General features: G+C 36.2%; 1 protein-coding gene across 2 annotated transcripts; it reads right to left on the reverse strand.

Annotated features, from left to right (window-relative positions):
- Positions 1-454: 454 nt before the first annotated feature.
- Positions 455-107,739, reverse strand: FAR1 (fatty acyl-CoA reductase 1). Of its 2 annotated transcripts, none has more exons than XM_007497136.3 (12): positions 104,986-107,739; positions 47,026-47,221; positions 39,387-39,562; positions 30,406-30,585; positions 26,795-26,972; positions 25,417-25,461; positions 25,206-25,324; positions 23,949-24,016; positions 21,693-21,864; positions 11,556-11,685; positions 4,858-4,985; positions 455-2,928 (listed from the first exon to the last, which is right to left on the reverse strand). In XM_007497136.3, the coding sequence occupies exons 2-12, from the start codon at positions 47,212-47,214 to the stop codon at positions 2,766-2,768; spliced, it is 1,548 nt and encodes a 515-aa protein (XP_007497198.2). In that variant the 5' UTR covers positions 47,215-47,221; positions 104,986-107,739; the 3' UTR covers positions 455-2,765. The 2 variants fall into 2 exon arrangements, with proteins under 2 accessions (XP_007497198.2, XP_001367786.1); XM_001367749.5 differs by lacking the exon at positions 21,693-21,864 and adding an exon at positions 22,168-22,339.
- Positions 107,740-144,179: the final 36,440 nt, after the last annotated feature.

Here is a 144,179-nt window from a genome sequence, read left to right on the forward strand (position 1 = left end):
TCCAAGCTCTAACATTACAAATCCAATGACTCTTCATTTCATCATACCATTCCTACTCCAGGGAAGGCTTTGCTGTGCTTTTTGCCTTTGTTAATGATGGGGAATATAAATATTTGCCATATCAAAACAATGATGATCACAATGACATTTAATGTTTAACTCCAAAAAAATGTGATAGGATGATCCCAGAATGAAAAAATGTTTTTGACCAACAATTTTAGCAACTGATTCATATGGAATGAAAATATGTGTTCATGTTATCGATGGAAGAAGCTCCAAAGAGGTCAAGCCAAAGGAGAAAGTAACCTATGTAACAGGGCAGAAATCCATATCCCACCAATGGGCAAAGCACAGGAATGGGGCTTTTAAAACTCTCTGGGCATTTGTCTTCCCCTGAGGATGAAAGGTCACCATCTAGGGCAAAGAGGAAGGATCTTTATGTTCCACAATGATGTACTGATTCACAGTTAATTTATTTAACAGCCTTTCTTTAAAAGCAGAATTGTCAACAGAGAAAATTAGTGCAAGGGCTTCAGGACCTCCCAGACTTACAATCAGAGGAATTCGGAGGAGACATACTTTTATGTTATGGTACAACAGTATGAATGAAACAAACTGAACATACGTACGCACATACATATGTACATACACATAAAACGTGCATACTCCTGTTGCACTCAATAGTGATGGAGCAGCTGCATTTTCCTCCAAGTTCACATACAAGATACAAAGATAGGTCCCAGGATTCTAGGAATATTTTTGAAGAAACTGTAAATCATACCCATATTAGCATATTTTCAATAATGAGAATACATTCAGGGAGATGGTTTAATGCATACAGTAGGAATATTAAGTGGAACAGTTAAAACCACAGGAACCATCATTTATTCCATTTTAGACACTATTCAGGTCTCTCACACCTTAAAAAAGGTATGGTCCTGGACCAGAAACCAAATAGCATTTCAAAGAATACATATATATGTATGTATACACACACATATAACCTATGCATACATATATGTACACACATGTGCGTACACACATTTATATTTCTATATATACAGTATCGTTTAAAAGGATGTTTAAAGTTTTTACTACAGAAAGTTTGGCTTCAACATGGAAGCATTTTTCATCTCAAGATTATACACCTACACAAAAGAAGGTGTTTTCCTTTACAATTAGCTTTTCACAACAGTAACAAAATAAGCCTTTCAGACACTGCTTTGAAACTGACAAAGAAAATGTCAAGGTGTTGAGTTTTATATATAATTATTTTGTGTTGTGAATTGACCTCTTTAAATATATATATATATACATATATATACATATATATTCAAAGATTCATTGCTGATGATTTAAATACAGTACAACGTGATCCTTTTAATTTGAACACAGTGTTATGCTGAACAATTTGTTAAATGAAAGTTATGTTAAAAGAGTATAATATAGCATTCTACTGAGATTTAAAGAGAAACCATAATGTCATTAAAATATACTTCAACTCTTTCTTGTCCCTAGAAGTCTCTATAAATGTATTTCTTACTAAAGCTAAAACCACATGCACAGAAAATAGACAGTATCTCCAAATTCAGTCAAGTTTGCTATTAAACATGGTATATTAATAAATTCCTTTATTTGGATTTAATACACATTATTCTTTGAAGTCTTATTTTTTTTCTTGAAGGAATTCAGCTTGCAAGTTAGTAGTATGTGCTTACACACATCTGTATGTCTGAAAGATGGCATCACTGCTCACAAATACATTCTTTCATAATGCACATTCAGTTTTTGTTGGAAAGAAAGTACATATCTTAAAAATTCTAAGAGGACAATTTTATAAAAGGGGTGAACGAAAGGCATGGAGAAGAGTCTAAAGAAATCTTCAGGCTTCAAAAGTTCAAGAGATACCTACTGGACTAATTTCATAATCATCCATAAATAGAAAAACTTAGCAGCTGGTATTTCTATTCCTTTTAATATTTTGACTATTCTGCTGTGTGGCTGTTATTAATTTCCCTTCAAAAATACATTAGAAAATATATGAATTCTGAAACCCATCAAATTCTGTAGGTCAAGTCAAACCTATGGCTAAATTGCTTTTCAACAATAAAATAAAATGATTGGAGAAAATGAAACTAAGTGAATCAAATCCTTAACAATTAAAAAAAAGATAATGTAAAAAAAAAGATACTACCACATTCATATCTGAGAATTTTCAATAACTTAAAGGATAAAATGTGCCATAGTTTAGACAAGATTTTATATAGGACTAAAACATTCCCATGGAAAAGAAAGATAAAAGATTTAGTTCTAAAAAATAAGCCAATATTTATATCCAAATGAACATTTCCATTCAGGTTAAAATTACAATGAGAAATTCACTATGTTAAGGCATAGATTTCAATCGATGTATTTCCCAGGTTGCACAGTTATATTGGTCAGTGGTCCTAGTTTTTTCCCACCTTCCTCCCTCATTGTTCCCATCCCCCAAACACTCTCCAGGACAAAAATGTGAAGCCTTGATTGTGTGGTTATCATAGAATTGGCTAATATTGGTTTAGCTGACATCCAATCGTTTATTGTCTAGGTTTCTGTGAGTAAACACATTTAAATGTTACAGTAAATGTACTGTCATTTATTCCACACTCCAGATCTAAGATGGTTTAATGTCTTGACAAAAAGTGAGATAACTTAAGTACATTTTACAGGTTTTGTGCAGTTAAGACCACCATATGCATAGATGTCCTAATGCTAAATTCTTTTCTTCAGTATCTCATAGTGCTGGATGCTCTAAAGTAGGACAAGAACTTATAACACAGACTAACCACAAAGTACCAGATGTTTCTTGCCATTTGTGATCTTGCAATAAAAATACGCCAAATCAGAATCACAAGGACAGTATTGAAACCATAGCGTATGTTCCGCAACCTAGAAGACAGAACAAAAGAAATAAAAACTGGGCACTCACATCACAAATATGGTAAATAACTAGGATCAGTATTTGGTTTATAAATCAATAGTCAAAAGTACATTTTAGTCTTGCTTGACAAAAAAAAAAAAGCAGATGAGCAGTACCACAGCCATTCATGTCCCTTTTTAAAAAGAGAGATCTTATGAAAGATATTTATCAACAGTATCCCACCTGCCTGTCTCACTTCCCTTTTTTTCTGTCCTTGGTCTTATACTTAGTATTTTTCACAAACTTTATCTCATTTTAACTGCTGGATACTGTTCTGTCTGGTATCTTTTTGTAGTTTGATTTATAGAGTCCTGTTTCCATATTCTGTTCATATTCTTTTTGAAGGAAATGTCCTATGAAACTACACTAGTCTCTTTAAGTACTTTCCCCCATTTTCCTTCTCATTCCTTAGAATCATTCATGATTGTTAAAATTTCATTACTAAAAATGTCCTATCATTCCTTGGATGATTTCCTTTAAAGGAAATCAAGAGATCATATCTGCTTTGTTTCTAAACTTTTAAAAACATATTCTCTGGGGCAGTGAGATGGCTCAGTAGAAAGAGTGCCAGCCCTGGAGTGGGGAGGCCAGTCCCGGGTTCAAATCTAGCATTACACTTCTTAGCTGTGTGACCCTGGGCAAGTCACTTAACCCCAACTGCCTAGCCCTTACTGCTCTTTAGCCCTGGAACCAATACTTGGTATCACTTCTAAGGCAGAAAGTAAGGGATTATTTTTAAAAAAATTATTCTCACGTATAAGCTATATAGCTGATGCATTTCTCCAAGAATATTAAGAAGTCAAAGTTAACCACAACCTTCTCCTATGTCTACTGTTTCTTCTCCTTAACCTCTCATGTCATTCTTTTAGATTAGAGTTAGGTATAGCCCAACAATCCTCTAATTATTTTCACTGCCTTCTAATGGATGAAATTAGCTACAACTTAAGTCAAGAATCCTTATTCAAGCTCTTTTATTCAGCATATGCCCGAGTCATAAAAATTCCTCATTATTTCTCTTATCTTGTCTTTGGATTTGTTTTGCAAATTCACTGTCCATTTCTTTTATCTAGTTAACTGTTACATAATGCTTACAAAGACAAGAGTATGTTTGGTTATTTCTATTTTTTTTGTCAGCTCACAAAGTACTTCTAAAAAACATACAATTTGCTAACACATCACTAGGAAACATACACAATAAGTTCGCTTCAGCATTGAAAATAAAATTATCTTCTGTATATTGTATTGTTCCCTCAATCCCCAAGAAGGATATGCAAAAATTAAATTCACTTTTTTATATTTGTTTCTTTTGCCTAAAAAGGTTTCCTATGATTGGATGGTCTGCATATTTATTTCTTAGTATCCTCAAAATTATAAGAGACCTAGAAAAAAAGTCCCAAGATGTTTGAGTAGACCTTATGGAATATTTATAGTATTTATAGGATGACATAGATAAGTCATATAGGATAAGAATGTGTGGTTGAGTTATGATTTATACCAATGGAGGACACACCTACATCAATGACAATAGATCCATTCAAATACTGATTGTTGTAATAATCTCATTTCTTTGGTAGTATTGGGGATGGGATAAATTGTAATTTTTAAAATAATTCATCAAAATGCATCTTATCGTAAGGAACAAATTTGAAAAATCAATGAAGAGAATTAGCTCCCCCTTTCCCCCCTTAAATCAGAGTTAATCTCATAGAACTATAACGTTCCAGCAGAACTATAAGGATTATTTCCTTCTGGGCCATTAAATTCTTATTTTGGATATAAAAAATGCGTTCAATTCAGGACAAAGGTTGGTACAGATTTGAAGGTCTAAATAGCTTCATAATAGATTATATGGAGTAACATAAGCAGGATAACACAACAACAACTCCATGCAAACTTACTTGTTCAGGTGTTTCCGTGCTGCAGGAAGACCTGACATTTCTTCATTCAATACATACTTTTTAGTTCCCATGCAGTAGTTTTCAATATATTCTGCCCAATGCAACTGTCGCACATCTATATTGAATGTCTGCATAAAGCAATGTTTTCACCATTAGAGTGTCTTGTGAGAATCATTTTAATCAAAAGATATCTAAAAGAAAAAATTTCACTTTCCAAATAATTACAACAGAAATAAAAGTAACACCAATAATCATACTCTTATAACCACAAATAGACATCCTCACATCATCAACTTAATAAGAATCTATGAAATGGGGTGAATCTCCATATTGGAAATAGAGGTAGAATCCAATTTGAACAAATATAGTTTTTGTGGTTGTTGTTAGTTTTTAAACCCTTACTTTCTGTCTTGGAATCACTACTGTGTATTGGTTCCAAGGCAGAAGAGCAGTTAGGGCTAGGCAATGGGGGTCAAGTGACTTGACCAGGGTCACACAGCTAGGAAGTATCTGAGGTCATATTTGAACCCAGGACCTCCTGTCTCTAGGCTTGGCTCTCAATCCACAGAGCTTCCCAGCTGTCCTCTGAACAAATATAGTTTTCTCTTTTTAATCTCCTAATTCTAGGAACTAAAAGAGTTCTTCTGTATCCTCTCTCCCTCTTAAATATCCTCTTTCTGATTGGCTCCAATCATAGCTCCAGATTGTTTGAATTACATTGGTTTTTATCTTTGGATTTAAGGTGTCTTGTACGTAACAGATACTCAGTAAATGTTTCTTAAATTAGAGAATGACCAGGATGGAAGAAAAGGAGGAGGAAGTAGTAAAGCCAAGGTCTGTTCCACCACTATCTCACAAAAATCTAGAAAATGACCTTAGTCTTGCTTGGGAAATATAAGGAAAAAATTCATAAAAAGTCATTTTTTCCAGACCAAGTTGACATATGGAGACAAAAGAGATGTCAATAATTAATTTCAATACCATATAAACCTTACTGTTGCTTAAATGTTTGGTAGAATTCACTTGTGAATCTATCTGGTCCTGAGGATTTTTTCTTAGAGAATGTTTTAAGAATACAAGTCAACCTCCAACTGACAAATGATCAAAGGGTAAGAACAGGTTTTTTTTTTTTCCCAGAAAAGGAAATCAAAGATATCCATAGTCATATGGAAAAGAATGTTCTAAATTACTATTGATTAGAGAAATGCATTTGAAAGTAACTCAGTGGTACCACCTCAAACCTATCAGATTAGCTAATGTGATAGAAAAGGAAAATGACAAATGGGTATAGAAAAAACTGGGACACTAGGGCACTACTGGTGGAGTTGTTAATTGGTCCAACTGTTAAAGGATTATAAAAATGCATACTCTTTGACCCAGTAACAGGAAAAATATATAGAAAACGGATTCAAATTTATAAGAATAAGAGCTATTTCCTAATAGAGAGATGGTCAAAGGATAAGAATAGGCAGTTTTCAGAGGAAGAAATCTCAGGTAAATGAACCAAATTACCAAAGATTAAAGAAATGGAAATTAAAGCAACTATGACGTTCTACCTCACATCCATCAGAGCTTGGAAGAGCTGACAAAAGGGGGAAATGACAAGTCTTCAGGAGGTTGTGGAAAAGTGTATTATATGGAGAACAAGTATTTTATTACACCTGCCGGTGGAACTATGAAATGGCAAGCAATTTGGAACTATGCTCAAAAAGTTACCAATCTGTAAGTCCCTACCCTTTGACCCAGAGATACTGATACTGTCTGTACTTTAAAAAGAGCAAAGAAAAAGATGTATATAGGTACAACAATATTTACAGCAATTCTTTTTGTGGTGGTGAAGAACTGGAAAATAAATGAGTGCCAGCCAAAGGGGAAATGGCCAAAGAATTCATGGTATATGAATGAGACACAATACTATGGTGTTATCAGGAATGATGAAGGGGAAAGTTTATAAGAAACCTGGGAAGATTTGTATAAACTGATGCAAAGTGAAGTGTATAGAACCAGGAAAATAATTTATACAAAAACAACATTGTTAAGACAAATAACTTTGAAAAACCTATGAATTCTGATCAAATAATGGCCAACCAAGATTCCAGAGAACTCATGACAAAAAATGCTACCCAATTCCTGACAAAAAGGTGAAGGACTCAGCATATATATATACATATATACATACTTTTTGGGCACGACCAGTGTAGTAATTCAATTTGCTTGACTATGCATATGTTGTTATGAGAGTATTGTTTTACTTTTTTTCAATGAGTGAAGAAGTGGAAAGTAATGCACACTAATGTAAATTTTTAAAAGGTAACAAAAAACTTGAATCCCTTGCATCTCATTTATGCAGGTAGCCACTGGAGTTTACTGAATAGAGTAAATGGAGAATGAGTATGATATGCTTTTGGAAAATAATTGGTGGCTACATGGAGTGAGGAGAAACTTGAAGCAGACAAAAACCCTTTTAAAGAGGGCTATTCCAATAGTCTCATCCAGTAGTGAGGTCTTAAGGTGTTGAGGGCTTGTACCAGTTGATGGCAGTGCCAGAGGATCGAAGGGGACAATTATTCAAGAGATATTGCCAAAGTGAAAGCAACAAGCCTTGGCAACCCTACCCCCCAACATCCTATTGAAATAAGTAGCAGATCTCAATTCTGTCAAGTTAACTGTGGAAGAGGGAGAAGTATAGGAGAGTAGAGATACTGTGGAAGAGACAGAAGGGAAGGGGTATCCTAGCTTGGAAACCCAAAGACAAAAGAAACCACCTGGATCACTAAATCTATTCTTCCTCCAAGCCTATCAAAAGTGCCCAATACTGTCTGTCTCAGCCCATCCAGAGTTCTAAAGAATGGAGGGAACTGAAACACAGAGCCAGAGTGAGAGGTCATACAAAACTGATGGAAAGGGCCCTATAATACAGTTAGAGTCAGACCTGTCTCCACAGAAGCTACTTGGGGCAGGGAACAAGGTCTGGTGTAAAAAGAATTCCTTAACATGGGAGGGTAAGACAACTTTGAGGTCTATCACAAGGGGAAATCTACCACCAAAAGAAAAGTCAGAAAGTGAAATGAAAAGGGAATAAAAGCAGGGGGAACCTAAAACCACTAAAAAAACTCAGAAGAAAATTCAGTTAAAAATCTAGAGCACAAGCAGATCAACCAATAGGAAAGACTTTTAAATTAGAAGACTTCCAAGGCATATAAACTATTACAAATGTCTCTTAAATAATGTAAGATAAAACTGAACCAACACACTGTGAATTCTTAAAACAACATGGAACCAGAGAATGTTCCACAATGGGTCAAGAGAGAAATTAAAATCTTGAGATATTCTATAGGAACAAATGGTAGAACTTATGTATGGCCTGCACAACAGAAATAATTAGCAGAATTAGCAAATCTCTCCAAAGATGAGAAAGGGGGGGGGGGGAATTGGGAATACTGAAGTGAAGGGAAATCTATATGAAGAAAACAAGCAAAAAAAAAATCAATGTTTTCTTTCTACATATTCTTTACTTATTTGGTTTTTCCTGGGTGGATAGATAGGAAAATGTTTGTTGAGGGGTGACAGATTTATTCTAAGAGGCATGGCAATATCTTATGGTTTATTTCAATCTACAGGCCATCTACAAAACTGCAATTCATGATTCACAAAGAGCCTCTTCCCAATCTGGATTCTGTGTTTGATTTCCACCATTAAGTAGTAAATACCCTTAGTAAGTATACTTATTATTTAAGTCAACAATCCATTTTGGATATTTTTTGTTAAAAAAATCCCAAGAATTTTGAATGAACCTGACTATGTGGATGGGAGATATTTTGTTGAAAAGGTGGTATTTTATTCTGCTGATCTGAATGTACAATTCAGATTTCCAAACACACACACACATAAACTGTATATTGAATTTTTTTCCCATTATAATTTTTTCTCATTTTAAATTCTTATCTTAGCTTTGATGATCCAACTATATTTAGAAGTTGACTCAAGGATAACGCTCATATATATAAAAAACCTTTTCCTGCCTTAAAATGTAGTCACTTTAATTCCTTGTTATGTTGTTTAGTAATCACTATGCTGACTATCAATTCTTTTTTTCAAAAAAGTGTTCAAGATACAGGGGCAAGAAGGATCTATATAGTCTACAAGTCTTTGTACTCTGTAGTTCTCCTGAATTATTTTCTCAAATATTTCCTCTTATCCTTACCTTTTCCCACTTTTGCACTGACGCCACTAAGAATCAGAAGACATGGAGGGTATATGTTCTTCATAGAATTCTCTGCCATTCTATTTTCTGTTGCTGAGACTGATGTATAAGCTATAAATATGTTGTATTTTTGAAATTTCCCATGTAGTAATTATTTCTTGTGGCTTAGGAGTATATGAGAAAACTCACTGCACTGTCTGCTCTTTTTGCATACCTGGGAGCCATATATTCCATTTTGCTTCTTTTGTTTGCAAGAAGGATACCAAGATTAATATGATTAAGCTTCTCCAGCAATACAGCTTCTCATTAAATAAAAACTTCACATTTGGAATACCAAGCAACAAATTATTTAAAATTTTGAGTCTAAAAACTATACTGACTGTAGCACCTTCTCCTTTTTCTACCACAGCAGGAACAGAATGGGGCCCACAAAGGACTGAAGCTGTTTTGTCTTTTCCCCATGTTTCATAAATTGCTATTGCCAAAAAAAATTTTTTATCACTGCAGGAATGGATCAGCTGATGAGTGATGTGATTCTTTGTGATTAACTAGACTTGTTCTCAGAAAACAGAGCAGGCCTGTCCAGCATGACAACACCTGACAGAATGTGTGCTCTACTGGAATCCAAAATCACCTCCACACCAAGATGACAGCACAGACCTTCAACATTTTCCTACTGGCCAACCTTACTTCAGTAATTTAATATGTAGACTAGAATGTGAAATGTTATTACAGAATCACTTTCATGCTTTTGATCCTATTATAACATTAAAGAATGGAGTTTTAACTTTGCTTTTGCTCAGAATGCTAGCAAAAGCCCAATATTAGAAAAGTCTTGTATGGTCTTGAAAAGGCACCATAAATGGAGCACCAAAAATGAGAAAAGTATGGTCTTATGCAGATTTTTCAAAACTGCCTTCTAAAAAGGAAGTATACTTTAGAATGAATTAGTATCCAACTCTATTAGAACAAATTCTCCCTATTCCATTAACAAATAATACAAGTAGGGATAAAAGTGCTGAAAAGTTAAGGAACTTTAAATGATTTAATATGATAACAATACCAAAAAGAATAGATAATTTCAACTGCTAATTGATAAGAAAAATGACTAGTGAAACTAATGAAGAAGTCTTCTACTAGAAAAGATTATGGAAAAGGGCTCCATAATATATACTGTCCAGAATCTTATGCAACTATACATCTTTCATTCTACTTTTATGAAGTGACAAAAATTCAAAAGAGCCAAGTTGACATTTAATACTTTTTAAAAAACAGGAGCTTCTTGGGGATACCTCCAAGGAACTCATCAATCAACAAGCATTTTATGATTTGCCAGAATCTATGCAAAGCAATGGGGAGACAAAAAACAAACAAACAAACAAACAGAAAAATCTCTGCTTTGGGAAGCTTATATTCCAAAGGAAGACAAAACTGTCCATATATAGGTATACATGATACCTATAAAAAGGACCAAAGGTACCCTTAGAGGGAAAGGCACTAGGATCTGGGAAGAATAGGAAATACCTCTATAAGAAAATTAATTTGACTTGTATTTTTACAAGACTTCTAAGCACAGAGAGAGAAGAGTATTCTAAGCCTGGGGACAGGGAATGAAAAAGCATGGGGACAGGTGATGGAATACTGTGTATAAAGAACAGAAAGGAAGTCAATATGGCTGGACTGCAGTTCCCAACTATGACCAGGTATCATTGATAAAAGTTCAGATTTGTTCAAGATGTTCTTTTGTTAAATCAGAGATATACAGAACAGGTTTTAGAAAGATTTTTGACAAAAATGGTTAGTTTCATCTTTCTGAAACACCAAATTCTAGATCATACTAGATAAAAGATATTTCTATAATGGTGTTTGAGAAAGCCCTTTGCTAAGATGCTACTGGTTTCACTGGAATTGTATGTTACCAGCTATTTCTCCTAATTCTCTGTGCACATTGTTAAATTTTAAAAATAGTAGAAAACCTAAAAGGAAAAGTAGAAATATATGAAGAGCAATTTGTTATTATAAAATGTGGGATATAAAGCAATTTTTTAATCCCTAAGTTTGGAGCAACTAGGTTCAGTGGATAGGTAACCAGGTTGGGAGATGGAGATTCTGGATTCAAATCTGGCCTCAGATATCCCCTCAGTTGTGTGACCCTTGGCAAGTCATTTAACCCCAACTGTCTATACCTTAATGTTCTTCTGTCTTGGGACTGATACTTAGTATCAACTCTAAGGAAGAAGACAAAGGTTTTTAAAAAGTCATTAAGTCTTCATAGAAAATAAATAACATCCATCAAGGAGAAAAGTCCAAGGAAATTGTAAATTTTTAATTTCCATTCCTACCCAGGATTATAAATATTTTATTTTCTGGCAAACAAATTTAATACAATATTCCTCCATATTGTATAATACAGTAAATAGAGTAGTATTTATGTAATCCATGATTCTGAATGCATGATTCTTGTTCCTAAAAAAAAGGAAAAAAAACAACTTGCCTTTTTGTCTTCAGGGTTTAGCTGGTTCATCAACATATTGACATTGTCTGTGTTCCAAACCCAAGAATTACTTGTGAAGTATTCTAGAAATACCATAGCTTTGTGCAGACGACTTATTGTTTTCATCATCCTATGTTTGAAGAAAGATTTACAAATTTATACCAGGTATAGATCATAAAAGTTCTATCACTGCCCAGATACATGTGACATCTCCCCCCAAATACATATACACTAATATCGAGATTTGGTGCATAATTCACCTAGTGGAAGAAATAAGAACATTTCTGCATCTTGGGTTCACTCCAAAAAGGAAAGAGGAAATCTGAAGCAGCTGGCAAGAAATATGGTACAGCATCAAAGTTGGGGTTATATAAAATAAATGTGCTTCAAAAACAATCTGAAGTCAAACTTACTGTAAAAATGGAAACAATAAATTAGTAAAACCAACAATGCCTCACTTTTAAACTGCAATCTAGCTCAGCTGCATCCACTTAGGATTTTAGGTGAAATCCAAATACTAATAATGGCTCCTGACAGCCATAAATAACATTTTCAACAACTCAAACTTATTTAGATTGGGAAAAAATATGCAGAAATATTCATTTGCCACTAGAAATATTCATTTGACTTAAATCAACTCATGATGAGCACAATGATGTTTTAATCACCCCAAAAAACCAGCTTTAGGTCATTTCTGATCTATTTAATGTGTTATGATAAATGACCCCTTATATATGACTTTCAAAACAACAACAAAAAAAAAACAGCAAAATTATCACTTATCCCTCATCCCAGCCTTCTGTAAATGAGTTCTATATAACCACTCAAGCCCCAAAGATTTGGAGATCATCCAGTCCAGTTCCCGTTTGGGACAAATATTAATTTTCTCACTAATCTCAATTATATATACAAGCCACGAACACACAGTCTTAATATATTGTATTTAAAATAAATTGAAGTAATCACAAATTACATTTTAATACTTCAAATGAGAAGAAAAGGAAAAAGTTCTCTCTTGGCAGATCTTGGCATGAGGATTTTTGGAAAAATTAAAAAAAAAAAGAATTCCATCTGAAAAAAAGTTTATATTATTTCCATTGCTTTAAATTAAAACGGAAATCACTTTAAAACAGAAATGCTTACATGAAAAAGGCTTCCAAGATACAATCATCATCTTAAAAAAAAAAGTCCTAGAAACAGAATTTGAAACACTGATGAAGCTCATATAGTATGAGCTCTAAAAATCAAAATCATGCTTCATCAAAAAAATTAAGTCCTCCATTTCAGCACTGCTTTATTTATTTGACAATTCCTCTATTTTTCTATATAGGACCAGTAAAAAATAAAGAAAAACTTGTTCCATTTGGGCAAGGAATGTGATATACTTAGAATGTTTTCTTCCAAAGTAACCAAATGATAATAGAAAGAAAAAAAGCTGAAGGAAAAAAAAACCTATTAAAATTGAAATAGATTGTCACAAATGCCCAACACCATTATAATAAAAGTACTAAAAATTATGAAAAATTTAAATAGTAGCAAATTAAAATTTTTGTCAATACTCCTCCATATATACTTGATAAATGATATTAACGTCATCCCTTCATGATAATTCAGATTTTAAGTTTACACAGAAACCATTCCTTTCTTCATTCAACAATTATTTACTGAGAACCTACTATGTACAAGGTACTGTGGGGAAGATACCAAGATGCTCAAGATGGAATCCAATGCTCCTTTCACTAGTACGACTACTGCACACACCCCTGAAAAGGAGATGGTAGGTATCTTGTATATTGATCCATTTCTAACACTTGGTCTTTCCTTCTTATATTCTTTTTTATGCTCCATGATTATGGTACCAAGACCCTTCAACAGCCCAACAACAACCCAAACTCAATCCTGAGTTTCTTATGGTTGAGTGAAGATGACTGAATGCTAACGTATATCTATCTACTCCATTTGCCTTAGGTTAAACATCTGAGCTGAAGAGGTTTTTTTAATTTTCTGATAATACACAGATTATTTGGAGCAGTCAATAATGATCTTGGGATAGAGTTTGCCCTCATGTTATACAGCATCAATGGAAGGATCATGTTAGGTTTGGATAAGAAAAGAATACTCAAAAGTTAACTCAAGTTAGGATCATTTAGAAACATTTTCAAAATGTGACTAAGTAGGTTTGTGAAAAGGTGTTCCTATAATAGTTGCATACTATAGAACTCCTGGCCTGTGTAACCCTGATTAACAAAATCTGAGCCTAGAGAACTATGAAAGAAAAAAATGTCAAAAATGATGTGCCTTGAGTTAAGTTTTATACAGTTTTAAGTATTCAACTGATACAAAGATAGCAAGATGGCCTCCATGGATAGTTCTAGTTGTGCCATGAGTAGGGCAGCTGTGACTTGACATGAAGTTAGTATCCATCACAACCAACCTACACATTACAACAAAAAACTCCCCTAACTCCACTGTGCAACCTCCCAACCTTTAAACTTCTGAGGCAGACATTATCTTCTCAGAATGGTTACAGCCTAATCTGGACCTCAGCATCTGCACTAATAGCTGTATAGGTACTGTTGGGAAGATTCTTCAACCCCAGCATAAGCACAAGAAAAAATCCGAGGGCTTGCCTTGGAGATAACAAGAAGTGGGGTCAAGTTCCATCTTTTACATATACTAGTTACCTGACTCTGGACAAGTCTTCTAACCTCTCTAAGACTTTTAAATTGCAGAAGCGTTGCTGCTCTGTATTGGTGGGGAAAGTCCCCTTAGTGGGAGACACCCACGTCAAAGAACTCACAAAACCAGGGTAAACTATGGCATAATAATGCTATGTAGCTGCTATTCAAAATAGTTTCATGATCAGAAATTCAAACTTTTTCTTTGTTCACTTTATACTTCAAATAAGTATCCTCAAGATAAGTCTTCCTGAGGTAGACACTCCCTACTATTCATCAATATGGGTGATCCTTCCAAAGGTGCCTCTAATTCCATCCCCTTCTTTCTTCTCTAAAAGTTTGCTTTAGTTATCAGTATGACAATTTAATCACTGACCACTTCCCCATGACCATTTCTTAACCTCTTACAATATGGTTCCTGTCTATACCTCTCTGTGGAAACTAACCTTTAAAAGGCTACCTCACCTATAATTTTACTGACAAATCCAATGGCTTCCACCACCCCTTCCCCCCACTTCTTACCTGGTTTTAGCTATGCCATTTTCCCCTTTCTGTTCATCTATTCAAGACATCATTCAGATGTCTTCCCCTAGTAGTTCTTTCTCCCACTCCTAATGAAAAAGTGGTCACACTTCTGCATACACATGATCACCTTCTATTTCATCTTATTCAATAGACCCCTCCCCTCCCCATTCATTCCCACTCTCATGAATTTTCAATCTGCTTCCTTGTTTCAAGGCTACTTCTTTGCTGTCTAACAATAAGCCTAATGTTTCCCCCATCCTCAAAGAACCTTCACTGGATCTAATCATTCCCACTAGTGTCAGGGAACTCTCTTCACCTCTTTTAAGAGGTATACCTACCAGAGATCTGTGACTGTGGGTTAACAATATGAAGAAAGCAAATAAATTTATTAGCATATTAAGGAAGACTGGTATCTTTCTGATAGTTTCAGCTTTCTAGGGTACACACTTAATTGTTATATAATCTTTCAGGATTATCTAAAATACATAATCAACAATATTTTGTAGTAGCTTATGGTAAGTAAAGTATTTTCCATGAGAGGATGAGCAGAGAAAGAAGGAATAATCAAGGAAGAAAAGTAGAATATTTGGCATGCAACTAAGAAAACATTTTCTGTTTAAGAAAAGGAGACAAAGGCAAATGACTAAATACTTTAGTCCTTCTCAACAAAACTAGAAGGTCTTTTATCCAAGGATAGCAAGCAGTTGTTACAACAGTGGATGAGACCCTCCATTTTACCGTGTCCCTGCAGGATTTGTTTTTTCTTTTTCAGAAGGGATTAGGTACTTTCTGCTATTAAGTCACCAAGATATAAAATGATTGTGATTTCCATTTTCCCCCATACTACTTATCAGCCAATCTCTTCTCTCTTTAGTGGATAAAGCCCTTCAGAAGGATATCTTATAATCAGTGTCTCTACTTCCTTCTAGGCTGTTTTAGGGCCACTTGTCTTCTCCCTTTATACCATTTTATTTGGTAATCTCATCAGCTCCCATGGATTAAATTATTACCTTCATGCAGTTGCTTCTCAGAGCTTTTGATCCAGCACTACTCTCCTAATTTCTAGTTTTGCATCACTAGATGCATACAGACACATACACACCCATTATATATGTATACATGTAAACACACACACACACACACACACACATATATCTTCAACTCAACATATGTTCAAAACTGAAACAATTTTTCCCCTCTTAACTCTCCTCTCTCTTGCTGAGTTGCTTATTACTGTCAAAGGGATTAACATTCTCTCAGTAATCCAGGATTACAATCTAGGTGTCATCCTCAACCTCTCACTCTTGCTACCCTTTCACATCTTAATTAGTTGCCAAATCCCATCAATCCTGCCTTCACAACATCTCTAATATTAACCCCTCAACCTACCCCTCTTTCCTCTGACACTGCAATGACCCTAACTTGGGCCTTTATAACCTCACTCCTAGACTATTATAATGGTCTTCTGGTGGCTCTCCCTACTTCAAATTTCTCTTCACTCCATTCCATCTTATGATCACCTATCAGTGTAACCTTCCTAAAGTACAGGTTTGACCAAGTCACCCTCATCCCTCTCCAACCCCATCTATATTCAATAAACTCCAGTAGCTTTGCCTCCACAATCAAATATAAAACCCTGTTTGGTTTTTAAAGCACTTGGGAACCTGGTTCCTTCCTACCTTTTCAGTCCACTTTTAACCTTTCCCCCCACTCCCTTCTAGATGTTCTTTGTGATCTAGTGAAGCTGGTCTTTCCTGTCCTTCTAATTGGAGTGCATCTCCTAAATACATTTTTATTAGCAATCCTCCATGCCTAGAATTTTCTTCCTCTTTACCTCAATCTCCAGGCTTCCTTCAAATGTTGTGAGTTTTTTGAATCCCCAACATTTAGCACAATGCCTAGAAAACAGGAGGTGTTTAATGTTTGTGGATTTAATTTCCAAAAGATTCCATTTTCTTGATTCTCCTCCTACCTCTCCAATCACTTGTTTTCTGGCTCTTCACTATCCTTGAGCATTTTTCAAAATTCTCTATTCAGCACTCCCTTTCCACCCTTCTCCCTTGGCAATCTAATTTGTTTCCATTATATCAACAACTACCTTTAAATATGTAACTCTCAAATGGTTACTTTTTTATCTTGACTTCTTTTAAGGCTTAGCCCTTATCTTTAACTATAGAGTACTAATATCTCCAATCATTAATGACTTTTTCTTCCTTAGTCTACACATAGACCTTTGTACTTCCCTAGTGCATTTTTCATTTATTGTTGGCTATTACAATGATTTATGTATATAGCATAGTATCCTAGACCATAAATTACATGGGTAAGGAACTGGGACCTTTTTTCCTTTTTTTTGTTTATTGAGCGTCTATATTTTGGATCTTGCAATATACTCAGTCTTTAATATTTTTAATGTAAGCACACCAAAGATAGGTAAGTTTACTCTGGTCAGTTTATTTTGGTTGTGTGTGTGTGTGTGTGTGTGTGTGTGTGTGTGTGTGTGTGTGTGTGTGTGTGTGTTTTAGACCACTGATTTTATTTCTGATCCAAAGCAGATCCAAAGCAGACTTGAGTAAGCTCATAGTTAGTCTGGGTCTGACACAGGCCAGGACCTTGGGTTTTCCTCACTCCACTGCTGGTTCTCCATCCTCTATGCCATGCTGATAAAATTTCAGATTTAGAACATACCGTGGAAAAAAAAAAGGCACATTCATCCAGTTTTCTGATAGTCATTATACACTTAATTTTTTTCTTTTCCCTCCTTATAACTATGAAAAGAAAAGTATATGTAACATAACATACATGTCTTTTCCCTCTTGTGCAAAAGAACAAGTTTGTTTTACCCCATGTACTACACAGGATTGAAATTCTATTGCCTGCTACTCTGGAAGCCTAGAATGCAGATTTTATTCCAGAAATTCTCTGAAGATGGTAGATTACTTTCATTGGACCATAACTTCTTTAATGAGAGAATGTGCACAATGGCAGCTTAACGAATGACAATTCTTTAGCTGTGTAGATAACAATGTAAGATCCATCCAATATATGTTTTTATCCTAAATTACACATCTCTGATCTGAATTGGTCAAAGGTAAAGAAAACTAAATTACCGTGTTTTGTGGTTTAGTAAAGTTGGGGAATGTGATGTTTCATCTTCCAGAAAACATGCATTTGCCAAGTCCTCAAATTTAGTTTAACCATTTCCAGTGAATAATCTTTCTAATTATATAGCATGTTAGTACTGGGAAACATCTTCAAGATCATGGAGAATCCAACTCACTTACCATAAAGATAAGCAAATTGAGGTTCATAAATTTTAAATGACATTCTTAAGGTCAGGAAGCTTGTAATTAAACCCACATATTATGACATGAAGTCCAGTATTCGTTCCATTACACCAACCTTAATTTCCTCTTAAATTTAACCTTCAGATAAAATAAAAAAAAATGAGACTTAACAGTGATTTTAAGATAAATAAGAGGATGGTAAGGAAGTACCTAGCTTCCTTCAATGAGTTCAATTCATAAGGCTAATCTAACTACATGAATGAAAAAAGGAAAAAGCCTTTATTGAGAGATTACTATGTGCTAAGCACTGGGGCTACAAATAGAAAAATTAGTCAATCCCTGTTTCCACGGAATCAACAATGTAATTGGGCCAAAAACTTTAGTCCTAAGTACTAAAAGGAATAGTGAGCTATTATTAGTAATCTTTCTCTGTTTTTTTAAAACCCTTACCTTCCCATGCTGAGTATTGGTTCCAAGGTAAGTAAGAGTGGTATAGGCAATTGGGGTTGAGTCACTTGCCCAGGGTTACACAGTTCTAAAGGTATGTGAGACCAGATATGAAACCAGGACCATTCATTTCTAGGCCTGGTACTCTATTATCCACTGAGCCACTTAGCTTGCCCCTAGTTGTCAGTAATATCTGATGATCAAAGTGAAGGGAGAGTGGTGTAAAATTAGAAATGGGAAAATTAGTTGACTTTCAAAATAGGAAAGAGGACAAGGTTTTTGAAAATATAAACTACTGAGCTTGATTTCAATTTCTGACAAAATTCTAAAATATATTAGTAAAAGGGACTGACTATTGGTGAGCAATTACAAAGTAAAATGGTTATCACTAGAAGCTAACATGCATTCAGCAAGAACAATTATGTATCTGCATAAATCATGTTATAATATTAGCATTGCCTTTTTTTTTTGGCCTGTGTAACTAGACTGGCAGAAGGATTATAGATTTATAGCTTGAAGGCACTTCAGAAGTCACCTTGTCAAAGTCCCTCCTACACAGGTACCCCATAGGGCAGAACTAGGAGCTAAGAGTGAAGTCACAGAGATCTATTTAATATAGAAGAAAAAATAGACTTCATCAGAGAGCTGTCCAAAAGTAGAAAAGATGCCTTTGAATGGAAATAGGTTCCTCTTCATTGGAGGTTTGTCAGTAGAGACTGAACAACTACTTGGGGCACTATAGAAAGGATTCTGATTCAGGACTGAGTTGGGCTTCATGGCCTCTGAGACTCCTTGCAATTTTAAGGGATTCTGCCATCACTGAATTTCTCAACTGACTGCACTCATTCTGAACTTCTTCACCTTCTCCACAATGGATAACAACCAGTCTTCCACATTCAGTTTCCTTTTATGTACTATCTTCCCATTAGACTGTAAGGCTATCCCCAGTACATCTCATAGTGTCTAGCATATCACTAGGGATTCTAGTGCATCAACTAAAAATAACTGGCATTTACATAGTACTTTCAAGTTTGTAAAGTGTTTTATAAAAATTCTCTCACTTAAATCACACAACAACCTTGTGAGATAGGTGCCGTTAGTTTCCTATCTTTACACACAAAGAATAGACTCAGAAAGAGTGACTTGCCCATGATCACACAACTAATAAAGTGACAAAGGAGGACCTGATTCCTAGGCCAACTCTCAGTCCACTCTGTTACAAGTCATAGTTACTGTTTTCATTATGTCATTCCTCTGGCTCAAAAGCTTTAAATGGTTCCCCAGTGCCTAAAGAAAAGAATATACATACCTCAGCCTAACATTCAAGTGCTCAGTGACACACATGGACTGACTCCACCTTTCAAATCTTACTGCCCACCACTAACCAAAACATGCCCCCTGCCCACTCTAGCTAGCAACTCTCTGTGCCCAGAGTACTCAGTGCATATGTTCACTTCTCTTCTCTTGCTCCTGGTAGAAGATCACCTTATGAGCAAAGGGGGCAAACCAGAACTCTCCTTTGTCTCTTCTTCCTTCATGGGCCAGGTAAATTCTCATTTCCTTTACAAAGCTATTCCCAGTAGGCCTAAGCCCCTGCTGAATTTCTATAGTCCTCACTATCCAAGCAAGTCATTTTAGCTTCTCCTACTTTTATGTATCATCCTATAAATCAGTGATATGTCAGGAATCATCTTCCCAACAAGACCCCAAGTTTCTTCAGGATAAGGATTGTCCTATTTTTGAATCAGTTGTCACATCTAATGAAATGCACATATGGTAAGCACTCAATAAAGATTTGTTGAATGATGAAAAGGACAACTCTAAATTTCAACTTTATTGGGGAAGTTTTTCCAAAGTGTAATACTGTTGACTGAATTTCTTTGCTTTCAAGATAATTCACAGTATTAAAATATGCCTTTAGAAGGGGATAAATGCACGTTTGTAGTGAAATGCACTGAAGTTTTTACTTAACATGCATAATTAACTTTCAACAATTATTTGTTTCAATTAATATTTTATGGGTGCCTACTATATGCAAGGTATGCAGAAAGATATACATATTATATGGCATAACCTGCTCTACTGTGTTATTTCCACTTACTTGCTTCCAAACTGTGATCAATGTAACATTTCCTTTTTAATTTTAATATAAAGAAAAGGCACATAAGTGTTCTTTCTTAAGATCTGAACAATCTATCCATAAGAAGTACTCTTGATGGCAAAACAACATATATAAATCTTTCTGGGGAAAACAGAAAACTAGTCTAAAATCTGAAACCAGTTCTCCTTCAAGCATTTCAATTTGGGCCACTTTAATGTATTTTGTTTTTTGCCATAGTAGACTATGGAAAAGAAACATCAGAGATAAATGAAATCAAAAGAAAATTTTAAAAATGGTTTCATCTGATAATAATGAAAATGACAAACAGCTTTCAGTTCCTGGCTTTCTAATTGGCACTGATCTGTGAGTACCAGAACTACTTTTACAATCGACATCTTCCTTAAAAACACTCAACCTCTATATTTTCAATCAATAACTTCCAGCAAAACATCAATGTAGCTAAAAAAAAAAACCACAACAAATTTTCCAAACAAGACTCACTCCATTTATGTAAGAAGGCTCTATTTAAAAAACCTGAAGGGTTTTAACTTGTGGAGGGAAAGAATGTCTAAAACAATTAAAATAAAATGGAAATTTTTAAACTTATTTTGCTTTTTTAAAATTGTTATTTCCCAATCCAGAAAATTAGTCAGATAAAATAATTACCATATTATAAGCTGAATGGGAAGCAAAAATACTTGAAATAATTTATTTTCTAGGAAAAGTACTAAATACAGTGGGGGAGAGATCTTTTTACCCTTAACCCTCTACAAAAACCTGCACTCAAGATTTTGGGGGAGGAGGAAGAGGAGATTCATTTTCAGCTTATAATAACAATGACAACCCTGGTGCTGGGCATTTCTTTCTTTTTTTTTTTAATAGAATATTGAAGGGTCAGTAGCTCAAAGACATGAGAACCAGGAATGGTGTCCCAACAGGCTAATAAAAACCCTAAGAAATGTCCTGGCATCCTGATTGTGATTGTGACCAATTAGGTTAGTAGTACTACTGGTAAAGCCCATGCCAGCGACTTGTCGTCTCTCCAGCAAGCTTCCACCACCTCACCGATACGCAGTGTACTTAGCACTATTCTTCTTACCGCGGCTTCTGACCTGTCAACCTGAGTGCAAGATCGAGCAATAAGGCAGGTACTGTGTGTCTGACACCCTTCCAATAATGAAGCATTAGGTTGTTGGAATACAACTTAATATTGGGGCGCCTGAACACTTGGTTTAAAGGATTCATCTTGAAGGAATGATTTAGATAATATCCTGTAGGAAAAATAAGCGTCAAAGCATTTTTGAATGTTGTTGTTCCAAGAAAAACCTCAAGTGAGATCTTGAATTCAAGACGTCAAGTGAATTAGTCACCAGAAGGGTTGAGTGAAATGGATGACTTACAAGATCATTTCTTCATTTAAGGCAAAAGTCTTGAATTCAAGAGTCTTCTCATTCACAAAGGCCATTAAGCCTCAATCATAAGCATGAACAAAAATACAAAGTTAATATGCGCTTTAGTGTGAACATGGGTTTCACAGTCAGAGGAACAGATAAGACAGAGCTAGTCACCATTACCTTGGGCTTCTTCCAGTAATCCTGAGGTAGATATCATACAGGAATGCTGGGGCCTTATGGCTCACAGCAATCCAGTAATGATATAAAAGGTGATTGGAGGTTAGATTTACATTGGGCCGTCTGAAGGCCTGTTCGAGAGGATTCCTCTTGAAAGTAGAAATTACATGGTATTCTGAGGAAGAAAAGTTGTGTAACAGCTTTGGTAATAACCATGTAATGAACTTTTGAAAACCATTACATTTTTACAAGGTACAATACTTTTTTACTATAGATGTCAGAATTAAATTACTGCATCCATTTTTAAAACAAAACCTTATAGAATAGCTAAAAGAAAAAAGGGCATATATGCCCACTGAACTCTTATGATTTGAGAACTACCTCATCTTAATAATTTTCATTATATCAAGAACTAAAAGCTCATTCTGGCATTTCTCTGAACGCTTTACCAAGGCCACATTATAAGGTCACTTTCTATGTTGTACCTCTCACCATAGCTTCTTTCTTTCTGTTCCTCTTTCCAGTTTCTTATTACTGTACTTACTTCAAAAAGAAAAGGAAAATCATGATCTTTTTCTTGCAAATACTTTTAAATAAATTGCCTAAGTGATATACATAAAAAATTTATGTTACCCAACAGTATTGTACTTTTTACTCTCAAATATCTTATTGAAATCTCAACATATAAGTCAAATTTCCCAAATATCATCTGGATATTAATAATTCATTTGGAATACATATCACTCATTAAACAGCAACCTAGTATCTATTCTAAAAAATTTAACTTGATAAAACAGTAACTGAGCTTGAGTTTCTAAATGCCTATCTTATTAGAAATTTAAATTGTTTCAATTAAAACTGTTAAGAAAACCAATGAGGGAAATTGGGAGAATACGGTACTGTGTGATTTAAAATTAAAATATTTGTTTGAAAATAATGATTCAATTCGAGGCAGAATTTGTTCTTGACCTTTAGTAACATGAATAGCATTTTGCATTAAAACTGACCAAGTGAAACGAGAACTTGGTTTAATTTAAGTTTTCTTTAAGTACACTAATTTTAAATAAATTCAGTGCCACATATGTCCAGAGATCACCTTTATCCAACTCTTTCATCATTTTGCAGTTGAGGAAATTAATACCCAGAAAAGCTGAGTAACTTGCCCATGGTCACAAAGATATGGTGTGGCAGAGATATGACAAGGATCTATAGGAATCTCTAAGGTACTAAAATTTCTACTGTAATAACTCAAATTTGACTGTAGATTTTCTATAGTATGGTAAAAGTGTCAAGAGGCTAGTAGAAATTAAGTCATCATCATATTTCCCAAGCATCTTTCATCTGTTGCCACTCTAGATCTACTTCATGGGGTATGTTTCATTATACTGTTACCAGCACTCAAAGCTGAGAGCAATGCCCATCGAGTCAGCTCCATTGTGCCACTGACAAAATACAGTTTGTGGTCCCAGGCAAAAAGAAAGGAACATTACTTCCCACAAGGCAAGTGGGGCAGTTGTGGGAGGGAAAAGAGACAAAAATCACAGATGGGGCATAGGCAGCAAGGTCTCTTCTCACTTCAGGAATGTTTTGGTGTTGGTAGGTATGCCAGCTAAGTTTGCAATGATAATGAAAATAAATTACTAAGGGAGTAGCCTTAAGTTCTTAGCAACTACAATAGTACTAACATATGATCTTTAAAACAATCACTAGAACCTATTCCTCCTCAATAGCATTAAGATTTGTTCTAAGATTTCTAGAAAGCAGAAGGAAAAAAAAAATCATACCAACTTCACCCCAGTGGAAAGGATTAGTGCTGCCTGTCGTGCAGTTATATACCATGATGTTCCTTGGTCTGAAAAATCAAAAATCAGAATAAGTACCAAACAAAACTCTCAAGCCTATCCTGCAAAGAACACACACCTTTAACTAAGTGTGAAAAAGTCTATGCACCTTTTAGATAATTACAGAGCCACTGTATTCTTAATGGGCTAAGTTACATTTATTAGCTGAAGTACTTTTATTTATCCATATATTTCAACACTCTGCAAATTTCTCAATAGAAACTATAACCATAACTTATTTATTGTTATTAAACTGGATTTCATGAAAATAGAATACTGGGCAAAACAGAGGGCATAATTCCATAGTAATGATGGCATAAATATTATAAATGGATAAATCAGTTAAATGACATTAGAATAGTATTTTATAAGCATCAGGCTTGATTATCGTGTATTAATGACAAAATTATGAAATGACGTTGTACAGAATAACTGTCTACAATGTATACATTTTTTTCATTTGCACTATTTCTCCTTTTGTATTAGGATGGTAAGCCAAAAAAATTAAGGAAAAAAAAGAAGCATTTTAATATCTATTCTCTGTTCTTGACAAATTTTCAGAGACCAAATTTGAGGCAAATTATAAATTGGGTTCTCCTTCACTCAGGACAATAAATCGAAATAATCAACCTCCTACTTTGCCCCTTTAGTAGTAAACTAAGGCTGGGAGCAGATATCAGACCTATACTTTACTTGGTATAAGGAATTCCTACATTAGGGAGCACCCAAAGCAGGTCAGTACCTATAACCTCAGACAGTTGCCAAAGAACACTGAGTAGTTTAGTGATCTGCCTAACATCACACAGGCAGCATGTATCAGAGGCAGGTTTGAACCGAAGAATTCTTAACTTCTAGGACTGCTCTCTATCCACTAGGATATGCTTCCTATTAAAAAATCGTTGGGAAAAGTACAGCATAAAGTAAGTGGGTATCAAAAAGGCTCACTGAAGGCAAAAAGTCTTAAAACCACAGAAGCAAATATCAACATGCAGTTATTTAGGGGTAAATTTCAACCAATCCTAAACATTGGATGATCACTGAAATTTTTAAAAATGTACCAGTCTTCCAGAAAAAAAAATCCATTTTTCGATTTTATACTTAAATTTTTCGAGAGAATTTTTCAAATTAGTAAACCATTTGCCCCAACTTACTACAATTTCAAATAATAATTTAATAAGCCCACATTGTCACCTCATATACCTATTAACTCCAGAATACCAGGCTGCTGCAAGACTTGTGTTGACTACTACATCTACAGGAACAAGATCGGCAAGGGCATTGTTGGAGGCACGCATCGTTCTAAGAATTCCTTTCCCTGCCTTTGAAGAAGTAAAAATAAACAAAATATTTAATCAGATTACTTAAGGAATAAGAAACATATAGCACTAATTGAATTTAGAACTTCACTCACAGCAATAAAGAGACCACTTGGTCCATTGAAGTTATCGATCCATCCCTGTTAATAAATGAAAAAGAATCATTTTAAGAAAGTGAAACTACAGATTCTTTCCTCGAAATCTGCAACCCAACAAAAACTTTATTTAAAAATTTTTTTTTAATTTAAAAACTCTTAATTTCTGTCCTAGTAACAACTCTAAGACAAAAGGGCAAAAAGGGCTCTGCAATTGGGGTTAAACGACTTGCTCAGGGTTACACAGCTAGCAAGTATCTGAGGCCACATTTGAATTCAAGTCTTTTCAACTCCAGGCCTGGTGCTCTATCTGCTGTGCTACCTAGCTACCCCAACAAATCTTTTTATGCAAATTGATTTTACCACTTACAAGGGAGCTGAAAGGGAGGAAAACTTTGCGCTTATATAGCCATACATGTTAACTCTACCCAATAAGCTAGCTTTAGACTAAAATCTTATTAAAAACATTGAAAGGTTCTCCCATGAATTTTTGAACAAACCCAATCTAACTCAACAATTCTATCGGTCTGGCACAAATTCACATGGTTTTGGTCCACTGAACAAAAGAGTGAAATCTACTTCCTATTTAAAATTAATTGATAGGGGGAATTAAATATAAAAAAATAAAGTAATCATTGTCCCAACAAAAGAGCAATTTTCTTTGTGCACTCAACTAACTTCCAGGGTTACTTTGCTTCAGGTTTTTTCTGCTGAACAGCAATTTATTAAATATAAATTGTATTCAAGCCTAAAATTTGTTTGCATTTTAATCTTCACAACTGTTCCTATCTTCAACTGTGGTGACCAAGGGAGAAAGAAAGGATTACGGTCTTAAAGGGCTTGGCAAGGCTACAGTAGGAAGGGTAAGACCTCTAAATGCTCTGACCTTCAATTCTTTTTCTTTTATAATTTGGATTCTAATCAGTAATGAAGAATGAAGGCTAAGATGATGAGACTTTCTAAAATTCATAGAATTAATTCATATGAAATTAAAATTTATTCTTTTAGAATTTCATATCAAACACTGGAAAAATTGGCTTGACTGAGTCTTATTTGAAAAGAATGCAATGACTTCATATACTCAGTCATAGTTTTCAGTAAAAGATTTTAATGTTGCTAACTTACATTTCTAATATTTTAACTCAAGTTATCCAGAATCATAACAGAAGTATAGGCATTTCCTAAAAATTAACTTAAAACAACAGTAATTTTTATAAGGAACCATGTTGGATCAGTTATTACTTTAATAACCTCAATTATTAAGTAATTACATTATAGTTCATAGTTTTATAAAATTTTAGTCTATACCTCATATTCTTGGATGCAACAATTCACATGTGTAAATATAGCAGCAAACTATATATTAAGTATAACTTACTGGGAAAGGCTCCTTCCAACTGGCACCAACAATTGATGGTCTTACAATTGCCACATTTAGCTTTGCTCCTTCTTGTTGTACAACATATTCAGCCAAGGCTTTTGTATATATGTAAGTATTAGGTCTGTCCCCTATAAGTTTGGGAGTGATATCATTTACTAGGCCATCATCCATCCACCTAATAATCAAAGAAGTCACAAAAGAAAGAGGAATTAGTTTCCAAATATTTTATTCCAAAGAGTATTTTTTAAATAGTTCCTCAGACATAGTAAACATGAACAAAATAGTCAATAATTTGATTCAACTGGTTTTCCTTTGTTCAATGAAAAATAACTTAAGTCATTTATCTACTTTTTCTCTTATTCCCTCTCTACAAAAAAATACAACAAAAACTTTAGAAAGATTTAGCAAAGATAAAACAAATTTTGCAGCATACATGTAATAGGTGATATATATAGGCATGTGCAAATATATATATATATATTTACTATATATTTATATATAGCATACTATATATATTTACTATGCTATACTATAAATATACTATATATTACTATTATATAGATATATATATAGAGAGAAACACTCTGTTTGAATGAAAGAATCAACCTTAAGGGAAACAGGTATCAAGTCAGTTGATCTACAAATGTTAGATATATAATAAACTTTTAAAAAAAGTGATTATGTAACCAAGCATAAATTAACTATAAATAATTATGCACTTTTGATTCTAAGTTCAGCATGAAAAAATTAATTAGTAACTTCTGCAAGAGAAAATACGGCTGCTCTGTTGTAATATATATGAACAGATATGACACTGTGAGCCTTAGACATAGTAGGAAGTCAATGAATATTTTTTGACCAGTGTAAATCTTGAAATCTCTCAGACTTGTGAATGTTAAAAATTTCCCCATTGGGGAATTCTTAATTGGAACAAATTCCCTACTGAGAAACATTCCCCATTTTAATGTGAGAACTCGCCAGGATCAGAAATGGGAGGACCTCTACTCCAACTGTACTTAAGACTGCTTTAGGGGAGAAAACTCCTTGCTAAACAATGAAAGTACTTGGACCCATGCTTATAATAAGGCAAGGAATTCTTTGAGCCAGGCCTGTTTTTAGAATTGATACAATGGGATGCTAGGTACCTAAAAGGGTCGGGCAAGTTTTCTCTTGATGAGATTAGTTGACTCAGCTGTGTTTTCTCTCGTTCAGACTTACTGAGGAGATTGGTGGACACAGCAGCATTTTTTCTGATTCAGACTTACTGAGGAGATTGGTCGACTTAGCAGGAATTCAGATGGGCAGTCCTTTGGAAAGCGTCTACAGTGATTGGTAGATGTAGGGACTTAGGGGAGGTGACATGGGAGAAAAATCCATATATAAGAAAAAGCAGAATCTCTTGAGGAGATATCCTTTTGGAGGAATTCCTTTTGGAGGATCTCTGATGAGGATTGCTTGGGAAGAATCTCTTGAGAGAGGCTCTGGAGAAGGGACGCTCTTGGAGGACAATCTCTAAGGAGGTCTCGCTGGAAGGCTCTCTGGTGAAGTCAGCTGAGATGGAGCTGGCCTGGTGTCACTAGAATCCTTGTTTAGGCAGACCTTGTGGTGAGTGTTAAAAGACTGACTGACTGATTCTCTCTCTTAAGACTCAGGTCTAGGCCATATTGCCTTGAGGCCCTTCATACTTATTCCTTTCTTACTCTCTCTCTTTCTTTCTCTAATTCCTCATTATATTATTAATTAAAAATCTCTATAAAACCCAGTTGACTTGGATATTTGAATAATTGGGAATATTTCCCTGGCGACCACCTTATATTTGATTTAAAAACCAAGACACTGTAGTGAAACATATTTTCTGCGGTCAAATTTACTCACCCTCTCTTATATCTATCACAATTTATATCTTCCACCATTTTAACTCACTACAGTTTATGGGCTTCACTATTTTAAATCTCATACCAGAAAACATCTCAGTTTTCCCACAGATTACCTAAGAGGACAGGGCTTTTTTCTGGTAAGAACCATAAGTTCCATTTCATGGAACCATGAAATACCAAAAGAGCTGCGATAACAAAGATGTAAGTGTACCTCAAAAAGTTATGTGCAAAATGGAATATTTTAAATATAATACTAAAAGAATCCTATTATATAATGAATAATTCCCATTTATTTTCTGTGTAGAATTATAAATTTTTAACCTGAAAGGAGGTATCTTGGAGGTCACTTAGTCCAAGGATATATAAAAGGAGGGAACTGGTAAAAATGTAATTGGGAATACAAAGATCATGTAAATTCGTGGTTTCCTAAATCAATATGTGACTCAGGGATCTGTTGCTTTTGAGTTTGACACAGTAAGTGCTCTATTTCATCATTGTACAGTTGAGAAAACTGAAACCCAATCAAGATATGAGGCGACTTTTGCACAAGGTCACACAATGAATGAGTTCACTTGGATTTTTTTTTAAAGCTATAACCTACATCTCACATAGGAGTATGTCATGAGCTAGGGTTAAAATTAACTCAGATAGTCTTAATATTCTCCATACAGCAGAAGGTGGGGTTATAATTACGATTTGATGGAGCTGGTGGAATAAGGTTGGAAAATATGCTTGGGGAATGTGATAGTAAGTCCAATTTTAAAAAGAAATTAATACTTCAAACTGAAGTTTTAAAGACAGGGTCCACATTTTTGAAAGCATATAGCAACTGATAAACACTACAATTTAAAGAAAAGAGCAGGAATGTTCTGACCAACCAACAGGAAATATTCTTTTGCCAACTACTAGAAAGGCTCAAGTCATTGCAGATTGCTGACATTAAAAGAACAGACCTAACCCATTTGTTACTACCTCCATCCTCAACTTCGGAGAAATACTTAAGTGTATGTTATCAAGAGTAAAGTAGGTAGGGCTTTCTTTCCATGTTCTTTCCCACCCTCACTTGCCTATGATCAGGCATAAAATATAGGGTCAAAGGCTGAAAGGGATTCTGGAGGGCTAGTTCAAACCACACCTTTTATAGATGAAACCACTGGGCCTGGAGGGCCTCAAGTAAACCTCCCAAAGTCATGCAGGTATTAAATAGAAACTAGAGCCTCACACACAGATCTTCGGGATTCAAATTCAGTATTATTTCTTTTTATACCATACTGCCACTACCATACAATGAATCATTTACTGGAAAGTACAGGAACATTAGCATGTATGGTACTGAGAGAGACACTCAAGCTTGGTTTTTTAAAATATGGCCAAAACACTTGGTGGGGGGGAAGGAAAAAAAAAGAAGAAATTTAAAACTATTTGAATGAAAAGCACAGCCATGTAGTTTTTATCTTTGCATAATGATAAAATTAAATTTCATTTATATTTTTAATTAATTATTTATTTTTGAGGCCCTTCCCTTCCATCTTAGAATCAATACTATGTATTGGTTCTAAGGCAGAAGAGTGTAAAGGCTAGGCAATGGGGGTTAAGTGACTTGCCCAGGGTCACAAAGCTGGGAAGTGTCTGAGGCCAAATTTGAACCCAGGACCTCCCATCTCTAGGCCTGGCTCTAAATCCACTGAGCCACTCAGATGCCCCCAAAGTTTAATTTTTAAAAAGACATACTCTAGAGAATCAATCAATTTCTTGGGGTCAACAGGAGGGGGATAGACTATTTCATCGATATGCTTCCGATTGCAGTATGCATAAGCTGTTGATACATGCATGAATACTTCAAGATTCTTCATTTGCTGTGCAAGGAGAATAAGCTGTCGAGTAGCAATCACATTTAGCTGAACTGCATCTCTGTAAAGAAAAACGTACAATAAATATCTAGCCATAACTGAAAGATTACCTATTTCAACACCAAAATAATTTTATTCTATGTTTAGAAACTGAAATTTGTGGAAATTATTTCCACATTTTTGTAAGTTAAAATATATAGACAAAAAAATGAACAATCAATTACATTTTTTGTAACTATTTGCCATTAAATAAATTTAATTTATCCCACAAAATCTCATATTTTCTTTATGTCTCCATTGGGCCATTTCTTCTCATCATTTTGTGTCCAACTCTTTGTGACCCCATTTGGAGTTTCTTTGACAAAAATACTGGGAGTGGTTTGCCATTTCCTTCTCTAGCTTGTTTTTAACAGATGGGGAAACTGAAGCAAAAAGTGTTAAGTGACTTCAGAGTCATATAGCTATTAAGTGTCTGAGGCCAGATATGAATTTGAGTTTACCTGATTCCAGACACAGCATTCTATCTACTGTATTGCCTCATTGCTAATCATTCCCTTACTAATAAACATTTCACTTGCTTCTAGGGCTTCCCTCCTCCCCCTCCCCCCCCCCCCCCGCTCCCCTAAATACAACTATAAATATCTTGGAAGAGAAAGCTCTTTTTAAAAAATTCAGGATATATTCCTAACAAGAGAATTCCTAATGCAAATTATTACTAAAACTTCTACTGTACTGTAAATCTTGAAATCTCTCAGACCTGTGAATGTTAAAAATTTCCCCATTGGGGAATTCTTAATTGGAACAAATTCCCTACTGAGAAACATTCCCCATTTTGATGTGAGAACTTGCCAGGATCAGAAATGGGAGGACCTCTACTCCAACCGTACTTAAGACTGCTTTAGGGGAGAAAACTCCTTGCTATGGGAGGATCCCTACTCTACCTGTACTTAAGACTGCTTTAGGAGAGAAAACTCCTTGCTAAACAATGAAAGTACTTGGACCCATGCTTATAATAAGGCAAGGAATTCTTTGAGCCAGGCCTGTTTTTAGAATTGATACAATGGGATGCTAGGTACCTAAAAGGGTCGGGCAAGTTTTCTCTTGATGAGATTAGTTGACTCAGCTGTGTTTTCTCTCGTTCAGACTTACTGAGGAGATTGGTGGACACAGCAGCATTTTTTCTGATTCAGACTTACTGAGGAGATTGGTCGACTTAGCAGGAATTCAGATGGGCAGTCCTTTGGAAAGCGTCTACAGTGATTGGTAGATGTAGGGACTTAGGGGAGGTGACATGGGAGAAAAACCCCTATATAAGAAAAAGCAGAATCTCTTGAGGAGATATCCTTTTGGAGGAATTCCTTTTGGAGGATCTCTGATGAGGATTGCTTGGGAAGAATCTCTTGAGAGAGGCTCTGGAGAAGGGAAGCTCTTGGAGGACAATCTCTAAGGAGGTCTCGCTGGAAGGCTCTCTGGTGAAGTCAGCTGAGATGGAGCTGGCCTGGTGTCACTAGAATCCTTGTTTAGGCAGACCTTGTGGTGAGTGTTAAAAGACTGACTGACTGATTCTTTCTCTTAAGACTCAGGTCTAGGCCATATTGGCTTGAGGCCCTTCATACTTATTCCTTTCTTACTCTCTCTCTTTCTTTCTCTAATTCCTCATTATATTATTAATTAAAAATCTCTATAAAACCCAGTTGACTTGGATATTTGAATAATTGGGAATATTTCCCTGGCAACCACCTTATATTTGATTTAAAAACCAAGACACAGTAGTGAAACATATTTTCTGCGGTCAAATTTACTCACCCTCTCTTATATCTATCACAATTTATATCTTCCACCATTTTAACTCACTACAGTTTAAGACCTCAACCATTTTAAATCTCACAGTACCCTGTACTTATAGATCACCCTCCAAAAATACATTTGCCCACTAACACTAAAAAGGCAGAGGGGTCAGTGGAAAAACTCAAAGGACTTGAGTTCAAGTTACAATTCTGCCTCAATATCTATTTGACCTTAGGCAAATTGCTTAACTTATCTAGACTTCAGAGTGGTAACACATCTGTAAAATGAAAGAGATGGTATGTTTCAGCTAGAAGCTGATGACCCAATGACTTGAAACTAATCAATGCAGAATGTACCTGATATATTTGCATAAAAATATTCATATTAAGTATATCCATAAATCAATCAACTAAGAAGCACTTATTAAGAATTTTTTATATGCAAGGTACTGTACCAAGTTCTAGGATTCAAAGGAAAAGCAAAACAAAAATTAAAAAAATTAAAAAATTAATGGGAGAATCAACATATACAAATGAGAATTTACAAGATAGAGTGGTGGGAAGAGCACTAGCAGTTATGGGAACCTGGAAAAGACCTCCTAGAAGAGGCAGTGCTTAAGTTAAATCTTAAAAGTAAATTATAGGTTAGAAGAGAGAGAAGCAAATATAGTATGAAGATTAGATTTGGCTATCTCCTGATTGTAACAGTGAAGGTACTTAGCTCTTCTTTGATGGTGAAGTTAAAATTGTATTCCCCAGTCTATTTTTAGATTTTAATCCCCAAAGTGTTAACTCAGTATTTAAAGTAGATCTACCCATTTTAACTTAAAAGGTGTTAACTAACCACATAACTAACTACAAAAGGTGTGAACACCCATTTTATACATTGAGTGGGCAGTCTTGGAGAGGAGCTTCTGCTGTAATTGGTAGATGTAAAAAATTAGGGGAGGTGACACAAGAGAAAAAGATCTTTAAATAGAGGAAACAGAGGCACACAAGGATCAGAATCAAGAATGAAGAAGAACCACTTGGAGGAGAGACTGGAAGACAGACACTCAGACTTGGAGTGAAGATACTTAGCTGTGGAACTGGACCCCTGGAGGAGCTTGTGCAGGAGACCTCAGGCTGCTTTCCTTTTAGATGGTCATCGTGGTGAGTGTAAAGGCTGACTTAGTTTCCTTACCCTTTCTGGAGGTGTGAACCTCTGAGAAAGGCATGCCATTGTCTTGAGACTCCTTTCCCCTGGATGGGGCTTAGAATTTCTACTTGGCTCAGAGGAAACTGGAGCTCTGCGTCTCTTTCTTCTCTTTTATCTCTTTCTTAATTCTTTCCCTCTATTGTAAATAAACTACCACAAATTCCACTTACTTTAGTAATTCATTTTGGGATTTAGAAATTAAATCCTTGGCAACCACCAATTAATATAATCAGTCCAACCACAATTAAATTTAACAATAGGATGCAGAGAGATGGGAAACAAAGGGGTCATGTGTAAAGAACAGTCATTAGGCCGAGGTGGTTAGACTATTGGGCAGAACATGGAAGAAAATAGAGTATCAGAATACTGGAAAAATCATAAAGAGGCAAGCATATGAAGAGCTTTCAATACTAAACAAAGGATTATATATATATATATATATATGACTGTGGCAAATCTATGCTTTAGGAAAATATGAGACTAAATATTTAGAAGTGGTAGACACCTTAGAAGCCACTGAGTCCACCAACTCAGTTATTTTATAGATAAGGAAAATGAGGTATAGGGAGGTTAAATGACCTGCTCGGGGATACACAGTAAGTGGTATATTATTATCCTATACTGCAAAGTTTAAATTAAATTCTTTTGAGGATAATTTTAGGACAATGTGAGTTTCAAAATGTTGAGGCCAGGGGGAACTGCAATCCAGTGTGCCTCAGGGATCCCTCCTACCTCCTGGCATGGGATTGGTCTTGAATGGACCAATCTTGTGATAGGGAGGGGCCATGTCCCCTACTTCCAGGCACAGGATTGGTCTATATAAGGACCTAGGCGGAGGCTGGCTTTTTTTTTTTTTTAATGAATGAAGATGCTCTGGCTCAAGCTTTTATGAATGAGGGTGGTGAATGGGGTTGGGAGTAGAAGTGAAAGTGGGAGTAAATTTCAACTATGGGAAACTAAGGTTGCCTTTTCTTTAATAAAGCTTTAAAAAAGGATCAAAGGATAGGGTTTTTCTCTTAGTGCTTTCCAAAACAAGAAACTTACTACCTCCCTGAATCCAGAAAGTTAACTGTTTGAAGAAGGTGCCATGCAGATGCCTGTAAAGACCACACACTGCACAAAAAATCCAGAATGAACATTGGGATGTGGTGAATTGACTGTGGTGGGGTTGAATGTATTTGTTTTGAATGTACACTCTTATGCCAAAGGGACTGCCCGTAATTGGTTTTATGTCAATGAAACAATAATTGGTTTTGTTTTTATTTCTCTTTTATTTCCCTCTTATCTATAACTACTGTAGTTTCCTCTTAGAAAGGGCAATATTGTATGCACCTTTAGTTAGAAGATCTTTAATGGTATAAGATAGTTATGTTTAAATGATCCATTGGGGAGACTAGTCTCCCAAAGGATCACAGGGTGATTGTGTAATTAGAATCTGTTGCCCTAAATCCTACAATTCCCAGCACTCCACTCTCCTCACCTTACGTGCTGCCGCAGGGAGGATATAAATTTGGTGTAGCTGCGCCTCTCACCCTCTTGTCTTTCTGTCAGGGCTTTGGTGGAGTGGGCTTTTTAAATAGCTAAGGAGAACTTAGTCACATGGTCTTAATTTTGTTAAATAATTAGGTTATTTTACTTTTATTTATTTTTTTATTTGTTCTACTTCAGGTAATTATTAATAAACTTCATAAAATTAATACTTGGAGTTGCTGGATATTAATTTCAGTCCTACAGTGGCTAGGACAGGGTTTGAATTCTCAGCTTTCTGACTCTGTGTCCAGTACTGTATCTGCTACCCTCTGCTGCCTTTCACTTTGACAGCTAAGTAAAAGATGGATTAGAGAAGTGTAGAGAATGCAAAGAGTTAAGGCCTCTTTGCTCTGTTCCCCACACCAGTAGGCATTCTTGGACAAGGTCAGACAAGGAATGCAGACTCGGGAAAGAGACAAGGTTTTGAGACAAGGAGGATGAGCTCCCCATGGCCATTGCTCCAGGTGAATAATCTGTCCCCTGTTGGTAGAAAACAAGGAGTTCCCAGAACTCTAAGAAAATAACATTTCCAAGAATCTGTTTTGGTGACTAGCTAGTTTCTGATGCTGGGGGGGGCTTGACTTTCCCATAGGTAAAAACTATAACTATACTTCTGTACCTATTGTTAGTGGGTATTTGGGTATTGGGTATGTGTGGATTAAAGCTTGTACTGCTAACCACCAAGGAGACTGAGTGTTGTTCATTTCCCATTTACCCGTATCATCACCTGTTCTTCAAGAGGGAAGAAGAACCCCTGGCGGACCTCCTGGCTCATTCCAATTCCCCTTTATCCACAACAGAGAAGGAGAAAAGACTTCAGGCAGAGAGAGATCAATGAGAAATATACTATAATGGTCTTGGCCAGTTGCGATGAGGGTGCAATTTAAAGTTGTGACAATGTGACTCTGGAGAAGAGGATGCCTATGCAAAAGTTGGTGCGATGAAAAAAACGACGAGGTCTTGCAAATGATTAGGTATGCGGAAATAATCGTCACGTCCACACAATAAGGAAGAGGTGAACAAGTTTTAATGTGTTTAAGGACTAGCATTGTGTGTGGGCTACCATTGCGTAAGAAATGATATTCATGAAAAATCTAGGTGAAAATGAAGACATTATGAATTAGTGCAGGAGAATCAATACAACATACAGATGATGATAACAAAAGATAAGGAGAGAAAATACACAAAAGGATGATAAGAACAGAAAAATGAGGATTTTATTTTGTATGTCTCACACACATTTTTAATAAAATTAAAATTATTTGGAGCCTGTAACTTTATGTAAATCACTTTCACCTTATGTGAATATTTTTGTTAATGGTTACTATCAAAATAAAAATTCTTTAATGTAGTCAGATCAAAAAGCAAAAATTCTGAAATAAAACTAAGCTAACATTAAATAAGCTTACTGTTCGAAGATCAGTTTATATAATATAGCAAAGATGTGGGTGTACAAGTAATATGTAAAATGTGTAATATATAAAATATGTGAAATTAATCTCTAATCTATAAAATGATGTATATTTTCTGAAGCAGGATTGCTGGCTAGGGCATAGAAATAGTTTCAATTAATTGAGTTCTATTTAAAATGATATTCATAAAACTGGAATAAGGGATTTTTAACAAAATTTAAGAGTCTCTTCATATCTGGTTGTTATAAAAGCTGTAACATTTTATATTTGCCACAAAATGAAATGGCTATTTAAGGAATAAATTGGAAGAAAAACAACAAAGGATAGAAAATTAAAAGATTCTATGGAAACTTTATAGCAAAGTCTTTTCTCCAAGAATAATGGAGCTATTAGATTTTTACTCTACCATCCTAATTACCAATGTGATAAAAAGAGGAAGTAGAAATGACATTAAAATAAATAAATAGAAAAGGAACAAACTAGACAAAGCATACACAAATGAAGTCTATGCTGGGGAAGACACAATTTAAGGCTATGTATAAAGCATCTGAAGAGAGGAAGGCTTATCACTAAAAGAAAAGAGGGGGAAACGAGAGAATATTTATCCTTGTTTTGTCTACCACTCATATCCCTTATTTTCCTACTCGACAAAATTATCATTTCTCTATATAGAATTCCTTCCCAAATTACCTTGTACTGAACTACTTTGTATTTATTAATTTGTATTTATTTTCTTTATACTTATTTAAGTATTTGCAATTTCCCCTATTAGAATGTAAACTCTCTGAATATAGAAATGTTTCATTCTCTGTATTTGTAGCCCCCAAGTCTGGTCTAGAGCAAGCTCTTAAATGCTTGCTGATTATTTTAAATTGTGGTTATTGTTAAATAACTTTACTAGATTTAGTTACATTTCATAATACAATACAATGTGCCAGTGCCTAGCTCTCAGCCTGAGCACAATAACAGCCACTGCCCCCTTGAAGTAAAGGTCAGACAACCACATGATGAAATGCCACATAGAAGGTAAGAATTTCACTGAAATGATTAAGTTATCTCACTCTCATGACAAGAAGAAAACAGTGTCATTTACTCCTTATTTGATTCAGGATAGAACACATGGGTTTGAATCCTTGCTCTGCCACTAATTAGTTGTGTGATATTTGGCAATTCACTTTCCCTCTTGTAAAACCTCAATGTTTTCATCTATAAAATGGAAATAACATCTAAACTACCTACCTTACAGAAATTATGAGGATCAAATAGAAACTCGATTTGTAAACACATGGTCCTATGTATATATAAAATATATATTTATATATATAGGTCCTATATATATATATATATATATATATATATATAAATAATATTATGGTAATAAAAATAGGAAAGGAAAAAACAGTTGGTAGTAACAAAAGCAGGTATTTCTTCCTCAGAAGTGCATGACTCCCTTTCTCTTGAACTTTTCCTATTTGTACTTCTTTCCCTCTATTTGACCTATTTACAAAATGGTTGAAACAACTACTTCATACAAAAATAATAAGTAAGCCTTTTAAAATAAAGGGTTTAAAATAAATGTGGCTGTTCAGGCATTTCAGTTGTATCCAACTCTTCATGACCCCTTTTAAAGTTTTCTTGGCAAAGATAATGGAGGGGTTTGACTTTTCCTTTTCTAGCTCATTTTAACGATGAGGAAACTGAGGCAAATAGGGGTAAATGATTTGTCTAGAGCCTGAGCCTTATTTGAACTCGGATCTTCCTGATTCCAGGTCTGGCACTCTATCCACTGTGTTACCTTGCTGGCTTTCTATATATATGTATATCATATGTGACTGAAGCTCATTTACAGACATAGTTTATTATCTACAAATTCTTGGTGAAGAAATATCTGCTTTCTTTAGATGCATCATGGCATATAGTAAGAAGAGTTTTGAACATGGGACTCCATAGAGTGAGGTTCGTCATTCTGAAAACTTATTGGCAAACTATTGAAGTAACATTTTTTTTTAATTTTAAACCCTTACCTTCTGTCTTGGACTCAATACTGTGTATTGGCTCCAAGGCAGAAGAGTGGTAAGGGCTAGGCAATGGGGGTTAAGTGACTTGCCCAGGGTCACACAGCTGGGAAGTGTCTGAGGCCAGATTTGAACCTAGGACCTCCTGCCTCTAGGCCTAGCTCTCAATCCACTGAGCTACCCAGCTGCCCCTGAAGTAACATTTTAATAAAATGAGTTCCTCACTATGCGTCGTTCTCCCGCCCCCCATTTAAGGAAGAGAATGTTCAAAATTAAATATTATTACAAGTAACCTTTTTAACTACACTAATTAGATTTCAAAAATATTGGGTATTTTAAAAATCTAATTCCCCCCACCTCCAAAAACAAATGCTACTTTTCCTGAAGAAATTTTCTCATGAAAATAAAGAAGGCACTGCTTTAAAAGGTCACTGAGAGAAATGTATGATTAGATCAATAATAGTTTTCATAAATGTACAGGGGTAAAAAGATAAAATGCACCAAAGAGAGGGGGGCAGAGGGAAGAGCTGACAGTTTGAGGACATGGTGGACTATCAGAAGGAACTAGGAACTGAATACTCAGGAGAGAAAATGAAAACTGCTGAGAAAACAGAAGATACAGTCCTCAATTTTTCCCACCAACTTCCCCATTGTTCCCTTTCCCTCTTATTTTACTTCTCTGAAATGGGGGGAGCTTTAATCTAAGCAATAGATTTTTTTCCCCCAGCATCTTTAAACTGATGAAAAGGAAGAAAAAAAGAAGGAAATTTTTTTGAAAACCACAGACAGCATCCGGCCAAACAGTTCATATAATTTCAACACTGATTAAACTCAAACAAATTTATCATTTTTTAAGTACTAGCAAATGGTTTAAAAAGAAACTGCTAAAATTAAGAATTCATATGAATATCTAGACTTACCTTAAATTTTCATTAAATCTGACGGTAGCTGCACAGTGGAATATGATATTAGTAGACTCTAAGATAATCTCTTTGTCTTCTTCACTAAGGGCCAGTTTTGGCTGTGTGAGTTCACTGCTGATTGCTATGATTTTTTGTCTAAATTGTGGATTTTCATCTCTCAGTCTGTCAAAAAGCTATAAAGAAAAAATAAAGGATAGGGCTACAAAATGTCAGATCTTAAAGAGTTCTCTATAGAGATTAAATACAAGAAATACAACCTTTATGATATAATTAGACAAATCTGAACTTACAAGAAATGGACTTCAAAGATTAAATGTATCAAAAGGGAGAGGAAAGCCAACAATATATAAAAACCATCACTATAACTACCTGATATAGTTTGGTGTGTTTTTTTTTTACCAATATGAAAAGGAAATAGACTTAATGAACCCTTTTTACCTTTGTCTCTCTCTATAGTGCAGTGGTTCTCAACCTCTCAATTTACAGCAATGAGAATACATAATGAATATCAGGTATTTACATTCCAAATCATAATTGTAGCAAAATTACCATTTTGAAGTAGCCACCAAAATAATTTTTTGGTTTGGGGTCACTGCAACATGAGGAACTGTATTGCGGGTTCACAGCATTAGAAAGGTTGAGAACCACTGCAATAGCCACTTTTGGACAATTCATTCACCACCTGTCTTTGTCCCTCTTTATCTTCAATTTAAATTGAATTTGCCAACTCATCACTGCCAAGATCTCCGTCCTCTAAGGACACACTCATATTTCTAACTAATGTGTCCCTGGGACCTGGCTCACAAATTTCTCCTCTTTAGCATACTGTCAAATATCTACATATATCCTTCAGTATATTCAAGATTCATTTCATACCCTATTTCACATTTTTTTTTGCTTTTCTAATTGTAAATCAACTATTCCCACTAACATTGCCATATCCAAGATGTGTATATATATATATATATATATATATATATATATATATATATATATATATATATATATATATATATATATATAAACTCTACCTCTTAAGCCTATAAACCTAGATCTTCCCCAAACCTCAATTTCCTTAAGTGATCTTTTCCCTTTATCCCCACACCAGTCAATCCTCCACTGTTGTCAAAGTGATCTTCCTAAAATACAAAACACAAATGATCTTCCTAAAACAAATTCTTACCATGCCAGCCCTATACTCAGTCTCCAGTGGTTTATGATTACTAACCACCCCAACCCCATGCCTACAATACTCTCCCTCCATATCTCTGCCTTTTGACTTCAAGTCACAGCAAAAATTCTACCTTCTACATTAAGTCTTTCCCAATCCTCTCTTAATTCTAGAGCATTCTCTCATGTTAAACATTACCCATTTTATCTACATCTAGCTTTCCTGAATTTGTATTCAAATGTGGGTGTGGATTTTGATAACTTTATCTTTTAAAAAAAATCCATTTTGGCTTTGCCTTGGTATACCCACATTTAGAGAGAAAAAGATCTGTTGGGGTTTTTTTGGTCATCTACACTTCCTTGGATTGTATCTTATAAATTCTGCCACCAAATTCTGGCTACATTGAAAGCTAATTATGTATATAAAAATACATATCTATACCTTGTCAATTTTGTCATCTAATATAAATATAAGTATATAAAGAATATGCAAATAATTGTTTATACACCCCCCAAAAAACACTGTACATAGTTATTCACAGGTTGTATTCCCCAACTCCCATTAGACTGTGAGCTGACTGACAGCAGGGACATTTCCCCCCCTTTCTTCATTAACCCTACCCAGTGCTTAGTTAACACTGTGCCTGAAACAAGAGAGTAGGCACTTAACACATTTTTACTGGCATCACTCCTTCCACACCTCATCCATCCTATTAACCCACTCCCTAGGGTACACAGCAATTCTGAGTTTTCTGCTACCTTATTGCTTCATCCCCAACACTACTGGCTTCTCAATCTATCTCCCTCACTGTGGGCTCTCCTCAAGACTCAATGGAGATCTCTCATCTTCTCTCTTCACAATACAGCTAAATACCTATGATGTGCAAGAAAGTAAATACTATCAAAACAAATATCAACACAAATATCCATTGAACTCTCACTCAAGAGATCTCCCCCACCCCCAAATCCTTACCTCAACAATACTATATTGGTTCTAAGGCAGATGAGTGATAAGGGCTAGTTAATAAGGGTTAAGTGACTTGCCCAGGGTCACACAGCTAGGAAGTGGCTGAGCCCAGATTTTAACCTAGAACTTCCGGTCTCTAGGCCTGGCTCTCAATCCACTGAGCCTCCCACTTACCCCACAAGGAATTCTTTTTGGTTCAATAATCACTTTGGCACAAAAGAAACAACTATCTAGAGAGAATTTAAAACTGTGAAGAACCTTAGAGATCATCCTATCCAATCACCTCATTTCACCTAAGAAAAAAATACCTCCAACTCCAATTTCTCAATTGGCTTTAGGCTTCCAACTTCCAAAAGCTTATCAGACATTCTCACATGAATATATTCCACCACATGTCCCAATGTTATTTTTTTTCTTCTACTTAACTAGCTTCCCTTCAAAGAAAGATAGAATTTCAATAGAGGTTCTGGGGAAGGAAGAACATTAGAAGAGGGTAAAAGAAATAGCCTAAAGAAAGTGGGCACATAGGAAAATATGAAGTATGTTTATGAACCATCCTCCCCCTCTGTCCCAAATGTTTTTCAAACAAGTTTGCACAAAGCATTTAATTTTGCAGATTCCTTCCATTAATCTATTTCCATTCTACCAACACTCAACTCAACAAGTATGATTAGATTCCAAATATTCCTACTTAATGACAGCTACTAAATAATGTAGCTAAAATATGGTTCAATAGTAAAATGGCTCCTACTACCTTCTCCCTTGCTCCCTTGAAACCAAAAATTATCATTAGAGTTCTATTACAAATTCCTCAACAGAAATAGGAAAGCCAAGAAAACAAGCTGGGACGGTAACATTTTAAATAGGATATCTGCGTTCCAAATTTAGTGCCAAACCTAGAGGTCAACCTTTCAATAGCAAAATAAATCTGTATCTTTCCTTTGACAAGTTATAAATATTAAGATAAGGGATATCTAGTAGTTAATGCAATTGTGAAGGAAAATATATCAGCAAGTTATTTGTGACCTAAAATGATCCTAACTCCTTTTAGCAAAGTCAAACTATCCTAGAATAATTTGACAAAATATAAGGTGTCCCAAAGTGTATTGGTATAAGGTGTATGGCTCAGTGGATTGAGAGTCAGTCCTAGAGACAGAAAGTCCTGGGTTCAAATTTGACTTCAGACACTTCCCACCTGTATGACCCTGGGCAAGTCATTTAACTCCCATTGCCTAGCCCTTACTGCTCTTCTGTACAGTACACAGTACTGATTCTAAGTTCGAAGGTAAGGGTTTTTATTTAATTTAATTTTAAAATAAAAAAAAAACACACACACACAAAACCCTACCTTCCCCATCTTAGAATTAATACTCTAAAGTATTCATTCCAAGTAGAAGAACAGGGATGGGGTAGGGAGTGGGTCTACCCCAAGATCACACAACTTAGAACTATATGAGGACAGATTTGAACCAAGGATCTTCCATCTCTAAGCCTGGCTCTCAATCCACTGAGCCACATAGCTGCCCCCTAGTTTAAGATATTATTAGCAAAGGTAACCAAATTACAGCCCAAAGGGCAAATGTGGATAAGTTGCCTGTTTTTGTACAGCTTGAACACTAATAATGTTCTTTACATTTTTCAATACAATAAAACTTTATTTTAAAACATAAAAACCATTCTTCATTCTGGGCTGCAGTTCTGGAATTGTAGTTTGCCAAACATGCTATTAAAGCTTGAAATTACACAAAGACTTTTGGGGACACCCTGTACATGAATGGCCTTTTTCATAACTACTTTGCAGTTCTTTCTCCTAGCTCTGGATAGAGTTCTACTTCTGTTACTAATTAGTGAATTGAAAATGAAGGGCTAAAGTATGAGTTACAAATCGTTGGTATTCTTCCATTTCCAACCAGTGAAAGAAAAATTCAAACTAAATCAAAGTGGCTATGATGAGTGAAGATCATATCACCCCTGGTAAAATCACTCATTTTCTCTCTCTTGGTTTCTTCATCATTTGTAAAATGAAAGGACTGAACTAGAATAACCTCTCAAGTCCATTTCACCAATCCCACCCTAACCTCTCTGCTGACCTTCCACCCTCATTTCCAACTGACTCACAGACATCTCAAATTGGATGCCCAACAGACATGAAAAAAACCCAAACCCTCAAAATGTCAAAAACAGAATTCATGTTCTTTCCCCTTAAATCCACCTCCACATGAAATTTTCCTACTTTTAAAGGCTCTGCAGTCCTCCTGATCTCTCCCACCTTACCATCTCAATCACCCATGCCTCCTCATTCTCTCTCACCTCCAACATCCAATCTGTTGCCAAGGCCTGTTGATTTCACCTCGGCAACAACACCTTTCAAATAGCCCCCCTCAATCCTCTGACACTGCCAACCACTTTGATCGCCTCATATGCTGGAAAGTCTGTTTGTCTTAATTCTTACTCTACTTCTCCATAAAGTTTCCTAATGTTTGGGTATGATCACGTCACCCCCTCTACAATCAAATACCTATTCACTTCCATGATCAAATACAAAAGCTCCTGTTTTAGCATTCAAAGCCCTCAATAACTGCATCCCAACAAACACACAACTTTCTAGCCTTCTTGTACCTTACTCCCCAATCCAATGACAATGGCTTCCTAGTTATTCCACAAACAAGACACTCCATCTGTTGGCCATTTCTCATAGAAAAATATATTCAATGAAATTAGGGATTTGAACCTAAATACAAAATGCTTATGAGTCTCAGAAAATGAAACAGATAATATTTTAAAGAATAAACCAATGTGGTAGAGGCATGGGGAGAGAGAGAACTTGTAAACCAAGATGCAAGAAAATGGAAACCTATCTGTCAATCAAAAGAAGGAGTTTCCAAAATGGAATGTTCCCAGGAGTTGGCAGTTGAGCTGAGAGGGGGAGGGGACTTGACTTGGACTCACTCTCTCCCTGGAGGTTGAAGAACTTGGCTGAAAGACCCTGGTGGGGCTGACTTGGTTTTGGGGGTTCTCTGGCTTTGGACAGTTGAAGTTGACAAGAAGGAGAAACTTGGCTTTTGAGTTGATGGTCTATTTGAGAGTTGAGCTGGCCAGGAGAAACTGAGGGACTTTGAACTTTGTTTTCTCTCAGTTTACCTCCCTATTTCACCCACAAAGAAGAAATGAAAAAGGCTTCTAAAGAAATTGGTGTGGCTATACAGGAAGTACTCTGGAGATCATAAGATTAAAAAATAGCACTAAAGATTCACATTTACATAGGGTACTGATTTACAAAATACTTTCTTAAAGCAGCCTTTCCAGCTTGAAGTAAGCTATAATTATTAAAGAATGTGATTAAGGGAGGAAGGGGAACATGAAGTTCAAGGGCAAATTACAGAACTGATTAAAACATTAATCAATATTAAAACTTTTGACAATATAAGTAAGTTGTTTTTTAAATCTAGGAATGAAGTAAAAGCATTTTTAAATATTATGTGATAATGAATACAATTATACATTAATCTGGAATTCTTTTGTTCTCATCAAGCAAGTGGTACTTTTTAAAAAATGAGACCAATGTTATTTCCTATTTCAGATGGTAGTAGGCCTAATAAAAGAAAAGATAAGCATTTTCTGTTTCACACTTCCTTATGCATGTACAATGAATCAAGCACAACCAAAAGAGAAACATATACTATTACTAAAACTATGTAAATGAGGACAACCCTAAATGGCAAAAAGGTCAGACAATAATGGTACCAACTTAGAATACAAATCAACTTTCCTTTCTTTTATAAATCAGCCAAAGCAAAAGATTGCACAACTACTCTTATGCTGCTGGTCTTGTGGCACTCACTATATAATATTGTGGGAGTTTCAATTTGCCCAAAGCAAAGAAGAGGATGGGCACAGGGAAAAGCATTACAAGTCTACCAAATTTCATAGATTGCAAAAAGTATTGGCAAAACATTCTACTATGGGTGGTTGTTGTTTTTGTCCCAAATAAAGGCTTTTAATTGAAGAGTTATATTTTCTGTTTTAAAAGTTACCAAGAAAAGAAATTGGTAATCAAAAACTATTTTCTAAGAGTAAGTGAAGACTATTTTGGAGGGTTGTTGTGGGGATGGAGAGTGGGGTGGAGAAATTTACATCTTTCAGGCTTCTGTAGCACTGAAAAAAAAATGGCCCCCTAGATGCCTAAAAGAATTAGAACACTTTAAGATCAATCATCCTTAGGGATGCATGTGCTCTGGATTTAAGAATTTTTCCCACATAATTTAAACAATATATTAGTGATGAAACTTTTATTTAACCTAAGATTCTTCCAAAATATCTTGGCAAATAGAGTATAGTAAATATAATGTAACTTAAAAAAAATTCTTACCTTCTTTCCTAGTAACAATCTAAGCAGAAGGCAAAGGCTAGGCAATTGGGGTTAAGTGACTTGTCCAGAGACACACAGCTAGGAAATATCGGAATTCACATTTGAACCCAGGCCCTCCTGACTCCAGGCCTGGTTCTCTATCCACTGTGCAATGTAGCTGCCCCTGATAATATAACTTTTTTTTTACTAACAGCACCAAAATTATAAACTATATAAATGGCCCCAGACTATTTATTATTCTATCAGTGTTTATCTCCAACAAGGCTGATTTCTGCTGTCCCTCTTTACCACTTTCAATGTCTCTGATTCTCTATCTCAACTCCATTTATCCTCAACTGCATTAAATCATGACAATTCTGTTGTTTTCCATTCCCTTCCCTCTGTCTTTCTATTTCTTTTGCGCTCCTCTGTGTCTTCCCTTTTCTTTCTGGGATTTCAGTTTAGGAACTAGTGAGTCTTTGTTTAATGCCTGTCAACAACGATAACTTCTTTCTTCAGATTAGATGACTGACCATCACTTCATATCTTCTATAATTCTTGTGAGATTTCTTGACAATTTTCATATTGCTCATAGTAACTTAATTTTTTAAACTTCCTATTTCTTCAATGTTTCCGCAGGGTTGAGATCAACAGATACCTGACAGCTTGAAAATTAAGTTATTACTGTACACTTTCAAAGAGTAACTGACACACAGGGAATTGGCATCAATGACCTTCAAAAAAAAAAAAAGGAGGTACATACTTCCAAACAAAAGGAACATAAAGTAACTGACAATGCTAACTATGTATAGTAGGTACTCCAAAAATACATTGTAATTATGTTACCTGTCTTTGAAATATTTAAATTCCATATTTAAAAACTGCTAACACTATTTTTAAAATTATCTACAGTGCTTGCCAAACAAAAACTTACTTTCTAATTACAAAAATGTACTCAAAATAGTGATTAGAAATTTTTCTACTTAACCTATTTCCAATATTTTAGTGATATTGCACAGAGTTATTGTATAATAAAAGGTTTCAAGGGTTCTGGCAAGTTACATAAAGCTTTCTCCAACATTCAAAGAAACATTCTTATTGACCATATATTATGTCATATGTATTTTCTACGGATCATTTTCTGGACTTACCTTGCCACTAATCACTTCTTCCACACGCTCTTGTGGGGTCTGGCCAGCTTTTTGTCTCACTAATACATACACTGAATTCACTTTAGGACAAGACCGAAGTAACTTTTCAAGAAGCACCTTCCCCAGGAAACCAGTGGCACCTGTGAGCAGGACATTCTTTCCTTCATAGTATTCTGGAATCGAAACCATTCTGTCCCTAGGAAACAGAAAGTAACATAAAAGAAAATTATTTTATTACTAAGAATTTGTCCAAATAATAAAAACTGAATGTTAAAACAAAAGAACCTCATATATCTCATGGTGGTAATGTGGAGAAAGTCCTAGGTCCAAAGAATTTGGGAAGATGGGACATATTCTCTACTTATACCACCCATAAGGAGTCATCTAGCCTCTGCTGTGACTTCAAAGCAAAACAAAACAAACAAAAAAGCACCCAATACCACCTGAGACGAGCCATTCAATTTCAATTGTTTGGAAAATTTTCTTTCTATAATTTGAAATCTCCTTCTCAACAATTTCTACCTAACTTCTGAGGCCAAGCAGAAAAATTTTAATTGCTCTTCCTCAAAATACTTCAAAAACTTGAAGACACAGTGCCTATGAACCTTTTAGAGACCAAGTGCCCAAACTGCAACCCTCACACTGCATGTGAGCCTCCCTACTTTACCACAGACAGGGAAGGGAGAGCTCCCATTGGGCTGCTGGGCAAAGGGGCATGTCATGTGAGAAATGTCCTTAGGCATGCAAAGGGGGGGAGGGGAGCAGCCCCCCCCCCCCCCCCCGGCATGCATGCCATAGGCTCGCCAACATGGGCCTAGGACACAGTAGGTGCTAAATAAGTATAAGGTGGCTACATTTCCTAGCTATATAACCCTGGACAAGTCACTTAATCCCAATACCTTATGGGACCTCCTAGACATGTATGACTCCAGGCAAGTTACTTAACTCCAACTGCCTACCTCTTGCTGCTCTTCTTTCTTAAAATTGATAAAAAGATAGAAGGGTAAGGGTTTGGAGGGTAAAAAATTATAATAATAAAGTCATAAAAATTATACTCTATAACCAGGAGATATTTATATGAGGGAATGCAAAGATCTTTCAATATAATTACATGTAAATATGTATTATAATCTAACATTATGCCGTAGGATCAGAAACGTAGAACTGTCAGGGAACTTAGAAGCCATTTAGTCCAATTCCCTCAGCTTACAAATGAGAAAACTGAGGCAGTGCTTAAGTAATTTGGACAAAGTCAATTAGTAAGCAGCGGAATTGGGTTTTGAACTCCAAGTACTATTATCTCAAAAATATAACACACCAAATAGAACATGCTCAAGTTCAGTGCTCATTTACAGAAAAAAATTAAAAATATATAAATTTTTAATTATTTTTGTTTATTGTTATTAAATTATTATTAACATAAATTATTATTAACATGATAAAAAAAATCTAAAGCCAAAACTATTATTATCTGTAATGGGAAAACACTGGAAGCTGTTTCAATCAATATAGTAGTAAAGCAAGAGTGCTGTCTCTCCTCATTATTATTTGACACTGTTCTAGAAATGCTAGTATTAGCACTAACAGGAAAGAAACTAAAGGTGTATATATTGGCAAAGAAATTATTGCTATTTTCTTATGACACGATGATTTACTTAGAAAATACTAAGGATTCATCCAAGGAAATGACTGAGACAATTAGTACCTTCATTAATCAACAAGATATCTAACACAGAAACAAAATCCAGGAGGAAATAATAGAGGGGGAAATCCATGCCAAAAAAACAGAAACAAAAACAAAAAACCCAACAACAACAAAATGTACAATGAGGGGGAGGTCCATCTATCCTGACACTCAAAACTTATTTAAAAATAATTATAAGGGGCAGCTGGGTGGCTCAGTGGATTGAGAGCCAGGCCTAGAGACAGGAGGTCCTAGGTTCAAATCTGAACTCAGACACTTCCCAGCTGTGTGACCCTGGGCAAGTCACTTAATCCTCATTGCCTAGCCCTTACCACTCTTCTGCCTTGGAACCAATACACAGTATTGATTCCAAGACAGAAGGTAAGGGTTTAAAAAAAATGATAAACAGGATGTTTTCAGAAGGAGCTTGAAAGACCTACATGAACTGATGCAGACTGAAATAAGTAGAACCAAGAGAACATAGAACACAGTAACAGCAGTATTGTGGAATGATCACCTGTGATAGGCTTAGCTACTCAGCAGTACAATGACCCAGGACAGTTCTGAGGGACTTATGACAAAGAATGCTATCCATCTTTAGAGAAAGAAGTTGGACAGAATGCCATTCAAAGCATGTGATTCTTCACTTAGGTTAATTTTTTTTTGAGGTTTTGGTTTTATATTATTATTCTCTTACAAAAATAAATAATGTAGAAATATTTTGCATCATAATACACATATAACCCCATACTGCCAACTCCAAGAGGGGAGAAAGAAGGAATACAGAGAGGGAGGGAGGGAATTTGGATATGGAAATCTGTTATTATATGTAAATGGCAAAATAAAATATCTTTTAAATTCTACAAAAAATAAAATAAATAAATAAAACATCCACATCCTTTGATCCAGAGAGGCCACCACTAAGAATATAAGTCAAGAAATTCAAAAACAGAAAAGTACCATACACACCAAAATATTCAAAGTAGCCCATCTAATGGGAAATAATTAAACAAATTATAGTACATGTTATTATAATGGAGTATTATTGCTCTGTTAAATATCAATGAATAGAAAGACTTCAGAGAAGACTGGGACAGCAGAAAGAAAAACCACATGAATGTTTCATCTTAATTTTTAAGCCTGAATAATTTCAGAGAAATGACCTATCCTAGTTCTGTGTTATCTGCAACTTCTATACAATATAGAATTCTTTTACTCTAACAACTTCATAGTTAACTGTGTAAAAAGGAAATAATGATTTATTCTTTCTTGGTTAAACTATTTTTGACTCCAAGTTAGAAACAAGAAATAGAATGTGGAGTTGTAGAAAAGCATCATAGAATCCTCAACTAATTTCAGCTCCTTCTCACTACTCTGTTACTTTGAGCAAATTCCTTGAACTGAGCCCCAATTTCCTCAACTCGAAAATAGGGTGAGAAGTGAACAAAATGAATTCTGAGAGTTCTTCTTGCTCCAACATTCTATGATTTTGCCATCTTAAAATAAAGTTATTTTTTGTTCTAATTCACAAAGCTGTTATAAAAAAAATAAGAATGTGAATCAAAACACTTTGAAGTCTTTAAAGGTTCCAAAGGATCAGAAATTCCATCAATTTGGGAGTTTCCTCTAATAATGGGGATAACTTCTCCTTATCTGGGCAATGTTTGGGACTTTTATCTATGCCTTCCCGTAAATTAGCACAGGGGACTGATCAATTATTATTAATCATTATTACATTATTGTCTTCATGTGCATTAGATCATCTGTTAAAATATTGTAGAATGATGCTAAAAACTGATGTCAAGCATACATTCTATAGTTTTCGGAATTTAAACTTTTCAATTATGAATGTAACATCTGTCCTCCCTATTCAGTATTCTTCCTTGTGACTGATTTCTCAAAGTTGACTCATTTAAAATTACCAATAATAGAATCTACAATCCTATCTGCAATTCCTTTTCAGAACCACACAAGATAATTTGTCTACCAAGCAACAGTCATTTAGAACAACCTAAATGATGTTCTTCTCCCCTCACAAATTTTCAATTTTACTGTAGTCCCCATTTTTAGAGTGCTTGTTATTCCCTCTCCAGTTTAAACAGTATGTTCCCTCTTACTGTGAACATAGCTTAAAAAGAAAACTGTTTTTTTGTTCTTAGCATCTTTTCCAAGCCTCATCTCAACCTTTCCAAACACTAAAGTCTTATACAGGCAAACTGATATAAAGAACAGAACTGGTCAGGAAGACATGGGTTCAAAAAATGCCTCTGATACAAAATGGTTTGTCTGTATGACCCTGAATAAGTCATGTGATCTCTCCTGCTTCATGCAACTCTCTAAAACTAAATTACAGAGCTACTACTATAATTACAGATCTGCATTGGTAGAATGAGTGTCCTATACCAATGAAATCACCTTTAAAAGTGTCCAGACTTAATCAGTTTTCTGAACTACTGTCTGCTAGAAAACTGAAATCATTTTGTTTCCCCTAAGACCTATCCTTTTCTCAATATTTCCCAATTTTTATTGATAGCACTGCCATAGCAGCCAGTTTCACAGTATTGGAGTTATCTTTGATATTTCCCTCTTGATCAATTTCAATATCCCATCAGCTATCAAGTTTTGTATATTTCCCTTCTATAATATCTCTCAAATCTTGTCCCTTTCTATATTCTGGTTCATGCTGTCATCTCCCCTTGTGAACTACTATTGTACTTGCCTCCTAATTGGTCTCCCTTATCTCCAATCTCTTCCCTGTTCAATCTATCCTTACTATCAAATTGATATTCCTTAAACACAGATATGACCATGTCACCCCCTAATCAAACATTTTTAGCAGTTCCATAATGTCTACAGGGAGAACCCCTCCCTTCCCCCAAAACCTCAACCTAATTTGACTTCTCTACAATCTGATGCCCAACCAGCTTTAAGTTTTTTGTTTTTTTTTATCACTATCTTTATACATTTTCCATTCCAGTCAAATTGGCCTATTAGTTATTCAACACATACAGTGTTTCATTTTAGGTCTCCAGGTCTACTAAGCTAAATAAAGTATTTGCTCATCTCCCATTTCTAGATAGTACCCCCTCCCATAATTCCTAGTTTCCACTCAATTTATGTGCTACCTCCCATGTCAGACAGTTCTTGATTCCTTCAAGTTATGGATACCCTCTCTCTTTTTGAAAGTATTTTGCCAGGGGCAGCTAGATGGCTCAGTAGACAGAAAGCCAGGCTTGGAATTGGGAGATGTGGGCTCGAATCTGGCCTCCAACACTTGTGGAAGAAGCATGCATGCAAAAGACAAGAAGCTGGAGATTGATCAGCTGTCAATCAAAGGAAAATTCCATTTGGAATGTTACCAGAAAAGCAGTTTGGAGCCAAGCCAAGCCATGAGTGACTTCTGAGGTCTTTGGGGCTGATGGTAATGACACTGAAGGAGGAAAGGGTTTATCTCTGGGACTTGGGATAATCAAGTTGGAGGTGACCTAGCTGATTTGAAGGCAGAAGAAGAAGGACAATAGTCCATATATCTCTCTCTGACTGACTCTGTTTCAGTCACTAGACTGAATTGCCATTTCTCTCAATATCCTCCAACCTAAGATTCACTATAGAAAAGAGGGAAATCCCACCCCTCTTACCTTATCCTCCATCTTTCCTGTCTTCCCCAAGAGATAAAGAGAAAATAATATTTCCTCTGAAACATCATAGCTCACCCTGAGAGACTTAGAACGAGACTGAAGAAGAAGGGGGAAGGGAAAACTGAAGGGAGGAAAAGAGACTGGAAGAGGGAGGAAGGGAGGTATAGAGGAAGGAGGGTAGGCAAAAAGAAGATAACTACCTGATCCATTAGTTATCTAGTATACCATCAAAATATACTCTCCAAATACCATCTATTACAGATTGGCACCCCTATAAGACAACTTTACAATCCCTAAGAAACAGCAGAAAAAATGTTTAAGCAAGTGCTCTGTGGAACTGTTGTGCTGGCAGCCATTACTGGATTTTGGGTCTATTAACATCATCTATAGTAAAATGATAACCATGATAATAGATTTGGTGGAATACCTGGGCAACACCACGATGTTCATACTACAATGGCCATTCCAAAAAGAAACTGTCCTTTGGCACATTATAACTCAAGTGTATATTATCTCCATGACAGCCATTCAGATTCTGACTTATTTGAAGAATATCTTTAGATTTGTGATCCCCAAACAGACTGCACAAATAATGGTGGTGGATACTAACTTGGAAAATGTTATTAAGAACATGTTTCAGGAATTTATCAAAGAAAATGGGCTAGACCAGATTAAGGACAAGAACAGTGGCCAGATAAAGAGAGAAAGGCAAAGAAAACAAAGGTTAATGCAAAGGGAAATGACAGTGACAAGGACACTAAGTCTGATAGTGAACCTGAAAAAATTTTTCCTCTAAAAGATGTCACTAAATTATCAAGTACAGCTGGTGTGCTACATTCAAAAGTGCATAGACAGTTTACAACCCAGGAGTTTGATTCATTGAAGAAACGGGTTCCAAATTTTATCGATCAACTCTGTAAGACGCAGAAAGGACTCAGGCATGCTTTCAGGGATCTTTGATCCAGATTTCCAAGATGTAGAATTTCTCTTGTAGGAATTGTTTAGTCCCCATGAGCATCGCCAATTCATTGAGAAGGCCAAGTCAGAAAACAACTTGACTAGTTGGCCCACAGAGGAGCAAAGGGAAGACCTTGATTTTGCAAATCCCACAAGCATGACCTACTTGAGGAAATGTAGGGAAGACTTGCTTCAAGCTATAAAGCTCTGCTGTTTGAAGCCTAATGCATGGGCAAGATTTGATAAACTTATGTAAAATACAGGGAAACATCCAGCTTCATTCATAGATCATCTCTCTGAAATGGCTGAATCAATTATGGGTTTAGAGGCAAATAGTGAGGAATCTACTAGTCATGTGAGAAGACAGTTTTTTAAGGGATGCACACCTCACTTGAAAAAAATTTTTAAACATTACTTCCCAAAGTATGATTCTGTGAGTCTGATTGAATTACATGAAACTGCCAGTTACCTTCATGAAAGTTATTCAGAGCAAAGTAAACAAATGCAAGATTTAAAAGAAAAATTAGAGGTAACAGAGAAAAACTTAAGAAATGAGATTGAATAAAGAAACTAAATACTATTAGGACATACACAAAACCTACTTAAAAACAAAAAACAGTGCAGAGAGAAACTAGACAATGCTTTTTCTGCCATAAGAAAGGACACCTGATCAAAGACTGTTTTCTGTAAAAGAAATATGAAGTAAACAATAAAACCACACAAGCTAGATACAGAAAGCAAAATTCCATTTGCTGTTCTCATTGTAAGCTAAAATCCACACAACAGGCAACAGATTTAGAGGAAATGCAACAGGCTATTAAATCAGGAATCAAACCTAAATATTCATACATGGTTAGGAGAGAATTATGAAGCCAGGCCTATAACGCATGTAGTTTGGTACATGGAGATAGAAGTGATAGTAAAAAAGAGGCTGCTGTTAAAAGTTACACAAACATGGTTTTGACATAACAACTCATGTAACAATTTTAAACAATTCCAACAATTTCAACAGCATTTTTGAATATGTAACTGTATTATCTCCTAATGTCTATAAACTTAGCTAAGTATAATTTCTATTACTAACAATTGATAACCTACAATTATAATGTAATCTATTTCACACTAAGCAGAAAGCATTTGAGAAAATAACTTAATCCCAATTGCCTGTCTTAGAACAAATATCAATATGTAGTATCAATTAAAATACAGAAGGTAAAGGTAAAAAAAAAATCACTTTGTCTATACTTTGTAATTTATTTGTTTAAATTATGTCTTCCCAAACACAAGGCTAGGACTGTTTCTGTTTTGGTCACTGCATGCCCAAAGCATCTTGTTCACACAATATTTAATTATTTTTAAAGATTTTTATTTAATGTTTAATACTATTTAAACATTATTAAATAATAAATAAAAATTAATAATATTTGTTGAGTTGCATTTTAGAGTCTGGTTTTTTTAGATGTCTCCTTTTCTTTCTTCTTAGAATTAGACTTATATGGTCATGAACTCATTTTTAAAAATTTTCACTAACTCATTAATTCATGAATTTTTGACTTGTATAGTATCTGGTCACAGGATCACATCTACAAAAATTCAGGCAAAAAGACTGATCTTTTTCCAAATTGCAGGGCATATGCAGTCAATCCTCAACATTCACCTACAAGCAATTCAGCGATTTTATTAGTAACTTTATTTTCACTTTTGACATGTGACTATGCAAAGTAGAGAGAGAGAGAAAAAAAATTAGAGGTGCAATATACTCAAATTTGTGGAGCCGCTATCCTACTAGGTGCTTCACTGGTCTGGTGCAGTATCCTGGTACAAAAAGCTCACTGTGCATTCAATGCATATTTTCATTGTTTGCCTTTAAAACTCAAGTTTTGTGTTGCAAATATATATTCACAGCATATCACAAGTCCCTAGGGTTATATAAACCCAAGAGTGCAAAGTCATTAATGCAGACTAGTGAGAGAAAGTAAAGATGTAGGATAAATTTTGCGTCAGGAAAGTCTGCAAGTTGCTGTCAGCCACAAAAGATTAAACTTTTTAGTGGTCACTGAAACTTAATAACCTATTTCCAAAGATTCACATTTTTTACTTTTCTAGAAATACTACCTGTGAAAGTTGATGACTGACTGTAGCTATGTCCTTTCCATCTTTCCCTTGTTCAATCAAAGAATAATTCTCAGATTTTCTCCTACCCTCCTCCTTTAAGGCCTTTCTCAAATCCTTTCAATATCACTCAAAACATGTTATATTTCCTCTCTTGGTACTACTCTGATACTTTTCAACTTCAACTCTTTATAAATTATCCTTTAACTTCTGGTTCTAAGTAGAAACTTTTGTTGTTCAATTGTTTTTCACTCGTGTCCAACTCTTCCTGATCCTTTTTGAGGTTTTCTTGGCAAAGATATCTTAAGATCTCTCCTAATGTGGTCTCCCTTGAGCTTCAGACCTTCAGCCCTCTTTCAGCAAAACCAGTTCTCTTCATCTTTCTGGATAGCTACTATGTTTGCCTTGGCAAAGAAATGGTTTGCCATTTCCTACTATGGCTCATTTTACAGTTGAGGAAACTGAAGCAAAGAGCAAAAGTGCCTTGCCCAGGGTCACATAGCTAATAAGTGTCTGTGGCAAAATTTGGACTCAGAAAGCTGAATTATTCCTGGCATTCCATGCACTTTGGTAGAAATGACATCACATTTTGATAGTCACCATCTAATCACAAAATATCACGGCTACAGGCAAAATAAGTCTTCTTTTTCTGTAGTTCTCAGTTATTGGCTTCTGTGTTTAATGTTTTACCAGATATCTGCAGGGGCCAAACAACTGTGGGATTAAGTTCACAGATCTAAAGCTGGAAGTAACCTTTCAAAGTCATCTAGTACAATTTCTCCTCATTTTGTAGGGAGAAAACTGAGGCCCAGATAGGCTGACTTTCAGCAGAGACAAGATTTATATTCAGGTCCCAGTGACAGAAAATTTCTCTTTCCATTGCACCAACAACTATATTACTGCATTACTAAGTTGGTTATCAAATCAGCAATATAACATAACCAGAGACCTCCAACTTTTTGTAAACTACCACTAAAAAAGACTACTAAAATTTTTCTTCTAAAAAGAAGGCAATGCCACAGGAGCATTTTTTTCTTTCACACAGGACACAAGGTCTTAGTCTCAATTTGCTGGTCTTTCTCTCCCCAAGTCCATCTTTGCCTTCTGTTACCACCATTCTACTTGACCTTGAGTCCTTACTACTGGACTTAGATAACCAGAGAGAATACAAACTTTCCCCTTCTCTCCTAATCTGCCAGGAAGAAAGGGGAGAGAGGAAATGGGGTTACAACTAATCTAATATTTTTAAAGGTTTGGTTACTAAGTACTACAGGAATTAAATATTAGAGGGGAAAGTTTACATGTATATAAAAAGTTCTGAGAATCCTGATAAAGAGGAAAAAGGCCTTAATCTTTCTTAGTCATCCTTCCCTCACATGACTGAACAATATTGCCGATCTTGTCTTCTGATTTGACTAAGCCCCATCCTGCTTGGACAAGACACTATCAGGGGGCAGGTGGGTGGCTCAGTGGATTGAGAGCCAGGCCTAGAGACAGGAGGTCCTAGGCTCAAATCTGGCTTCAGACAATTTCTAGGTATGTGACCCTGGGCATGTCACTTAACCCTCATTGCCTAGCCCATACCATCTGCCTTAGAACCAATACAAAGTATTGATTCTAAGAAGAAAGGTAAGGGTTTAAAAAAAAAAAGACTTTCTCAAACTCTGGCTTTCTAGATTTAACTAGGGTGATACTATTTCCTCAATTTCAGTTCCAAACCCAGATGCTCCCCAGTTTTCCTTTTGCATGAGAAATATCCTTCCTAATGTGGTATCCCTGAACTTCAGACTTTCAATCTTCTTCTGACAAGTCAGTCCTTCTTCATCTTTCAGGGTAGTTTTTATATTTAAGCCCTGAGATCTCATCACTGATCCATTCTAACGGACCTTATTGATTTATCTGAAAGAAATTCAAAACAGATTTAAGGTGAAATTTTGGCTTTATAACTTTCTATCACAGACTGTCAGCTCGGTCATTTCTTTTTGAAAGCTATATTATCTCTGAACACAAGGATTAACCTACCACTACCTTTTTCCCCCCACATGCTCCCACCATCATGGTTTCCCCAAAGCCAGGACTAGGGATAGCTAACTACCTAAATGGCAACATGTAGGGCACAAAGGACATTTTAAATGTTATTTTTATAAGCACATATTTGGAATTTCAGAAAGATCTGCTTTGCATGTATTTTATAATAATGTAATAGTAGCATACATTTTCCAGTAAAGGCTAGAAGTCACTTGTGGGGAGTAACACAGGATGCACAATTTCAAGCTTTGTCCACAGTGTCATCCATAACCTAGATCTGTTTAGAATATTTCTCATTCAAATCATATCCTGGGATAACATTCTACTAAGTTTCTCTTTCTGGGATTCCCCAGGTTCTTTTGTAATTTGCAGAACTGACAGAGAAATGCTAAGGCCAACAAACAGCTGATATCTTTCCCTAGTCTAGCTGCCTACTCCACCTACCCTAGGAATGTGATTTAGAAGACAATTCAGATTTAGACTAGGAAAGCAACTTGAAAACACAGTAACTAGACAGTTTGCTACTACTATCAATAAGGTCAAGGTCATGTTACCCACCACAGAAGACATGCAAGAGGAAAATTTTTTAAATCTGTCATCCTCAATTAAAATGATAAGCTGGACTATTCTAATATAAGAAACAGTGATCATTTAAAATATTTTCTCTCACTTAATCAGATATAGTTATAATCTGTTTTAAGTTTGTGGCTTTAACAACCTGCCCTAAGTCACTGATTATAATATGCCTGATTAAAGCCCTGATCTACAAAGCCTTGGCCTCCATTTTCAAGAGATATATTTTGGCTTAACTTTTTGAACCCTTAAGATATACAATGACTAATGAAATAGTAAATATTTTAAGAGAGATAGATGGTCAACAGACACCAAATCAAATGAAAGTTAGAATATGGAGTCTATTTTAGTATTAGTAAGTCAATCTCAAATCATAATCGAGTACTCACTATACAAGTAGCTATAAGGAGTTAAAGCAAAATCTATAATTCTAGCTGGTCAAAGTCAGAAGTTAAGATAAAAATAAGCAAATCAACACATCACAAATACACTAGCTAAATGTGGTGTTAAAAAAGCATTAAATCTCTCTGGACTTAATTTTCCCATAGAAAAAGCTCTAAATCTGTGATCCTATGATAGGAATATGACCACAATGTAATAATTACTACTAACAAAAAAGTTCTCATTTAAAATACTCTGTCACCACCATCAGACACATATGATAAAGATGGTTTTAAAAGGTTGTTTCAAATAGAAAAAGAAATAAAGAAATCAGTCTTTTGATGCAAGAAAACCATTTTTCTCTATTTGAAAAATTAGTCATGACTGGATCAGACATTTTTTTTTGCTTTTGTTGCCCCTCCAATAAATAGCAAGCATAAATATCATAACCTTAAATACAAGAAAAGAAAAACTATTTCTCCAAACTCTCCATAACCTAATTCACCAAGGCACAATAAGGTTACAAAGAAATCCCCCTTCTGGCAGTTAGAATGGCTAATAAGGTACTGGTAAATGGTATGAAGACAGATACATCTGCCATAGAGTATGAGACTTTCTAGTTATTTCTGAACTTAGAGGAAAATCATATTACTTATTTATTCCATTAGTACCTCCAAATCCAGTAATATTTAGCCTGTTTAAGCCCAGGAAAATCACCACAATTCTCAGATCATATTGCTTTGGATTCCTTATTTCTGATCCTACTGTGAAATCCCCTGTCCTATAGGTTCTGTAAATAAATCTCCAGATAAAATGTTGAGGCCCAACAGCATAAAGGACTGTGCTCCTGGAGCTTCAGAAGACAATTGTTATGTGGGTTAGGGAGCACTAGGAATAGTTCCCTACCTGGTGTAAGAGTTAAAATTGGTTTTGGTCAAATTAAGAGTTATAAAAAGTTGTTATGGTCATTGTTTATAAAAATTAACTCAAGTCACGAGGCTGTTATTAGCTTTATTATAGCAAAGTAGAGATAGTAGAGAAGGAAATAAAGTAAAGAGGTAGAAAATATTGCCTAGCTAAACACTCTAAGTCTGGATCCAAGTACCTCCAGACCCAAGTGTGAATACAAACTCGAATCTCAACAGCCCATGAAAGTGTCTCTGGCCAGGGTCTCCTCAACCCAAGTGAGTCACAGAAGCAGAACTCCTGGAGCAACAAATGCAGAATCTCCAATGCAAAATGAAATCCAAAGCAGAGAAACCAACGTAGCAGAATCCCTCCATAGCAGAAGTTCCTGTTCAGCTCTCAGGTCTCACCTTTTATAACCCTTTTCCCATATCACTTCCTGTCTCTCTGGTTTCTATTTCCTTTTGCTATGGGCTGGCCAATCACATCTCAGGAACCAATCATAATTTCTCAATTTGACTGGCACTGACTGGGTGGCAGGGGTGCAGCACAGTGCTTGTGGGATTCGCTTTTGGTCTTTGAGGGTGTAAACTTCCTTTTCTAGTGAAGGGTTCTTCAAGTGTTTGATTAAATGAAAAAGGAGGGGCACTCCAAGTTCTTGATTAAGTTAAAATAAACAAACGAGGATAATTCCATTTACACATGGGAAACCATTACCTTGGCTCTGAGGAAGTAACAGCACTATACTCAAGAGTCTCTTTTTTTGACCCTCAAAAACTTACTCCCACATCTTAGTGGAGAGCTTTTGTCTACAATTCCAAAAGGTCAAGGGCAAAAAAAAGGCAGAAAAAGACAAAAGTGTCATCTCATTACTTTCAAGGGTTTATAATTATTGAGGCTGAGAGATAATAAGATAGCAAAGAGTTTCTTAGTGGCTCTATTCATTCAAAACAGTTAACAAACCAAGCACTTGCTATGTTCAAGGCACAGTTTCAAATAATGTAGGGGATACAAGGTGGAACAGAAAACTCCTCCCTTCAAAGAACTTCTATGTAGTACAAATGTTCTTAACCTGAGGTCCATGATTTGGGTTTCTCAATATTTTAATAATCTATATTTTTATCTGATTGGTGAACTTTGTAATTCTATATGTTTAAACATATATCTATGCATTTAAAACATTCTAAAAAGAGGTCTTTAGGTTTCACAAGACTGCCAAAAGGGTTCATGGTACAAAGTTCAAACAGCCTAATCTAGCACAAGAGATAAAATGTATGAAAATAACTATATAAATGTACTAAGTATCATGTACAACTGCAGTGTTTTCTAATGAACTGTAAGAAAATACTAGTCTTCATATGTGGTTGAGGATCTGGCTACAAGCCAAAGGTGTTCCTAACCCATTTCACTAAAAGGTTAATCTAGTAAACTAAACCAAATGATCATATTGAGGTATTTTTTAATAACACATTCTTCAAGGTCAAAAGGGATTTAAGTAGGAATTATGGAAACCACATCATGAGTTCTTCACTCTACCTCCTGCATTGCTCCATAGTGGGTCTTTCTCCTGTCTAGTCAATCCTTCTTAGTCTCCTATGTAGTAGTATCATCTACAAGAGGATGTAGTAATTCAAGACTTTGTACTGTGCCCTTTCTTCTTTCCTCTGTGCACTCTCTTGATCATTTCTGATCCCATGCTTATCATTTCTGAGCCGATAATACTCAACTCTATATACATTCAAGCTCTTTACCTCTCTCCTTAGCTCCTTCATCTCCAACTGCTTAATCTCTACCTGCATGTTCAACAGCATTTCAAACTCAATTTGTCCAGAATTGAACTCTTTCCCTCTAAACCTGCCTTTCTCCTAACTTATCTATTTGTACAAAGACACCACCTTCTTCCAGTCACCCAGGTTTGAATGAAGCCCAGGAGTCAACTTTGCCTCTTCATTTTCGCTCATGTTCTTTATCCAATCAATGATCTTGGTATTTCTATATCCCCAAAGCCTCTCACATAATATTCTCTTCTCACCACTCCTAGTGGCTACCTCAGTTCAGGCTCTCATCACTTCTCATCTAGACTACTACAAAAGCTGAAACCATTCTAGCCTTCTGCATCTAATTCCACTCACTCCTCTACAGACCAACTTATACATAAGAGGAAAGGTGAAAGATGGTATCAAAGGTTGCAGTCTGAATTAAGAAAAGGATACAACACAAATCTCTTCCCACTCCATTCCATCCTCCATTAAGCAGTCACAGTGATTTTCCTAAAATATAATTCTAACCATCTTACCCATGATATTCAGTAAGCTCTACTGGCCCCCTATTACCTATAGGATCAAAAACAAAAAATCTTCTGTTTGGCATTTAAAGTTCTTATCTTCTCCACCTTTCTCCTTTCCAGTCTTCTTAGGCCTTACTCCCCACTACATACTCTTCCATCCAGCAACCCTTGTTCCATGAACACTTCATCTCTAGGCTCCATGCCTTTTCTCTGAATGGCCCCATGTCTGGAATGCTCTCCCTGATCATTTTCACCTACTTCACCTACTCTACAAGGCATCCCTTGCTTCCTTAAAGTTCAAACTAAAGTCCTATGTTCTTCACATTTTCACAGAATCATTCCTAACTCACTTAAATTATAGGGTTTGCCTTCTTTTAATTAATCCCTATTATCCTGTATAGATCCTGTTAGTACTTATTTGTTTGTCTCTCTCATTAGATTGTGAGTTCCTTGAGGATAGGACTGATATTTTCTTTTCTTTTTTTATGTACTTGGTACATAGTAGGTGCTTAATAAAAACTTAATTACTGACGGACACATTATCAACAACCAAATGAAAAACACAGTCCAAATCATCAATAACAAGAAAAATGCAAATTAAAATAACTGAAGTTCCACTTCTAGCCTTCACCTTGACAAAAGATGACAAAAGAAAATGGCAATCATAGGGAAGGTGGAAGAGGACAGGCATATGAATACATTATGGTGAATTGGTTCAACCATTCTAGAAAACAATTTAGAATTATATTTTTAAAAAATCACTAAACTATCTAAATCCTTTGACTCAGCAATACAACTCTTAGGGAGATGTAGGTGTAGGTATAGATGCAAGCATAGAGATAAACAGATATACTATATCAAGAAGACCACGGATAGCAGAGAAAAAGGAAGCTGGAACACAAGGTCACTCCATTTACTCTTAACACTTTTTATTTGTGCCTTAGAGTGCCATTCTTCACTACAATATTATTGTTGCTTTTGCTCACTGGGTGAAATAAACCAATCATAAATCTTTTGCAAAAAGCTTTAAGGCATAGATTAAGTGAAATTCTAGTTGGAGAATCCCTAAAGCTGGCCATTCAGAAATTTAGACCACTTGTTACATTCAGAACTTAATTACTTCCATTAGGATTTCTGTTTTCTTTTTTAATTTTATATGTAGGTACAGCCAGCAGAGAAGGGGTAAGAAAAAGACTGTGTGACTTTACTCCTTGGAAAGAGGTCAATAGGCAGCTAACTCAGCATGAAAAAAAAAACAAAAAAAAACAAGAATTAAGATCCAATGTCCCCAAGTATAAAACTCCTTTTTAGATAAAGGGAGAATGTTTGGAGGAAATATAATTAAAGGAAGCCTCAGGCTGAATAATTCCATTGTATGCCCAAGGAAAACTCTGAAGATTGCAGCTCCCACTTGTATAATTTTTAACATATTCAAAAGTTTGTAAAAACATGAGCTTGTAATACCAAAAAGAAATCCCAGAGAAGAATTATCACTTCAAGTCTAAGAAGCATAGCATATAATAGCAAAATCTTTAGAAGATAAAAAAAAAAACAAAAACACAATCTGAAAATTATATACTCTATGTTAGATGACCTTCTAAAGAAAGGCTTTGAACCATCACGGTTAACACAAGTGTCCTGACTCATCACAAAATAAACATCAATGAGTTCTACCAGTGGATTTTTTTGGCCTTAAAATATATGCTATTTATAAATTTTCATATTTGGTCTGTAGGAGCTGAACATTCAAATATCTTTAGTCTTCTGGTAGCTCAAAACTCCCAAATAGCCTCTCCAAAAGTCCAACAAGATATTTCTCCCTTTGATACTTCAAAACCATGCAAAACTCTTTGTACCAAAGTTTAAGCTAACATAAAGCTTGAATGAGCTATTTGACAAGCAAGTTATATGAGCAGGGTATAAAGACAGATATTAGGGAACACAGCCTCCAAGGTATAATCCTTCCTATTAAGAAGTTGGATATATTTTATAAGACAAAGTCAAGTGGTATATAGTTATTAATGTGACTTGAAGAATGAGAATCCCATCTCTTCCTCCAAAAATAATTCCAAATCACTCACCTGAGTCTTAGTGCTTTCTCATTCATAAAGGGATAAAATGGTATCTACTGTCATGGCAGGAGTAATATGGATATATGTAATTTTCTATTTCCTGCTACCCACCCCATCCCCACTGGTATAACCTATCTGAGACTATCTACCACTGGGGATGGGGGTGGGGAGCAGGAGGGAGAAAATCTGAATTCTAAAATGTCAGAAAACCATTATCAAAAACTATTTCCATACATAACTGAAAAACTTAATTTTTAAAAAATAAAACAAAATGGGTAAAATAATATCTGTTCTGCCTCCTTTAACATCATGGTTAAGCTTACATGATATTTTACATGTGCCTATATTTTTAACTCTTACTTTCTGTTTTAGAATCAATACAAGTATTGGCGCCAAGGCAGAAGAGCACTAAGAGCTAGGCAATTAGGGGTAAGTGGCTTGCCCAGGGTCACGTAGCTAGGGAGTGTCTCAGGGCAGATATGAACCCAGGCCTGATTCCAGGCCTGTCACTAAGCTCTATCCAACTAGATGCCCCGAGATAATATATTTTAAAATGCTTTGTAAAATGCAGAACCAGTTTTTACTCTCTTGGAACTGTGTGTTTACATCCTGTGTAATTAAGTTTAAAACCTTATTCTTTGAAGTTATCTTTTTAGAGTTAGAACAAAAACTCTTTGTTTTACTAAGTCCTTTGTGGGTAGGGATCATCTTTAACACAAAATTGCTGTAACTAGTAAAGTGGTGTGAAAATAAGTCAGGCTAAGAAGATGTCCTGTCTGGAAATCTTCAGTACTTTTTATTTGCATCCTATTTTGCTCTGAGGAAAAAAAAAATCTATTGTTACAATAGCATCATAACTTATAAAGGAACAAGCTTTCTTTAATGAGATAAAAAATTAAGACACTGTCAGGGAAACACATGAGAGGGTATGGATGGGTTGTCTCAGCAGGAATTACGTACATATCTATGGAATTAAAGTATGTACAGTTCAAAAGGTCTTCTAAACACACTTAAATCTCCAACTGAGAAGATATATGCCTAAAACTGGGCATGATCTGCCATCACTTCCACCAATCCACTTTTAAGTCTCACAAGGTTAACACAGATAACCCTTCTTACCATCTAAGTGCCAATCTAGTTCTATCCTCACAGTTATGAATAATCACACCCCTCAAAGAACTCAATAAAACAAAAAATCACTATTCATTAAATGGAGAGTTTCCTGTTTTTAACACTAAAAATATGTCAAAGAATGAGATTTTTTACTTTAGAATTATAAAACTAAATTAAGTTTTTACTATACAATCAATTAAATGCCCCTTGACAAGGTCATTTTTAGATTAGATATTCAAACACTAATTAAAGTCCCAAGACTCAAACTCAGTAGGTGTTAAAAGTACACTCCTATTCTAAGCCTTTATATGTTTCCTTCTTCTTGTTTCAAAACGAAGGCTGATAAAGCATTTTTTTAATAAAAAAAAAAAAGGACAGAGAACAGCTATGCCATCTGAGCTAACATTTCTTCTCTCAATAAAAGGTTCTAGTGTCCAAAGCTGTTGTAAGCACCCATTGAGGAACATATAATAGCCACTTTGTTTGCCTACACAGACACTGCTATAACAATATTTTACTCATTGGAATCTGTTTTCCCCAATGCTTAGGTTACTCCCTGGTAATAAAAAAAAAGTTAATTAACTCCTTCATATCACTACAATACCATTTTTGTACATCGTTTTATATTTGTAGTATCATGGAAGAATTGATATTTCCCAACTCAAAAAGAAAAATTTCAACAAGACACAGATGAGTCAGAATATTTTGAGTACTACAAAAGCCACAGGCAAACATCACTATAAAAATTCAAGATTTGCTTTAAATTTTGATCAAGAAAATTTTAATTTTCTGAGTGATGTTAGTTTTCTACTGTCTCTAGAAAAACACTTTCTAGAGTTAAGAAAGTGTATCACCTTCCCTTCACTGCAAAGGTTCAGAAGACTTATGTATGAGTCTTCTGTATATACTGTATGCTATATTTGATGGGTTAATTTTAATGGAGTACTTACTTCCTTCTGACTTTTAAAAAATCTTTGTTTCACATCATTATTCAAAAATGAACATGATGTTAAAACAAAGGATCCAGTATAAAAAAAAAGGGTTTTTAAATGCTAGATTAAGAACTAAATTCTCATGAATAGAACCTAGAATTGAATCTACTTTAAACAGAAACAAGGGTTATTTAATTCTTTATCCTTCTAAATGCATAGCTTAATGGTGCTTAGTAAATGCTGACATAATAAAACAAAGAGGAAGTAAAAGGCCTAGGAAAATAAGAATGCTAAATAGTTTCAGCAATTATAGTAGGAGTTGAATTTATAAATTAGTTCCATCTTTTACCCTCCACCTGTACAAATTCCAATCATGACTTCACATCTTACTTAATTTTTATCCATTTCTTTCCATAAACCCCCCACAGAAGATTAGTGCCTATTCAAGATTATAGATAGGGATGGACTAAATTAACTGCCTACCCAAACACAGGCAGTAAATCTGGATACCATGAATTTACTCACTTTACTTTTCTAGTGTAGCTGTCTAGACCATTCCTTTTCAAATGACCATGAATGTCACTGAGAAGTGATTGCAGAGTCCTAGGGCTTCATGCAAAGAGTGATCATGTGGTCCATGAAAATAGCACTATCACTGATTGGGAATCCCTCATCTTTTTAGATTCTATATAACATGTCCTTCAAAATATTCACAACCGGTTTAAGTGTTTTGAACCTAGTACTACCTCTCTATTGAAAAGAATCAGATTCCCAAATAAAATTTCCTCCTTTGTTGGTTTCTACATCTTTTAAAAGAAGAAACTATCATTAATGCTATCAAGAAATTGCCAGCTGCTTTGCTTTTCTCAAAGAGAGCAAGTATTTCCAGTATTTGCCAGATAACTGAAATCTCTCATTAGCACCCATACCTCTGAAATAGGCTTACAATCAGTTTCATGACCTCTTTATATGGCTATCTGGAATATAGTTTTTTATAATGACAAAATGTTTTGTTTCTGTTTCTGAATCCATGGACAATTCAAATGTTCTATATTGTTTCCCTGTTCTGTTGCCTGGATTTCCTCACGTAAGTACATTATTCTTTTTAAAGTGCTATATTTATATCATCTATATGTACTAAAATGCCCTTCCCCTTCCTGCTCCCAAAGAGCAATCCTTTATAATAATTTATACAAAGGGAGGGTAAAAAAAAAATTAAGAAAACTAACACAATAAACAAACATTAATATATGCAGTGTTCCTTTGTCTCTGGTAGTCTTTCACTTCTAAGAAGATAGAAAGGTGTGTATTCTGATGTTTCTTCTTTGGGGCCAAGCTTGGTCATCATAGTGTCACAGCATTCAGTTTTATTTGTTCAATTGCTGTTGCACTTTCCACTTTGTTATAGTTGTGTATATTTCCTGGTCCATTAGTTTTATATAAATTCCTAAGTCTTTCCATTCTTCTCTATATTCACCACCTTCATTATTTCTAGCAGTACAGTTATTTCATTATGTCTATGTACTGTAATTCCCTTAGCCATTCTCCTTTTATGGGCATCTACTTTGTTTCCAATTCTTTGCTACTACAAAAGGTGCTACTCCTAATGTTTAGTATATATGAAAGTTTTTCTTTGTAATGTACAATGCTAACTGAAGAAGGCGCATGCATTCAGAGCTGTGATCTAGTAATCTAACTCTCAGTGAAACCTATCAAGTATTATGAGATTTCACACTTTATATTAGGAAATTCTAGCTTATCTTACTGTTGCCTTATGCTTTGTGCATTTGTGTATAAACATTTGAGGATATAACTGTTACTCCTTTTTTGGATTTTGTTTCTGTTAAAGTCTCAACTATTAACTTTCCTCCAATATCAGTTTCACTGTTTTCACTCAGCAACATTATGTAATTTTCTCCTTCCTCCTTCATTTTCAACTTAAAGTTCTTTTGATTATATTTTTAAGACTAAATAAATGCATTCTTACCACTCCTTCCTAAATAAAATCTATCTCAAGCCATCTCTATATTTTAACATATGGCCCAAAGTCTCAAATCTCACTTTTCTGACACCGTTTTCTTAACCAGATGTTCATTTTCAATTCAATCCAACATTTTAGCCAGTCAAGATCATTCTGAATCCTGTGTCTCAATGCGTTAGCTATGCCTCACAGTTTTGTAATAACAACAAATTTGAAAAGCATATAATCTCCTAAAGGTACTACATCCCTCTACTCATTAGAAGAGTGGTCTCATCCATTCTCACCTCATATATCCAATCAGTTACCATTGTGTCAAATTTTATCTCTACTCTCATATCTATCCTCTTCATATCCTACCTATAAGTATGGCAACAGCAAACTTCTAACTGGTCTCCTTTGTCTTACTTTTCTAAAACATCATCTAAACATCTCCTAAAGTAATATTCCTAAAGTACAATTCTGGCTATTGGTTTTTAAAGCTGTTCACAACCTGGTTCCAATATACTTTTTCTGGCCTTGTTGTGTATTACTCTCCTTCAGGCATTCTGTAGTCAAGCCAAACTGTTGCTTAAACATGACATTCTATCTCTACCTCTATGAAAAATCTAGCCCCATGCACACTCACCTCACTTCTCACAGAATCACAAGTTGTTTCCTTTAAACTTAGCTCAAATATCATCTCCCCAAGTGCTATTCCTTGCCTCACCCCAAAAATTACCTTGGACAGATTTTTTATACTTTATATGTTGCCTCTCTTGACAGAATGTAAGTTCCTCAAGGTATAGAATTTTTTTCTCTCTTAAAAAATTTTTTGGGGGGCAGCTGGGTAGCTCAGTGAATTGAGAGCTAGCCCTAGAGACGGGAGGTCCTAGGTTCAAATCTGGCCTCAGACACTTCCCAGCTGTGTGACCCTGGGCAAGTCACTTGACCCCCATTGCCTACCCTTACCACTCTTCTGCCTTGGAGCCAATACACAGTATTGACGCCAAGACGGAAGGTAAGGGTTTTTAAAAAAAAAATAAAAAAAAAATAAAAAAATTTTTTTGGCTTTGTATTCCTTGCATCTAGCACAGTGCCTAGTATATAGTAGCCAAGTGGGTGTTTAAATGGCATAAATGTTTTCTGATTTACTGATTTCTGCATTAATCCAATCAATTCAGATTGATTAAATGCCTACAATATGCAAGGCATTATGCTAAGCACTAGGCAAGTTGTCAAAATAGGAAGTGAAATAGGAAACAAAAGGGAATTTCTCAATGGGTGGAGAGGTCCCTCCAAAGAATGCTCTCAAGACAGAAGAGATCAACACTGTAATGGGAAATGTTGATCTTTTAATGTGTATAATGCACAGAGATCTGGTTCCAGGAGAGTTCACTGCCTCTGAAGCAAAGGGTTCCTATCCAAAGGCAATATCCTATCTCAGAAATAGGGTAATCAGTAGCTCCAACAAACAGAAGGCATGGGATAAGAGAAGCACCTTCAGGGAAAATGGGAAATAGAATGAATAAGGTGAGGGCAAGAAGAAGTGCCTCAGGGTCACAGGAAAAATGTGTATAATGAGGCAATATTTCCTTCTCTCACCTGTAATAATTAATCTCTAAGAATGTGGTATAATAGAAAGAAGGGAAGAAGAGGCAAGATCTGCAAGCTAATAATAAGGAAATTGTTTAGAAAAGGGAACCTGAAATAGGTTTTTTAGAAACTTTAATTCTATAAGGAAGACAGAGACTAAAGAAGGAATAAATATGTAAAAGGAACATGAATCAAATAATATAAATTTAGAATAACTCCCCCAAAAGGAAGAGAATTAATAACAAAAGACATGGAAAATGAAAAACTAATAAAAGGAATTAAAAGGGAAGAGAAGGAGGATTTTACTTAACTACTTACATGAGAGTGTCACAACCGAAATTAAGGTAAATTGAGGCACAAAGTTCCAAACACATTCAATTTATTAGTAAGGCTAGCAGTTACTAATAAAAAAGGTCTCTCATCTTTGAGCCAGACAAAAGACCACAAGGAAGGCCTTATTGTTCTTCATATACTTTGGGGGAGTACAAGAGAACAAGGAACAGGAAGCATCACAGATGGAAAACAATATGATTGGTTACAAAGAAGAAACCATCATAGAATTGGGGATCAATATAATTGGCTGGATATCAGGAATATGGCCTCGCAACAAACCCTCCTTCCATCTAGGAAAATCCTGATTTTAGTCCACCTATAAGAAAAACGAACGGTAAATTGAGAATAGGTTTCTTCTGTTTAAGAGCAGTTAATGATACAGATAACAGTTTTCTTTTAATTAAAGTGTTTTATCAGGAAACCAAAGTTTTCAACTTAAATCTGAGAGAAAAATGGAACTTCTAACCTTCATGAACTTAACTTTTGAACTTAACTCAGAGACAAAGAATAGAATCAATTACAGAATGGAATCAAATGTAAAATCAGTAATTGATTTTCTCAATTACCCAATTTGATCAGTGGGAAATCTGTCTCCCATGGATTACTTATCTGGAACCTAATTCTTTATGATTTTTAACATGGTCATTATCATGAGCATACACTTAGATTTTTCTGATACAAGTTTGGAATAGCCTTTAACACAGTAACTAATGCAAAGTTTAAAATGAATAATACTGTAGCATACCAGGCATGTTAGCATTTGGGAAGTATGATTGATGTATTGACACGGTCAGACCTCTTGATGTTCATTGTATGCAAAGGCACAGTCCTAGGCACTAGCATAGGAAGGTCAAATTCATGAGCTGGGCCTTGGTGGCTGCCTTGGCTTGGAGTACATTCATTTGCAAAGCGCAGTTCAATTAGGGCCCTCTCCTGGGACTACATTCATTAGCTCCTGTTGGATTAATCTCCACCTCTTTGATCTCATCATGGTCAATTCAACCAATGCTAATACCTATGCCATGTTACCTATTCGTTGATCTCCTCCCAATCCACATTCCTAAAACCTTCAATAAATACTGGAGAACTAGCACAAAACTGGCTCTTACTAGCTCTCTTACTCTTACTCTCTTCCCCTCCTCTTCTCTTACCCTCTCGCTTTACTATATCTCTTTTATAGTGACCCGGTTGCCCCAGTGCCTCCAGGAGGCACCAAGGAGTTGTGATTCCCCACTTTTCCTAGCGTTGCTGTTGCCCCCAAAGCAGACTCTCTTGTCTATAGAGTATCAAGGAGTTGGTACTCCGCACCTATTCTCTTATTCTTCTTATTTCCTTGAAGTTTGTGTTAATCCCCATGTGTTTCTATTTTTGCCTTTGAGTCTTTATTATTCCCATTTCCTTAGCCTCCTCTCTCCACCTCAGGTTATTACCCACAGATAAATAATCTAGGACTCCCGCGGGGGGTCGCTATAAATACAGAAGGTAAAATGGGTTCATTTACCAATGGTGACTAATAGGCTGTGTTTTCCTGTGGTCAAATGAAATAAGAGGAGAGATTCTGCCAAGGGTCATCTAGAATTAGGTGTTGTTTAAGATTTTACTGTTATAAAAAAATTCAAAGATTTTGATTCTGTTTGAGAAAAGATCTTCAAGAAAGAAGCTTGAAACTTTTATATCTAGAGAATGAACTGTTGCAAAAAGATGCCAAAAACCTACACTTCATCAAGAAGATCAAGAATGAACTTTGGATGTGATTGATTGGACTGAACTTTTGATTGAACATTTATTGTAATTGTACACATTTATGCCAAAAGGGACTGCCCCTAATTTGGCTTTCTGTCAATGCGCCTAGCAAAACATTGGTTTTGCTTTCTTTTCTTTTCTATTTCCTCTCTCACTATTCTAATTTCTCTTAGAAAATTGAATATTGTGTATATCTATAGTTAGAAGTGAATTTAGAACTACAAAATGATTATGTTAAATGATCAATGGAGAGACTAGTCTCCCAATGATCATCAGGGGGGATTGTAAACCTTAAAATTTCTTAGACTTGTGAATGTTGGAAATTTCACCATTGGAATGTGAACCCCATTGGCAAGGGAGGTTCCTCCTCCTCCCTTTTTAAGATTACTTTAGGACAGAAACCTTTTGCTGAACAATGGAAAGGACTTTGACCTATGCTTAAGCATAGAACAGGAATTTCTTTGAGTCATGATTGATTGTAGAATTGATACAATAGAGATACTTGGAATGACAGAACCAGGTCTTGGAAATTACAATCTCCACCCTACTCAGTCCTAACAGGATTTAGGAAGGGCTGCAGCATAGATCAAAATTTAATTATTCCAATCTCCACCCTACTCAGGGTAACAGGATTTAGGAAGGGCTGTAGCAAAGGATCAATATTTAATTATTTGAGAATATGACCTTCAACAGACATGTGCAAAGCCACAGACCTCTGGGCGGTCCTGGGTTAAGCTAGAGCCACCATTGGCACAGGGAAGAAATGGACAGTGATTGGTAAATGTGAGAACTGAGGAGAGGGAACTTGGATGTTTTCCTTAAAGATAGTGGGGGTCTGAGGACTGATGGTGGTTTGGTTGGAGAGTTTTTGCTCTGAGAAGTGGTGCTCTGAGAAGCTTGCTCTGAAGGAAGCTGGAGGTGGAGGCCCCTGAGACTGTTTCTCCATTTTGCTCACGTGAGTGATAGGGACTGATCTCTTTCCTTTGCCTCAGCTATCTAAGGGCTTGGGCCTTTTGGCCCAGCCTAAACAGAGGGGGTATTTAAGCCCTATTCCCTTCTCTCCCCTTTCTCTCTCCTGTTTGTAATTAAACTCCATAAAAGGTTGACTGCTGACTTGAGTTTTCATTTAGGAATTACATAGCTGAATTCCTTGGCGACCTTAAATTAATATATATCAGTCTTTTAAAGTGATTTCCTTGTCACATAGGGTAGTTGTATCTCTGCTATAACTTGTTGAATTATTGATAAAAATTTCTCCTGATTGGTTAATATAAGAACAAAATTCATTAATCATAGTACAAGTCATACGAAGACTAACAGCATAAACATTTATATGTCACCAAGATAACAAAGAAAATTCTGCAAACACAGATAGTGTGAAACAAAAAAAACTGAATACAATAACAATTATCAATATTAACTAATATCACGTCTCCTTATAGCTTAGTAACCCCATTCCCAATATGCATTTAATCAACAAATCATCATCATCATCATCATCATCATCATCATCATCTATGTGGTTGTCTGTAGATGGCTCCTTCATGATCTGCTTTTTTGATTCCAAGTCACTTGCAGAGAAATATATTTCATCCTAATACTGAAAGATTTCAGAATCTCTGCATCTGACTTGGATTCAATACAACTTATTAAATATGGTTAAGGCAATTTTATATGTAAAATCCTTAATCTGATTTTGAGAACTTGTTACTAAGGCCTATATTTCTCATTAGAAACATCTGGAAGCCAACTGTATACATAAATTTAGTACTTCATTTAAATTTTAAATTTTTTACATCTTTGTCTTAAACATTTTTTGCATCTTTGCCTTAATTCCTCCCTTAGGAGAATGAAATTCCTATACCATCCTGAAATAATCAAGACATTTCAAGGACCTAATCTTACACACTAAAGCATAACTATTAGCAAGCCCCAAAACAACATTTACTTAGTAGCTAAAGATGTGAAATTATCACTAATTCATACTTGGTTAACAAGAAAAGTTTACCACATCTTAAAAAAAAATCACTCAATATCATTCTCTTCTTCTTTTATCAAATTAAAAGTTATCTAATCAACCATTTGAAATGTAGAAACTAATTACATTCTGGAATTACACATAGATAATTCATTCAAAACCCAGGGAAGAGGGACCAGGGAACAAGGCCTAAATACTGTAAATCTCTAAACTAACAAATATCCATCTCTTAAGGTACTGTATATTAATCTCTTAAGACTGGAGTTTGTCAAAATGTTAGCTCAAGATGTAACTTAAAAGAAGTATCATTTAAAAACATCCCCAGGGGACAGTAGGGTAGCTCAGTGGATTGAGAGCCAGGCCTAGAGATGGGAGGTCCTAGGTTCAAATCTGGCCTCATACATTTCCCAGCTGTGTGACCCTGGGCAAGTCACTTAACCCCCATGGCCTAGTCCTTACTCACTTCTGCCTTGGAACCAATACACAGTATTGATTCCAAGATGGAAGGTAAGGGTTTAAAAAAATTTTTTTAATTTAAAAATTAAAAAAAAAAAAAAACCATCCCCAATCAAATACTTGACAGGTTTTAACAATATGACAATCACTAATAACTCAATAATTCAATGACACCAAAACCAAAAGGAGTTAAATTCTCCAATGACAAAACTTTATCATCCTCTAATATAATGGTTTTCTAAAATTTACAAGACAATTTAGAAACATAATAACATCATTCACAAATATCATGAATTTAAAACTACCAATCAGATGACATCAATTTATTCAAGTGCATTTCCATATTATCCTACATTTTAAAATCACTCATTTTTATCATCTTTTTTTTTTAAAACCCTTACCTTCTGTCTTGGAGCTTGGCTCCAAGGCGGAAGAGTGGTAAGGACTAGGCAATGGGGGTCAAGTGACTTGCCCAGGGTCACACAGCTGGGAAGTGTCTGAGGCCACATTTGAACCTAGGACCTCCAGTCTCTAGGCCTGACTCTCAATCCACTGAGCTACCCAGCTGCCCTCCATTTTTATCATCTTTAATCACATTTAAAACCCAGTACAGAATTAATCCAGTATAGAGCAGTTGCCTTCAATTAAAAGAAATAATCAATAGGGGCAGCTAGGTGTCTCAGTGGTTTGAAAGCCAGGCCTAAAGACAGGAGGTACTAAGTTCTAATTTTGTCTCAGACACTTCCTAGCTATGTGACCCTGGGGGCAAATAACTTAACCTCCATTACCTAGCCCTTACCCCCTTTCTGCCTCAGAACCAATACACAGTATTGATGCTAAGACAGAAGGTATGGGTTTTAAAAATTAAAAAAAAGAAAAAGAAAAAGAAATAACAATACTTAACATTTATATAGTAGTTACTATATGTCTGGTTTTGTGTTAAAAACTTCACAATTATGTGAATCTTGTAACAACCCTGGGAGTTAAATGCTATTTTTATCCCCTTTACAAATTAATAACTGAGATAAACAAAGATGAGGTTACTTGCATAAAATTGCATACCCAACAAATTGACAGAGACCAGATTTATAACTCATATTTCTCGCAATCCAGCCCTTTTAGCATTTGACTTAAAGCCAAACAGCATTATAATTTAGTTTCAGGACAAACCTTTATCACATGAAATCTGGATTTACAATTATGAAATTAAAATTTCACTTTTTTCCAAGGGCCAAGTGCTTTAGATTATAAGGTTTTCTACTTCTAATAGTCCTCAAACTCACTAAAATATTTCAGCATTTAAAAAGCATTCATACCCCATTTTAGAAATTCATAGTAGAGAAATTACATTTAAATCATAAATTTAATCCTGAATTATTTTATGATGTCATAAATTTTGGCAAAAGTGAGAACAAAGATCCTTTCTTATCTGTTTGAACGACAGTAACGCTCTAAAGTCAATGTTTTCAGCTGAACTCAGGAAACTTACCTTGACTTAAATATAGATAATATGACAAGCACAAAGTAAAGTCCCCTTGTTAGGTCAAATTCTGGGACACACACACACACACACACACACACACACACACAAATACACATGTATCCCCATACATACATACATACATACATACAAACATATATATATGTTTTTCCCTTGTGTTTTAGTCAACAAGATTCCCAGTTTTCAGGGTTCCTCAATCATTTCTTAAACAAGAAGTATCCCTTACTATCCCTTCTTGCTTAAATCAGGACCCATCCCTTGGAGGAATCGTTCACTAACATGAACCAGGAGCTTGCTCTGAAAGAAAAAAAAAGTTCTCCAAAGGTTCCTTAGTGATTTCCTTGCAAGGGCATTAATGCCTTAGGATTATTTCCCAGGTTTTCTATTACCAATTATTTCCAGTCACACTTAAACAGAGGCAGGACAAGAAGACATTTTTGTTGCAAATTCCTCAACAGTGTGGGGGCTTACTTTGACTAAGAAAAGTTGGGACTGAGTGGGGAATCAGGTCTCTGGTTCTATGCTTCTCAGAGAAATCCTCCCCTAGTAAAAATTTCACCTGAGTGCTAAAAGATTGTTCCAAGAAATAGCCTCCCACCTCCAATCCCTTCATGTTTGCCACTAGTCATGAGTGAAATTAGGGTAAACTTAGGCACAAAGTTCTGAGCACATTCAATTTATTGGTTAAAAGGGATCAGATCAGTCAGCCAAAAGAAAACATTGGTAGAGCTTACTTCATGTAGGTTGGGGGGGGGGGGGAGCTTTACAGATGGGAGACAAAATAATTGGTTACAAAATCAGATTCACAGGAGTGGAGAAAAATATAATTGGCTAGAAATCAGGAATATGGGCTAGCAACAATTCCTCCTTCTACCTAGGAAATGCCCTAAGTATTTACCTTTAGCATTTACATTTATTATGGAAAAAGTAATTGAATTACAAGAAAACATAAATGGTAACAATAGTAGGAAGCTTTTACTGTCACTCATTTAATTTTTTTTAATCAATCTAATACTGGAGTAAACAAAACAGAAAATACAAAATTAAACAAATTGCTAGAGAACTAAGACTTAAAAGAGATGGCATCTTCTAAATGAGATTACTAAAGAGTATATGTATTTTTCAATACTGTATAGGACTTTTGCAAAAACAAATTATGTATAAGGGTATAGAAATATTGCAAATAAATGTAAAAAAGTCAAAACTACTAACTGCATCTTTTACAAACCCTAATATAAAAACAGTAATCAGTTCTGGGACCACAAACAAAAGATAGACTCAAATGGAGATTTAAACAACGAAATCCACCAAAACATTGGTAGTGGCACTTTGGGTAGTAGCCAAGAATAAATGAGGTAGATATCCATAGACTGAAACTGGTAAACTGGGGGAATGAATGCAATGGAATATTACTATACTGTAAGAAATGAGGAATATGATGATTATAGAGAACCACTTGTATAATTAAAATTTGCTCCACAGGACTCTCTTACCCAGCATCCCATTTGTGTGCTCACATTAAATGCAAACACTACGTGAGTATATACCTAGGGAGGATATATTTTAATGTAACCCCACTCCTCACTCTCTTCTTCCCAGAACACAGCTGTGGAGGCTGGGGGGAGAGCTTGGCAGGAAAGTTTACTCATGTGGTCATACTTAAGCTTTGTACTTCCATTTTTTTATTTCTTCTACTTCAAGTGATTACTAATAAATCTTTATAATACTTGGAGTTATTGATATTAATTTAAATTTTACATTTTGGGCCACCACTATGGGAAAAGAATCCTTAATTTTCTTTTAAGAAAGTCTTTGAATAAAGAATATGGAGTACATAAATTTTGCAAAGCCACATTTTTCTCTTGCCACTTCAGGTGCCCCCCCGCTGCTTGCTCCTGCCCAGTTTTTTTTTCCTTGCCACAGCCCCACCTGCCCAACAGCTTTTGTTTGCATGAATTAAGCTGGGGGTCTTTGCCAAAATGGTAAGCCATGGTCTCCCATGCAGCAGGGTGAGATCTTAATCCCCCTTTCCCTTAAATAGCTGAATAGCCATTGCTTGCTGCAGCTTCCCAGAGTTGTTTTTTTTTAAGCAATAATTTCCAAGTCACCAGCAATTTAATAGGCGCTCTCTGCCTACATGGCCTAGCACCCCCCAGGGACACACACACACATCTCTTCTCCCACACATTCCTTATGAGGCTCTTACCCCTAGCCGGCACATACTAGGGTAGCACCACCTAGAGATACGAAGTACATTTGCAACCAATTTAATGATTAGATTTAAAAGCATGGCCCACTCTATGAAAGAGCAGTGTATTACCACAGTTCTAGAATGCCTTTTCTTACTACCATTCCTGGGAATACTTGTATCGATTGAATACTTTGAAATTTATCCATTCCTCCCCTAGAAAAAACAACTGAAATATATCTTGAGTAATTTCAAGATGCAGAAGGGAGATTCTACCCAGTGTTGCAACACATTCAATATGGGGTTTGTCCACATTATGCTCAGTGTGGAAATCCCCCTCATTATGGGGGACCCCAGAAGTGTGACCAAAGGAATCTAGATAGATGATGATACTTGGGAGAAAGGTAACCTTAAAGAGTCTGGAGGCGAATTTTAAGCCTTTTCAGACTCCATTGCCTTATTGATATTAACTATTTCAGTTTTTTCCTGTGAATTTCAAAACTATTCCACCTTAATCAGACCATTCTTTAAAAGGTCTGATTTAGCTATTTCCTGATCAATAACAATAGAGATACTTGGAATAACAGAATCCAGTCTTGGAAACTACATTTCTCCTCCCTTCTTAGTTTAACAAGATTAGGAAGGTCTGCATCAAACTCAAGATTTAATTATCTGAGAAAATGGTCTTCAACAGACATGTGCAAAAAAAGAACAGACCTCTGGGCTGTCCCAAGTCAAGCTTGAGCCACCATTGGCACATGTGAGACGCAGGAAGTGAGGTAGAAAACAGCTTCTGGATTTCTCGTGACTTCCTGTGAAGAGGCCTAGAGGGCAGTTCAATCCTAGAGCTCAAGCTTGGAGGAGCCCCGCAGACAGTTTTCCTTCAGATCAGTCACATGAGTGATAAGGACTAACCCCTTTCTCTGCCTTGGCTCAGCCTGAGCCAGAGCAGTTTTTGAGTTAAACTCCTTTTCTTCTTTCCCTCTCTCTCTCTCTTCTAATATTTTCTTCCTCCAGTTGTAATTAAATCACCATAAAATTTGGCAGCTGACTTGGGTATTTTATGATTTGGGATTTCCCTTGGCAACCACTTAAATTTAGATTTTTTCAGTCTCAACCATAATTTCACCCTTTACATTCCCCTCCAAATAGTGAAGAAGTCTCTGTAACATAGCTATCAGAATTGGAGAAAAGGGCTCATGGATTGATTGTTCACATGTAAAACCTTCTATTAATACAGAGTGACTATATCTTGTCATGCTTATTATATTAGCTGTTTGCTTTAAAATTTAATTTTGTTTCTGTTACACTGTTTTTATTTGCACCGTCTTACTATCTTTATCTGTACAGTCCTATGCCTGGACTGGAGATAATACCATTATAAAAGCCCATAAACAACTTGGACAAACCCTTTTCTGTGGCAAAACCATAGGTCCTTATGGATGCTGGGTTTGTCACCAGATCCATCGAGGTCGCATGTTGTCTTAACAACCTTTTGTCCCTTTTTGCCTTTGTTAATTGTCACATAGATGATGATGGATGGACTCCATCAAACTGGTTACAACCTGTATACAACCTTTGGAGAATTTAATGAGCTAAAAATCTCAATTGACTTTAAGGGGTCTTCAGAAGTGATTTTTCAGATATCTAGTAGCACCACTACCTCTGACTGATCATTTGCCTACCTTTGACTTGTTTGTAACAAGGGGTAAGGATCCATTTAGTAGTTAAAATGAAATGCAATAGCACTATTGTATTCCCCACCTCCACATTTATAAAAATGTAATGGACGAGACATCAGAAGTGATTTTCACTATTACATTCCTCACCTCCACATTGCAATGGATAGGACATATAAAAACATGCCTGTTTTATGGCTGTTACAGTCTCATACCAGAGGAGAGAGGTTTCCCAAGGGGCCTGATTACCCCATGATGGGTTATAATCTCATCCAGGAGGTAGGAAGGATTTCCCAGGGGGCTTGGTAACCTCTGGATGGCTCTCAGAGGAAGAATTTTCCCATGGAGCCTAGTGGCTCCTGGATGGTTTTTATATTTGTAACTCTTCAGCTTACTCTACCCTTCCAACAGAATGATCTAGATTCTTGGTGACATTTTAGATCCAAAAAGTTTTCATCAGTAGTCTAGAGGTTTTTGTTTTGTTTTATTTTGTTTTTCTGGGCTCTCCTGCCAAATTTTGGAATGATGGCAGTTAAACTTTGTTAAAAATATCTCAGCTAAAGTTGAAAGATTGGCTAGATCTAGAGAACTTGTAACAAGTATCCATGAGCTTCAAAGGTTTTAAATGTCACTCAACAGGTGCCTATATAGACTCATGTGAATCCTAATGATAGTGGGTTTTTGGCTACTGTCATTAACTGGGCTCTTATGATTTGGGGGATTTCTGTACTTCTTTGAATGTGCATTACCTGCTGTACTACTGTTTCAAAAAGCTGTTACTTGGTGAAAATCATGTACACTCACACTGTAAGTCATGGCCAAGTTAAAGAAAAGAACTATATCTCATTTTGGGATGAGAAACCTTTGTATTGTGCCTCTGCTTGGTTGACACCTTTTCATGGAATGTGAACTATATATTTTTTATTTTAAAAATTTTATTAGTTTTTCCTTGTATGTGCAATAGAGTATTTGAATTTTTTCTCTCATTTTTTTACTTGAAGCACATATTACCAATATTAATGGTATTTTTTTTTAATTTTGTACCAGGATAAGTTTAAAATGTCCATTAGTCCTAATGTCAAAACATACCCAAAAACTTTAGACTGGAAACCTGCCACTGACTGGTAAATATTATGGGACTTTGATTAAGGATTGTGTCTGATTCCAGGAGAAGGGATCACACAAAACAGCCACTCCACAATGCCTAGGAGCACAAGGTCAAGGAGACCAACCAATACCAGTGGGATTGATGATATTCTGCACCAAGACAGGGGACTTGAACTTATTTTGGGTTCAAGGGACTGGCTACTTGACACCCCCAGATGCTGGATTCTCTCATGCCAGATTCAGACTTCTACCAAGTATCTCAGTTTGGCTGTCATTTTGTCTCCCCTATCCCTGAAAACAAAGGTAAAGTCAGGCCAGGGAATATTTCCCTTCTGCTTCAAAATCTAGTCCTTTTTCTCTCTTTCATAGTATGGCAATTTTCTGTAATCTTGGCTGCAGATTGGGTAAGTGCATAATTGCTACTACAGGTTTGTGTGACATAAATCACTTTAATTAGGCCCTGATTCAAGGGCCTGTTAGGGGCTTATTCTTCCTTACTTAGAATTCTAAAACCTGAGACTTTGATATTTTATGTTTTATCTAGAAGTTACTTTTTTCTCTTTTATTTGTTTTTTTTTATGTTTTTGATTTTCTTTTGATAACTGATTCATATACCTCATAACTCAGCCATGTATCATGGGGTGATCTGAGTGTTGGTCAGCACCCTCCTCAGGGGTATTATTGTAATAAAATTCTAGATTTATAAATTTTTTTCTTGTTTGAGAATAATTTTAGGATAAGAAATTTGCTAGCTCCTCGAATCAAGAAAGTGAACTGTTTGGAGAAAGCACCAATAAAGAAGTCTTCAGAAACCACACACTGCACCAAAAGATCCAGAATGAAAAACTTTGGGATATAGTGAATTGAACTGTGTGTGTGGGGGTGTGTGTGTGGGGGAGTTGAATACATTTATTTTGAATGTTAACTCTTATGCCAAAAGGGATTGCTCCCTAATTGGCTTTTTGTCAAAACGCCTAGCAAACATTGGTTTTGTTCTCTTTCTCTTTTATTTCCCTCTTATCTCCAAATTATTGTAATTTCCCTTTAGAAAGTGCAATATTGTATGTACCTCTAGTTAAAGATCTTTAGAGATATAAGTTGGTTATGTATATTGATTCATTGGGGAAACTAGGCATGTAAATCTGGGAGATTTCTATATGCTCATTTCCCAATGGAATCACAGGAGGGATTGTGTAATTAGAATTTGTTCCCCAGGACTCTTACCCAGAATCCCATTTGCGTGCTCACACTGCATGGGAGGATATATATTTGACGTAACCCCACCCCTCTCTCTCTTCTTCCTGGAACACAGTTGTGGAGGCTGGGGGGGGGGGGGGGGCGGGGCAGAGCTTGGCAGGAAAGTTTACTCATGTGGTCATACTTAAGCTTTGTACTTCCATTTTTTTTATTTTTTCTACTTCAAGTGATTACTAATAAATCTTATAAAATATAATACTTGGAGTTATTGATATTAATTTAAATTTTACACACTGAAAGAGTTACATGGTCTGATATGTAAGACTGAAGTAAGCAGAGCCAATAAAAAATATTTACACAATTACTACAACAATTTAAATAGTAATAACCAAAATTTCAAAAACAAATGCTATGAAAAACAAGCATGGTCCCAAAGAAGAGATATGAAAAGTAACCCCCAACCTCACTACTTCACAAAGATGAAAAGTCCATGAGTATGAAACACTGTAAATGTTTTCATAATTTTTTGATGATTTGATCAGTTTTGCTGAATTTTTTCTCTCCTTTCTTTTTTTCCTTAAAAATTATTTGTTATATGAGATGGGTCTCTGGGATAGGAAGGTAGGATGCTATGAGAAACTCTGGTGACATAAAAAGTTATCCAAAAATTATTTTTTTAAATTGATAAGTATTAAAGATGTCAACTTGGGACCTAGAAACCCCAAGTTTGTAGCAACTTGAGATGGGAAGACCCCTAAATTTAACCTTGTCACATGAGAATTTATCCTGAGGAAGATCCCAGACTCAAGAGTTTCAGACTAATAATAGACTTTAAAGTACTTGGTGGTCCCACTTAGGTGGAGCTAACTGGATGTTAAGTACTCTTTTGTCCTGGTAGTTTCTCCCATGTGTCAAAGTCCTTTCTGAGGTAGCCCAGCCCTTGGCTGGATCTTTCCCTTGTGTGTCCATTGTAAAGTATCAGCCTCTTCCTGATAATCCTGTCTTGAACTTCTCACTTCTTTGTAGCCATTGTAAAGCAATCAACCATACTTCCCAGTCCCCAGTTTACCCCAAAAGTATATAAATTCTCCAAATTCTATGGTGCTTCAGAGATATCAACTTGTGTGGTGATACTCCCAGGGATACTGCTTGTGCCAGTGCTTTTCTCTCTCTGTGGTTTTGGGTGGATGACTCTGTGTGGAGGCCTAAATATTGAACACTATCCCTCTCCTGATTAAAGACTTGGTTTTCCTGATTTTTTAATAGATCTGTGTTTTTCCCAAAGTTAACAAAGTCAATCTCACTAACCTTTTAGCTTACAAACTCCAGTCTTCCCATTTTTAAAAAGTGGAAAATAGTAATGTCCTAATCCTGTTGTACTTCTCCCATTCTCTATGACTTTTTGAAGATCACTGAAAGTGGCTCAACAATCACATCTATTGGGTGATTTTGGTACACTAGAATGTAGTTATCTCGCTTAGGGGGCTTGACGTTATCAAGGGCAGCTAATATTACTACCTCACAGTGTAGTTAGATTGCACAGTGGAGAGAGCACCAGGTTTGGAGAAGGGAAGATCTGGGTTCAAATTTGGCCTCAGACACTTCCTAGATGCATGACCTGTAAACCTCAAAATTTCTCAGACTTATGAATGTTAGGGGTTTCCCCCATTGGGGAATCTTCTACTTAAAAAAATTCCCTAGCAGATGGTGAGAACTCTATTTGAGTGTGGGGGCTCCTTGCCTTGGGAATATCCCTACTCCACCCTACTTGGGACTGCTTTAGGACAGAGAGCTCCTTGAGAACAATGGAAGTACTTTGATCCATGCTTATGAAAGGGACAGGAAGTTCTTTGAGTCATGACTATTTTAGAATTGATACAATGGGATACTAAGTACCTATAAAGGTGGGGCAACTTGTAAACTACTTAAACCTAAAAGGGTGATAACTTATTCAGAGGTTTTTTCTAATGAAATTTGTCAACACAGCAGCATTTTTTTCCTGACTTACTAAAGAGATTAAAAACTACTCAGCTGTGAATTCAAAATGGGCGGTCCTTTAGAAACATCTACAGTGATTGGTAGATGTAAGGACTTAGGGGAGGTGACAGAGGAGATTTTGCCCTTAAAAATAAGAGCTCAGGGAAGAGCTGGGAGGTCATTCTGAAACATTCAGATTGGAGAGACTCTTTCTGAGGAGACTGACTCTGAAACATTCAGATGGAGGAGGGAGCTGGTGAAAGCAGCTGAGATGCTGCTGGCCTGGTGTCATTAGAAATCCTTACTTAGACAGATCTTATGGTGAGTTATAAAAAACTGACTGATCTCTCTTTTAAGACTCAGGTCTAGGCCATATTGGCTTTGAGGCCCTTCATACTTTTCCCTTTTTTACTCTCTCTCTTTCTTTGATTACTCATTGTATTGTTAATTAAAATCTCTATAAAACCCAATTGACTTGGGTATTTGAATAATTGGGAATATTTCCCTGGCGACCACCTTCTATTTGATTTTAAACCCAAGACACTGTAGTGAAACATATTTCTGAGGTCAAACTTACTCACCCTCTCTTATATCTATCACAATTTATATCTTCCACTATTTTAATCACTACAGTTTAAGACCTCAACCATTTTTAAATCTTACAGACCCCGAGCAATTCACTTAACCTCAATTCCTTAGCCCTTGACCCTCTTCTATCTTAAGACTGATACTTAAACAAAAATTAAGGGTTTAAAAAATTATATATAATTACTATCTCACTATTTATGTTGGGTACTGATTTCTTAAGCATCAGTATGTTTTCCTCTTTTTCAAGCCAAAGATTATTTTCCTTAGAGGAGAAAACAAAAGAAATGAAAGGAGTAGCTGTATCTTTTCTTATTTATCAATTATCATTGTATCACTGCCCCCTTAATTCCCCAAGCATGTGTTTTCCTTCCCTGACCCTTTCTTATCCCCTACAATGGCAACATACACACACACCTTTTTGTTTTCTTCAACTGTCTGGTCATCCTTGACTGATTCTGAATTTCAGCACTCCTGACAGTATTTTTACAGGACTATGCCATGTTTTCATTTCCATTAACTTTACTTAATATATCTCTTATATGTCATTTTCTTCTCACTGGTTTATTCTGGACTTTATAAATATCAACCTAAAACTAACATTTCCATATGCAAAGCAAAAATAAAAAGAGAATTGTACATAAAACAGTAATTATGTATAGCTTTTCTTTTTAAATATTATCCATTCTTGAAGTTATCTTGTTTTACTATCTTTTCTGGGCATTTAAAAAAATGTTTTACTGTTGCTTTTTTTTTTTAAAGATAACCTTTATCTAACCCATCCCTTCTCCCTATTTCCTCCCAAAGAAAAAAAAAACCAAAACTCTTGTAGTAAATATTCCTACTCAAGCAAAACAAATTCCTACAATGACCAATTCCAAGATTATATAGCTTTTTCTGCAACCTGAATCTAGAACTTCTCTATCTGGAGGTGGGTAGCATACATCATCATAGTACACTGGAATCAGACCCGAGGTGGTTAGTCATTGCACTCACCAGAACTGTTAAGTCAATTTCTAAATTGTTGAATCTCGATATATTTTTCGCCTGATTCTGCTCATTCCACTCTGCATCAATTCATATAAGTCTTCCCACATTTCTCTGAAATGGTCTATTTTGTCATTTCTTATGCAATAATAATATTCCATTATATACACAATAAATTGCTTGGCCATTCCTCTTTGCTGGATATTTACTTAGTTTCCAGAAAGTTGATGGAATTCTAGAGTCTCTTTCTTCCTTTTTTCAAAAATCTAATTAGCATATATTTTATGGTAATGTTATCATTGAAAGGATATGTTAAGTTTAGTGATTTCAGGGGTATGCCTCAAAATCATATTAATTTTCCTTTTACTTCATCTTTGCCAACCTGATGGCTGTGAGATGAATCCTCAGAGTTCCTTCATAGTTTGTATTTCTCTAATTATTAGTAATTTGGAGAATTTTTCACAGTTCTTAATAGCTTAAATATTTTTTTTCTTTGAAAACTGCCCGTTCATATCTTAAAATTTGGATCAATTCCTTATATATCTTACATTTGGGACAAATATTTATCAGATAATCTTACTGTAAAGATTTTTTTCCCCAAAACATAAGTTGGCCCATCACTTCTCAGGGTATCCACATCAGTCTGTATTTTCTCTCAGTCTCTCCTATTTCTTCCCTCATTGGAATTGTTTCATGTCTTTAGAATTTAGTTTATTGAGGGTTTTCCATATGTAGGCTGAAACTCTTTTATAAAAACTTATTTTATGGGAGTCTATTCTTTCCTGAACCCTGTGAAATCTGCTCTTCAAAAACATGGAGTTCCTGACACTATGGCTACCTTTACTATCCTTCATCATAAATCTTTTTTTTTTTAACCTTTACCTTCCAAGTCAGAAGAGCAATAAAGCTAGGTATTTGAGGTTAAATGATTTGCCCAGGGTCACACAGGTAGGAAGTATCTGAGATCACATTTGAACCCAGGACCTCTCATCCCTTGATCTGGCTCTCAATCCACTGAGCCACCTTGCTGCCCCATCATCATAAATTCTAAAAGAGAATAGTCACATCCCTACCAGTTTCCTATTATTACTTCCCTGTTCATTGGAATTGGGGCAGGAATAGCAAATAGCAACTTTTCTGGCTGGTTCCTATACCTTTTGAAGGTTTATACTATCATCTATGTAAAAAAAAAAAAAACAAGAAATTACCTAGCCTCTCTGCTTTTTTTGAGAGGAAAACTCTAAATGACATCAAGAAAATTTTAAACCTCTGTCATCACTATTTTAGCACACCTCCATGCAGGGATGATGATGTTTCCCAAACTTCTCATCCACTTCTTCATTTTGCCTAGGTATTCTGCAGTTAATTCCAATAACAAAATTACTTGGTTTTGCTTCTAGTCTTCACTCTGAGGTTGTCTACCACATCTCCCCAGTATAATTCTTGGATTTGCTTATGGGTATCTACAATGCAGTTCCATACACACACTTGTAAAAAATGAGTTTTATCCTATTCTGCAACCCATGACTAGAGACTGTAATTTGCCTCCTTAGGTTAGGATATTTAAAGTCATCTTGCTTGTTTCCTATACTTTGTACATTTCCATATGGACATCTGAGCATTTGGGGTTGCTGCTGACTTCTTTCTTAGACCTTGTCTCCAACAAATATTTAGTCCTACGACAATCTTCTAGATACACTATAGTTATGCCCTATATTATCTAACTTGGGATATACTATTTGGTATACCTCCCTCTTCCTTCCATAATATACACTTCTCATGCTCCCTTTTTTTTACAATATTATAAGACTGTTATGAGAAGTGTATGACTATTAAGTAGGTGTTCACACCACTCCTCAGGCTAAAAATTCTTGGCCTTTCACTAAGATATAAAATTAATAATTGAGAGAAATAAAGGATTATGGGTCATATAACTCTAGAATAGTATCTTGAGTGATACCTCTTACATCTCCTAGTTGCCACATCCTGATTCATGGCCTAGAATCAGGGCACAGAGTAATTAGGCAGTTAATGTGATTGTTTCATAATCCTCTTTATCCTTATAAAAACCATGCCTTACAAAGGCAACTCCTAATTCCCTAGAAAAATGTAAATTAGTGGTCCCAAATGACATCTTCATCACTTTTTTTTAAAAGGAATAGTACTATCCATTTTGCAAAAACAGTCCCCCTTTGAAAAATATTAAAAACAGATCTCTCTGAATGCCTTTAAAACTTTTATCAGAAGCACGGATTTATTTTATATTTTAAGGAGTTCTGGCTGTTGTTCTCAACTTTATCTTCTTTTTTTTTTTAATATATTTTATTTGATCATTTCCAAGCATTATTCGTTAAAGACATAGATCATTTTCTTTTCCTCCCCCCCAATCCCCCCCATAGCCGACGCGTAAATCCACTGGGCATTACATGTTTTCTTGATTTGAACCCATTGCTTTGTTGATAATATTTGCATTAGAGTGTTCATTTAGAGTCTCTCCTCTGTCATGTCCCCTCAACCGCTGTATCCAGGCAGTTGCTTTTCCTCGGTGTTTCCACTCCCATAGTTTATCCTTTGCTTATGAATAGTGTTTTTTTCTCCTAGATCCCTGCAAATTGTTCAGGGACATTACACCGCCATTAATGGAGACGTCCATTACGTTCGATTATACCACAGTGTATTAGTCTCTGTGTACAATGTTCTCCTAGTTTCAACTTTATCTTCTTAAGTACCATTGCCATTTCCTACAGTACTTTTGGTAGTAAAGTGGTAGAGGTCTATATCATTCAAGAACAGACTCAATAGCATTATCATAGAATTCCAAAGTAGGGAGGGATCTCAAATGGATATCTAGTACAACCCATACTAGTTCTTATTTCCTTGTTCATTGAAATTGGGTCAGGAAGAGGTCAGGAATTTTTGTAGCTGATTTCTCTACTTTTTGAAGGGTTACACTATTATTTATTAAAGCCAAGAAATTAACTTGCTGCCCTGCTCTTTTTGAGTGGAAAAACTCCAAGAGACATCCAGAAAATATCAGACCTCTAGCTTTTTCTTTTAGTTTTTATCATCCTTCCCATTTTATCTACAAATATTTCAGTATATCTGAAATTCTGAATCTCCCTTCAAACTCTGTCATTCATCAAGTATTCAAGTCAATAATCACTTATTATCACTCCCTTCAAGAAGCCCACATTAACAATGGGGTAAAAAACATTTGAAATTAAAGTAACTGGGGGTGGGGGGTATGAAACACATACTAACAAATGGGCTTATCAGCTTAGGCCTATGTAGGAGGAGATGGCACTTGGGATGAGTCTTAGAAGCGGCTGGGGATTCTAAGTAGCAGAAATGAGAAGGGACTATATTTCAAGCTTTGGTAACCACCTGTAGGCCAGTTTGGCTGGAAGGCAGAATTCCTGCCAGGGTAATGAATGTACTTATTAATAAACCTTGGAGACTAAGATTTTGAAATGACAAACAAGTAGACCTAGAGGCAATAGGAAATGCCTGGAGCATTCTGGGAAAGAGAATGACATAACCAGACAGGTAACTTGAGATATCAATGTAGCAGTCATGTCAAGGATAAACTGGAGAGGGGAAGTACTTGAGGAAAGGAACCTGTCAGAAGGTTATGCAATACTCTTAAGTGAGAGGAATAAAGACCATCAACTTTAAGGTCACATTTGAAGACAGGACCCCCCATGTCTTGGCGAGGTGTTCTAACCAGCTAGCTGCTCCATGGAGACCAGTGGGGTAGAAAGAAAGGTTCAGATAGGAGAGGCATCATAGAGGTAAAAGTGACAAGACCTTGGCAATTGATTGAATATATGGTCTGACTCAGAAGAAACAATCAAGGATGGCTCCAAGGTTGCTCCACTGTTTTTTGTTATTTTGTGAAATGATGCTACCTATAATCTTCTAACATCCTCTTTCAAATAAACTTCTTAAAACCTAGTATTTATTTAAGGTCCTTCACAATCTAGCTCCAACCTACCTTTTTCAGTCTAATTTTACATTACTCCTCCACTTATTCTTGTCAAAGTGCACTACTAGGTATCCCTCAAATTTAATATCCTATATACAACTCTATGCATACTCATGTATGGGACCCTTTTCTTCCTCTAAACTCTGCTCATGTATTATATTTTCTATGAAAGTCTTCCCTGACCCCTCCACCTTCACCACTTTCAAATTATACTTTTTCTTTAACTTCAAATTTTACTAAAGCACTTTGGAACTCTCTTTTGTCCCAATCACATCCAACTTTTATTGCATTTATTTCTATACCTTACCCTAATAAAATGTAAGCTTCTTGAAGGCAAGAACTCTTGAATTTTTCATTTTTGCATTTCCAGAAACTAGCACAGTGCCTTGCAAAGAGGTTCTTTAATAAACATTTAATTAAATGAAATGTGCAATGTTTTCCACAGGAATGGAGTACCTCTGTTACTCTTGGACAAACCATTTCTTCACTTTGCAAACAGACCAAGTATTTGCAGATGAAGTCATTTCTGAATTTTTTTTTAGTCTTGTTGAGGAGATCACTTTGCTTCAATTAAACTTCATTAAGAAGGGTAATAAGTTGAATCAATGTTTTTACTTTTATCATGGAAATAATAGACATAAAGGATTTGGATTCAGAGGACCCAGATTCAGATATTGTCTCGGCTGCTTACCACCTATATGACCTTAGGGAGTAGTTTAACTTTTCTGTGTCAAGAGTTTAATTATCTCCAAGATAGTTTTTGGAACTTGATAATTTGTAAGGTCCATTTCTAGCTCTAAATGCTATGATTTCCTTTTTGTTCCCCAAAAAACTGCTAACAAGATCAATTTAGAGCTGCTATGACAGTACATCAAATTCTTCTCTTTATTCACTCTTACTCTGATTAGAATTTTGACCTTCCAGTTAACAAATAGCAAACAACTTTAAAAACTTTGTGTGCCAAGTTGTACTTAGTGCTAGTCACAAATATGAAGACTGAAATAAGCTCTATTGGCAAGGAACTTAATTTTTAAAAAAACTCTTACCTTCTTTCTTAAAATTGATACCAAGTATCAATTCCAAAGCAGAAGAGGAGTAAGGGTTAGGTAATTGGGGTTAAGTGACTTGCCCAGGGCCACAATGCTAGAAGCATCTGAGGCCAAATTTGAAGCCAGGTTCTCCCATCTCCCAGGCTGGTGCTCTATGCACTGAGCCACCTCACTGCCCCAGAAACCTACATTTTAAAGATCAAGACCTCTTCGTGTAGGGTCCAAACATTTTTTTAAATATTGTGATAACTGTATTTTAATATAAGTAGTTTCTTTTGTTATCATATTTATGTTTTATGCATTTAAAAACATTATTCTGAAAAAGGTCCATAGGTTTCACCAGACTGCCAAGTCATACTCAAAAAAAGATCAAGGAACTAAGACCTTTACTATAACAAAGTACAGATCTTTAAAAAACATAACAATAATAAATAATTTCCTATTATTCATTTTTTCCTTTCTTTCTTTTTTTTTTAAAAGGATTTTCACTACATCCATTACCTTCTGGTTTTCTCCTTCAAGTATTCAAGATGCATAAGAAAGAGACTATTGAGTAGCCTACAGGCCTTTGGCCCTTAGTCATGTTTTCCAGTTTTTAGTGTCTTCTTCTGTGCCAACTTCACACTAAAGTTACCTAATATTCAAGGCATGTGTGCAAGACATACTCTGACCTAGATCGTAACAAGTTCTTCACAAAATTTCCTTACTTCTTGTTCTTTACAACAGATGTTGGCACAAAAAATGCAACTATCTTCAGGTCTATTTTCTACTGTTGAACATTGCAAGATAAGATGACTAGTATATACTATGGAAGTTTTATGAAATTAAATGTTTCAATTCTTTAACTAACCTCTTTGAGGAAACTTTTTCAGTCATCTTCCCATTTATTTACACCTTTAAAAATGTCAGTTTTATTTATAGCAAGATTGCAAATATGAATGTAGTTTGGTTTCTCTCTCCATAGATCAACTTGGTCACTGAATAAAGTTCTCATGTTTAGAGAGCTAACAATTTAAATTAATGGTTAGAAACCATTTCGGTACGGTGTGACTCTTGGCACAGCCTGATCCTTTTATGTCACTCTGGCCCTGATACTACAGAAGCACTTTACCAGTGAGTGGGCCATTTTGTACTTCTTATCTGTTTCATGAGTTACTAGAATTAAAAAAAAAAAATCTTAGGATCTTAGATTTAGAGCTGAAAGGAGTATTAGATATTATCTAGTCCAATCCCCTCTATTATACAGAAAAAGACAAGTTCAAGAAGGGTAAGCATCACACAAAGACAGGTAAGTAGCAAAGGATTTGCTCCCAGGTCTGACTCCAAATTCAACATTCTTTCTCCTGCCCCATACTAAATCTAATTCAGATGAAAATGCTAGAAACTGAAACAATGATCTCACACATGAAAAAATTATAATCTACCACCAAACTTCTTTTCATCACTTAATGGTGAATCTCTTAGTGATAAGTTTTTCCCCTCAGACAAGCTGGTCCTTAGATGGCAGAGTTTGTCCCCGAACCTTTCACCTCAGCCTTTCTAGCTTGGCAAAATCTGGTAGAACTTCGGGCTTTGCTGGCCTAGTACTCAAGAATCCAGCATTATCTCCATTTAGGACTTTTATGGAGACTCCAAAATGTAAGTAAATAAATTTCCACTATAACTAGTTTTTAAAAAGTCAAATAAGACTGATTCTTAAAGGTAGATGATGAAATATCTTTCTCTCATAGTGGGAGGGGCATGAGTGGGAAATGACTACAGGATGTTGCTGTGAGATGCTGGTTTTGCTAAACTGTTTTTCTTTGTTATAAGGAAGGCTCTATGTGGGGTAGACGGAAGGGATAGAACAGGAAATGACAATGATATTTTTTTTAAAGGGCTTTAAAATTTTTGAAGTAAAGACAAATATAAGGCAAAGAGCAGACATTTATTAGTCTTTTTACTATTTTTTAGTACTTTTTACTATTTACTAGTCTGAATTAATAATATTCCTGAATTGTTCAAAAACTTTTCAGTAATGGTAAGAAAAAGGATTATATTCCTATGCTCAGAGGGCTTTAAGAAAAGTCCATACTCTTTGACCCAGCAATACCATTATGAGGTTTGTATCCCAAAGAAATAAAAAACAAAAAGGGGAAGGACTTATATGTACGAAAATATTTAAAGCAGCTCTTTCCATGGGGGGAAAAGAATTGAAAATTGAGGGAATATTCATAAATTGGATAATGGCTAAGTTATATGATTATAACAATACTATTGTGCTGTAAGAAATGACAAGGAGAAGTTCAGAAAACCTGTAAAGATTTACACGAACTAAAGTAGAATGAAATAAACAGAACCAAGAGAACACTGTACACAGTGACAATAAAATTGTACAAAAAATGCCTGTAAATAATAGCTATTCTCAGCAAAATAATAATCCAAAAATTTTAAATTACATCTGCTTCCAGAGAAAGAACTGATGGAGTCCGACTCCAAACTTTTTTCATTTTCTTTCTAAATTTTTTTGTTCAAATTTCCTTTCACAAAAGGATAAAGATGTTAAAAACTGTTTTTACATGTCATTGGGAGGAAAATTAATTTAAGTTTTAAAATTTACTTTAGAAAAAAGGGTTATATTATTTAAAAAAATGTATCTAAATCCTCTACAGTCAATAGTCAATTATGGGCCTTTAGATTAAAATCCCTAAATTCTGAGGAGAAAGAAATCATTTTCTTTTTACTCTTTTTTTCAGACAATTCCAACTCTATCCTCATTTTAAGAGGTACATCCCATGCTCCTACAAAAATAATTACCATTTCAATCAGAAGTTAAATGGTTTCCACTTAATTTTATTTTGAACAAATACTGTGTGTATAATCAGTATGTCAACAAGAATTTGTATGCAATCCATTGTATATTACTAATGTTAGTGATTAGTAAATATCAAGATTGCAGTTTAAGTTATATAAGCAGAAACTGATAATAATCAGTGAAACTATATAAGATGAACTTGATTCTGTTTACTTTGACCATACCAAACCTTTGCAACACAAAAGGAAATAACCAAGTACTAGAGAGAAATAAATCTTACAATTTTGATGAGATGTTTAAAATATTAAAAATTATTATAGCTTGCATTTTCCTCATAATTTACAATTATGAATAATAATATAACTAAAATTCCAATTGGACTTTAAGACTTCTAAGGAGTTTTATTTATAGAGACACAAATACAGTCAATTTGATCCTCAAAACTCTCTAGAAGGTGCTCTTAATATTTTTGTTTTACAGAGGAGGAAACTGAGGCATAGAGAAGTTAAGTGGTTTGTTTGCCCAGTAAATCTGCAAGACATCTACTATTAAAACTGTTCAAACATATATGTTAAAGTAACTGCCCTAGGCACAATGGAAAGACGCAAAATATCAATATACTTTCTTTGACCCTCTCTGTGACATATATTTTTACTTGCACATATTTCCTTCCCTGATTATCTTCCACCTAAAACAAAGCAGAGAAATTAATTCATCCACTTTCCTAAAGACAGGAAAGATAATGGGGAGGGGGAAAGAAGGAAAGAATTAGAGAACTCTAAAAATTATAGGTTGTTTAAATCTATAAGAATAGGAGGTACCTTTGATAACAATGACTTGGGAAAGAATTCTTAACTAAAGCAGGGATAGGAGGCTCTAAAAGATAAAATATTCTTTGACTCAACAATACCATTACTAAGCATATACTTCAAGAAGGTAAAGAAGTCAGACAGAAGTAAAAGTTCTGGAAACATGAAATATTTCTTAGAAGCAGTTTTGTAGCAGCAAAACAAACAAACAAACAAAAACCACCTAAAACTAAAAACAAAGTAGGTAGCCAATGTGTGGGGAATATCTAAAAAATTGATAACATGAATACAATGAATTATTATTATACCATAAGAATTGATCATAAGTAATTCAAAGAAACAAGGGAAAAAATAATCAAAACCAACATAAACAAAAAACATAAACAAAAAAGTTGCATTTCAGTAAGCTAAACACAACCAAATTCATGATCAAATTTGGTCCTGGAAAATATGAAAAAACACATTTTCCTCTGAAGACGGATGGAAAGACTATGGTTATAGCGGTATGAAGGGCTTCATATGCTAGCAGCCTAAAAAATCTTATCAGCTGACTTTATTGAAATGTTTTTCTTTGTTAAGGTAGGACCCAATGGAAGCATCATATTTTGCAAAATGTCTGTGGCATAAAATATAAAAAAAAAAGTTTTAAAAAGAAAAAAGTTTAAAAGTAAATATTAACTCTTAGAAACTGCCCTAGCATAGAAACATTCAGTTTTAAGTAAATAGCAATTTAATTACATTCAGAAGATTATGAAAAAAGCATTAGGTTTATAAATATTTTGATGAAGTTACTTGAAGTGATCCACACCTTACTAAGCAGTTTCAGAAACTGCTCTGGCTGAATTGATATGCTTTTCTGTCTGCCAAAAAGCCAACTGACTTAAAGCCCTTAAAACACTTACCCTCAGGAGCCAGGGGTAGTTGAAGGAGGTGTTAGTACAATAGCGGAAAAAACGTATTCATGAGAAAGTATAACTATAAAGTGATATGTGGGAAAAAATATTGGATTAGTAAATCATAATGTGATTTCACACACAGGGGCTACATAAGATTCCATGACTGAAAAGATAATATGCTCCTCATTTTTACCCAAAGAAAAAGAATGATTAAAAGCTCCTAAACATTGAATTCAAGGCTTGGAAAAAAGAATATTAGTGGGTCCAACTTAAAAACTAGCAAGGTACAGGTTAAATTATCCACTGTCTCTCCCTCTCTCAACCCTCACCGTTTTCTGAAACAGAACCCTGGACTCAAATTCACTGGCCACAGCTTCTTCTTCTTTTTTTTTTTAAACCCATAACTTCCTTCTTGGAATCAATACTGTGTATTGGTTCCAAGACAGAAGAGTGGTAAGGGATAGGCAATGGGAGTTAAGTGACTTGCCCAGGGTCACACAGCTAGGAAGTGTCTGAGGTCAAATTTGAACCCAGGACCTCCTGTCTCTAGGCCTGGCTCTCAGTCCACTGAGCTACCCAGATGCCCCCAAGATCTACTACTTCTACTTCTAACTACTACTTCTAACTACTACTACTACTACTACTACTACTACTACTACTACTACTACTACTACTACTACTACTACTACCACCACCACTACCACTACCACTACCAGCCCTCTGAGAACTCAGGCTTGTTTCCTGGAACAGAAAAAAAACTGCTCTGGACCTGGGTTCAAATCTTACCTATGACTACTATATATATGCTGTTGAGCATTTACTTCCTTGAACCTGGAATTCTTCATCTGTCAAGTGAAGGGTGAACCAGTTGGACTTTAAGGTTCCTTAAAGATCTAAATCTATGGTTCTATGAACCAATGCTCCACTTCTGCAATCAATCTTCCCCCTTTCCAGGTGTCCTGCAAAATGTCAAGAAGTAGGAAGATAATCTTACCCCACAAGCAGAGTTGCAGAAATATGTCTCTTGAACTTCATGACTCCAAACTGTCCTAATACCCTGACCCTGGGGCAAATTATTAATTTCTTCTGGGCCTATTTCCTCATCAACATATAATAGGCATGAACTAATGGGAATAAGCCCTTTCCCTTTCTGTCTCCCAGACAAGGCCTAGTTCTCAATGCCCCCAAGCAACAGATCAAACTCATAGCTCCCTTGAAGGAGCACTGTTCACCTAGTTGGTAACTTAGACATTACAGTCCCCACAATTGAGTCAAGACTTAGGGTTTGGATTTTTAAAAGAAACAGACAAAACAAAAGGAGCACCCACATATAGTGAAAGAAGGACACACCCATCGAGCTTCAACAGGGAATCAAGGAATCCTACAAGTCAGTGCTGGACTGAGACTCCAACAAAACAAGTTCGTCTTGATGAAAGTATGTGAAGGGATCTGGAGTCTCTTACAAGAATAAATGAATGTGAAAAGAAAAAGCATAGAAAGCATGCTCATCAAATTTGCAGATGGTAAAGCTAGGAGAAAGAAGGTTAACACTTCATAAGAGACAGGATCCAAAAATCTTAATAGGTTAAAACGCTGCAAATATAATGAGATGAAATTTAATAGGGACAAATGTAGTCTTAGGTATAAAAAAAATCAATGTCACGAAAGACAATATTGGGAAGATCTTGTCAGAAAGAAGTTGTTTTGAAAAAAGATCTGACGGTTTTAATGAACTATAAGCTCAGCAGTCTGATATGACAGCCAAAAAGGCTTATGCAATCTTGGAATACATTGAGAGGGATAGCTTCCACGAACTGGGAAATCATAGTTTCCACTGTTTTCTGCCCTCATCATGTAAAGTATTTGTGTCCAGTTCTGAGAGTCACACTCTAAGGAGGACATTGATAAAGTGTCTAAAGTAGGGCAACCAGGATGGTAAAGGGCCCTGAATCCATGCCTTATGAAGATCAGCTAAAAGGACTGAGAATGTCTAGCCTAGACAAGACTTATGAAGGACTTATTAACTACCTGAGGGGTTTTCATGTGGAAGAAGAATTAAGAGTCTGTTTCACCCAGGGGAGCAGAACCAGAAGCAATGAGTAGAAGCTGCAAAGAAAGGATTTTAAGTTTGATGTCAGGAAAAACTTCCTATTCAGGTTGTCCAAAAGAGGAATGGGTTGTCTTCAGAGACAGTGGATTCTACCTCCTTCAAGATTGTCAGGCAAAGGCTAGAAAACCACTTGTCAATTTATGTTCTAATGGGGAAGCCTTCTGTATATGGGTCAAAGCGATGTCTGCTGAGATTCCTTTCATTTCTTGATTTTGTGATTCTAAGATGCCCAGCCTTACTCAGGCCTGGAGAAAAGACAACAGGCTGTGTGAATTCCCAAAGGGAAATTAAGTTAGGCACAGCAGGACATGAAGTGAACCAAAGAACAATTAGATATCATGAATATGGACTTGTACAGGTTTTTGAGAAGATAGGGTCCACCACTGGGAATGGTTGTTTATAATGCTCTCCAGCAAAAGGGGCTCAAATATGAGCTCATTTAATGTTTTTGTCTGGATAAAGGAATTTATTTTTATGAAGTGATGTGCTGGAGCCAGTGCCAAACTGATTCTCAAATGTAAGCATTTCCACATCTGAAATCAGTTAATGTTCTGTGACTCAGGCCTTGACTGTTTTGGTTTTGTTTTTTTTAATAGCCTAGACTTTAAAAAGTAATGGAGAAAATGTCAACACTGTAGATTGAACTTAAAAGCATGTTTTGCATACATTTTTCCCCCTACCAGCCAGTTGTTCCAGTACATCACAATTTATACAGTGTCAAAATGGCCCGAGTGCTTACAGGGAAACTGAGATGTGTTGAGAGGCACTATCCAGATTCTGATGTTCCTAGAGTAGTACATGGGTGGAGACAAAATAAGCCATAGAAATGTTTTGAAAAATACCTTCCCTCCTTCTAACCCTGCCTAGGGTACATTATGTCAGAGATCAGGACCTGATACATAAGATACAGATAAAATTTGGGGGTTGAACTAGATGACTTGCCTTATAAACAGTAGGCACTGAATAAATAGTTGTTGAACTGATTTTCTATCAATTAGACTAAGTCACTCCCTAGAATTAAATTAAGTTATAGTGGAAAATAAGCAGCTCTTTCAGGACATAAAAGGTTATCTCTATAAAATCAATCTCTGGATCACAATGGCCAAGTAAAACTTATCACTGACCAGTTCCCACTTGTCACTGTCAAAATATTTTGTAGGGTTCTTCTCTATGCCAACTTATTATCACAGACACATTTCAGAGAATCAGCTGCATAGCACAAAACTTTTTAGCTTTTTTTTCCTTAATGTTTTTTACATCATGGTCACTTCCTCAATATATACCCTTTCCCAAAACAGAACTTTTTCTAATAATGATGATGATGATACCATTTAAATAGCTCCTACTATGTCTCCATGGCACTTTACAAATATTTCATTTGATTCTCTGAGGGAGCTGCTATTACGATTCCTATTTTACAGATAAGGCAAAGGTCAAGTGACTTGCTCAAGGTCACAAAGTTAAGAAGCATAAAGTCAAATTTGAACTCGTTTCCTGACTCCAGACCCCACACTCTACCCATTACCATCTACTTATCTATATGATCAGTAAAACAAAAATAGACACCACATGCAACATTTTGCACCTGTATAGTCTAGCACTTCTATATTAAGAGGAGGAAATGTTTTATCACTGCCCTTTAGGACCAAGACAGATCATTATATTTAACTGATGTTGTCATTGGGTGTCACTATTGTCCTGGCTCTATTAAATCACATAATGTGAGATGTCACACTCTGGACCACCCGGTAGATTATCCTGTAGATGCTCACAAAATTCCCTTCAATATCTAATATTTTTTGATTATCAGCATTGTCTTTAGGTAAGTGAAGCCTGTTACCACTTCTTCCAGAATGCACCTTATCATCTAACTTCTTATAAGAGAGTAATTAAACAATTTCATAGTCCAAGAATGGGCAAAAAAGGATAGCTCTCAACTAACATAATCAATCCAAGGGAAAATTTCCTTTTTTTTGTTCTTTGAAAAAAGGACACTTTGTATCTTTTCTATCACTAAGTTATAGAAAATGGCAAATGGAAAAGAGCGGTTGGATACCATAATCTATCAATTCAGTGAAAGCCATGGTCAAAACATTCACTCCTGATACCCTTACTAGGAACTCCCACAGCTATGTTTAGATATCAGATAGCACTTTGCACTTCTTTTTGCAAATTTATTATATTCTATTTTGTATCTTAACTATTTGTGTACTGTGTTTATCCCTTCTAGAGTATAAATTTCAAGAGGGCAAAGGAAGCATTTTACCTCCCCTCTAAGGTCCTAGCACAATGCTATGCAGACAAAAAAGATAGTCAATAAATGTTCATTTAATTGATTATTCAACTTTACCTCTAATTCTAGATGTTCGGTAAAACTAGAATTCCTATATGTAACAATGAAATGAAGATGGCCCCAAATGACCCTCCTCAAACTTCTCTTAGTACTTTGCCTGGGCCTTTTCTTTGCATTTCTGTCACTCTCTCATTACATCTCCTCATTAGAATGAAAGTTCCTTAGAAAGAGGGCTGTGTCAAGTTTAATTTTGAATCCCCATTACCACAGGGCATACCTTATACACAGCAGGTGCTTGAGCAATGTTTCTGGTTTAGAACCAGTTTTGATCTGTTAAACTTTCACATAATAAACATGGTTCCTAATTTCTGAATCATTTCTATATTAATTATTAAACTTGCTTGTAAAAGCAAGTACTACACTAAACACATGAAAGAATTTTTTTTTCTTTTGCTAAGCCATATACATACCACATACCCATTTTCCCAGACCATTCTTAAAATGGACAAAAATCTCATTTCTTTAAATCCAAGAAAATGTTCCTTGTTAATGTTATACCAGCATCCCTTGTATGCCTGAGGCCATTAGAAGCAAGAATGCTCATAAACCCATAAATGCTTCAAACTTCAACAGTAACCTCAAATTTGTCACACTAAAGTAAAAGATCATGTATTATAGCAGCAGAAAAGGAAAAGACCTGAGTTTTGGTCTCAGTTCTAGTTAATACACTATTTGACTTTTGACAAATCATTTATTCCTTCTTGAGGCCTCTTCAAACTTATGAGATTCTTTCTAGTTTTAACCCTGATTCAAAAAATGTTTTGAGAAAAGAAAACTAATTTATATTTTTAAATTAAAGGTATACTGGACAGGCATTTCTTAAATCTAGCAACTGCCTAACAGAAGAGTAGTTAGAATGGGTCAACTGACAACTGTGATGTCAATCTCTGGATGACTTTAAAGTTCATAATCTAGCAATTTATTCATACTGTAATAGGGGCACATTTCTTCTTACCACCACCTTTTATAAAGCGCTTATATGAAAATAAACTTTATACTAAGCCAATAACATGTTTGTTTCTTCTTAGGCAACATTTCATACATGGTTAAAGATAAAGATTTCTGGTGGGAAATGTCCATATTAAGGATCCTTACAGCTATAAATGTATGCTCCTATTACAGCAGAATAGCAAGTTGGCATTAACATGTGGCAGGCTGACTCTGGAGTGAGGAAGTTCAGTTTTTGCCTATGACTATGAACATGCCACTTAACTTCCCTGTACTCTGGACAACTCTTGCCAAGTTACAGACAAGCTACCCATTAGCATCAGTAGAGCAAGCTTCCACATAAGGAATTTTGAAACCACAGCTCTAGACCAAAGGGGAAAAAAAGTATCATCTAATCACCTATGCTTTTACCTCTTTTTGTATTTCTAGCACTTAGCACAGTGCCTGGCACCTAGCAGAAGCTTAATAAATGTACTAACTGTAAAGTCCTAAATAAAATAGGAGCTATTATTATTATCCACCTTTCAGGATACAGTTCTATTTCCTATGTAATTTCATCTATAGACTCTTTCATGCATTTATAGTAATCATATCGGACTTTGAATTGTTACTTTTCTATATGTATGAAGAAGAGGAATAAGTTGTGTCTGATGGTCAAAGGCCTTCAGTTCAAATATCATCTCCAGCACTCACTATTTATGTAACCATGAGGCAAGTTGCTTCTTTGAGGCTTGATTAAGTGACTTCTGCTATCCCTCCTAGCACTAAATCTATAATCCTATATGTCATCTCAAATATATTGAAATATATTGAAAGCTCCTAGAAGACAAGGGCCATATCTTACATTTCTTTTTTGCCTTCCTGTATATAGAAATGTACATGATAGATAAATCACTATTTAATGATTAGATAAATAAAATCCATGACTTTGAAGACATAGTTGACATTTATTTCATAGAATCATTATTTTCTTGCCTAACACACAAAACTGGATAACCAGAAGGCTCAGCATATACAGGTTATAGTAGTTCAATCTGTTAACTTAAGATAAAGTAGAAAACCCTTTGTGTTTCAAATCTGAGATTTCCTGCCAACAAATAATGTGCTGGACATAATTTAGTACTTGGTGATTAAAAGATCCTGCCTTGCCTTCAAAGTAATAGTTATGAAATACCATGTTTATATTATCCTTATCTTCCAATAGTTCTCCAAATATTCTTCCTTCTTTCCTCTTTCTGTTAAGTGAAGGACAAGTAAAAAAGAACTTCATTTTTAAGAACGAAATTCTGGGGAAGCTTGGTGACTAAAAGGATATAAAGCCAGGAGATCCTGGGTTCAAATCTGGCCTCAGTCACTTCCCTAACTGTGTGACAACAGGCAAATAACTAAACTCCCATTGCCTTGTTCTTACCACTCTTCTGTCTTGGAACCAGAGGAAGGATTAAAAAAAATAAAAAACATTCAATTTATCAACTTTTAAAAATAGCATTATGAGATTGCATTATGTTAAATAATAAATGTATATTTTAATTTTACATTTTATAATTATACCTTGGAGCAAAGGGTAAGAAGAAAATATGACAAAGGCAGGGTATACCTACTTGTAAAACTAAAAAGGGTTAGAGACCCTTATGTGACACAAAGAGACATAATTCATTATTCTACAATTGCAACTCATGTACATATAAGATACACTTCCCCATCTGGAATATGGCCATTAAAGACTTAAAGCTGTGCTGTTTTTACATTTCCAGGAATAAATCTTGATTTGTAGTTGGTCCCACAGCCAAATTAAACAATCAATTATTTATAGAGCATCTAGTATTCAAGGCTTGATGAGAAAAACTGAGATGAAAGACAATGCTCAAAGATCTTAAAATATGGTCAGGAAGGTTGCAGAATTCAAATGAAATTACGATGAAGGTCATATCTAGACAACTCCAGACAAGTGACAGAGGCTCTCTACTCCTGGTATAAAAACAATGGGCTCAATGTGTACTTAACATATACCAGGCACACCCTTGAAAATTTCTTTAGAGAATAAATCTTTAACAACAGTTTTGTTTGTTTTTGAGGGGGTTGTGGTGATCTTTTTCTCTTAAATTTAAAGAGTAGGAAAAAAATTATTGAGGATTCTAGTTGATCAAACACATAAACTTGTTTTGTGAACTTAGATATTCCAAAATTAACAAATGGCCCCAATGTAATCTACTGAATCAAGAAATTGTGCACCTGATGCATAAAGAATAAAAGGGAAGCACAACATTGAAGAAAATCCTGTGAGATTTCCCCTACCAATAGTATTACTCCCATTTTAGAGAGAGAAAGAGAGAAACTGAGGCCCAGAGAAGACTAATTAGTAAGGCCACTGTCTCACTGCCTGAAAATATCAAAGGGGAGATTCAAGCCCAGATTTTCCTGACTAATAAGCCCAGCAACAAAACTACCATGAATCTCATTGTCAATTGTGAGAATTTTATCAGCCACCTGCCCCCTCCCTCATATTACAATGACCTCTTCTGATCTAAAATAAATTGACTCTCTTCTTCATGGTTCAAACTTTTGAGACTTTTCAGCTAGATTCATCCTGTTAACTAATTCCTCCTCAAAACTGTGACCCTTAGCTTCCCCAATACTTTGCTTTCTTGGTTATGTTTATTTCTCTCAATTGTTCTCATTGGCTCTTCTGCTTACTAGTTATGAATTTTTAACACACTCAACCCAAGTATTCAGTATCTGTGTTTCTCTCACCAATTCCATAGTTTCAACATCTTTGTTAAGATAGCTTCTGCATGTCTCATAAACCCAAACTGTCAACATGACATCCCCACCTGAAAATTATACTTATCAACACCCTCTCCTGATTCCCAAACACCAATGATAACTTCCTCTAAGTCCCCCAGGTTCAAATGTTTCTGAATGTGTTTTTTTGTCTGTTCTCAAAAGATTCTCTGTGTTGGTCTTGAGCAATTTCTCATTCTAGTATTAACCTTATTTTTGTCTGTTCCCACACCATTCCATGCTTTAGCATGTATTATTTTCCCCTCACACCACTATCCTTGGAATATTCTTCCCATCTCTTTTGATAATACATGTTACCAAAATTTAGCTCAAAATTCACCTTCTAGGGATTCCTTATCATAAGATCATAGATTTAGGGATGGAAGAGATATTGGAGGTCACCTAGTCCAATTCCTTTTCACAGGAAAAGAAACTGAGGCCAATATAAATTGATCATTCAATACCCAGTAGGCAAAGCTAAGAGATTTGAATCTAGATCCTCTGGCTTCAAATGCAATGCTCTACTGTATCATAGTTCTTTCTCAATCACATTTTGTTTTTTACTTCAAGATTGCTTAGAACTTTTTATTCTATTTACACTATTAGTAAAATGCCCTCAGAATCAGTATAAGGCATCACCAAAAAAAGTGTTTTGTAAAGTAAAGCTACTTCTATGTTAATTGATAGCTCAGAATATAACAATACTGTACTGATCTGTTTATAACACAAGAGACTGAAGATTAATCATTCTATGAAACAAATTAATTTCTTTGGTTCCAGTACAAGTAACAGTAATGCTCTAAGCCACAAGCCATTTACTAAAGAACACAACACAAAAAAGTCAAGGAAAAAGGAAAGTATATTTGTGACAATAAGTTAAAATTCTTTTCATATGCCACTTCAATATAGGGAGAGGCATACAAGGCACAGCTAGGACTTTTTAGGGAATGTATTTTTCTAAGTTCCACTACAACTAAATAATTTAATAGATGTCAAAAAATTTTAATGAGATTTTATTTTTGTACTGCATGACCTGCATTTAAGCATTTGTGGCCCTAATCTTTTCATGTACACACACACATAAACTACACAACTACCTACACACATAATAAATCACCACTTAGGTTAAAAACAGAAGAGTTGTAGCCTCTTGCAATATTAATATTTTTGATGCAAGAAACCGTAAAACTTTTTAAAGTATGAGTTACTCAGAAGACTCCTCACTGATATTTCATTAAAAGGAGTGCTACTCTTTCCATACACTCTGGTGAAATTTTGTTCTGCTGTTTTCTGTACTGGCAAGGGGCGTAGGGAAGGGGTGGGGTGGGGTGGTGTATGGAGATTTTTTCAATTCAAGTCAAGCATATATCTATTAAGCCATATTTGGTGTAATATGCATTCAGTCCCTTAACAGATCTTAGCCTTAAAAGTGGCTGAGATCGATTAAGTTTGAAGCACACAACGGTCCTTCGATACCTGATCATTGATCCCTATCCAGATACCCATCTCTTATTTTACCCAAACCACCACCAGCTCTAACTACCTGCTCCAATTAGGATCAGCACCCTCCTGCCTCATATCCTTCCGTAACAGGTACACTTTCTTCCCACCAGCCCCACCCCCGGCAAACCAGCGCCTTCTCCTAAGTCCGGCCTACCGAGTACCTGCTAGCCTGCACCCTGCAGAGACCCCTCCAGCGCCCCTACTCCGCCCCCCACCCCGAATCTCTCCAGCCGTGCAGCGTTTCCATTCGCTCCGGCAGGAGACTTCCACCCCTCCCTCTTCGGTTCCCCCCAGCACCCCGCACTCTTCGCACCCCCCGGGGCACACACTCCCGGGGGACTCGGACCGTGTCAGGAAGCCCGAGCATCGTTCTTCCCCGAGCCGGGTATCTCAGAGCCTCCCTGCTGTCCATCCACCACCCTGCCCCGAGGCATGGTGTGCCCAGTCTCTTTCCCTACTCCCTACTACCCAGCGCGCGGCCGCGGGCGACCAGGCCCCTCCCCGGCCTCGCCCTTCCCTCCCTCGGGGTCTCTCGGAGGCAGCAGCAGCTCCGGGAGATGCTTCGCGGAACCCCGGACCGTGACGATAGGAGAGTGACGGAGGAGTCCGGGGACCAAGACCCCCGCCCGGCTGGCCTGGGGCCCGGGCCTCGCAGCCAGCCTGGCTTCTCGGCAGCCGGGCCCGGACGTATGGAAGGAGGAAGGCGGGCTCTTCTCCCACTCCCATAGCCGCCGCCCCCTGGTCCGACCGTTCCCGTCCTCTCACCGAAATCCGGGGGGACCAGGCCGCGATCACCCCCTCCCTAGACCAGCGATGCTTCCTTCTGCCACTACAGCTACCGCTGTCGCCGCTGTCGCCACCGCCGCCGCCACTGCCACCGTCGCTGCCGCCGCTACAGCCGTGCTCTCCTCACTCCCCTTCCCACCGCCCCCGACCGGCTGCTGAAGAGCGGACAGGCAAAAGCCCTCCCATTGGCTACGACTGAGCCTCGCGTCAGCCGGCACCGACCCGGACCGCAGAATGCTATTGGTCAGGAGGATGCCTCGTTCCCACAGATCGATCTGATTGGTTCTCCGTAGCCCCTAGCTCCAGGACCGCTCTTCCTCCTCCCTCCTTACTTCTCCCTCCCACCCCAACCCGTTTCCATCTGGTTTGTAGGGGGAGAGAGAGAGAAAGAGAGAGTGTGTGAGTGGAGGGGACCAGTCCAATGGCCCAATGGCCAATCGGGGCTCCACTTGCAGGGAAGAAGGGGGCTTATCCCTCTGGGGTCCGGACCTGCGGGGAACCTGCCTAGCCAATCGACTTGTGCCCCACGGCCTGGGCCCTCCAACCGGGTCCCGCCCTGGGCCGGGCTACTGGCCAGGGCCCCACCCGGCTCGCTGGCCCCCGCCACCCTGCGGCCTTACTGAGAGCCTAGCTGCGGCGAAAGGCAAGAATGCCCCCGGGGCAGTACCCTAGGCCCTCCTTGGACAGGGACTCTGGGGGAATGTAGCGCGGGGCACCATTGTGTGCACGGTGCCATGGCAATGCCTACGTGGGGCCCCCGGCATCGTTGTGAACTGCTATAGGGAAGAATTGCTGTGGCCAGCTTGGAGCCAGAGTGTGACAGGTCCGAGGTGGGGAATCCCCCAGGCCCCGCCAATCCCCCCACCCTCCACCCCCCACCCCATCCCCGGCACTTCGTGAGCTGCCACTTCCTCGCCTGCAGGCTTCTGTGTGCACTGGCAATTCAATTGAGCATACCTTGAAATGCCAACCATGCGCAAGGTCCGCGGGGAGAGAGAAAAGGACAAAGTGTGTGAGTGTGTGTGTCTGTGTGTCTGTGTGTGTATGAGTGACCAAACAAGGACAATGTGTGTGTGTGTGTGTGTGTGTGTGTGTGTCTCCAAACAAACCCTGTCTCCAAGACGCTTATATTCCATAGCCACAATTAGGAGGCTCTGGAGAGGAAGCCAGCCAGGTGGTTTCCAGAGTAAGCTTAGCAACAAACTTTAGATATGTACAGCAAATGTAATGGATAGAGAGAGCCAAGATTTTTGCTGCTGCCTGGAAGAAGGTCAATGAAGCCTCAAGCAAATAAGCTCCTGGAGCATTTTTTCCACTCCCACTCCTCTATTTTACCAATCTTAGAAACATTGGTTAACCTCTGTCCAAGGGAGGAGTTCTATTCTCAGTGCTTAGTGCAATACCTGGCATTTACAGAACTAAGCTTATTGTCTGTTTTAGCTATTATTATTTGTTAATGTTGATAATGTTTGTAAAGCACTTATCATAGTGTCTGGCAAATAGATGCTATATAAATGCTAGCTCTTTATTACTGTTATGTAGAATGCTCTCTTAAAGACACTATTTAAAATGAAGTGTAATTTTACAAATAATACTAAACATTTATATAGCACTTTAAAGTTTGCAAAACACTTTACATATATTAATTCTTTTGATTCTTATAACAATCTTGTGTGATAGCTGCTAATATTTATGTTAACAGATGAAAATCCTGAAGCCTTTAAGTTCCTACTATTGTGTTAAGCACTGTGCTAAGCTGCCAGGGATACACAAAAGAAAAAGAAAAGCCTTCAAGGAGCATATATCTAATGGGGAAAAACAACACAAAAAAAGGAAGCAGAAGGTGGGGAGCAGGCAAGAAAAGGCACCCAGTACAGGGGCCATAATGATGGAGGAGTCAAATCTAAGCATCACATCTGGTGGAAAATGAAAAGTTAGCTGGTCTCCTGAGTCCAGTGACCTACCCAGGGCAACACAGCTTGTCCAAGGGAGGATTCAAGCTCAAACCTTATGATTCTAAGTCCTGTTCTCTATCCAACATCATTTTCAGTCATATGCCATATCCCGTTTTGCAGTCCCTTAAGTAGACTTGTGTGGATGTAATTCCAAGTGATTCTTAACACAGTATAGAAAGGGCTTTATGAAAATATTTTTTTAAAATTGTGACAACTTCAAGTTGTACACCATTTGTGGTTTATTTGCAATGTTATACATTCTACAGACAAACAAAAAAAAAGTTTGCTTTTAAATGTTTAAGGAAAATAGGTAACACCTTATCAATTAGGAACAAAGAAATGTCGTATTAGTAAAAGTATGGAAAACCTAAATCACCAGTCCAGTTCTTTCTGGTTATTTTCTGGTTTATATGTATTCTCAGTATCCAATATTTATTTCTATAGCACATATTAGATGATGCTCATCTCTAAAAAGGATAAGAAAACATCTACTTGAGAGGTAGTTCAGGGATATGTGAACTAATTTTCCTTAGGCCTCCTGAGACCTTAAAGAATGTTCTTGGAGTGTAGATATTGAATTAAATATCTGACTCCCCCAAAGACTCTTTGTCATCAGAACACTGAAACTTCTTTTCTCATTCATAATGTGTTGATGAAGGTATGGCATTTGTTGCCTGTCAGGTGTAATGAAGAGGAGGAAAAGTTTATAAATATTTCTTTAAATGCAAGATATTGCATATGTGGTAAATATATGAAATAAAAGGAAAGACCTGCTATTACCAAATAGAATCATAGGAACTGGGCTTTTTGTTTTTTTACTTATTTTTAAATTTTGTCCTTATTTTATTCCAGTAACAAATTTACATATACATTTTTCCAAGGTTACATGATTCATGTTGTCTCCCCTCTCTCAGAACTGACAAGTAATTCCACTGGAATATACATGTATTATCACTCAAAACTCATTTCCATAATATTCATTTTTGTAAGAGAATAATCTTTTAAGACCAAAACCCAGAATCATATACCCAAATAAGCAAATAATAAATCATGTTTTCTTCTGCATTTCTACTCCCACAGTTCTTTCTCTAGAGGTTGGTAACATCCCTCAGAATTGTCCTGGATCATTGTATTGCTTTTAGTAGCAAAGTCTATCACATTTGGTCAACCCACAATATTTCAGTTAGTGAGTATAGTATTCTCCTGGTTCTGCTTATTTCTCTCTGCATCAATTCATGTAGGTCTTTCTATGAATTGGGATTTTTCAAAGTCATTCCCCTTAACATCTAGAAGCCAGTTATTTCAGGTGCACCTATATTTATATGCTGAACACAACTTGACTCAAAAAGGCTCAAGATTAATTGCTCATCTTCATACAGTATTCCTACTTTTCAAGTTATAAGCTGTAAACTATGATTTTCCCATTGGATGTCTTTTAACTGACATTCTTTGACAGTGTATTTTGTTTCCAACACCAAAACTGAAGTCTTGGAAGTAGCCAGCTCCCAGTTGCACATACAAATTACCTGTTCTGGGAATCCAAGGTACTAAGCTACCTCTCAATAAAAGGTTGCCAGTCTACATATTGGTATGATTCCTTAAAGAAATAAATTAAGGAATTGCTCTTTGGCTAGGGGGTGTGTAAGAGGGGGAGGGAAAGAACATGAATCATATAACTATGGGAAAATGTTCTAAATAAATTAAATAAATGATTTAAAGAAAGAAATAAACTGAGAAGCACATTTTTTGCAGGTCCAAATCTTTGGTTCTTTAGATCAGAGAACAGTATACAGGTTGGAATTGTAAGCTACAATGTCATTAAAAATGTTTAGATCTTAGAAAAATTAGAGTTAGTAGACATGTGGAGAAATATAAATAGGGACAAAAAGGAATATACCTTCTTTTCTGCAACACATGGTACATTTACAAAAATTAACCATGTATTAGGGCATAAAATCATGGCAAACAAGTGCAAAAGAACAGAAATAATAAATGCAACTTTCTCAGATCACAATGCAAGGAAAATAATAATTAGTAAGGGAACATGGAGAGGTAAATCGAAAATTAATTGGAAATTAAACAATACGATTCTCCAAAACCAGTTAGTTAAAGAACAAATCATAGAAACAATTAATAACTTCATTGAAGAAAATGACAATGATGAGACATCCTTTCAAAACCTATGGGATGCAGCCAAAGCAGTACTCAGGGGGAAATTTATATCCTTGAGTTCATATATTAACAAATTAAGAAGGGCAGAGGTCAATGAATTGGGCATGCAAATTAAAAAATTAGAAAGTGAACAAATTAAAAATCCTCAGATGAAGACTAAATTAGAGATCCTAAAACTCAAAGGAGAAATTAATAAAATTGAAAGTCAAAGAACTATTAATTTAATAAATAAGACCAGAAGCTGGTACTTTGAAAAAACAAATAAAATAGGCGAAGTACTAGTCAGTCTAATTAAAAAAAGGAAAGAAATAAACCAAATTGACAGTATCCAAGATGAAAAAGGAGACCTCACCTCTAATGAAGAGGAAATTAAGGCAATCATTAAAAACTACTATGCCCAATTATATGGCAACAAATATGGCAATCTAAGTGATATGGATGAATACTTACAAAAATATAAATTGCCTAGACTAAAAGAGGAAGAAATAAATTACCTTAACAACCCCATTTCAGAAAAAGAAATTGAACAAGCCATCAAAGAACTCCCTAAGAAAAAATCCCCAGGTCCAGATGGATTCACAAATGAATTCTATCAAACATTCAAAGAACAACTAATCCCAATATTAAACAAACTATTTGACAGAATTGGCCAAGAAGGAGTTATACCAAATTCATTCTATGACACAAACATGGTACTGATCCCAAAGCCAGGCAGGTCAAAAACAGAGAAAGAAAACTATAGATCAATCTCCCTAATGAATATAGAACCAAAAATCCTAAATAGGATACTAGCAAAAAGATTCCAGCAAGTCATCATAAGGGTCATCCACTATGACCAGGCAGGATTCATACCAGGAATGTAAGGATGGTTCAATATTAGGAAAACCATCCACATAATTGACCATATTAACAAGCAAACTGACAAAAATCACATGATTATCTCAATAGATGCAGAAAAAGCCTTTGATAAAATACAACACCCATTCCTATTGAAAACACTAGAAAGTATAGGAATAGAAGGGCATTTCCTAAAAATAATAAACAGTATATATCTAAAACCATCAGCAAACATCATCTGCAATGGGGATAAACTAGAAGCCTTTCCAATAAGATCAGGAGTAAAACAAGGATGCCCATTATCACCTCTATTATTTAACATTGTACTAGAAACACTAGCAGTATCAATCAGAGAAGAAAAAGAAATTGAAGGTATTAAAATTGGCAAAGAGGAGACCAAGCTATAACTCTTTGCAGATGATATGATGGTTTACTTAAGGAATCCTAGAGAATCAACCAAAAAGTTACTCAAAATAATCAACAACTTTAGCAAAGTTGCAGGATACAAAATAAACCCGCATAAGTCATCTGCATTTCTATATATCTCTAACCCATTTCAGCAGCAAGAATTAGAGAGCAAAATACCATTCAAAATCACCCTAGACAATATAAAATACTTAGGAATCTATCTGCCGAGACAAACACAGGAACTATATGAACACAACTACAAAACACTCTCCACACAGCTAAAACTAGATCTAAACAATTGGAAAAACATTGATTGCTCATGGGTGGGACGAGCTAACATAATGAAAATGACAATCCTACCCAAATTAATTTATTTATTTAGTGCCATACCCATTGAACTACCAAAAAACTTCTTTACTGAATTAGAAAAAACCATAACTAAGTTCATTTGGAAGAACAAAGGATCAAGGATATCCAGGGAAATCATGAAAAAAAATGCAAAGGAAGGAGGACTTGCAGTCCCAGATCTCAAACTCTACTATAAAGCAGTGGTTATCAAAACAATTTGGTACTGGCTAAGAGACAGAAAGGAGGATCAGTGGAATAGACTTGGCGTAAATGATCTCAGCAAGACAGTTTATGACAAACCCAAAGATCCCAGCTTTTGGGCAAAAATCCATTATTTGATAAAAACTGCTGGGAAAATTGGAAGACAGTGTGGGAGAGATTAGGTTTGGATCAATACCTCACACCCTATACCAAGATAAATTCAGAATGGGTGAATGACTTGAACATAAAGAAGGAAACTATAAGTAAATTAGGTGAACACAGAATAGTATACCTGTTAGACCTTTGGGAAGGGAAAGATTTTAAAACCAAGCAAGACTTAGAAAGAGTCACAAAATGTAAAATAAATAATTTTGACTACATCAAATTAAAAAGTTTTTGTACAAACAAAACCAATGTAACTAAAATCAGAAGGGTAGCAACAAATTGGGAAACATTCTTCATAAAAACCTCTGACAAAGGTTTAATTTCTCAAATTTACAAAGAGCTAAATCAATTGTACAAAAAATCAAGCCATTCTCCAATTGATAAATGGGCAAGGGACATGAACAGGCAGTTCTCAGCCAAAGAAATCAAAACTATTAATAAGCACATGAAAAAGTGTTCTACATCTCTTATAATCAGAGAGATGCAAATCAAAACAACTCTGAGGTATCACCTCACACCTAGCAAATTGGCTAACATGACAGCTATGCAAAGTAATGAATGCTGGAGGGGATGTGGCAAAGTGGGGACATTAATTCATTGCTGGTGGAGTTGTGAATTGATCCAACCATTCTGGAGGGCAATTTGGAACTATGTCCAAAGGGCGATAAAAGACTGTCTGCCCTTTGATCCAGCCATAGCACTGCTGGGTTTGTACCCCAAAGAGATAATGGACAAAAAGACTTGTACAAAAATATTCATAGCTGCGCTTTTTGTGGTGGCCAAAAATTGGAAAATGAGGGGATGCCCTTCAATTGGGGAATGGCTGAACAAATTGTGGTATATGTTGGTGATGGAATACTATTGTGCTAAAAGGAATAATAAAGTGGAGGAATTCCATGGAGACTGGAACAACCTCCAGGAAGTGATGCAGAGCGAAAGGAGCAGAACCAGGAAAACATTATACACAGAGACTGATACATTGTGGTACAATCGAAGGTGATGGACTTCTCCATTAGTATCAATGCAATTTCCCTGAACAATCTGCAGGGATCTAAAAAAAAATACTACCCACAAGCAGAGGATAAACTGTGGAAGTAAAAACACCGCTGAAAAGCAACTGCTTGACTACAGGGTTGGAGGAGATAAGACTGAGGAGAGACTCTAAATGAACACTATAATGCAAACTCCAACAACAGGGAAATGGGTTCGAGTCAAGAACACATGTGATAACCAGTGGAATCATGCGTAGGCTATGGGAGAGGGAAAGGCGGGGGGGGGGGGGGGGGGAGGGGAGGGGAGGAAAAGAAAACGATCTTTGTTTCCAGTGAATAATGTATGAAAACGACCAAATAAAATAATATTTAAAAAAAAGAGAAAAAAAAAGAATATTCATAGCAGCACTCTTTGTGGTGGCCAAAAATTGGAAAACGAGGGGATGCCCATCAATTGGGGAATGGCTGAACAAATTGTGGTATATGTTGGTGATGGAATACTATTGTGCTCAAAGGAATAATAAAGTGGAGGAATTCCATGGAGACTGGAACAACCTCCAGGAAGTGATGCAGAGCGAAAGGAGCAGAACCAGGAAAACATTGTACACAGAGATGGATACACTGGTGGTACAATCGAAGGTAATGGACTTCTCCATTAGGGTCAATGTAATGTTCCTGAACAATCTGCAGGGATCTAAAAAATACTATCCACAAGCAGAGGATAAACTATGGGAGTAAAAACACCGATGAAAAGCAACTGCTTGACTACAGGGGGGGAAGGGGATACGACTGAGGAGAGACTCTAAATGCACACTCTAATGCAAATACCAACAACAGGGAAATGGGTTTGAATCAAGAACACATGTGATACCCAGTGGAATTGTCAGTTGGCTGTGGGAGAGGTGGTGGGAGGGGGGGAGGGAAGAAAAGAAAATGATCTTTGTTTCCAATGAATAATGTTTGGAAATGACCAAATAAAAAAAATGTTTAGAGATCTTGTTAAAAAACAATCTGTAGTTGACCTAGTTTAGTAAAATCATGGACTCCTTAGAAAGGTATTAGAGTAGATTATTAGAGGAGAATAGAATTAGAAAATCATGAAATCAGAATTTTAAAACTGGATTGAACCATAAGAATCCCTGTAGTTCCCCTATCATATATGGGAACAATGAAGTCATACATTATTGTCTTGCTGACAGGCCTAATGACTGGGATGTGGCTCTGAAAGAAATAATATTTTATTTAAATGGTCTAGAATGAGGGAAAGGGCCTGAGTAGCCTTGTGTGTTAAGAAGATATATGGGAGCAGTGAGATAATACAGTGGACAGAGGGTCAGTCCTGGATTTGGGAGGGTTCAAATCTGGCTTTAGACATTTTCCCAGCTGTATGTTCCTAGGCAAGTAATTTAACTCCAATTGCCTAGCCTTTATCTCTTCTGCCTTAGAACCAATCCTTAGTACTGATTCTAAGACAGAAAAAAAAAGGCATATAAAGAAATCAGTCCAGGAAAGGGGATGGTAGAGATAATTGGGAGAATAGGAAGAAACATTCAACAAATATTAATATTAAATAACTCTATTATGTGCAAACTAAGTATTGTGTGTTTTATTAAGGGCAAAAATAAAGAATTAAAAAATAATGCTTGTTCTCAGGGAGCTTCTATTCTACCAGGTAATAGAACATATATGCCTGGGGTTTTTCATAGATTCCTAGAGGAGGTAAGAAATGATTTAAAGGGGTCTATGAATTTGAATTAGAGAAAAATAGCATCTTCATTTTCATTAACCTCTAACTGAAATTTTGTATTTCCTTTGATTCTTTAGATACATGATTCTGAAGGGATCCATAGACTTCACTAAACAGGGCCCAGGAAACACAACACACTGTTACAAGGGAATCACTTTAAAAGACTGATATATATTAATTTAAGGTCGCCAAGGAATCAGCTATGTAATTCCTAAATGAAAAACTCAAGTCAGCCGTCAGCTTTTTTTGGAGTTTAATTACAATAGGAGTAAGAAAGGAATTAGAGATATAGAGAGAGAGAGAAAGGGGAGAGAAGGGAATAGGGCTTAAATACCCCTTCTGTTTAGGCTGGGCCAAAAGGCCCAAGCCCTTAGATAGCTGGGGCAAAGAAAAGAGATCAGTCCCTATTACTCACGTGTCAAAAATGGAGAAACAGTCTCAGAGGCCCCCACCTTCAGCTTCCTTCAGAGCAAGCTTCCTCAGAGCCCAGGAACCACACCGCTCAAAAAAAACTCAACCCCCCTTCAGTCTCCAGACCCTCCTATCTTTAAGGACACCATCCAAGTTGCCTCCCCTCAGTCCTCACATCTACCAATCACTCTTCATCAATTTCCCTGTCAATGGAGGCTCTCGCTTAACCCAGGACCGCCCAGAGGTTTCTGGCTTTTGCACATGTCTGTTGAAGGTCATATTTTCAAATGATTAAATCTATACTCCTTTGCTACAGCCCTTTCTAAATCCTGTTAACTTGAGTATGGTAGAGATTGGAATAATTAAATTTTGATCTAGGCTGCAGCCCTTACTCAATCCTATTAGGACTGAATAGGGTGGAGATTTATTCCAAGTATCTCCATTGTATCAATTCTAAATCAATCAAGACTCAAAGAAATTCCTGTTCTATGCTTAAGCATAGGTCAAAGTCCTTTCCATTGTTCAGCAAAGGGTTTCTGTCCTAAAGTAATCTTAAGAAGGGAAGAGAAGGAACCTCCCATGCCAATGGAGTTCCCATTCCAATAGACTATCAGTAAGAAATTTTCCAAGTATGAAATATCCCAATGGTGAAATTTCCAACATTTATAAGTCTAAGGAAATTTGAGGTTTACAATCCCCCCTGATGATCATTGGGAGACTAGTCTCCCCATTGATCATTTAACATAATCATTTTGTAGTTCTAAATTCACTTCTAACTAAAGATATACACAATATTCAATTTCTAAGAGAAATTAGAATAGTGAGAGAGGAAATAGAAAAGAAAAGAAAGCAAAACCAATGTTTGCTAGGCGCATTGACAGAAAACCAAATTAGGGGCAGTCCCTTTTGGCATAAATGTTATAATAAATGTTCAATCAAAAGTTCAGTCCAATCAATCACATCCAAAGTTCATTCTTGATCTTCTTGATGAAGTGTAGGTTTTTGGCATCTTTCTGCAACAGTTCATTCTCTGGATATAAAAGTTTCAAGCTTCTTTCTTGAAGATCTTTTCTCGAACAAAATCAAAATCTTTGAAAATTTTTTATAAAAGTAAAATCTTAAACAAAAGTCTTGGATTTTTATAAAAATAAAATCTCAAATAAAAAAAATTCAAAAATTCTTAGATTTTAAATTAAAATACAATCCCCCCTGAAGTAAGTATTTAAAAAAAAATATCAAGTTTAGCTCAGAATGCAATGTTCAGTTATGGGGGTGTATGTGTCAATTATCAAAAGAATAGAAAAATAATCAAAAACATAAGAAAAATTCAAAATAGGCCTTGTATAGGTCCAGTTTAAAGTAATTTCTATCCCACAAGTATGTAGGACAGAATACAGTAATATTTCACTTAGCCATTTGTAGCCAAGACTACAGGAAGTTGCCATAATATAAGAAGGAAAGAATTAGAATTCTATTTTGATGGGGAAATGTCATTCCCTTGTCTGATTTTTTTTTTTCAGAGATATAGGGAGCCAGCATGATAGTCAAGCTTTGTACTTGTTTGAGTACTTCAAAAGGAGTGTAGATACAAGGAAGTCCTACGACTTAAACATAAGTTAAGCGTCGCAACCTTGAGTCTCACTTTAATATTTCATGTGTGCTCTATTGGCACTATTCAGGTTTAGTCTGTGCTCCTTGTTTTTATCCCTTTTCCTGGAATCAGACACAAACATTAATCACAGTCCTATAATATTTTATCAATAAATGGCAGGTTCCCATAGTTTAAAGCTTTTAGGCATATATTGATATTATAGCAAGAGTATATATATATTAACTTGTATTACTGCAGGGAAAAAATATTAATATTAATTATGTGTACCTTCAGTACAAAAATGAAAAAAAATCAAATATTCTGATAAAAAAAATAAAAGAAAAGAAATAAGAAAAAATAAGAAAAAAATCAGTAATTCAATATATTCTTGAAAAAAAAACAGCATCCATTTGTCTATGGATTATTATCTCCAATTCTTATGATAAGATAGAGTCACAATTCATATGATAGGATAGAGTCAATCAGTCTCAGCAGAAGATGCTTTCTTCACATGTGAGCAGTGAATCCAAGAGTCTCTTTCTCCAATCTTTATAGATGTTGGAGTAGTTAATAATATTTGGAATGGTCCTTCCCATGAAGGTTCAGTTGCTCCAGTTCGCTTGAAATTCTTGATATAAACTTTATCTCCTGGGTTCAGGTCATGCAGAGAAAAGTCTAGTGGTCCGGCTTGTACTGCAGCTCCGGATTCATGAAGTTCACGTAGTTTGTGCTGTAACTCCTGTATATAGGAAGCAATAGTAATATCTCCCCCTAATAGCGATGTATAAGCCGGGGAGAAAGGCTTAGCCTGTATAGGTGGATGTCCAAAAAGCATCTCAAATGGTGAAATATGTAAGTCTCCTCTAGGCCTGCTTCTAAGATAAAATAGGGCCAGAGGGAGAATTTCAGGCCATTTTAAATGGGTCTCAGTGCATAATTTGCCAATCATAGTCTTAAGTTCTTTATTCATCCTCTCCACTTGGCCTGAGCTCTGGGGGTGATATGGAACATGGAATTTTGGAGTTATCCCCAAGCAAGAATATATTTGATTTAAGACAGAATCGGTAAAATGACTCCCTCTATCGGAGTCAATACGTGCTGGTAGGCCAAAACGAGGAATAATTTCTTTTAAAAGTATCTTTGCAACAAAATCTGCTGTGGCTCGGGTCGTAGGAAATGCTTCCGGCCATCTGGTTAGTTGATCTACAATTACTAGACAAAATTTATAACGTCCAGCCTTTGGCATTGTTATGAAATCTATCTGTAGGTGTTCAAAAGGTGTGTAAGCCAGAGGACGTCCCCCAAAGGCTTTTCCACGATATGCATGTTGGTTATATGCCTGGCAAATAGGGCAGGCTGAACATACTTTAGAGGCTACAGTAGTTATACCAGGGGCTATCCATACTCTCTTGACAGAGTCCACGATGCCCTGGGTGCCAAAATGACCATTTTTATGAATAGATTGGCAAATTTGGTTATAGAAACTTCTAGGGAGCAGGGGTTTTCCTTCAGGTGACACCCATACTCCATTAATTTGTTTTGCTTTAAATTTTTGTTTCCATTTTTCCACTTCCTTTTCATTATAGGAGAGTGATAAATTTAAATTATCAGTGGTTGTTAATGTTAAAATTAATCCAGGTCCTTCTATGGCTGCTAGTTTTGCAGCGGCATCTGCTCGGTCATTTCCTCTAGAGACAGGGTCAGAGCCACCTGTATGGGCAGAGCAATGAACTACAGCTAGGGCTTTAGGCAGTTTGAGAGCAGAAAGAACTTCATTAATAATTTCTGCATTAGCTATGGATTTTCCAGCTGAGGTTAAAAATCCTCTTTGGAGCCATAGCATCCCGACTGAGTGACAAATGCCGAAAGCATATCTAGAATCTGTATAAATTGTTGCCTTTTTATCCTTGGCAATTATACAAGCTTGTTTTAGAGCTATGAGTTCTGCTCCTTGAGCGCTAATGTTAGAAGGTAGTGAAGCTGACCATTCAGTGGCAAATTCTGAGACTACGGCAGCTCCAGTGTAACGTATGCCATCCCTCATAAAAGAGGAACCATCGGTAAATAAAATCAGATCTGCATTTTCTAAGGGAGTGTCCAAGAGATTATCTCGAGGCTTTTCTGCCATGGACACTAATGTTTCACAGTTATGTAGTGGTTCTCCTGAAGTGGGTAAATCTGGAAGCAAGGTGGCAGGGTTAAGAGTTGAACAGCGTTTCAAGGTAATATTTTCACTATTTAATAAGGTTATTTCATACCTTGTAATTCTCTGATCCGAGAATGCCTGTGTTCTATGTTTTACCAATAATGCTTCAATCTCATGTGGGCACATTATTGTTAATGGACATCCCAATACTAAATCAACGGTTTTTGTTACTAGTAAGGCTGTAGCAGCTACTCCTCTAAGGCATGGTGGTGCTCCTGCTGCTACTGGGTCTAGTTGGGCAGAATAATAAGCAATTGGGCGCTGAGAAGGTCCCAAAGTCTGAGTTAACACACCAGAGGCTACTCCTCTTCGCTCATGCACATATAAAGTAAATGGCTTGTTGTAATCTGGGATGCCTAGAGCAGGGGCAGACATGATAGCCTTTTTCAGATCTGTTAGAGCTGACAAGTGTTCAGGCTCTAATTTGAGGGGTTCAGGAACTGAATCCTTTGTTAATGCTATAAGGGGTTTAGTGATTTCCCCATAGCAAGGAATCCATTGTCTACAAAACCCTGTTGCTCCTAAAATTGCTCTCAGCTGTTTCTTAGTGGTAGGAGCACTCAATTTTTGAATGTTCTCAATTCGTTTTGGAGAAATATAACGAGCACCCGCAGTCAAGATGAATCCCAAATATTCTACTTTTTGGAGACACCATTGAACTTTATCCTTAGAGATTTTATGTCCTCTTTTGTGCAATTCCAAAAGAAGGTGTTTGCTATCTTCTTGACATGTTTCTGCATCTGTTGAAGCCAAGAGTAGATCATCTACATATTTGATTAATTTGCTATTTTTAAATGTTATATTGTCTGTGTCTTGGCTCAAAATTTGCTCAAATAAGCTCGGACTTTCGACATAACCCTGTGGCAGCCGACACCAGGTATATTGTGAGCCCTTCCAGGTGAAAGCAAAAATATGCCTGGAGTTTTCATGTATTGGTATGGAAAAGAAAGCTGAACACAAGTCTACTACTGTAAAGTATGTAGCTGTGCTAGGAATAGATGAAATAATAGTATGTATGTTAGAAACTACGGAGTGTCTCTTTATAACATGATTATTCACTGCCCTTAGATCCTGTACGAATCTATAGATGTGCTTGCCATCGGGTCCTTTTTTTGGTTTTTTAATTGGCAGGATGGGCGTGTTGTATTCAGATTTGCAAGGGATTATTATTCCCTGTTCTATTAATGAGTTAATAACTGGTGTAATACCCTCAATTGCCTCCTTTGAGAGGGGATACTGAGGGATAGAAGGAGGTGGGCTAGATTTAGTTTTTATCTGCACAGGAACAGCAGATTTAAGTAAGCCTACATCAGAAGAAGATGTGGCCCAAAGAGACTCCGGTATATCTTTAGGTATTTCAAAAATGGAAGGTTCTTTTGCCTCCTGGTTTTCAGAGAGAAGTACAGGGAGTAAATTTAAAGATTCCTCTGGTACTTCTAATGATAATGAGCCATCTGGGGAGCAGGTTATTGTGGCTCTGAGTTTGCATAGAAGGTCCCTCCCCAGCAAATTTAAAGGGGAGTCAGGCATCAAAAGGAAGGAGTGTTGTACCTCTAGGGGTCCTACAGACACCATTCTAGGAGGAAGTCTTTTAACTCTTTGGGTTATTCCTGATACTCCCATTACATTCTCTGAGCCAATAGAATAACATTGTAAATCAGGTGTTCTCTTTAATACAGACCAGGAAGCTCCGGTGTCTAATAGACAATCATAATAAGTGTTACCCACTTTTAAGGTAACATGGGGTTCATTAGTATGGGGAGGGCAGTGGATAGGGACAACGGGTAGTAGGACATCAGGGTCTGGGAAATCAAAGGTTGTATCCTCTGATTCCTGTGCCCCAGCCCCCCCCGGGCACCATCATTGTGTTTGGGATATTCCTTGGGCACCCCCCTGAAGGGCACCTCTCTGAGGGTCATTAGTACCTCGAGTAATTTTTGGACGAGCGCCATTTCTCATATATTGTTGAGTATTATCATTAAAATTTTCTTCAATTTGAGCATTGTCATTAAATTCCCAATTCCTATTTCTATAATTTTGGTTTCTAAAGCTCTTATTTCTATATTCATTATAGTTATTTCCATAGTCATTATTATAATTTCTAGAATTTTGGTTTCTATAACCATTATCATAATTTCTATAGTTATTATTTCTAAAACCATTATTAAACTGTGTATTCCTTCCAAACATCTTAAGAAAGGTTCTACATTCCATCATTTTGTGGCCCTTCTTCTCACAGAAGTGGCAAGTAATGGATTGATAATTGGATTTCTGGAGAGGGGCAATTGTCGTTGGTTCATTATCATGCCCACTTTCTAATTTAGTTATCCTATCTATTACACATCTCATTTTTTTCTTCATTTCCTCCATGTCATCATTATTCTCTTTCTCCTTTTCTTCGTTTCCCTTTAAAACATATATAGCTGTTTTTCGCAATTCTTCAAGGTCCATATCTGACCATCTTGGGCATTGTGTTTTAAAATAATTTTTAATTGCCTTGCAAGAATTGTTTACAAATATTCTTCTAACTTGTCTTAAACTATTCTCTTTATTTAAGTCCCAATCTAAGTATCTGTCCCCAAACTCGATAATTCTGTCCATAAATCTGGAGGGTGTTTCGTTTTCCTTTTGCTTAATTTTTTCCAGTTCCATCCACTTATCTGTACTGTCCGCACATTCCTTCATGGCCGTGAGGATGGCCTCTCTACAACGGTATAGTTGTAGATAGTCCTCAGGATTATTATAGTCCCATTCGGGATCCTGAGATGGCCAATGTGCTGCATTACGCCCCCGGGTTTTGTTGACATGAGCAATTATTTTGTTTTTTTCACGTTCACTTAAAAAAGCCTGTAGTAAGCTCTCAACGTCCTTGTAAGACGGATTATATTGAAAAAATATGTCTCCCATCTTTTTTGTTACTAGAAAAGGATCTTGTTCATATGTGGGGATATTTCGTGTAAATTCATTTATTTCTTGGGGAGTAAACGGTATCCTATGTCTTAAAGTCACCACATCCCCATTTCGTCTTATTTCAGGTACTTCTCTTAGAGGAAACAGGCCTCTAGTTGAATTTTGCACCTGTGGGTCAGTTTGACAAGGACAGGTTTCTCTAGGAGGACAAGATCTCCCTTGCATTGGAATTTGGTTTTCTGTAGGAGAAGGAACATGAGAAGCTGGGATTGCAGGGGAAGGGGTTTGGGGATTAAATTCAGACAAGATTTGCACTGCACGAGAGAAGCAGTCTGTTAACTGGGCTATAGGGAAGGTGCTTTCCATCTCGATTTCAGGGAAGGAAATTTCCTCATTCAAAGGTTCAGAAACAGGTCTGTTTCTGGTAGAGTGGTTTTTTGCCAATTCATCCTGTAAGAAACTTTTTAGATCTTCTAATTGGGCTTGCATTTTATCCTCAATTTTTCCTATTTTATCTTCCATATTTCCCATTTTATCCTCAATATTTCCTATTTTATTCTCAATATTTCCTATTTTATCCTCAAGTTTTTCTATTTTATTCTCAATATTTCCTATTTTATCCTCAATTTTTTCTATTGTATCCTCAATTTTTTCTATTTTATCCTCAATTTTTTCTATTTTATCCTCATTTTGTTTTATTTTATCCTCATTTTGTTTTATTTTATCCTCATTTTGTTTTATTTTATCCTCATTTTGTTTTATTTTATCCTCATTTTGTTTTATTTTATCCTCAATATTTTTTATTTTTTCATCTCTAAATATAGTATTGAGGAGTACAAAAATGACAGTACCTATTAATATAAAAATTTGGAGGTATCCTTCATTCCTCAATGCCCCTACTTCTTCAGCTGCCATATAATTGTCAAAGAATGTAGTACTCATTTTTATATGTATATTTTGTAATTTCACAAAACACGTGGGGAGCAGGGCAAAGCAACAAACTTTCCACAGGGTTTTTTTTTTTTTCTAATCCAGGAAGTTGTTCCTTAAGGGAAAGGATATTTAGAAACAGTTCTTCCAGCCAGGACTTTAGAGTCCTGTTGCTGAGATTTAAAAACAGCTGTTTTCTGTCTATCAGAGTCACACAGCTGGGAAGTATCTGAGGTCCGATTTGAACCCAGGACCTTCTGTCTCTAGGCCTGGCTCTCAATCCGCTGAGCTACCCAGCTGTCCCTTAAGATTAAAGGGAAGAAAAAGAAAAAACTGCTGATTCCAATTTAACTTAAGGAGAAAAGAGAAAAAGTTTTTTATACTCACGTGTTCTAGCAGCTGTGTCTTTAAGCCGAGTTTTTTTTGTTAAAAAAAAGGACTAAGTGGTGAAACAGTATAGTAAAAAGGCAAGGAAAAAGTTTTATTGAGAGGATTCTTTAGACTCCCGTGTGGTCAGCCACAATGTTACAAGGGAATCACTTTAAAAGACTGATATATATTAATTTAAGGTCGCCAAGGAATCAGCTATGTAATTCCTAAATGAAAAACTCAAGTCAGCCGTCAGCTTTTTTTGGAGTTTAATTACAATAGGAGTAAGAAAGAAATTAGAGATATAGAGAGAGAGAGAAAGGGGAGAGAAGGGAATAGGGCTTAAATACCCCTTCTGTTTAGGCTGGGCCAAAAGGCCCAAGCCCTTAGATAGCTGGGGCAAAGAAAAGAGATCAGTCCCTATTACTCACGTGTCAAAAATGGAGAAACAGTCTCAGAGGCCCCCACCTTCAGCTTCCTTCAGAGCAAGCTTCCTCAGAGCCCAGGAACCACACCGCTCAAAAAAAACTCAACCCCCCTTCAGTCTCCAGACCCTCCTATCTTTAAGGACACCATCCAAGTTGCCTCCCCTCAGTCCTCACATCTACCAATCACTCTTCATCAATTTCCCTGTCAATGGAGGCTCTCGCTTAACCCAGGACCGCCCAGAGGTTTCTGGCTTTTGCACATGTCTGTTGAAGGTCATATTTTCAAATGATTAAATCTATACTCCTTTGCTACAGCCCTTTCTAAATCCTGTTAACTTGAGTATGGTAGAGATTGGAATAATTAAATTTTGATCTAGGCTGCAGCCCTTACTCAATCCTATTAGGACTGAATAGGGTGGAGATTTATTCCAAGTATCTCCATTGTATCAATTCTAAATCAATCAAGACTCAAAGAAATTCCTGTTCTATGCTTAAGCATAGGTCAAAGTCCTTTCCATTGTTCAGCAAAGGGTTTCTGTCCTAAAGTAATCTTAAGAAGGGAAGAGAAGGAACCTCCCATGCCAATGGAGTTCCCATTCCAATAGACTATCAGTAAGAAATTTTCCAAGTATGAAATATCCCAATGGTGAAATTTCCAACATTTATAAGTCTAAGGAAATTTGAGGTTTACAACACACACACAAAAACATTGGTTTAGAACCCCTGAAGTATATGGATAATCTGAGGAGGAAGATAGTACTAACTAGATAAGTCTGGATAGGCTTCCCCTTGGAGATGGCCCATGAGCTTAAAACCCTGAAGCTAAAGATGAAGCTCAAGATTGGCAGATCTAAGGAGAGAGTGCTTTCCAGACAGCCTCAGAGAACGTAATGGACTGGCGAGTTTTAGGATAAGTAGTCTCAATTGTTCGGAACAAAGGGCATGTGAATGTACAAAGAATGAGCAAAAAAAAAAAGTGAAATAATTTTGAAACATTACACTAGGGAGCAGTTAGGTAGCACAGTGGAAAGAACACTAGACCTGATGACCTAGTTTTAAATCTCAGATACTTCCTAACTGTATGGCCCTGGGTAAGTCACTTAACCCTCATTGCCTAGATCTTGCTGCTCTTCTGACTTAGAAGTGATACTAAGGGGGGAAAGGACCTACTTGCACAAAAATATTTATAACTACTCTTTTTGTTGTGGCAAAGAATTAGAAATTAAGGGGATGTAAATTAATTGGGGAATGGCTAAAGAAATTTGGCATTTGATGGTAATGGAATACTATTGTGCTGTAAGGAATGATGAACAGGATGATTTCAGAAAGAGCTGGAAAGACCTTCATAGACTGATGCTGAGTGAAATAAGCAGAACCAGGAGAACATGCACAGTAAGAAATATTGTGGAATGATCAACTGTGATAGGCTTAGCTACTCTTAGCCATACAGTGATCCAGGACAATTCTGAGGGATTTATGACAGAGTGCTATTTACCTCCAGAGAAAGAACTATTGGAGTCAGAATGCAGATGAAATCATATGATTTTTCAATTGGTTGTTTGGGTTTATATTTTGAGATTTGGGGTTTTGCAAGATTACTCACAAAAATGAGCAATATGGAAATATGTTTTGCATGATAATACATGTATAATCCAGATAGAAACACTTCCCAGCACTGGGAGAGAGTTAGGGAAAGGAGGGAGGGAGATAAGTTTGATCATATAACTTAGGAAAACTTGTGTGGTTTTTTGTTATAACATGTAATGGGTTATAAATACATTTTTAAAAAAGGAAATGATACCAAGACAGAAGGGAATGGTTAAAAAGAAAAGAATTAGGTCGGACCCAGATTTGTTTTAAATGTCAGATCGAGGAGTTTGTATTTTCTCCCAGAGACCATAATGAAACACTGAATATTTTAAAGTAAGGAAGTGACATAATAAGACATGTGCTTTAGATTTTGGCAAGCAATATGGAGGGTGGATTGGAGAAGAGAGACACTAAACAGACAAACCAATTAGGCAGCTGTCTTGTAGTCCAAGTGAAAAGCAATAAACTTCCTGAAGGAAGGTGGAGGAGACAAAAATGGATCGGAGATGGAAACAAGACTTGAAAACTAGTATGGGAGAGTGACAAATTCAGACTAACTCCTGAGATTATGAACCTTGATTACAGGAAGGAGAGCAGGACCCTCAACAGAAATAGGAAATTTTGAAGAAAAGGTAGGTTAGGAGGAAACATGAGCTCCAGTTTGAACATGTGGAATTTCAGGTTCCAATGGGTCATGGTAGAGATGCCCAGCAGGCATTTGGTAGTAAAGTGAATACAGTGGACTCCCTCTTCCAGAGTGAGGCCAGCTGCATCTCCCCCTCAGAGGTCAAAGGATGCCCTTTAAAGGTTGAAGTGTCTCTTCTTTAATGTTACTGTCTTGAGCTTCCTTTCTGCTGTATTCCTCCCAAGGTTAATCACCGTAGAGCCTAGTTTCTTTTAACCAATGAACATTAATTAACTTTTAGGTGGGATGTTCACTTCAAAGATTATATCAAGAATAGAAAAATTACAACATCTAGGAAAACACTCAATCCTGGGAAGACTGGGCTCAGATTTAACACGGTTTCTTCATAGTATTCTCTATGGCAGGTTTACTTCCCAAAATGGCATAGCTAATGCGTGAATGAGTCTATATTTATGGTACTGTTGGATTGTGCTGGGCAAATTGTAACTACTTTTCCCACCTTTATGCTTCCAACAAACCCTAACAAGGACTCCAGCTCCTACATTTCTAGTGGTTTTTCCTTTTGACCTTTCAAGCTCACAAGTTCATAGGCACTGCAAATCTTGGTTTAAAAACAGAGAAGGAACAGATACAAGAAAAGCAACAGAAGGGCCATGACCTATTGACTTCATGCCAATTCTGGGTAAGGCCAGGAGACCACAGCAGCTTATCTTCTTTCTTGTACCAGAGCAGCCAGACCAAGAGACTTGCCGGGCATAACCTGTGCCTTCTGAATGTATCTCATTATCTGTTACTCAGTCAGTCAACAGTGTGTCTTCTCATCACTAGGTCAGCAGATCAGTAGCGGCTGCTATAGAACATCTGCAAATGCCCCAAATCAAGGAACAGGGCATTTCTATAATATATCATCATGACTTTGCAGAAATAGGCTCTCTAGTCCCTTCCCCATGGAAGATCAGCTACCACCAGCATCGCCATGACTGTTGGAAAGAGATTAGGGTAAGTGGAGAGCATTTGATTGAAGATCAGTGGAGGTAGAAACAGAAAAGATATTGTTGTCATGAAGTTATGCTCAAGACCACATGGACAATTTGGAACACTGGCCATATGCCTTGTTTAAAGGCATAATATAATGGTAATGGGAGATCTCTCCATCAAAAGTAGAGCAGAAAAAACTCTTGAGCTTCCTTAATGATAGGCTTTTAAAAGCTGAGAAACCAAGGAGGAGAATTTTTCTTCTGGACCCGATTCTTACCAACAAGGAAGAGAAGGGGAGGGAAGGAGAGGAAAGGAAAGGGGAGGGAAAGAGAAAGGAGGAAAGGGGGAAAAGGGGGAGAGGAAGGGAGGGGAGGAAAAAAGCATTTATTAGGTGCCTCTTATATGCCAGTCTCTATGCTAAACACTCTACAAAAAAGTTTTTTGCTGGAGTTAAAATGATAGGAATCAAGGATACTTGGTGGGAGTAGTTCTTCATCTTAGAATTTGTTAAGGAAAAAAAGAAAGTCAAGGATAACTGAAATGGCCCCTAGATTTCAGAAGAGCAAATTTCAAAGAGTTCAGAGAAAGAAAAGTTACAATTCCATGGACTAAAACTGCATAGAGAAAACCAACTCAGAAGCAATGAGAAATTATCAAGACTGAAATTCTGAAGAAATAAACAATTCTGGTAAGAAGAAGAAAAAGAGCTGTCTTAGGAGATATTTTTTTATTATCTGGTGACTCTTTTACCACTTTAAATTTCAAAAAGATCTGTATAAGAGATGGAAACAAAGTCAGATAACTGGATGAATCTAAAAAGGGGACTTATTTACTCTAAGAATAGAGTCAGGACCAGCACAATTCAGGATAAACTGATTCCAGGAAATAAAAATAAAAATAATCAAAAGGGATTTATTTGTTTGTTTGTTGCTATAATGGGGGAAAAAGATATCCTAAGTAGGGATAGGAAAACATGCACTATAGTCGCTTAACACTTCTGTATTCTTTGTCAAGGAGAATGACCTTTGTGCTGAAAAGGACAGAACCAAAATAATTAATAGGGAGATGAAACCAACCCAACATAAGTAAGAAGAGACTAAGAAATCATTTAGCTGTCCTTTGGCGAGTTCATGTCACCAGGGCCAGATGAAACACATATCAGTATAAATGCCAAACAAATTGATAGATATTCCTGAACAACTATCACTGATTGTTGAAAAAACATAAAGATCAGAAAGAAGGAGAAAAAGATGTAGAATAAAAAATATTGTCGTGATCTTTGTAAGAGGAAAGAAGGTAGAATTGTCAAATATTTGCCAGTGAACTTGACTTTGATTCCTGCCAAATTTCTAAAAGGTATCCTTAGCTGTTTAGTGAACATCTAGAAAAGGCGGCAGTTATCACAAAGTTTCATCAAGAACAAGCCATATTCAACCTTGGACACAAAGAACAAATGTTAAAATAAATTTTCCTCCTTTTAGTATACAGGTAGGGACTGCAATGTGTGGAATGTTGCATTCTTCATTCAACATGGTTGCCATATTGGTCAGTTCTCCTTATCTGTTTTTCTTTGAACTAGAAAAGGTCAGAGTAAGTTAAAGGGAGAGGGAGGGGAGGAAAGATTCTAGAGTTCATTAGGAAATAACTATGGTGTAAAAAAAAGAGGCATTAGATTTTTTAAAGAACAGGTTATACCAGAAAAACCTCATTTTCTTTTAGACAATGTTACTGGACTGGCCGATCAAGAGAAAGTCTTAAATATAGTTTACCTGGATTTTTAGCAAAACATTGAACAACAAAATCTCATGCTATTGATGTGAATAAGATAAAGAGATGTGAGCCAACAATGGGTAATGGAGATGGGTTCAGAACTGTTTCAATAAATAAGCCAAAATGTTTATTATATAGGTCAATGTCATCTTGGAAGGGAATTTCAAGTTAAATGTTGCAGACATCTAGGCTTGGCCCTGAGCTGACATTTTAAAACATTTAAGAAAATTATTTGGATAAAGACATATACTGTGCCTTGCTTACCAAATTTTCAAATGACAGAAAGGCATCATAGATAGCTTTTAGAGTTAAGATCCAAAAAGATGTTGAAAAACTACTGCAACACTTCTCTCTCCACAAGCCCCCAAACTCTAAACTTATTCCCTTTTCCTCATCAGATGAACTTGCATCCTGCTTTACTGAGATGATTGAATCCATAATACCAAGATCCTTCATCTGGACTGTTCTATATCCCCAAACCTCTCTACATCTTTACCAATCTGTTAATACTTTGTTTCAGTCTAAAAAGGATGAATCGACACTTCTTATCTAAATTAAATCCTTTCATTTTCACCCTTGTTTCCCTCTCCTTCGATCTCTTTCAAGTTCTTGTTCCACCTCCTCTCCCTATCATTTTCCTTATTTGTTTATTGACTCTTTCCCAACTACCTACAAACATGGTCAAATCTCTCATAGCATTAAAAAAGTGTTTTCAATGCCACTATTTCCTATAGTACTATATCTGTCATCTTTTCACCAGCAAATTCTTAGAAAGAGTAATCTATGCTCACTGCCTCCATTTCCTTAGCTCCATATTTATTCCTCTCAATTTGACTTCAGAACATAGCGCTTGACTAAAACTAATAATGATCATCTCAAAAGGGACCAATCCATTTCACAACAAGAGATAAAAACAGACAGGGAAGTATAATACTAAAAAATACTAAAAATACGCCATTATTATGGGCATGTTTTAATTCATACAAATGAAGGAATCATACTGAGGTTAATTCATGCCAAAGCAAGGTCAAGAAAACAAGAATTAAAAGGAGGGAACACATATAGGTCTTAGTCACTGAAGGGAAAAATAACTAGTTCTCAGTTACTGGACTACATATTCAATCATCTTCAAGACATAACAAGAGGGGGCAGCTAGGTGGCTCAGTGGATTGAGAGCCAGGCCTAGAGATGGGAGGTCCTAGGTTCAAATCTGGTCTCAGACACTTCTTAGCTGTGTGACCTTGGGCAAGTCACTTGACCCCCTTTGCTGAGCCCTTATCACTCTTCTGCCTTGGAGCCAATACATAATATTGATTCCAAGATGGAAGGTAAGGGTTTAAAAAAAAAAAGACATAAGAAAAATAAGGGGATCATTGATGACATTTTAAGAAGCTACCATTGGCAGTTTAATATATGTTTGATTTAAGGATGCTAGCATGAGCATCTAATTTGTTTTCTATCTCTTATGTCTGAGACGAGGAATTGGCTAATGAATGACATGGCAATTGCCCATACTGTTCAAGCTGGGGACATGGAAGTTTCTAGTAATAGAATACTGATCCCTTCCAAGTCAAAATTTGTGTACCTCTAAATCAAAAAAAGAGAGTGGAATTGCCAGGGTAGAGTGAATGAGCCTTATATAACTCAGATGGGCCCTACAATTAAAGGTTTTTGGAATAACTCCAATTTCTAAATATTATGAATCTTTTTCAATCATCATCTTGTCAGAAGAAAAAAATTAAAACAATCTATAGTCATATGAAAAAAATGCTCCAAATCACTACTGATTAGAGAAATGCAAATTAAAACAACTCTGAGATATCACCTCCTGTCTATCAGATGGGCTAACATGACAAAAAAAAAAGTTTCAAATCACTACTGATTAGAGAAATGCAAATGAAGGCCACTTTGAGCCAGCACCTCACACCTATCAGACCAGCTAATAGGACAAAAAAAGGAAAATGATAAATGCTGGAGTGGATGTGGGGAAATGAAGATGCTAATACACTGTTGGTGGAGCTATGAACAGATGCAACCATTCTGGAGAGTAATTTGGAACCATGCCCAACAGATCACAAAACTATACATACTTTTCAACCCACAACTAGATCTGCATCCCAATAAGATCAAAGAAAGAGGAAAAGGAGGTATTTGTACAAAAAATATTTATTTGCAGCTCTTTTTGTGGAGGCAAAGAATTGGAAACTAAGAGGATTCCCCTCAAATGGGGAATGACTTCCTATCTATGTGACCTGGACAAGTCACTTAACGCCAAGTGCCTAGCCCTTACCCTTTTGCCTTGGAACCAATACTTAATACTGATTATTAGACTAGAGATAAAGGTTTATTTTTTAAAAAGAAAGAAGACTTCTCTTTCTTAGTCTTCCATGACACTGCTGGATACCGATTTTTTTTTACCTCCTCTGGTTCATCCTCCTCTTTTTACCTTCAAAATGTGGATACCTCTCCAAGTTCTCCATGTTCTCCCAGGGCTTTGGTTGTCATCTGTAAGCAGATAGCTTCCAGATCTCTCTGTCTATTCCTAGTCTCTCTCCTGAGCTCTAGTTCCATATCTCCATCTGTTTATTGAACATCTTCACCTAGATGACCTGTTTGCACTTCAGACCTAACACTTCCACAACTGAACTTTATCACTTTTTCCTCCCCTAAATCTACCTCTCTTCCCAACTACCTTGGCAACATTTCTTGAATATGTACTTTCTCCCAACGTTCCTTTTTATTCTAATTTCAGATTCTCAGGACCTTTTGTCTGGACTATTTCTGTAACTTTCAGGCTGGTCCCTCTTCCTCAACTTACTTCCATCTCCATCCACCCAGTTCCCAAAATAGTTTTCTTAATGCACAGGCTCATAAACCTTCAATGAATGACTCTTTATTGCCTATAAGCTAAAATACAAGCTCAGCTTCATATTTGACAATCTAACATAATGACAAATCAGAAACAACTAACTTCCCCCCTGGGCTGTCCTAAGCCAAGCTTGAGCCATCATTGGCACATGTGAGATGCAGGAAGTGAGGTAGAGAATGGCCTCTGGAGTTCTCTCCACTTCCTGTGGAGAGTGTGAGATGCCAGTTCTATCCTGGAGCTCAAGCTTGGAGGAGCCCCGCAGACAGCTTCTCTTCAGATCGGTCACATGAGTGATAAGGACTGACTCCCTTCTCTGCCTTGGCTCTCCAAGGCCCAAGACTCCCTCTGACTCAGCCTGAGCCAGAAGGTTGAGTTAACCTCTTTCCTTCTCTCCCTCTTTTCTCCCCCCCCCCTCCCTCTAATAATTTCTTACTCCTGTTGTAATTAAATCACCATAAAACTCCATTCTGACTTGAGTGTTTCATTTAGGATTTAAGAAATTAAATCCTCGGTGACCAAAAAATAATTATTATATTCAGTCTCAACCATCATTTTAACCTTTACATCCTTTAGCTCTAGTCACTCACCCATCCAGCAAGCCCCTCCAGAGCAGAAAGCTCCAGTGCAGAACGATTCCAAGAAAAGGTGGCTGCTTCCAAGAATCTCACCAGAGCTCACCCTGAAGAGAGTGTTCCACCAAAGCATCCATTGAGAGAGGGTCTCCCTCCAATTAATGCAAATTGGATACACTTAACCATAAAATGGAAGCAGATAGCAGAAAGGATTAGAATCCAGAATCTAACAACATGTTGTTTACAAGAAACACACTTGAAACAGAAAGATATACATGGAGTTTAAATAAAAGGTTCTAAATCACTATTGATTAAAGAATTGCCAATTAAAACAAGACCTCAAAACTTTCTGAAATGACAAATACAGTAGGGGATGAGAAAAAATAGGTACACTAATAAACTTTTAATGGGGAGTGTAGCTAGATGACTCAGTGGATTGAAAGCCAGGCCCAGAGATGGAAATTCCTGGGTTTAAATCTGGCCTCAGACACTCAGAACCAATACACAGTAATGATTCTAAGATGGAAGGCAAGGGTTTAAATTTTTTTTTTTAATAAAATAAATTGTTGGTGGAGTTGTAAACTGGTCCAGTCTTTCTGGAGAATAATTTGGAACTTGCCCATATTGGCACAAAATTGGATATATATCCTTTGACCCAGAAATTCCACTACTAGGTCTGAACCCCAAAGAAATTGAATTCAAACTTCTGGTCCAAGGAATACAATCTTGGGTAGAATTTTTGAATCTGTGCTCCACTATCCTTACTCTGTTCCATTGTTCTTCCTTCTCCCCCAGTACTGCTTTACTCTCTGTCTTCCATTAAGTCTATCCTTCATTCAGCTCTCAAAATCTCAAGATCTCAAAATGATTTTCCTAAAGCACAAGTCTAAGTTTGTTAACCCTATACTAAAAACTCCACTGCCTCCTCATCACTTTCAGAATTAAATGCAAAATCTTCTGCTTGACATTCAAAATCCTTTAGCCTTATTCCAGAATTTCAAGTCTTTTTATACTAAATACCTTCCCTTTCAATTCCAAGAATAAGACACTCTATATTTTGGCTCTGAATATTTTCTCTGTTCCCCATGCCTCCAAATGTCCTCCCACCTTATCTCCTCTCCTGGCTTCCCTGGTTTCCTTCAGGTCCCAACAAAAATTTCTTCTTCTACAGATGTTTCTTCCCTTTGTTAATTACTTCCTATTTATCCTATATATAGTTTGTTGGTTCATACTTACTTCTTGTCTCCCCCATTACATTGTGAATATCTCCAGGGCAGGGAACTTTCTTCTGTTTTTCTTGATATCTTCCCCTAACACAGTGCCTGGCACATAGTAGGCACTTAATAAATGTTTATTGACTGAATAACTACCCATATTTCTAAAGCCAAATGATAAAATTATTCTATCCAAAATTAAGAAAAAATCACTAAAGTTCCTAGTAGTTAACTATATTTATTGAGGGTAGAGCCTCAGATGAATTGCACCAACGATCATGAAAAAAGAAATATGGCCCTTGCCTGCAAAGAGTTAGAATATTATGACCTTGGCAAGAGAATGATTGAAATAGGGAGTTGGAGCCACACCAAGAACATGACACTCATCTTTTCCAGTGTTTGCCCTGGGCATTTTACCTTTGCATCTATCTAATTAGGACACATTATAAACCCATGTAAAGTGGACTGAGTATGCTAACATACTCTGAGGGATCATGCCCTCAGGGTAAGGGCTAAGGGGAATGCTCTCCTGGGGGTGTGCCAGCACACCAAGCCAACACACTATGCAAGTCTATGGATATTAGGGCTGGCATTTCTTCCTACACAAAAATTTCTACAATGGACAGTAATGTGGCTGGTGGGGAAAAAAAAAAGGACACTTCTCTTTCCATTCATTCCTTAATGTTAATTGAATGACTGGTGAAAGATTACTGGAAGGGGGGGGTGGGTGGGAGGTTATACATCTGCCTGCACTTCTCTCACCCACTTCTGTTTATGAACATTTACCTAAATTTCTGTTTTCCTAGGCTCAGTTCTATTCAATTAGCTCCTGTGGTTGGTTGGCTTTCATTGACGGTTCTAGAACTTGTTCATGCTTGTACCTTGTTTATAATTACGTTTAATGTAAATGTTACAAGGATTGAAAAAGTAACTATAGATACAGTAGATTTCCGGGGTCTAAAGTTTTTCATTACATTCATGGAATCAGTCGAACAATACGAATTTATTAATCATCTAAAATGTGCCAAGCACTGTGCCAAGTGCTAGCAATACAGAAGGCAAAAGGCAAGTCCTTGCCTTGGATGCCTCACAATCTCATGGGGGAGGCAACAAGCAAACAAACCTGCATGAACAAGCTATACATAGGATAATTAGGAAATAATTAATAAAGGGAAAGCATTAGAATTAAATGAGTTGAGAAAGACTTCTTTTACAAGCTGGGATTTTTGCTGGGACCTGAACGAAGTCTTTCTCAGTGCATTTAATTGAGACCACAGAGTAGAGGAGTTATGTGTGCAAAGATGTGAGAAGTGAAAAGTCTAGATCATGCAGGACTTTCAATACCAGATTATTTTGAATTGATCCTAGAAGCCATAGGAAGGTACGGAAATGTATTCAGTATGGAGGTGACATGGCTGAACGAATGCATTTGGATATATTAGCATAACTTTGGTGGCTGAATGGAGAAGGCTCTGGAAAGTAGAAAGATTTGTGGCAAGAAGGCTAATTCAACAGTCTAGGTATAAGGTAATGAGGACCTGCACCAGGTGGTGGAAATATCAGAGGAAAGAAGAGGACATATTCAAGGAATATTGCAAAGATGAGATCAGGAAGGAAGAGAGACAAATTAAAGCATCAAAATGTAGTTTTGGGGGCAGCTGGGTGGCTCAATGAATTGAGAATCAGGCTAGAGATGGGAGGTCCTGGGTTCAATATGACCTCAGATACTTCCTAGCTGTGTGACCCTGGTCAAGTCACTTAACCCTTATTACCTAGCCCTTATCACTCATCTGCCTTGGAACCAATACCCAGTATTGATTCTAAGATGGAAGGTAAGGGTTTAAATAAATAAACAAACAATAAAAAATTGACAGGTGTTGATAACAGTTTAGATTTGAGGGGAGGGGGCAGGGAGAATGAGAAGCTAAGAAAGATACCTGGATTATGAGTCTGATTAACTGGCAGGGTAGTGGTGCCCTTGACAATAATAGGAAAGTTAGGAAGAAGGTAGGGGTGGGGATGTAGTAGGGGGAGAGAATGAACTCCATTTTGGATGTGTTGAATTTAAGTTGTTTATGGTATGTATAGTTTGAGGCATTTGATGAGGAATTGGAGATAGAAGTGAGACTGGGATCAAGAAATAATGCTGGATGAATAAATCTGAGAATTATCTGCATTTAGATGATAACTGAATTTGTGGGAATTGCTGATATCAAGAAGCAAAATTACAAAGGGAGAAGAAAAGATGTTCAAGAATAAATCCTTGGCAGATAGCCATGTTTAAAGGGCATGGTCTAGGAGAAGATTCTGCAAAGGATATTGAGAAGCAGTCAGACAAGTAGTAGGAGAACCAGGAGAGAAGAGTCCTCAAAACCTAGAGAAGAGAGAATATCAGGAAAAAGAGGATGATCAACAGTGTCAAAAACTGCAGAGTGGTCAAAAAGCATGAGTACTGAGAATTTAGGGTCTCACCAAAGGCTGTACAGGTAGTGTCAAAACCAGAATTTGAACTCTGGCTCTCTCACTCCAATTTCCAATTATATTAGACAACTTTGCTCAATGCTGAAGGAACGATGGAAGGAAAATAGTGATTGCCACCCATCTCACATGCCTAGGAGTGTCTAAAGGGTGAATTTTTGTAAATCCCCTAGAATTCTCAGGTAGAAATTTTTCCTCCAGACAACATGGTTTTGTTTACTATTATGTAATATGTAAATACAGAAACTGAGCATAATATTTAAAAAGAACAAAATATTATTTATTATCAAACATGGAAATCGGACAAAGTTTTTGATTACCCATAAATAACACAAAGGGTTACAAAACATTTTATTTACTTTAAGATCTGAAGTATTTATGAATGTTTCTTAATTCAGTTGAAGAAACATTTTCCAAATTTATTTGATTACAGAACACTTTGAGACTTGAAATATACTGATGGAAACCATATGCTGTTCTAGAGAACCAGCATATACTTATTTGTTTTATTGTTTATCTTTTTATAAACTTTCTATTTTAGAATCGATATTAAGTGAGGTCTTCGCCTTGGAACTTGACTTGACTTTGTCTAATTCAGAATCTTACCAGTAGACAGAAAGCAAACAAGAACAGTTCTGACCTTCAGAAGCCTGTGTCATCGGGCCTAACAAAGTAGAGGAACTCCATTCCAGACTGGGCTGAATAAGACCCTCCCTCCTCCAAAACCAGGAAGGAAGAAAAACCCAGCAGGAAGTACTAGTCACAAGATCCAACTGCCATTCCCAGTTGCCCCTTCCCCCACCAACTCTCAGTCTTTTTTTCCTTTCCACACTTCTCATTATGTGTACTGATGTCACTCAAGTATTTATTTTATTTTTATTTTTAGAAATATTGCATATGTAGAAACAACATTTAACATTATTTTCTCACATTTTGACTCCCATATGCACTTCCTCCTTGCCTTCCCTTTTCTTTCCTAAAGAGTAAACTATTTGGTTACACATCTCTAATCAGGTAATCAATGTTTCTCTATTAGTTATGTTGAGGAAGAAGACATAGATCACTAAAAAAACTCATGAAGAAAATAAAGAGAAAAACAGTATGCTTTAATAGGCATCAGACAGCATAAATTCTTACTCTGGGGGTGGATAGCATTTTTCATCATTGAGTTCCTTGGAATTGTCTCATCATTGCATTGTTGATAATACTTAAGTCATTCACAGTTGATCTTCACACAATATCACTGTTGTGTACATTGTTCTCCTGCTTCTGCTCACTTCACTTTGCATCAGTTCATATAAGTTTTTCCTGAAAAACTCCAACTTATAATTTCTTATGGTATACTATTATTCAATTATAATCATATACTACAACTTGGTTGGCCATTCCCCAAATGATAGACATCTCCTTATTTTCCAATTCTTTGGTACCATAAGAAGAACTATAAAATATTTTTGTATAAGCAGGCCCTTTCCCCTTTTAAAAAACTCTTTAGGATCCAGACCTAGTAGCAATATTTCTGGATCAAAGAGTAAGGCAGTTTTAAAACCCTTTGGAGATAGTTCCAAATTGCTTTCCAGAATGGTTGGATCAGTTTGCAACTCCATCAGCAGTGCATTAGTGTTCCAATTTTCCCACATCCCCTATCCCTGACTAGGGTTATTATTGTTTTCCTTTAGTGAGTGAATTTTAATTAAAAATTTTAACTTAAAAGTATGAATCAAATAATTAAGAAACATATTGTCCAATATATAAAGAATAAAAAAAGAGGTTTATTTAAGAAACTGGGAACTACCGGCATGTACAGTTAGGTTTTTAAGGATACATATGTATAAATATATCAAAATAGTAATAAAACAGCTTCTGCTTTTGTCCTCTTCTATCATTTTCTATCCATTAGGAAAAAAAAAAAACACAAACAAAACCCCTTTCATTCCACTCTACTCTTCCTAGAAGAACCCTTACCTGGAAACAAATGTAGCCCAGCAAAACAAACAACCACACTGGCTATGTTTGAGACTATAGAATGCCTTCTGCTATTTTAGCCCCTTAACTTGCTTAAGTGGTAAGAGGTATGTTTGAAATGACTGCTGTTTTGTTGCTTTGATCAGAGTTCTGAGGGCTTCTGAAATTATTTTCCTTCATGTGATTCTTGTGATCACCTCATAACTGCTCTGGTTCTGTCATTTTGTATAAATCTCCTTAGGTTTCTCTTAAATTAGTATATTAGTCATTTCTTATGTAGCAGTAATATTTAATTATTGTCATGTGCCACTGTATATTTAGTTATTGCCCAATTGATAGGCATCTGTTTTGTTTCTGAAGTGCTACTATTAAATATTTTTATATGCCTGGATCTTTTTTTTTTCTGTCCTTCATAGAAATGCCTAATGAAAGTATTGTTGGGGCAAAGGGCATGTATACAGTTTAGTGACTTTTTAGATATAGCTCTAAATTGTTTTTCAGAATACTTAAACCAATTGACAGCTTTACCAACAAGGAATGTGTGCTTTTTCTCTCCACAACCCCTCCAAATCATTGCTATATATCTTTTTTGCATTCTTTGCCAATGAGTGTGAACTGTAATTTCAGAGTTATTTTAAAATGCATTTCTTAGGTTATTAGTAATTGGAGAATTTTTCATATAGTTGTTCATAGTTTGTGCTTCTTTGAGAACTGTCTGTTCAGGAAATGACTCCTATGGAAGCATATTTTTTAAAAAACCCTTCATTTTAGTTTAAGTGAAAATATATATTTTTTAATTCTTTCAAATGGAAATATGCTTTGACTCCCTTCAACTTCTCCACCAATTCCTTTGGGAGTAAATACCCCCTCCTCCCCCAAAAAACAAGAAACACAAAATTTTCAGTTATAAACATGCATAGTCAAGTAAAATAAATTCTTGATTTGGACACATCTAAAAACCAAAAAGTCTCTCTGCAGTCAGAGTCTTGTCTTATCTCTATTAGAAGGTTGGTAGCAATTTCATTATGAGTCCTTTGGATTCATAGTTGGTTATTGTATTGATCAGAATTCTTGAGACTTTGAAATTAACTGTTTTTATTATTTTTAAATTGAAAATATTAAAAATAAATATATCTCCATTCAAAATTTCTTTACAGACTTGCCCAAAGAAAGGAAATTTTATCAGTACATAATGAAAACTCTCAGGAAACAATTCTTTTCACTCAAACCCTTTCCCTTAGGAAAATGTGCAAAAGGTCAAGGTAAGGTCCTAGAAAATGGATTGTGTGGTATCTAAATTTAGGATGCAAAGGTTTTCAATTCTAATTATAATCATTTCCTTACTTCTCTGCCCCTGAAGAGATTGAGGGTATAAATTCACCAAAAGGCAGTATTTTTTTCCCCTTATTTCTTGAATGGATAAAGGATATTGATCAGAGAGGTCTCTGATTATTTCTGATCTCCTGTGGAGGGCTAGGGGACAGCCGTTGAAGGGAATAGTTACAGAAGGATGAATGGTTTTAGGAGAATGATTCTCCAGGTGGAATTCCTCCCTCAAATTAAGTTACTTTTATTATCTAAAGTAGAATATTAACTCCAATCTATGTTTTTTATATAATGATTTTTTTAGTTCAATGACTTGAATTGGAGACACAGGTATGAGAAGATAAGGGGACTCTTTCTCTTAGGCCTTACTATCAATCTCTGTTTCACTATATTTTCCTGTCTCTCTGTTTCTTTAAGCTAGAAATGCTTGAATGATGATAAATGAATAAAATTTGTTTCTTGCAGAGTATAAATAAGCAAGAAAAAATAGAGCAGAATATTAATATTTTCTTTAACACTCTTATATGTTCATAGCAATTCTTCATGTATGTGAGATATTAGATTTTTATCAATTTGCTATGATGGGTTCACTCAATTCCTTGTTTTCCAATTTTAATTATATTTATTTGATTTCTGCAAAAACTTTTTAGTTTTATATACTCAATCTTATGTAGTTCCTGGTCAAGTCACTTAATCCCAATTGTCTAGCCATTACTATTCTTCTGCCATAGAACTGGCACATAATATCAATTCTTTTTCTTTTTTTTTTTTTGAAAATTTTATTTAATTAGTCAATTTAAAACATTATTCCTTCGTTACAAGAATCACATTCTTTCCCTCCCCTCCCCAACCCCTTCCAGTAGCCAACACACAATTCCACTGGGTTTTACATGTGTTCTTGATCCTATTTAAGATTTTTGCATCTATATTCATTAGCAAGATTGGTCTATAGTTTTCTTTATCTGTTTTTGACCTGCCTGGCTTTGGGATCAGTACCATATTTATGTTGTAAAAGGAATTTTGTAGAACTCCTTCTTTGCTTATTCTGTCAAATAGTTTGTATAATATTGGGATTAGTGGTTCTTTGAATGTTTGTGTTCATTTGAATTCATTTGTGAATGCATCTGGTCCTGGGGATTTTTTCTTAGGGAGTTCTTTGATGGTTTGTTCAATTTCTTTTTCTGATATGGGGTTATTTAGGTATTCTATTTCTTCTTCTGTTAATCTAGGCAATTTATATTTTTGTAAATATTCATCCACATCACCTAGATTGTCTTATTTATTGCCATATAATTTGGCATAATAGTTTTTAATGATTGCCTTAATTTCCTCTTCATTAGAGGTGAGGTCTCTCTTTTCATCTTTGATACTGTTCATTTGGTTTCCTTTTTTCCTTTTTTAAAATTAGATTGACCAGTACTTTGTCTCTTTAATTTGTTTTTTTCAAAGTACCAGCTTCTAGTCTTATTTATTAAATCAATAGTTCTTTGACTTTCAATTTTATTAGTTTCTCCTTTAATTTTTAGTATCTCTAATTTAGTTTCATCTGAGGATTTTTCATTTGTTCACTTTCTAGTTTTTTAATTTGCATGCCCAATTCTTTGACCTCTGCCCTCCCTAATTTGTTAATATATGAACTCAAGGATATATATTTCCCCCTAAGTACTGCTTTGCAATCCATAGATTTTGAAAGGATGTCTCACCATTGTCATTTTCTTCAATGAAATCATTAATTGTTTCTATGATTTGTTCTTTAACTAACTGATTTTGGAGAATCGTATTATTTAATTTCCAATTAATTTTTTATTTTCCACTTGTGGAAAAGAAACAAGATTGACAGTTGGTGGGGAAAGGGGTAACTGGGAGTGGCAGTTGGGTCTTGTGACTAGCACTTCCTTCCTGCTAGGTTTTTCTTCTGCATAAGGATTTAAGGTTAATTTTCTATTGTCATTGGTATTTTCTTTTGTAATATCATCCCTGCTTTCTGTGTCATTATCTCCTGGAGGTATGCTAATTTGAATGTTCTCTGTTATTTTCCTCCCCATTGAACCCTTCTGTTGTTTGCTCATGTGCCTCAATTAATTCATTTGCAGTTTATATATTACAGATTGTTGACAGTTCTGTTTCTTCCTCTTTCTTTGTAGCTTGTTCCACTGTTCCAAAAATTTTCTCTTTAATCTCTGTTACATCATTATCTAATTGGATTTCTTCTCCTATCTGTTCTTTAGCTTTATTTTGTGCTTTTGGCACCCCAAATTCTATCTGCATGCAGTCTCCTTCCTCTTCCTTTTTCCCATTTCCTTTCCCATTTTTCCTTTTTGATGTTACCCCATGTACCTGACTTCATAACTGACTTTGTTTGGCAGCACCTGAGGCTACTTGCGAATAACATGGTTTCGCTCCTTGTTGGATGTATTATACCATGGTTTCTAAATTTGGTGCTTGCAATGAATTCTTTCAATTACAATCACAACATTTTGTATTTGTTTGTGTATTATTGCTGCTATACTTTACTTTGCTTTTCCAAGCCCTCTGTTTGTTATTAGCTTGGAATAATTGTGTCTTTAAATAACAGTCTCGAATCATGTGACCCATTTTTCCACAGAGGAGACATCTAAGTACATTTCTCCTTTGATTGCTTTGTGTATAAATTCTTGTGGGTTTGTATGATTGCAGAGTGGCTAGATATTTTATTTCTTCAATTTCTTTATGTTTACTTGTGCTATTTGCCTCCTTGAGCTTGTCTTTAAGCTCTTTTATTATTTCATCCTTGGGAAACTGGGAGTGGCAATTGGATCTTGTGACTAGCACTTCCTTCCTGCTGGGTTTTTCTTCCTTCCTGGTGTTGGAGGAGGGAGGGGCTTATTCAGCCCAGTCTGGAATGGAGTTCCTCTACTTTGTTAGGCCCGAAGACACAGGCTTCTGAAGGTCAGAACTGTTCTTGTTTGCTTTCTGTCTACTGCTAAGATTCTGAATTAAGACAAAGCAAGGACTGATATAGAGTAGATGGGAGTGGGATGAACCCGCCACCAACCTATGAGGCCTGGCCTCAGCTCTGAAGCTGAGGAAAAACTCCAATCCCAACTGGTTATTAAACTTATATTATTTGAATTCTCAGTCAGATAAGTGGACTATCTTTTCTGGGCATAAAGGGAACTGAACATCAGTTCAGTCATTCAACAACAAACAGTCTTATCAGATCCCTGCTGCTTCCTCTCGGCAGGGGGGCATCTCTCTCCTTTGCCTCACTGAGCAATATTCCCTCTCTCCCCTCAACTCCTCCATACCCTGCTACTAACCTCTCATTATCCCCTGGTTTTTCATATCCTCCCCATCTCTCCCAATAAATATTACAGTTTTGAAAAAAAAATTATTTTATCATGTGTGCAATGCAATACATGCACAAGGACACTGTGGAACCCAAGCTGTGATCGATTCAGTGAGAAGATTTTGGACAGCACCAGGAATATCCTCATATGCCATAAGAGTTTGCCAAAAATGTAAAATTTGTATGCAGTTCAATCAGGGAGTTTATAAGACCAAAGGGTTAGAAGGTCATCCCTTAGCATATACTCCATTTGAATGCACACAAATAGATTTTATCAATATGCCAAAAGACAAAGGGTTTAAGTATTGCCTTATCATCATAGACAGACTGACTGGATGACCCTAAGTTTTTCCTGCCAAAAAGAACAATGCAGCATCTGTGGTCAAAATCCTATTAAAAGAAATCATACCTAGATTTGGGATTCCCTCAAAATTGGACTCAGACCATGGAAGTCACTTTATTCAGTCAATATTAAATGAAATTTATAAAAATCTAGGAATACAAGCAACATACCACAAACCATATCACCCCCAAAGTTCAGGGCAAGAGGAGAGATTAAATAAAGACATTAAAACATTGATAGGAAAATTTTGTGCAGAAACACACCAAAAATGGACAAACATTCTGCCATTAGTTCTGTTCCATCTTAGAACACGACCCAGTGGAGATTTGCACATCTCTCCATTTGAGATGCTATATGGACACTCAATTTGGCAAGGAAGGACTTGTAAACCAGCTTACATTGCAATGATAGGTGGAGACTGTCAATTAACAAAATATTTACAAGTTTTACAGACAAGAATAGCAGAGTTGCATGAAATGGGCTTACTACAACAAACAGTACCCCTGGATTACAATTTGCACAACATCAAACATCAAAGGAGACATAGTATACTTAAAAATTTTCAAAAGAAAATTGGCTACAGACATAAAATGGACTGGACCACATGAAGTATCGCTTACTACCCCAACAGCTATAAAAGTCGCAGGGAAGGACTCATGGTTCCATTGTTCCCACGTAAAACCAGAAAAAGTTCAACATCACTGTAACAGAAATAGAAGATAATTAGACAACAGATTAGTGCTGAGAAATGAAAACAAAGAGAAACCCGGCAGGAAGGAAGTGCTAGTCACAAGACCCAACTGCCACTCCCAGTTGCCCCTTCCCCCACCAACTGTCAGTCTTGTTTCCTTTCCACAGGAGAGAGATGACTCCATCAGGAGAACATGGATTCAAGTCCCACCTCTGTCAACTACTGGTTTGAAAAACTTGGACAAGTCATATTTTTTTTAGTAATCCTGTTACTTTCCATGATAATAAACTGTATATTTGCATTGGTAGAGGGAATTTTCTCTTTAGGAGTTTACTACTCTGATGACATCATAGCTTTAGGCAATAAATGTAATAATGTTATTTTTCAAGGCAAAAATAAAATGCAAGTCTACTCATGACAAGTAAACTTTTTCACATCATATAGAAAAACAAACAGGATTCTGAAAAAGATCCTTTGCAATATGTTGCCTTGGAGGATGTTTCTTTTGTTAATAATCTAGAGTGGACCTCAGTTTCATCATTTATAAAGTGAGGATGTTGGATTTGATTGACTCTGAAGATCATTCTAGATCCTTCTAGTTGGTTCAGAATAAAGAATGTTGGACTTGAAGTCAAGAAACCTGAATTAAAACATTGTCTCTCACTTCATTCTATATCCTCTCAAGTCAAAAAATGGCCCAAGTTATTAAGTCAAATATATTTCTATTTTAAATGAATAATTTGCAATTATCCAAATGTTAATGCTATTTTCAATGCAACAAATATTTATTAAGTGACTAGCATAGGTAAGGCTTTCGCTGTCCTGTACACTAGGGATATAAAAACAGAAATGAAAAATTGTTGGTCCCAACTCTCCAGAAGCTTCCATTTCATTTTGGGGAGAAGAGGAGGCAAGGAGATGTATGTAAACAAATAAATACATAGAAAATAATCTGTAGAGAAAGAGATCGAGAATAACAAAGGGGATGTGGAAAGAAATTACCCTCCAGCTAATTCTTTTTTAAAAATTCATTTATTTAGTCAATTTAAAACATTATTCCTTGGTTACAATAATCACACTATTTCCCTATCTCCCTTCCCCCCACCCTTCCCATAGCTGACTCACAATTCCACTGGGTATTACATGTGTCCTTGATCAGAACCTATTTCCATGTTGTTGGTGTTTGCACTAGGATGTTCATTTAGAGTCTATATCCCCAACCATATCCCCTCGACCCATGTAGCCAAGCTGTTGTTTTTCTTCAGTGTTTCTGCTCCCATAGTTTTTCCTCTGAATGTGGATAGTGTTTTTTCTCATAGATCCTTGCAGATTGTTCAGGGACATTGCATTGCCACTAATGGAGAAGTCCATTACATTTGATTGTGCCATAGTGTATCAGTCTCTGTGTATAATGTTCTCCTGATTCTGCTCCTCTCATTCTGCATCAATTCTTGGAGGTCTTTCCAGTTTACATGGAATTCCTCTACTTTATAATTCCTTTTAGCACAATAGTATTCCATCACCAACATATACCACAATTTGTTCAGCCATTCCCCAACTGGAGGGCATTCCCTCATTTTCCAATTTTTTGCCACAACAAAGAGCGTAGCTATGAATATTCTTGTACAAGTCTTTTTCCTTATTATCTCTTTGGGGTACAAACCCAGCAATGATAGGACTGGATCCCTCCAGATAATTCTTAAAGCAAGCTAGGGATTTTAAGAAGTGAAATT

The sequence above is a fragment of the Monodelphis domestica genome, chromosome 6 (assembly GCF_027887165.1).
Source record: "Monodelphis domestica isolate mMonDom1 chromosome 6, mMonDom1.pri, whole genome shotgun sequence".
Taxonomy (NCBI): Eukaryota; Metazoa; Chordata; class Mammalia; order Didelphimorphia; family Didelphidae; genus Monodelphis; species Monodelphis domestica.

What these genes read in the sequence shown, in the direction of transcription:
- FAR1 (XM_007497136.3), bottom strand. Translation starts at nt 47,214, where the DNA reads ATGGTTTCGATTCCAGAATACTATGAAGGAAAGAATGTCCTGCTCACA. An exon ending in AAATTGATTGATTCTCTAGA is followed by an intron (nt 26,973 to 30,405) that starts GTATGTCTTTTT and finishes TTTGATTATTAG; the next exon opens with GTGGATGGATGATGGCCTAG. An exon ending in TAAACCCTGAAGACAAAAAG is followed by an intron (nt 4,986 to 11,555) that starts GCAAGTTGTTTT and finishes TGCTTTATGCAG; the next exon opens with ACATTCAATATAGATGTGCG.